This window comes from Mustela lutreola, chromosome 1 (genome assembly GCF_030435805.1).
Source record: "Mustela lutreola isolate mMusLut2 chromosome 1, mMusLut2.pri, whole genome shotgun sequence".
Taxonomy (NCBI): Eukaryota; Metazoa; Chordata; class Mammalia; order Carnivora; family Mustelidae; genus Mustela; species Mustela lutreola.
Window position 1 is genome coordinate 126,260,620 of NC_081290.1, and position 104,808 is coordinate 126,365,427.

Sequence of the window (104,808 nt, forward strand, 5' to 3'; positions counted from 1 at the left end):
CCCTGTGCCTTGTGGCATAACATAGTCATAGTTTTCTGGGGTGGCATGGGAACCTTGGGGCAGGGAGGGCACATCATTTTGCCTACCACTCTATTCACTGATAACAAACACCACCGGTTTGAGAAAAAATATAAACATTTCTGTCATCATCAGAATCTCTTAGAGTCGCAACTGCTTCATGAATGTCGATACCAAGACGAGACATTTAGGGACCTCCAACCCTACATGACCTGTTTTTCCTAATTGAAACTTCACATTCTTTTTTTTTTTTTAAGATTTTATTTATTTATTTGACAGGCAGAGACACAATGAGAGAGGGAACACAAGCAGGGGGAGTGGGAGAGGGAGAAGTAGGCTTCCCGCCAAGCAGGGAGCCCAATATGGGGTTTGACCACAATCTGAGAATCACAATCCGCGCGGAAGGCAGATGCCCAATGACTGAGCCACCCAGGTGCTCTTAAGGTTTTACCTCTTTATTTGTCAGAGAGAGAGAGAGAGGGTGGGAGAGCACATGCAGGCTTCCTGCTGAGCAGGGAGCCCTATGCAGGGCTCTATCACAGGATCCTGGGATCATTACCTGAGACAAAGGCAGATGCTTAACTGACTGAGCCACCCAGGCGTCCTGAAACTTCACATTCTAAAACAGACATTTTGGAGCACTAACACAGTCCCAGTAATGACAAGTTAGCAATGTGAAGTTTATCTAACTAGCTGTATTTAAAACAAATTGAAAATAAATCATCTTAAGAAGAAAAGGAGGGGAAGAAGTCATAAAGAGGAAACAGATAATGAAGTTATCATTCTTATGTTTGACAAGTTATCCTGACTTGATAAACATACAGTCAAGTGGTTTGTCTGTTTGCTAAAAAATAAAGTGAAGTTCTGCCCCTGACACATTAAAAAAGTATACAATAATGTTCAATGTTTTTCATATCTTCCCTCCTGCTACATTGCTCCCATCCTTGTTTCTCTCTCAATTCCCTTTGGTTTATCAATTTGTGTTTGGTTTATGAATTAGACCAAGAACCTCTTAGAGATGAATAAATTAGTCCCATTACTTTATTAAAACTTATTTGGTAATAATTTCACAGAAAAAAAAAAAAGAGAAAATCCTAGTCCTAAAAATCTCTGGGTTTAAACAGATTCATTGAATCTGTTTCCACATCTAGCATACTTAATGTGTTGATATTAGATCAGTGCTTCTGAAACTGTAATATGCATAGGAATCAACTGAAGACTTTGTTAATGAATATTCTGATTCTGTAGGTTTGGAATGAGGTTCATAACTTTATTTCTGAGAGGAGGACAAGTCACGCTGATTCTGCTGATATGCAGACTACACTCTGAGTAGCAAGACATTAGATCACATCTCTGGTTGCCATTGTCTTTTGGGAGTGTGAAAAGAATACACATTTGAATGCTTTTGTGCCATTGTCAGTTATGGGCACAGGAAAAAAACCAAAGCATTTTTTTTTTTTTAAGCCAAAACATTTTGAGAAGAAAAACTTGTTTTTCTGCCAAAGATGCCAGGGCTACCAAGGATTACTGTCAACCCAACACTTGTCCTTGTTAACAGTTTATTAAATTGTCATGACAAATTTCCTATTCTCAATAAAGTGGAGGCCAGTGGGTTTTAACCTACACATTACCTAGAAGACAGAAGAATGGACCTGGAAGATGATGAAATATTCATATATTCATTCATCCACTCTATAGTTATTTTATTCCTCTTATGAACCATGTTCATTGCTAGGCACTTAGGCTGCAAAGATTCCTTCCATAACAATAAGGAACTCTTAGCAATTTTTTAGGGCATATCAAACATCCAGAGTAGAGCATATGCTTCATGATCACCTGGCACCCTAGATTGGTTATTTTTCCCACATTCTGCATTGCCTGACAGTCACAAAGGATGGGAGAAGGAGAATACAAGCCCTGTCTCTAGCTGAGAGTCTATTCTTGGTAAAACTGAGTAGCCTGGGGGACAGAGATTACTGAGGATAAGTGCAGTACTTGGGAAGGACTTTGGTGTGCACTGGGATATAAAATGGTGAAGGCAGAAATGCATGGGTTAAGCAAGTCATGTGCCAGGATGACAGGAGTATTGACAAGAGTAAAGGAACACAAAAACACAGATTTTATACAAGCTTACAGTCATGCAACTGGAAGACAGGCCAGTGGGGCCATTTGGCCCCAACTGATTTTTCCACTTTATCTTCCTAGACTTCTGTTTGTTTTTCATTTACTTCCTATTTCTATCTATTGACATCACTCTCTGTTTTTTTACTTCATGCCTTCTCACCTCCATGCCCTTGTTCACAAGTTTCCCTCTGCCTGAAAACAAAACAAAACAAAACAAAGAAAAATCTCCTTTGATTAAGGAGTCAATTCCATTTATACTTGCACCCAAAATCATAAGATACCTCGGAATAAACCCAACTGAAGAGACAAAGGATATGACTATAGAACAGTCATGAAGGAAATTGAGGAAGACACAAAGAGATGGAAAAGCATTCTGTGCCAATGGATTGGAAGAACAAATATTGTTAAAATGTCTATGCCACCTAGAACAATCTAAGTAATCTAATTCAATGAAAGTCCTATCAAAATACCATCAAGTTTTTTCACAGAACTGGAACAAATAATCCTAAAATTTGTATGGGACCAGAAAGCATACTAAACAACCAAAGGAATGTTGAAAAAGAAATCCAAAGCTGGTGGCATCACAATTACAGATTTCAAGCTCTATCACAAAGCTGTCATCATTAAGACAGCATGGTACTGACACAAAAACAGACACACAGAAAAACAGAACAGAACAGAGAGCTCAGAAATGGACCCTCAACTCTATGGTCAACTAATCTTCAACAAACCAGGAAAGAATGTCCAGCGGAAAAAAGACAGTCTCTTCAACAAATGGTGTTGGGAAAATTGGAGAGCCAGATGCGGAAGAATAAAACTGGACCATTTCCTTACACCACACACAAAAATAGACTCAAAATGGATGAAAGACTCTAGGGTGAGACAGGAATCCATCAAAACCCTAGAAGAGAACACAGACAGCAACCTCTCTGATCTCAGCTGCAGCAACTTCTTGCTAGACACATCTCCAAATACAAGGGAAATGAAGACAAAGAGAAACTAATAATATCTGATAGAACTAACTGTTTTATCAAATAAAAAACTGGTATCCAAAACCTATGAAGAACATATCAAAGTCAACACCAAAAGAACAAATAATCCAATCAAGAAATGGCCAAAGGACATGAACAGACATTTCTACAAAGAAGACATCCAAATGGTCAACAGACACTTAAAAAATGCTCAACATCACTCGGCATCTGGGAAATACAAATCAGAACTACAATGAGATTCCACCTCACACCAGTCAGAATGGCTAAAATCAATAAGTCAAGAAATGACAGATGTTGGTGAGGTTGTGGAGAAAGGGGAACCCTCCTACACTGTTGGTGGGAATGCAAGCTGGTGTGGCCACTCTGAAAAACGATATGGGGGTTTCTTAAAAAGTTGAAAATAGAGCTACCCTATGACCCGGTAATTGCACTACCAGGTATTCACCCTAAAAATACAAATATAGTGATCCGAAGGGTCATGTGCACCCGAATGTTTATATTATAGCAGCAATGTTCGTAATAGCCAAACTATGGAAAAAGCCCAGATGTCCATCAACAGATGAACAGATAAAAAAGATAAATATTATATATATATATATATATATATATACACACACACACACACACACACACACACACACACACACATACACACACTACTTAGCCATCAAAAAAGGAAAGAGATCTGACCATTTCCAAAGATGGGGATGGAACTAGAGGGTATTATGCTTAGTGAAATAAGCCAATTAGAGAAATACAATTATCATATGATTTCACTCATATGTGGAATTTAAAAAACAAAACAGAGACAGGAAAAATAAAACAAGATGAAATCAGAGAGTAAGACAAATCATAAGAGACTTTTATTTTATTTTATTTATTTATTTGACAGACAGAGATCAGAAGTAGGTAGAGAGGCAAGCAGAGAGAGAGGGGGAAACAGGCTCCCTGCTGAGCAGAGAGCCCAACTGGGATCATGAACTGAGCAAAAGGCAGAGGCTTAATCCACTGAGCCACCCAGGCACCCGAGACTTTCAATTATAGGAGACAAACTGAGGGTTGTAGTGGAGAGGGGTGGGAGGATGGGTAACTGAATGATGGACAATAAGGAGGACATACAATGTGATGAGCACTGAGTATTGTATGAGACTGATGAATCATTGATCACTACCTTTGAGAAACCAATAATACATTATATGTTAATTAATTGAATTTAAATTTCAAAGACATCTTTTTTTTCCTTTTTAAAAAAAAAATTAAATTTCTTTTCAGTGTACCAGAATTCATTGTTTATGTACCACACCCTGTGTTCCATGAAATACGTGCCCTCCATAATACCCGTCACCAGGCTCACCCAACCTTCCACCCCCTCCCCTTCGAAATCTTCAGATTGTTTTTCAGAGTCCACAGTCTCTCATGGTTCATCTCCCCCAACTCCCTTCTCCTCTCCATCTCCCCATGTCCTTGTGTTATTTCTTATATGCTCCACAAATAAGTGAAACCATATGATAATTGACTCTCTCTGCTTGACTTATTTCACTTAGCATAATCTCTTCCAGTCCTGTCTATGTTGATACAAAAGTTGGCAGGTGCCTGGGTGGCTCAGTGGGTTAAGCCTCTGCCTCCGGTTCAGGTCATGATCTCAGAGTCCTGGTATCAAGGCCTGCATCAGGCTCTCTGCTCAGTAGGGTTCCTGCTTCCCCCTTTCTCTCTCTGCCTGCCTCTCTGCCTACTTGTGACCTCTCTTTCTCTGTCAAATAAATAAATAAAATCTTTAAAAAAAACAAAAAACAAAAGTTGGGTATTCATCCTTTCTGATGGAGCCATAATACTCCATAGTGTATATGGACCACATCTTCCTTACCCATTCATCCACTGAGGGCATCTTGGTTCTTTCCACAGTTTGGTGACCATGGCCATTGCTGCTATGAACATTGGGATACAGATGGTCCTTCTTTTCACTACATCTGTATCTTTGGGGTAAATACCCAGTCGTGCAAATGCAGGGTCATGGGGAAGCTCTATTTTTAATTTCTTGAAGAATCTCCACACTGTTTACCAAAGTGGCTGCACCAATTTGCTTTCCCACCAAGAGTGTCAAAGGGTTCCCCTTTCCCTTCAGCCTCTCCAACACACATTATTTACTGTCTTGTTAATTTCGGCCTTTCTAACTGGTGTAAGGTGGTATCTCAATGTGGTTTTGATTTGAATCTCCCTGATGGCTACTGATGATGAACATTTTTTCATGTGTCTGTTAGCCATTTGTATGTCTTCATTGGAGAAGTGTCTGTTCATATCTTCTGCCCATTTTTGACATGATTATCTGTTTTGTGTGTGTTGAGTTTGAGGAGTTCTTTATAGATCCTGGATATCAGCCATTTTTCTGTACTGTTATTCGCGAATATCTTCTCCCATTCAGTGGGTTGCCTCTTTATTTTGTTGACGGTTTGCTTTGCTGTGCAGAACCTTTTGATTTAGATGAAGCCCCAAAAATTCATTTTCGCTTTTGTTTCCTTTGCCTTTAGAGACATAGCTTGAAAGAAGTTGCTGTGGCTGATATCGAAGAGGTTACTGCCTATGTTCTCCTCTATGATTCTGATGGAGTCCTGCCTCACATTGAGGTCTTTTATCCATTTTGAGTTTATCTTTGTGTATGGTGAAAGAGAATGGTCAAGTTTTATTCTTCCTCATATAGTTGTCCAATTTTCCCAGTACCACTTATTGAAAAGACTCTCTTTTTTCCACTGTGTACTTTTTCCTGCTTTGTCAAAGATTATTTTACCAGAGCTGAGGGTCCATATCTGGGCTCTCTACTCTGTTCCACTGGTCTATGTGTCTGTTTTTATGTCAGTACCATGCTGTCCTGGTGATCACAGCCTTGTAGTAAAGCTTGAAATCAGGCAACATGATGCCCTCAGTTTTGTTTTTCTTTTTCAACATTTCCTTAGCAATTTAGAGTCTCTTCTGGTTCCGTACAAATTTTAGGATTGTTTGCTCCAGCTCTTTGAAAAATGCTGGTGGAATTTTGATTGGAATGACATTGAAAGTATAGATTGCTCTAGGCAGTATAGACATTTTAACAATGTTTATTTTTCTAATCCATGAGCATGGAAAGGTCTTCCATCTTTTTGTGTCTTCTTCAATTTCTTTCATGAGTGTTCCAAAGCTCCTCAAGTATAAATCCTTAACCTCTTTGGTTAGGCTTATTCCCAGGCATCTTGTGGTTCTTGGTGCTATAGTAAATGGAATCGATTCTCTAATTTCCCTGTCTGTATTTTCATTGTTAGTGTATAAGAAAGCAACTGATTTCTGTACAGTGATTCTGTATCCTGCCACATTACAGAATTGCTGTATGAGTTCTAGCAGTTTAAGGGTGGAGTCTTTTGGGTTTTCCATATAAAGTATCATGTCATCTGTGAAGAGAGAGAGAGTTTGACTTCTTCACTGCCAATTTCAATACCTTCTATTTCTTTTTGTTGTCTGATTGCTGTTGCTAACACTTCTAATACTATGCTGAACAGGAGTGGTGAGAGTGGGTATCCTTGTCGTGTTCCTGATCTCAATGGGAAGGCTGTGAGCTTTTTCCCATTGAGGATATTTGTTGTGGGTTTTTCATAGATAGATTTTATTAAGTTGAGGAATGTTCCCTCTATCCCTATACTTTGAAGCATTTTAATCAGGAACTAAATTTCAAAGACATCTTAAAAAAAAAAAAGGAAAATCTCCTTTATTTCATCTTTTCATAATGACCAAATTTTTAAGAACTAACTTTAATGTTGCTCCATTATGAAGTGTTTCTCCTATCAGAATATATCTCTTCTTCCTCTGGGCTTTTATATCACTGGATTTATTTTTTAAAAAATAGTAAGAAATCCTCTCTCAATTGTGTTGTCCACTGAAAGAAAGCCACGCTCATTAGGTAGGTTCGTCAATGCGTTCGTTATTCATTGTCTTCCTGAGGACTATAGCCTGGGTAGTATTTCAGATTGCTCTGAAGAACTTCTTCAAAGCTTGTGAGCTACAGGGGATTATAGATACAAAAGGCGAAGGGTGCATATGTAGTTGTTCTCCAAATACTTACACATTATGAGGTATAATTCGGTTGTGAAAATATATATACAGTTGTAAAAATTAAGTTTTTCTGCTTTCTAAATAGACCCAAAAAAGACCCTTAGTCCTCTTAATATGTTATGTTTCTATCATAGTTGATTATTTAAAACTATTGTTTGCATGCCTCTACTTAACTGGTTTTGTAGTTCTTCCTGTTCTTGATTTCTCCCTGAGATAACCTGAGACAATCCCACAAGGCTGACATAGTCACCTACTGCAGATTTAATTAGTGCCCAGTGGTGGTCCTGGGTTTAAGGAAGGAACACATAATAATCAGCATTAATTATGGATTCACAATGAAACAGCATAATGAGATTTTTTTTTAAGTCGGAAAACCGACCCAAAATGAATATCAGAACTTACTTTTCTGTGCTGGAATTCTCTCTCTCTCTCCCTTTCTCTCTGTCTCACACACACACACTCCACCACCACCACCACCACCACCACCACCACCACCACTAGAATTAAATGCACTGAACCAAGCATAATCAGGACTTTACTGGGAAGATGCATAAGCTTTGCAACCGCAGAATCGCATTTGCAGAGCCTTAGATTGGCTTTAAAACCTGTAAAACAGGAAAAGAAAACCATCCATTTGGTATTAACTTCCCAGTAGAAATGTTGGAGGTTTTAACTACTGTAAACGACAGTTTTTCTGGACGAGTGCATAGTGCAGATTTTTTTTTTCCTAAGTGAGCCAAATTTTCCTTGGGTTTCCTCCCTTTTTTGTTTCCTTTCCTTTGTCCCTGTCCCTTCTCTCTGTCTCCGCACTGTAACTGCCGGGCTGACGATTCGGCGGCTCGAGAGAGGCCAGGACTCAGTTCCCCTGCCCTAGCCTGGGCGTAGTGGGTGGGACTCTAACACAGAGCAGATTTTCCAAAGCAGGTTTCTTTGCAGTTTACTGACTCTGGCAGCGCTAAAGGCGAGGCCAAAAGGCCAAGAGCAGCCTGGAGCCGCCCCAGGCGACGGACACCTGCCCGGGGTTTGGGGGATTGGAGGGTGGGGACAGGGGGCAGGGAGCGTCGCGAGCACATCATCAGCAGGACCCAGACCCCAGTGACCTCACCATGGTTGGTTTTAGTCGCTACTTTCTTTTTCAGTCTTTCGGTGCAGGGAAGGGGAAGGATTCTGACAAGAACTTGATTGAATGCAGTAGGGAAAGGGATTATAAGGGATCCTTTGGAGTCGTCAGGGAGAGGGAGAGAGATAACAGAGACAGGGAGGGACCCCGGCCAGAGCTGATTGAGTGTTTGGGAGCAGAGCGGGGAATCCGGTTTGCAAGGCACGTCGCGTCCCGCCCAGCCTGTTGAGCAGGTAGACAGGAGTGAGCCCTAGTGTGAGTACCGCGGTCGCGCGTTTGGTGGATGCACTCGCGCCCGGACTGACAGGTGCGGCTGCAGGGTCCCTTCTTCCGCTCATCCTCTTCTGTCCCTGACGCCCACTGTCTTTCCGCGTTCGCAGTGGGGATTTGCCGGGCGCGCCCGGGAGCTGCCCGAGATCCGGAAACGCAGCCGCCGGGTCTGGGAAGCCAACGAGTAAGTGATCTCTGCATGCCCACGCGGCTCGGGGTTCCCCAGAGAGGCAGTCCTTCTCCCCCGGCCGGTGGCCTGGGCTCTTCCCCTTACCCCTCCCTGGGAAGACTTCCGTGCGCTCCCAGCTGCTCGGCCCCTGGGGGCCGGAGCCCGGTTCCCACGCTGGGGAGGAGCGAAGGAGCAAAGCAGACGGCGCCCGGGGGGGCCCTGCTCAGGGCTCGGGAGGGGGGGGGGGGCGGTTTGCGGGGCCGGAGGGAAGAGGACTGAAGGGGGTGGGCGCCGGGCCGTGCAGCGCCAGCGCGGGCCCTAGGAAAGCCAGGGCGTGAGAAAACGCGCGGGGCGCGCTGGGGCAGCTGCTCTCCCACTGCCGGGGTGCCGGGGCCTTGGGCGCACGCGAGGATCAGCTGCGGCAGCAAAGGGCGGCCGGGACCTTAGAGCCGGCCGGGGCTCGAGGCCGCGCCGGGGCTTCACCGCAACTTCACCCCGCCGGCTGCTGCGTGGGCGAGCCATTCGCCCTTGTAGGGAGCAAACCGCTACCATCGCAGAATTGCTTAGAGAAAGCAACCAGCAAACTTCCAGCGGGGCTGCTCGGGGCTGAACCGAAGAGTAAGTGTGTGTGTGTGTGTGTGTGTGTGTGTGTGTGCGCGCGCGCGCGGGCGCGGTCTAATCTGGCAGACCAATTTTCTGTTCTCATTAAGACCGCAGCACTTGGGGAAATGGTGAACTGGGGATCAGGGCTGTCTCTGCGCGTCGAGGCTGTGCCTGCATGCAGCCTGTTCCTGCTGAGCTAAGCGGCCTCACGGTGGCATTTGTGTGAGGGGCTGCAGTGCTTCGTGGTCATGTGATTTCAGGCTATGGATTTCATGCGTCTTTCTTTTGCTCACTTATTTCCTGTGGTTCTCCCTTTTGCACTCGATGAGCAGTTTTCATCTTCCGAAGTAATATAGGTTGGACGCCTTCATGGTAACCGGTCAGAGGCACCGGGTTTCCAAGGATCTGAAAACTCCTGAGTTTTAAGTACAACAGGCCATATTGTGTGTGTGTGTGTGTGTGTGTGTGTGTGCGCGCGCGCGCGCACGCGAGCGCATTTATTCTGTATCAGTAGTGATTTTCCAGGATCAGTCTTCCGATGGTGATATCTTTAAATGTCTCCCAAGTAAGTATACTTGAACTAGTCTTGGTGGGAGCATCATTAACCCTCTGGTTATGTACATAAACGTTGAAGCACTTAATGATAGAGGTTTTTATAGCTTGGTTCATAGTGTGGAAGTAATCTGTTGCTTTTCCTAAAATGGCTGTATTTTTCTTCAGGAGTGGTCCTGTCAAGTGCTTTACTATGAAGAGTGGTAAAAAATCAGTAACAGTAAAAATATAACAACATTCTGAAAATCTGAAATTCCAAAGCAAACTTTAATTTGTCAAAAAGCCCTATAAGCTTCATTACTCCTTAGGTGAGACTATCTGTGTAGTCTGTATTCGTTGAGTTAAGCAACTGAGTCTGTAGATCTCTGTGTAGGAGTCACGAAGCTCTTGACATTGTATGTAAACATTTGAGTCCCTGCATTTTTAGGGCGGTAGTCCAGAGTCCTCAGATATCCATAGGGATTTTTGACCCAGCAGGAAACTAACCACAAAGTTAAAATATAAAAGCTTTATTTTTTCTTGTCAAAACAATAGGCTTTCCACATAAAGCCTGCAGACATAAAATGGTAGGAGCAAATCTTGAATAACTCATGTTACAATAATTAAACATTTAATGTAAGATAGGCCCCCTTGTGTGTTTTTAAATGTATCAGGAAACTTAGGTAGAGGAACTCTATTTAGTAGAAATTTGTGATGCATACATTGGTATATTCTGTTTCTGCTTGTACTGTAAGATCTCTTGCTAGTATGACACAGAAAATTTTTTTAAAAAATTCTATTTTTCTCTATTTGAAACCAAACAGAAATATACTTGGTGTGGTGTTTCAAAGTGTGTGAATATAAGTAATCCCTTAGAGACCTTGGTTTTAGATGTCTTGTTTCGATGGTATAACATATCTAAGGTAGTTTTCTGTCATTTAGAGAATGTGGAAGAAAATGTAAAGGTATTTGACTTACATCTGGCAACAGCAAAGGAAAGAGCAATGTGGGCAACTTCATAAGCCTTAGTCCTTATAGTTCTTATAACTATGGTTTATGAAACACTCTTATTTTAAGGCATTATTGTGAAAAACTGTTTTAATATTGCACCAAAAACTAAAGAAGTAATAACTAAAATTAAATTACATCTGTTATAAATACATCAATAAAATATTATTGTGCCTAAATGTCAACTGTTGTGTCATAGATATTTTTGAAACAAAAAGACTTAAATCTTTAGTTAATAGCAGGTTTGTTTGTTTTATTATAAATTAAAATTGGATAACCTTGAATTTTGTCAGAAACCATATCAGGGAGATTAAATCCTGTATTTACATTTGTAGATTACATTTGCTAACAATTAATAATGACTGTAGGGAGGAGAATATTGATTTTTTAAAAAAATAAGATCAGTACCCAAAAAATCTCTAGTTAAAATCAAATTTGCCTTAAGAATTAATTTTTCGGGGCACCTGGGTGGCTCAGTGGATTAAAGTCTCTGCCTTCGGCTCAGGTCATGATCCCAGGTCCTGGGATCAAGCCCCGAATCAGGCTCTCTGCTCAGCAGGGAACCTGCTTCCTCCTCTCTCTCTCTCTCTGCCTGCCTCTCTGCCTACATGTGAGCTCTATCTGTCAGATAAATAAATAAAATCTTAAAAAAAAAAGAATTAATTTTTCAAGGAAGGAGAAGTAGAAAGCTAAAGCAGTATTTGAATAAACCAAAAAGTATCTTACTATTGGGAAAAAATTTGGGGGGAAATTAGATATTGAGAATATTTTCTATATGTCAGATCTGCCAGCAAGTTGCTTAGCTTTTCTTTTTTTTTGCTGAAATACATAACTTTTATGGCACTGATTTTTATACCATTTAATTATAGATATTCACCCAAGCTACTTTTCTTAAATACTACTAATTACTTTTCTGCATATTTATAGAAAAAGATATTTTATTTCATAAAATAACAATAATTTTAGGTTTTAGTCTCTAGGCCACCTGGATTTATTCAATAAGTATTTATTAGGTGCCCTATGCAATAGTTTTGAGTATCTCTACCTTGACCTGATACAAGAAGAATTTTTGATAATTTTTAGGTCTTTATATGAACAAATTTGGTTGTCCATAGATTCGTTGACTTATTTGGGGTTAGAATACTCTTTTGGCTATCCTGAATCACATTTGCTTATTTTATATCTCTCAGTTTGGAAGTGTCTGACCTATTTCATATTATTTTCTCTCTCCTGGGTTCAGGCCAACAGATTTTATCTTCCTATAGTCATGCGGGTTATACAGTATGAATAGAACTATTTGCAAGGAGTGTAGAGCTGTAGGTAAGCTCCCTCCTCAGCCTACAGTAGGAAAGAATGAATGCTTTATAAAACTTGAGGGTCTCTGGGGCATGGTTACCCCTTGCTACAACTACTTCTTCTAGTTACTTGTAGTTACTCCTATCACTTACCCAAAATGCTTTCTGGAAATTAATACTAGTTTTATAAAATGAACCCTCCCTTTCAGAAAATCAAAGGCAACTCAATTTAATTAACTCACATACCACCTCCTCCTACTCACCACAGTAGGAATTAGCAAGAAGCCAACAGAAGACAATGGCTTTGGGAATGAACACCCTGGGGAAAGGAAGTTGAGCAAACCAGAAAAAAAAAAAAAAACTTCTTAATCCTGAATTTTCTTCCAGGTCTGACCTATCTACAGGTCTCCTTTTTCTATGGGGCATTACATTAAAAATACCTGTAAATATGCCTTGTATTGCCTACCAGACTCATATCTCTTTCAGGATACTCATCACTGGGTCCATAGCCTGGCACACAGGAGGTGTCTAATAAGCTTAATTGTGTTGTCTTTGTAATTGTTGCATTAAGGTGTTTTTGTTTTTGTTTTTGTTTTTAAATTCTGTTCAAGAATACAATTTTTTTAAAAGAAATACTTGTCTTGCACTGACGCCCTGTGGAATATTCTGGTCTTGACCATTGAGAGATTTTGCTGTGCTCTTTTCTCATATAGCTTTCAGCCTGTTCAGAACTGCTTGTAAACTGCTGTTTCTTTCACCATTGTCCAATTATCCTTTGTTTGTTTGTTTGTTTGTTTTTAAGATTTTATTTATTTATTTATTTGACAGACAGAGACCACAAGTAGGCAGAGGGGCAGAGAGAGAGAGAGGGGGAAAGCAGGCTCCCTTCCGAGCAGAGAGCCCAAGGGGGGGCTCGATCCCAGGACCCTGGGACCATGACCTGAGCCTAAGGCAGAGGCTTTAACCCACTGAGCCACCCAGGTGCCCCTACCCTTTGTTTTTTTAATTTACATCTTTAACTTGTGTTACCCTGACCCCATTACCAGTGCTTTTTGACCTCCTGAACATTCTGCTTTCCTTGGGAATCTTAAAATAAAGGGAGGTTGTTCAGGGCTTCATTCAACATCTATGATTTGGCTTTCAGAGGACCCTAACCTGCTTGACCTCCCGGTGGGGGTCCACTAGTATTCACCCCTTCAAGCCTTCTGATCCCTCAGGGTTGCCCCAGCTGGACCAAAAGTCAAGCATTTCACATTTCTTACCAACAACATCTTATCCCTCCCCCTCCCCTAATTCCACTCACTCATTACCACAAAACATCCTTCTCTCCCATCACTGTTAGTTGGGCACCCCCAATTTTCTCATGTTTTCCTCTTTACTTACCACACTCATCTTGAATGGCAATGTCAACTCTGCTCCAGACTTCAGATCTCTTGCCACCAGAGCTACCAGAATCTGATTTACTCTTAACTTCAGCTTAAGAGCTGGTTAGTAGGGCACCTGGTTGGTTCTATAAGTTAAGTGTCTGCTTATGACTCAGGTCATAAACTAAGTGCCCTGGGATCAAGTCCCACCTCGGACTCCCTGCCTAACGGGAGTCTGCTTCTCCCTCTTCCTCTCCTCCCACTCACATCCCTCTCAATCTCTCTCTCTCTCAAATAATAAATACATAAAATCTTAAAAAAATAAAAAGAGATGGTTAACAGTGCTAGGAAGCTATTTTATTCTCTCTTGGATAATTCCATATCAAATTCTCCATAGTACTTGTTCCAGATTTTTCCAGATTTTCCAATCTGCCCACTTTAGCCTTACTCTTTTCATTCTTAGCAGATGACCTTATTTCCATCTTCACAGAGAATATTAAGTTCAACTTAGGCAAACCATTTATCAAGATTCATTTGGAATTTAGGAGGCATTTCTTTATTTGACCCATCCTGAGCATAAGAACTCTCTTCTTATATTGAACAATACTATTTATCTCTATCATATTTATGTGCTGATTATTACCTCTTAGAGTACTAATACAAAAGGCTTTTATATATGACAACTCTTGGGTCTCTATGGGTCCCGTCCAGTTCCTTCAACTCATCTGTATTTGACATGCCTTGAAAGTCTCATCAGGGAATTTCTCTTTTGAATACCCTCCTATTTTTCTTAAAGTGTGGTCCCTAGAGCTGAATATAGATGAGTGGACTGATATCATTGAATATATCTGGTTACATCCTCTGGATACTGTATACTACTCATCCTAACTCTAATCTGTCTTTCCCCCCACTTTTTTTTTTTTTTTTTTTGCATCCACACTACACTGTTTAATTATGCATCCTTTTACCCATACTCTGATGCAGATATACTTCTCCCCAATTGTGCATTTGGCCATTTGAGTTGGGATTTTTAAAAATACTTACTGCAATTAAATTTGATCTTTACCTTTAGTCTGTTGTTCCAAAAGGTCAAGGTATTTTTGGATTCTAATTCCTTGATAAAGTTTAGCCATTCTTCCCAATTTGGTGGCATTAATAGATTTGATTAGGATCCATTTAAGATCTTCATCCAAATAACTGCAAAATGCTGCACTGGAGGGACATCTGGCACGATCCTAGATCCTGGACACCTTCTTCTTGCTTTACATTAGTCTGTGAATTATTAGTCCTCTTTATGAGGATGTCCCCCCAATTATATCCTCAACTAATTCTCTATCTTTGGCATTTACATTCCTTTGTGTAGCCCAGTAGTATACTGTGACAGATGCAATCAAATTCCTTGGAAAAATGCATTTCCACTTTTTGCGGAATAGATACCAAATTATTATTTTTATGTAATGATATGCTCCCTGTGACCCTTCACTAGCTTGTAGGTAACAACACCTCACATTCTGAATACTCACATACCATAGTTTTACAAATCTTTTGCAAATCATACCTATAGGGAATGTCAAGCTCTCTAGGCTAGAGTTGATGGAATCACCTTCTCTGTTTTGAAAATTGAGACAATGGCTGGATTCTTCCTTTTCTGCCAACCCTTCTCTTCATTGTAATATTTTTAAAGATGATTTTAACTAGTCCCTTATTTCATCCACACATGCTTTCAGTACTTTGTAATGCGGTTCCTTCACATAAGTAGATTTAAACTCGTTTAGATTATTTAATATCATTCTATCCCTTGGGCCTTAAATTTGTTATTTTGATTTTGGTCTTATTTTTGCCAGTATGCATATTGTTTTCTTGAGGAACGGAGATGAAACAAAACAAAAGTAGAGTAATTCTGCTTGACCAGTTCTGCGCCATCTTTTGAATTTCCTCACCTCCCCTGCGAGTCCTTGAACTCTTCCTTTACCCAAATAAATGCCATTATCTCCACTTTAGCTGAAAGATAAATTAAAAGAATTGGAAGAACTTTTTTTTTTAATTTATGATTTTTGGAGGATTCAGGTTATTTTATATTTTATGACAGTCTTCTCAGAGTCTCAGTCTCTTTTTGGTATTTCTCACAATAAGGTTTATTATGGATTATGTTTGTCACTGGGCCACATACCAGCACAGTTTATGACACAGTCGCTGACTTGAGGGAATTTGAAGTCTGCATGTAGAGATAACAGAACCCAGAAGTAGTCTCAAAATTTCACACAGCAACATTTACAAATGAGCTTAATATCCATGGTGCCTTTTTAGGGAGGTCTGAAGAACTTAAAGGAGGGAACTTGGCAGGATGGAATTACTGAAGGCTCTCTAGAGAAGATCTGGCTCTTCGTTGAGATTTTGAAAGAGGACTGATGTGGGACTTTGCAGGACCTGTAGGATTTAAATATAGAGAAGAGTGGGAAGGGTGCTCTGGGCAGAGAACAGGAAAGGCGCAGAGCCGCAAGCGGGGAGTGGGCTGAGCGTGGGGTGTGCGCGTGTGCGTCCACGTGCGTGCATGTCCATGAGGAACCGGGGTCTGGAGGGAGAAGGGGTAACAGCAGGTCTCCTCCAGCACAGCTTTGAAGTATTCCTTTGTGGAAAATACTATTACCACCTCTCCCTCCATTTCTAGATCTCTTTTTCCTTTGCTCGGTTTTCGGGAAGCCCATTCCTAATCAACCTCATAATCTCAAACTAGGCTCTACTTCTCAGAAACTTTCTTGACCTTCCAGCCTAAGTTAAGTGCTTTATTATGTTTTTCCTTCAATGCCCTGTGCTATCCCATCATATTATTATACTGCCCTGTAATTGCTTGTTGAATTGCCTGTTTTCACCAGTACCCTCCTATTCGTGGCAGGAGGTACCATTTCTGCCTAGTGCTCATTCTAGTCACAGACACCTAATAGAAGTGCCCCATGGATCCTCAGCACTCAGTAAAAATGTGTCATATGATACAGGCCTGCTTGGAGTGATGAGGCTATGTTGGGGCATATTTATAAAAAGATTTAAGGTAAAGAGAGGTTAGATTACAAAAGACCAGGATGCCAGGCTGGGTTTTGGCTTTATTAGGGAATGTAGAACTATCTTGTTTTTTTGAGTTTAAGGACAGGATGCAGCACATGCATGACTTTTAATTAAACCTTCATAAATCAATTCAAACTATTCAAAATTTGATATGCTTTTCTAGATTTAACGAGGAAATTATTTGGCTCCTTACCTTGCATCTGGTGTTTCCATGTGTGAGGTTGAGAAGATCCTGTAACTTTAATGCCATTGGTTTTATTAGAGAAGTTTTGTTCTTTTACTAGTCTAATTTTATTTGAAGGATGTTGTAGCTGCTAATTGTTCTCAATTTTCCATCATTTTACAGCTTCAGATACTCTCTATTATTAAAGTTGTGAAATGCTACGTGGTTTATATTATTGAGTTAGTAACACACAGGGTGAGGAATTTTAGTGTTCCATTGGTATAATATAAACTTTTGAGTTGTATATTTGTGAGCATAAAATTCAATCAAGATAGCACAATGGGTGGAGTATTTAGGGGATTAGAACTGTAACATGGAAGAGATTTGGATAAACACATTAACCTTGTCAGTACTTGATATGTCAAAATTTAAAACAAAATATTCTTACAATAGATTAGTATTAATCTGTAAATGTGATTAACAAAAGACTTTTCCCAGTTAAGACTCTTTGGCTAAAATTCCATTTTTTAAGTGTTTTAAAATATTCACAGTCACTAATTGTAAGCAACATTCTTCTTTGTCCACCTCTACTCCCAAATAACAATTTAACATGCCGTGCACATCTATTTCTGGTTCTTTTCTCCAGTGACTGGCTTAGAGTAACTCTTAAGCTCTTGTCGTGTGTGTCGTCTTATGCTCTTGAAAAATCAGCTGTCGTATATAGGAGAGCTGCGATCTTTCTTCAGACAGCCTGTTCCTGGGATAGATAGCAAATTATCCCAACCTAATTTGTTAGCTTTCCTCATCTCCTCTTTCTCTGCCACCCTTTGAAGCTGTAAGAATTTATCCTGATTTAGACTGGATTACCACCTGCAACTCATTTGATAGCTTGGCCAAGGGTAAGATAGTTGCATTTGAGAGGTATCATAAGGTTTTTCTTCCACTGGTCGTCTGCTAGGGATAACTGCTTTGGATCAATGTAGTCCTTTGGATTTTATCTTTAGGAGGTCCTGGTATAACTGTTTTTACAGGAAAGAACAGCATTACCTTGTTTCCCCAATAGCAAAAGTCACATTTATCATGTTGCCTTCTACCTTCAAGCAAGAGTATGGTTTCTTGGACCGTAGACCTTCAAATGCAAGAGAAAAAGAAAACTCAAAGACCTAGCATGTAGCACCTAAATGAGAAAGGTAGATACAAGTAGGGTACACTGGGGACAATATGGTGTTCAGACAGGAAGCTGGAGGTTAAAAAAAAGTTTAGGGTCCTGAAAAGAGTTGTTTCTTTACACTTTTGTTCCCTATCCTAACTGGGGATGCTTAGGATGTTTTCCTCACCTACATCAAACCAGATTAACATCAGTTTAGTTATATTTATCTTAATATTGTATCTGTTTCAGTACATAGTGGAAATTGGTAGCTATAGGTTGTCACAGTCTGTTTTACACACGGTAAAATGGTGTTTAGCTCTGTTTCTTTACATTAACTGTCCTTGGTAAATAATCACTGATCATTGTTTGAGTATCAAGAATTTGCTGCATGACATGTATTAAAAACCATGTTAAGTGCTGTAGAGATCATGCAGTGTTCGTAATTTCAAGTAGTCTGCCAGCCTTACTTTACTGTCTAACTTTGCTGGTCAATATCTTGGTTATTCTCTTACTTGAATTCTGTTTTATGGAATTGGTCACCAGGCTTTTTTTGTTTGTTTCTGTCATTGTCTTCTGCACATCTTTTTCTTCTTCTTGGAATACCTTTCTTGTTTTCTATGCCTTGTTGTTTCATACTTATTCTAGAAGATGCAGATTAAGTTTTTTTTCTTTGAGGAAGCCTTTACCAGTGTACCGTGTCATATTTAGATGCAGATTTTCTGGGGCACTGGGTGACTCCGTCGTGAAGCGTCTGCTTTCCAGCTCAGGTCATGATCCCAGAATCCTGGGATCCAGCCCCGCATCAGGCTCCTTGCTAGGCAGGAAGCCTGTTTCTCCCTCTCCCACTCCCCCTGCTTGTGTTTCCTCTCTCACTATGTCTCTCTCTGTCAAATACATCAATAAAATCTTTAAAAAAAAAAAATGGGTGCAGATTTTCTGTCTTCCTATTACATGTCATGACAGATCACACTTTAACTGAATTTTTGTGTTTAGTCCATCCACATCCGATTCCCTACATGAAACATTCCTTAAAGGTCTAGAGCTGGTTTATTTTTATTGCTTTTTGTTCTGGGTTTCTGAAATCTCATCTCTTAGAAAGTAGTCATAGATGCTGAACAAATATTTCTAGGGTATATGAACAAATGGATGGATGGATGGATAAATTGAAGAATTCAGGTAGAAGAAAAAAGGAAGATTTTAAGGGAAGTTTAGGTCGAGTAATTATAAAGAAAGGTCCTAGAGAAAGCATGTTGTGATGGAGTCCAGAACAGTACATAGACTTTGAAGAGGAAATACACTTTCTTATCCAGTATCAGAGACAAGGATACTGAATAAAGATTAGTGTGACCTTAAGGTAAATGCTGTGGAAGAAAGAAGTGGTGTTACCCAAATGATTTGTGAAATATAAACCTAAAGTACATTATTTATAAGCACTAACTATGTATTTGGTAAAAGAACCCACAATATTATATACTTCTTTGACGTAGAAAGTAATATATTTTTTAAAGATTTTATTTATTTATTTATTTAGAGAGAGAAAGAATGTGAGCGGGAGGAGGGGTAGAGGGAGAGGGAAAGAGAGAATCTTAAGCAGTTTCCTCCCTCAGCATGAGACTGATGCAGGGCTTGATCCCAGGACTCTCAGATCCTGATCAGAGCAGAAATCAAGTGTCGAACTGAACCAACTGAGCAACCAAGTGCCCCAAAAGTAATATATTTTTTTAACATTTAACAAATTCAGGTTGTTTTTGTTGAAGTATATGAAAAAATTCCAGCCTTCCTCTGATACATAGTTGAAAAGGGAGGAGTCATTTAGTAGTATTTTCAGGTAATTATAGATTTTTCTTGTATAAAAATTTCAAAATTTGAAAAATGATCATAACGTAAAGGTTGCTTGCAGTTTGGGACATGAAACTATTAAAATCTATATTCTGTGAAGGGATCTTTATTAATGCATGATTTTGAAACATGGTCATTGGAAAATACTGGTTCACTGAGCTTTGCCAGGCCTAACATGTTGACACACTTTATGTTTTATCATATAGTAACCAAAAATCAAATTCATCAATATCACCATGAATCTCATCCAGAAAAATTTTTAAGTATTGGGAAGCTGTCGAATTCACCATGGCAGATGTAGAAGATATAGCTATGGTGTGGTGTGGAGGGTGAGAAGGTCTTCAAGCCAAGAATCCACCCATAAATATATGAAAAATACCAATAATTTTTCCTTTTAATTGGAATACATATTATTAAATTCTAACATAGCAGGTTAAGTGAAAATTTACAAGTTAGAAAACAACATAATTTAATATTACCGAAAAACAAAACAGAAAAATGTAGTTATTTTTTGTGTTTACATGCACGTGCAAGAAAAACTCAGAAATTTCAAAATAGTGATTTGTTGGACAGTGATGAAGTTACTGGAAATAATAGCAGGTATAACCATTGATTTCTGGGAAACACAGAAAGAACACAGCAGAAGTTCTGAGAACAAACCGAGTTAATCCCTGAACATACATACATTTTTATACTAAATCTACTACCTTAGAGTATTCTACACAAGCACACATTTGGTTAGCTGATAAAATGAGGACATTGTTAGATGTTGTATAGCTTCTAGAAAGATGCACTCGTTACCTTTGAGAGAATGAGAATGAAAAGGGCACCTGTACCTCAGTACTGTTATGAAAAGAGTTGTGATGTTGCATATCCTTTAAAGGGCCTCAGGGCATTCACAAGAATTTGCAGATGATACTCTGAGAACTACTGCTTTAGGCCAACCAAGCCTGTAACAATGTAACATACAGGTGCTAGAATAGTTTTATACCTAATTTCAGAAACTAGGAGCCAACATTCATTAAATACATATTATATTGTTAAAACTGAATTATAATGAAAGCTTTATTGAGCCCCTGAGAAATATTCTGTGTTATCACTTAATGTACAGATGGGGAAATGGAGTTAAAAGCGGAAAAGTAATTTGCCTTAGTGTCATACCTTCAGTTAGGGGTGGGTGGAACCAGTGTTTGTAGGCAGTGTCCATGCTCTTAAATACTATGTTTTACCAGCTTTCCTGGCTATAGAAAAGATTTTCTGGTGGTTTGTAAATGACTTTTGCCTATGATCAATAGCGTATTCGTTTATACAGTAGTCTACTTTGACTCTAGAGTTAGGTTTCGAAGATTTGTGAACTTCCAAAAATATGCATGAAACAAGAGATAATTAAGGCATCTGAAAGAATTTTGATAGAAATTAGGTTAAATTAGGGATACCTGCGTGGCTCAGTCGGTTAAACATTTGCCTTGGGCTCAGGTCATGATCCCAGGGATCCTGGGATGTAGTCCTGGATGGGCTCCTTGCTCAGCGGGGAGCCTGCATCTCCCTCTGTCTGCCACTCTCTCTCCCGCTCTCTGACAAATAAATAAATAAATAATCTTTAAAAAAAAAAAAAAAAAAAGGACTCTCTTTCCCCTCTGCCCATCCAACCCCACTCTCTCTCTCTAAAAATAAATAAATAAATAAATTTTAAAAACAAAACAAGGCAAAAAGAATTTCAGTGAAATTAAAATAATATATCTTTAAATTTCCCACCAGTCTAAAGTTGCTATGCTTGTAATGTTTAGGCTACTCTTTTTTTCATATGTATTAACTCTTAAAATATTTTTTTGTGGTTGGGTGTATAATTTAAGAGAAACAAACTTGTTTGTTTTCTTTCTTTGGTTCTTAAATTTTTGTTTCATTGTTCGCTACTTTCCATGATTCTCTGGCTGCCTTTTTTTTTTTTCTTTCTTCTTTTTTTTCTTTTTATGTTTGAATTTCAGAAGTTTGGTAACTAAATACTTAGGTGTGATTTTCTTTGTATTTATCTTGCATGGGTATTTGCTGAACTTCTTGGATCTGTGAGTTAATGCTGTTATCAAATGTGGACTATTCCCAGCCATTTCAAATATTTCTTCTTCCTGCATCCCCTCACCTCCCCACCCTGCCCCCCCACCCGGGACTCTAAAGACCTTGTGATACTTCTGTATAGATTTCAGGTGCTCTCCTATTTTTATTTATTTGCAGTTTATTCTCTTTGTGATTCTCTTGTGGTGGTTTCTGTTCGCCTGACTTCAAGTTCACTGATTCTTTCCTCTGATGTTAAGTCAATTAAGTGGAATTTTTTATTGCTGCTATTGTATTTTTCATTTTTAGTATTTCCGATTGTTTCATATTCTTTGCTAGCCATTTCTCAATAGATACGCTTTATTTACACATGCACCCATGTGTATTAAACTGCAAGTATGGAGCTGAGTCAGTATAAATTGTGGGGCGTCACTGAGTTCTAATCTATCTTGCAACAGTTAAAAGGTTGGTAAACATTTAATCAGCTTTTCTTGACCTCTGCCGTGGGGATATTCTGTCACCTTCCACCACTTCATCTGGGATGAAAATAGCTATGAGTTTCATCTCTCCTAGGCCTGTTATTTTATTTATTTATTTTTTTGGAACTTATGTTATTTAGATTTCTCTGAGTTCTCCACTGAGTTTTTTTTTTTTAACAACTTAGCCAGTGTGTAACTTACATAAATAAATCTCAAATATATAAAATACAAAGTTGGATACGATTTGACAGATGTATACACATGTGAAACCACCACCAGCATCAATATAAAAAAAATCTCTATCACCCCTTAAAAGTTTTCTTGTGTCTTTTTCCGGTCAATTCCCCACTCCTCCTTTGTCCCCCAGGCGATCATTGATCTGCATTGTGTTCCTGCAGGTTTGTTTGCAGTATCTAGATTTTATGGAAAGGTAATGTATTCTTGTATGTGTGGTCTCATTCACACAGTTTGAGATTTATCTTCCTTGTTGTGTGTATCAGCAGAGTAATAGTCTTTTACATGTATGGCTATACAACACTTCTTTTTATCTGTTGCCATGATCGGAGACATTTAAATTGTTTCCAGGTGTTGACTATTACCCCCCCCCCCCAAAACTGCTGTCATTGTTTGAAAATAAGTTTACCTTTCTTTCTGGGTGAATACTTAGAAATGGGATAGCTGAGTGGTATGAGAAAGCATGTTTAACATTTTAAGAAACCACCAAACTATTTTACAAAGTGCTTGTTCCTTTTTACATTCCCACCAGCAGCATTTAAAAAATTCCAGTTATCCCACATCATCACTAAGTCTTGCCATTGTCAGACTTTTAAAATTTAGACATTCCAATGGGTTTTTGCTTTATAATTAACATTATCGAACTCAGGAAGAGATATTTATAGGCCATTCATATATATATATATATATATATATCTCGAGATATATATATATATATATATATATATATATGAATGGCCTATAAATATCTCTTCCTGAGTTCGATATATATCTCGAGATATATATATATATATATCTCGAGATATATATATATATATATATATATATATATATAGATATATTTGGTGGAATATCTGTTCAGATCTCTTGCCCGTTTTTAATTGAATTGTTTGCTTTCTTAGCGGTAAAATTTATATATTCTGGATTTAATTTCTTTGCTGATATATGTGTGGCAAATGTTTTCTACCAGTGTGTGACTTAGCTTTCTGTTTATTTAATGGCATCTTTTGAAGAGTAAAACATTTAAAATTTTGATGAAGTCTAATTTATTATTTTCTTTGATGTTTCATGATTCGTTTTTTTAATTTAAACATCTTTGCTTCATACACGGTCACAAATATTTTCTCCTGTTTTCTTCTACAAGTATTATCATTTTAATCTCCACATTTATGGCTGTGATCCATAGAGAATTAATTTCTGTATGTGGTATGAAATATGGATCCATGTTCATTTTTTTTCCATATGCATATCGTTGTTCCAACATCATTTATAGAAAAAGCCTTTTTTTCCCTTCCTCATTGAATTGCCTTGATATGTTGGTTGTATAATTGAATACATAAATCTGGATCTGTTTGGGGGCTTGCTAGTCCATTAATCTCTATGTTACTCCTTTCAAACCAAGACCAAACTCTTTCAATTACTTCAGCTTTATAATAATTTTTAAATAAGGTATATAAATCTTTAAGTGCTTTTTTTTCTTCTTTAGTATTGATTTAGCTATTCTCTGTATTCCCTGTATTCCATTAAATCCTAGTATCATTTTTTCCATATCTCCTAAAACGATAGCTAGGCTTTTAATTGGGATTGCCTTAAATTTATAGACTATTTAGGGAAATTGGTACATTAACAATATTAAGCATAATATACCTCTGTATTTCTTTGGCTCTCCTTATTTTATCTGAACATGGTTTGTAGTTTTCAATATAGAGGTCTTGCAAACCTTCGGTTAGATTTATTCCTAAGTATTTCATATTAATTGATATTATTATATATGGATTTTTTTAAAAGATTTTATTTATTTATTTGACAGAGATTACAAGTAGGCAGAGAGGCAGGCAGAGAGAGAGGAGGAAACAGGCTCCCCAAGGAGCAGAGAGCCTGATGTGGGGCTTGATCCCAGGACCCTGGGATCATGACCTGAGCTGAAGGCAGAGGCTTAACCCACTGAGCCACCCAGGCTCCCCCTATATATGGACTTTTAAAAATATTAGTTCCCAGTTGTCCACTATTAGTACAGAAATTACAACAGACTTTTGTAGATTAGCATACTTCCATACGTAGTTGTTTTTGCAGCTTTGCTAAATTCACATCTTAGTTCTACCTGTTAAAGACACATTTCACATCATTGTGCTTCACAGATACTGTGTTTTTACAAACTGAAAGTTTGTGGCAACCCCAAATCCAGAAAGTCTTCTAGAGATATTTTTCCAACAGCATTTGCTGACTTTGTGTATCTGTGTCACATTTTGGAATGATCATAGTATTTCAGAATTTTTCATTATTAATATTTGTTATGGTGATCTGTGATCATTGACTGCAACGCACTGAAAGCTCAAATGACAGCATTTTTCAGCAATGAAGTACTTTTCAGGGGTGTCTGGCTAGCTGAGTCAGTCAGGCTGCCAACTGTTGATTTTGGCTGTGGTCATGATTGTGGTGTGGCAGGATTAGGCTCTCCATTGTTGGGGGGGTGGCTCTTGCTCAGCAGGGAGTCTGCTTGGGATTCTCTCTCTCCCTCTCCTCCCACCCCTCCCCACCAAACCCTGCCCTCTCGCTCATCTGCACTCTAAAATAAATAAATCTAAATCTAACTCTAAAAAAGCAAGGTACTTTTCAATTAAGATGTGTACATTTTTTAGACATAGTGCTTTTGTCTACTTAATAGATTATAGTATGGTATAAACATAACTTTTATTTGCATTGGTAAACCGAAAATTCACTTGACTCACTTTATTGCAATTTTGCTTTATTGCCATTATTTGAACCTAAACTTTCAATATCACTAGATATGCTTATGTTTGGTAGATCCCTTGGGCATTCCCACATGAACAATTATTATAGATACAGACAACAAACAGGGACAATTTTACCTCTCTCTAATCTTTGTCTTTTATTTTTCTCTCTTATTGCAATGACTAGGATCTAACTTCAATACAATTGATTAGGTGTGGTGAGAGGAGGCATCTTTGCCTTATTTCTGATCAAAGTAAAAAGTGTTAAGTCTTTAATTGTGGTACGACTTTTACTGTAGTTTATGCAGACCCCCTCTGATAGAGTTTTTAAAACTATAATTATGTAATTTATCTAGCAAGTTTTCATTCTTGGGGCTGGAGTAGGAGAGTCTCTTGTGATTTTCTATAATCTAATCAGAAGTGAAGACTCTGTACTTTGACTAAGCTAACTTGATACAGATGTGGATAAGTATTTCTATTTATAGAAGACTACCAGTATACATAAATAAAGAACAAGAGATTTCCCATTCTCAAAATCCTTCCTTCAAACTTGGTATTTCTCAATGTCATCTGTAATCGATCACACTGTAGTATCTCCTCACCATAACTCCTCGTTCCTTTCACCTTTACTCTACTATTTTTATGGAAACTTGTCTCATAAAAGCTATAAATGTCTTTTTAATCTAAAAATCAAATGACGTTTTCTCAATTCTTTTGCTATGGGCTAAAGTGTGTCCTCACCCAAATTCATACGTTGCAGCTCTAAAAATCCCCAATGTATTTGGAGGCTGGGGCCTTTGGGAGATGATTGGGTATAAGGTGAGGTCCTGAAGGTGAGACCCTCAGGATGGGATTAGTACCTTAGAAGAAGAGAGAGCAGAGAACTTGCTCTTTCTCTCTCTTCTTGCACCATGTTAGGCTACAGTGAGAAAGTAGCCATGTACAAGCCGAGAAGAGAGCTTTTACAGAACCCAACCATGCTGGCATCTGATGTTGAGTTTTCAGCTTCCAGAACTGTGAAAAATGAATGTTTCCTGTTTAAGCCACCCAGTCTATGATATTTTGTTATATTGGACTGAGCTAATAGACCCCCTTTCCCTCTTCAGACTAGCAAAATAACACTTCTTTTTGGACATGTGTCCTCTTCTGTTTCCATTCTCATCACAGTTTTCTGATTGCTACTTCTCAGTCTTAGTCATAACAATTCTTCTCTAACTCTTAAATATGAATATTCCCCCAGGATAATGAATTTGGCAGTTTTCTCTCTCTACTTGCAGCCCTTGACATTAAACAGTTTGAATTGAAGTGAACTTTAAGAGCTTCCTCAGTGTGGAGAACCACACACTCATGTCTCTAATGCTTAATTAAACATTCCAATTTTCAAATATATCTCTACCTAGATGCCCTGCTAATAGTTCAAGATCCATGTGTACAAAATGGAATTCAGTATTCCTTCTCTCAAGCCTTCTTCTATTCCCTCTTTCTATTAATGGCACCATTATCTTTCCAGACAAAACCTCAAAGTCATCCTGTTCCTCGGATCTAGTCATTTGCCACGTGATGCCAACTTTAATTTTATAATATCTCTAAAACCCATCCTTTCCTGCCCCTTCCCACAGCTTTCTTCACTCTGCACATTGACCTACACTGTTTTGCCTCTCTGGGCTTAGTTTTTGCTAACGACTTTATGGCCAAACCCTAGTTACTTTCAAAACTAAGCTCAAATTCCATGCATTCCAAGAAGTTATCCCTTCCTTTTTGCTGCCACTGCCTTAAAGCAATGTTTCTTATAAATATTATTATTTTTCTGCCTGTGCCTATCCTCCACTTCTTATTATAGCCATTTATGAAAATATATTATCACCCATACTAGACTTTGAAGAAAATTAAAGAAAGGAATAATTTTGTCTTTTTCAGAAACTCAATAAATATTGATTGAATTATAAGTTCATTTATTAATCTTTCATTATAAAACTTGTTTTCAAGAAGCAACACATTTTATAGACTCCAATTTATTAGTCTTATTTTACTTCAATTTTGTAACTTTTTTTTAACTGTTTTGTCTTTTATATTAGATATAATAATGGCCTAATATTAGTATATTTTATTGACATTAGCTCATATTTATTGAATACCAAATAATATATGATCCTGGGCTCAGTGCTTCTGAAGAGCAGTGAACTGTAGGAAACGTGTGGTTTTTCACTTAGCTACTCTCACAGAGAACTGAGAAGAGGATAGGTAATTACCTAAACCTTGTTGGCTTCTTTGTCACACTTCAGTAAACTTCATAAATTTCTATCTATAACAAGATTTCTCCTTTCCAAAAAAGGTAAGCAATAAATAAGAAAAAAGGAAAGAAATAATAAAAAATAAATAAGTTGGTGAAGGTAGAATAATAAAATAGAAAAGGAAAATATATAGGAAAACATTTTGAAACACTTTTCTTCTCAATTTGTATATCATATATACATATATGATATACAATATATATATTGTATTTTATATATATATATATATATATATATATATATAATCAGCACAAACACACAAAATCCAGTGAAAATAAAATGAAAAGATTGAGTGAATTTGATAATAAAGATTTAATCAGCGACCCTAACCCCTTCCATGTTTATAACAGATGAGTTCAAGCCAGTCGTTCTGTCATTTGATTACAGCATAAAATAACTCATTGGAGGGACTCCTGGGTGGCTCAGTTGGTTAAGCATCTGCCTCAGGTCATGGTCCGTGGATCCTGGGATCGAGTCCCACATGGGGCTCCTTGCTCAGCGGGGAGCCTGCTTCTTGCTCTGCCTGCCATTCCCCCTGCTTGTGCTCTCTCTCTGGCAAATAAATAAGATCTTTAAAAAATAATAATAAAAAAATTTAAAAAAATAACTCATTGGAAGTCAAAAATTGAATAAACTGCCATCTACATGGACCAGTTAGATTGAGTCTAGAAACATACCTACTTGTTATTTATTTATTTATTTATTAATGAAGACTTTGGTTGCCTGGGTGGTTCAGTCAGTTAAGCATCTGCCTTTGGCTCAGGTCATGATCTCAGGGTCCTGGGATGAAGACCAGCAACAGGCTTCCTGCTCAGCCAGGAGCCTGCTTCTCCCTCTCCCTCAGCTCCTGCCCCCCACTCCCAGCTCCACCGCCCTGCTCATGCTAGTGCTCTCTTTCATTTTCTGTCTCAAATAAATTTTAAAAATCTTTTTTTTTTTTTAATTTTTAAATTTATTGTAGAGAGAGAGTGTGTGTGAGAGCAGTGGGTGGGGGGAGAATTTCAAGCAGACTATGCTGAGCGAGGAACTGAGGTGGGGCTTGATATGACAATCCTGAGATCCACAGCCTGAGCTGAAAATAAGAGTTGGATGCTCTACCAGCTGAGCCACCCAGGTACCGAGGTGCCCCCATTCCTTCCTTCTTTCTTTCTTTCTTTCTTTCTTTCTTTCTTTCTTTCTAAGATTTTATTTATTTATTTGACAGAGAGAGACACAGTGAGAGAGGGAACACAAGCAGGGGAAGTAGGAGAGGGAGAAACAGGCTTCCTGCTGAGCAGGGATCCCGATGCAGGGCTGGATCCCAGGACCCTGGGATCATGACCTGAGCTGAAGGCAGACACTTAACGACTGAGCCACCCAGGTGCCCCCCTTCCATACCAACTTTCAATTAAGTGGCAAAGATTGGATCATGAGTAAGGTTATTTAGAAAATATTTTTAGGTAATTGAAAAAGGGCTAAAGATAGCTTCTTGAGAAAGTGCAAAAGGTGATGAGAAAAATCATGAAAAAGAGTCTGGAGAAATACTGTAGAAACTACAGACAGCCAAAGCAATGTTATGGTATGTTTTAGTATTAATTCATTACTGTTATTAATAATGATGTATGGGTGAGATGTAAGCCTCTGGACTAAGTAAAAAAAAAATTTTTTTAAGATTTTATTTATTTATTTGACAGACAGCGATCACAAGTAGGCAGAGAGGCAGGTAGAGAGAGAGGAGGAAGCAGACTCCCTGCTGAGCAGAGAGCCTGATGCGGGGCTCGATCCCAGGACCCTGGGATCACGACCTGAGCCGAAGGCAGAGGCTTTAATCTACTGAGCCACTCAGGTGCCCCAGTAAAAATTTTTTTTAAGCTGAAGTATTTTCAACTCTCAAATTATTAAGGGTGGAACTTGAACTAAAATTACTGTTAAAAAGGGGTGCCTGGGTGGCTCAGTTGGTTAAACCACTGTCTTCAGCTCAGGTCATGGTCTCGGAGCCTGGGGATCAAGTCCCACATCAGGCTCCCAGTACCATGGGGAGTCAGCTTCTCCCTCTGACCTTCTTCCCTCTCATGCTTTCTCTGTCTCAAATAAATAAATAAAAATCTAAAACAAATAAACAAAAAACAACAAAAGAAAAAAAAACATAAGGAAACTACATGGACAGTAATGTATCATATTTATCTAAAAACAAGTCTGTGCATAAGCGGACCAGTGCAGTTTCAAATTCATGTTTCTCAAAGTTCTGCTGTATATTGGAGTAAATTCTGGGCTGTCCATCTGCCTGAATTCCCGTCTGACCCCATTACCTCAGTAACTTTGGGGTTTGGGCCAACTCATTGAAATCTGACTTCTGTTCTGCCATCTGTAAGTAAGAAGAGTTACAATACATAGTCTCTAACATCTTTCCTAGTTTTCTAATCTTCTGTTACGTAAATACCTTTGTCTTTAGGTTCACTTTCAGTTTTTGTTCAAAATTGCTTGGGCTTACTATGAACAGGAAGGCTTCTTTTAATTTTTCCATTTTGAATCAATTAGATGTAAAAATCATTAAAATAATATGGCTGTGGTTTTGGATTTAATGGGAAAGAACTTAGCCTTTCTCAACATGCAACTTTGTATCTGAATATTTACCTGCAAAGGACACATCCAGAAGCCAAAATTTACGTCTGGTAATGATTTCTTTTCATTTCATCATTATGTAAAATTCGAAAGGAATGGAATCTGTGCTGGACCCTTGCTGGCCTGGTTCTAAGCATGAGCATCAAGGATTTGTACCCCATTGCTGGTGACAGAAGGTCATTTTCTGTCTCAAGAATCAGAAGAGCTCAGCTGCTGAACTGAGAATTCAAGAAGGCCCCTGACTATCCATCATGTCCCCAGGAGCTTCCAGGGGAACATCTTTCCTGGGGTCTCCAGGGTGGGATTTTGGGGTGAATTGTAAATTGTAGAAGAGAGAGGTATTTTTAAAATACAGCCTTTACATACCTTCTCCTCATGTGTTACCCACCTAGCCCTTTCATGTGCTCACCATCCTAGAAGCTCTCCAAAACCCCTTTGAGTAGGCTTTTTTATGGAGGCTTCATTAGATAGGGATGATTGATGAAATCATTGACCATTAGTGATTAACTCAACCTTCAGACTCTCTCCTCTCTCTAGAGACCAGGCTGGGATAGAGAATTCCGATTCTCTAATCATATGGTTGGTTCCCCTGGCAACCAGGCCCCGTCCTGAAGCTATCTAGGAGTCTTATCACTTTGGAGATTCCTTGGGTTTCAGCAGTTGTGTGCCAGGAAACAACAGGCAGAAGCCAAATATATATTTCTTATTCTGTCCCAGTGTGGATGTGTTCCAATGAAACTTTATGGACACTGAAATTTGAATCTCATATAGTGTACATGTATCATAAAATATTCTTTGGATTTATTCAACCATTTAGTAATATAAAACCATTCTTAGCTCTAGGGCAGAACAAAAACAGGCAGCAGGTTGGATTTTTGCCATTGTTTGCCAACCCCTGCCTTAAGAGGTCCCAAGAAGGGCACTTGGGTGTCTCAGTCAGTTGAGCATCTGACTCTTGATTTCAACTCAGGTCATGACCTCAGTGTCCAAGATTGAGCCCTCCTGCTGCCTCAAGCTCTGCGTTGGCATGGAGCCTGCTTAAGATTCTTTCTGCCCACTGTGTCTCCCCCACCCCCCACTCTCACACATTCTCTTTCTCTTAAAAAAAAAGTGAGGGAGAATTCCTGAAAGTCCAGGTTTTCCTGAGTGGTGGTTTAGCTCTCTCACCTTCCCAGTGCTGGCCCAGTGTAGACCTCTTCAGTGCCTGTGCTTCTACTATTGATATATTTGTTCCTGTTCTTGTTTTTTCTCTTTGTTGATAGAAGGTACTTAACAAGTCTTAAGTTTTCATGGCTTTATAGTTTGCAGCCCTTTTTCTCAAGGATCTTGAGAAAAGTTTCATGGGCTGGTTTAGAAGACTCAGGAGAGTCACAATTGTGTTTTCTTTCAGAATCTTCTTTCCAAATATGACAGGTTAAATCTATTTTCCTCCACCAGATGGTGAGTTCTGTACTAGTCCAGTTACCCCTTCCTTCCCACCAAATATGAGGCCACTTTGTTATGATATCCCCTCATTGTTAAAATGTTAATTCAAATGCCCCATAGGTGTGACAGTCAAAACCAGAATCCACTTTACTCTTATTAGGAATCCCAACATCTCTTATTTTAATCAGACTCTGGGTGACTTAACTTGATTTCACAAATATCCTAAAATTAACATGCTAGTTAATCTCTCCCTACCCATCTCTTAAACCTTTCTACAAAAGAAGTACACACTAAGAAGCTAACACTGAGTCAATATGGAGAACAGTTGACATATGAAAGCAGTGATTGAAGGCAAGATTGGTCATATAACAATATGAGTCATTTGCCAACCTAGCATTCTAGGGAAAAGAAAATAAGATACCACAGAATTTCTATTTCAACTTGGTTGTTACAGGTTTATTTTGTTTAAAAATTTTCCACATTGGGAGTAAGGTGGGCTTATATAAAGTAGTAAGTACTTCACTGATGTAAAGCATGCTTGATTTATATCACAGGTTTGGTTTCATGAGTGAAAACACATTTAAAATTTAGCACATTCCATCAGTTTTTAATTCTAATATTTTATTAAAGAAACTTGGCATGCAACTCAGCTAAGGGATTTATATAAGATAAAACCAAATTAGAATCTTACTCTTCTGGACTATACTGTAAACTCTATTATTTTATAAACCAATAAAAGGCACCCTAACTACTGACATAGATATTATTTTCTTGGTATGCATTAATGTTGTTCAAGTGGAGAATGTTTTGCAAGTTTGTACAGGACCTAGCAGTTGGTGTAGATTAGAGTTCCCTTAAACTGGCTTTGAAAGGTGTCATAGGTATAAAACATGACTCAGTATTTCTGAGGAAATAGAATAAATTTGTCAGTCTTTTATTTAGTGACTTGTTTTAGCAGGATTCTCTTGTACAACACCTTTGGGTAGATTATCTTTCCTAGTCCTTCATACATCTTCATTTTACCATTTTACAGTTGAGGTAACAGAAGCTCAGTGAAATTAAGAAACCTTTCCATTATTGCGCTACTGCTAAGTAAAAATTGTGACAGTCAACATTAATCATTATGTGTTGGGCACCAGGCACTTTCCTAAGTGCTTTGCATTTATCATGTTGTTTAGTTTCAAAACACATTAATGAGACAGTTGCTATTAGGATCCCTATTTTCGAAATGGAGAAAGCGGAGGTGAAGTTAAGAACTTAACGAAGGTCACAGAGCTGAGAGATGGTAGAGGCAAGGCCAGCCACAGACCACCTGGTCCCCGAGCCTGAGCTCCGTCACTGCTGCACTTAGCTCTACTACCTGAGGGTGCAGTGGTGTGAACTGATGTCTCCAAGCATGAAGTCTGTCTCCTACCACTCATCTCCAGAAATAGAGATGTAAATATAAAATCTCAGGCACTTAAAAAAGTCGGCATTGAGCAAGAGGGCAGATAATTGTGTACATGTATGTATGCATGTATATGAAATGGAAGAAGTGTTTCCAGGTCTTCCTGGCCAGCCAAAATTATAAAGAAAAGAAATCAGAGAAGTTCTGATATCACATGGTCATTAGTTTTATTTTTCCACTTAAATGAAATTTATCGGTCAGCCCAATTGTTTAAGCATCATGGACTTGTTTTCATTCTACAGGTTTCATCAGGCTGTATTATCTATATCATAATGGACTCTGTAGGCTGTTCCAGAATGTGACCTTACTGAGTGCTGTTTTGCAGATAGTTCAGGCAGCTTTTTACCTTACCTGCAAATTTAAATCAAACATTGTTGAGAGTACAGGCATTTCTAAAACAACACCATATATGTATTCCTGAAAAACCTTGTTTGCTGTAAAACTGCACTAAAAATAAAAGAGCTTGTGGGAGGAAAATGTGTTAGGGTGAAACCAGCCCAAAGTTTGAGCACCAACAAAAGCAGTAACAATCGTAAAAGCTATATATACCAGCTCAGGTAAACAAAACAAAACAAAACAAAACAAAAACAAAACCAGTTGCATTCTATGGAATTCTAAGGAGTACTGGACTGCTGCAATCGACGATGGGTCTGACATGAGGGGAAAGGGTGAAAGTAGCTTGGTAGGAAGGAACTGTAAGAAGTGCAGAGCCTGCTGAGTTAGGGTGCCAAGGAAGAAAATAGAGGAAAACCACCGTAGTAAGTACTTCCAAGATGGAACATGAGGTCAGTTGAGCCAGGAGGAAGAATGTGGGGTAGTTAGAGATGCGGCATAATTGTTACTTTAACTGACGTTATTCCCCTTTTTATGACTGCGTCTGAGCCGGTTCACATCACAGAAATACACAATATTTAGCTGGAAATAGATAAAAACAAAAAGGCTCTTTATGGTGTAGAAAGGAATTCCATTTTGCATTTAACTCCTTTCATACTAATTGTTATGTTTTCAGTAAATGTATTTTTAAATGACTAAGTCTCTAAGGAACTATTTTAGTAATAAAACAATGATGGGAATCACAGAAATAGCTGCAGGAAATTGTTTTATATATTTCAGGAGCAGAATATTGAAATGTTTATCTGATTTCTTTATGACCTACATGACTTACTCTAAGTGGTAATTATATTTAATTTGAAGACATACTAACTGTATGTCTTCAAATTTCAGTGATAGTCATACTAAAAGTCTTAAACAGAGATTTAGGATTTATAATCCCAGAGGTTTTGCTGCTTAGTTATAAAACATTCTGTGAACGTTTTGATATAAAAACTGAGAATCATATAAGACACTGTGTATTGTCATAAAAACAGAATCTTAGAGTTAAAATCTCTCTACTATAGACGATACTAAACTCTCCTATTACTTCAGAGATGTCAGAGAATTGCTCCCAATTCCAGCAAAAAAAAATTGTGAATCATACATGTCTTGTTTTTAATAGAGAATTAATACAGTTTGAGGTACCTGGGTGGCTCTGTTGATTGAGCGTCTGACTCTTAATTTTGGCTTGGGTGATATCAGGGTCCTAGGACTGAACCCCATGTTTGTCTCTGTGCTCAGCGGAGTCTGCTTCTCTCTCTCACTCTCTGCTCTGCCCCTCACACTATCTCTCCCTCTCTCAAATAAATAAATCATTAAAAAGAAGAAAATACAGTTTGTTAAACTAGAATTATCAGTATTAAATATTATTTTCATTATAATTATTATTAAACATAAGTTGTATGGGTACTTCTAGCTTTAGGGAGGCAGTTGCCATCAGGCGAGGGGGGTTTCTGGCATTTTGACCCAACCTCAGTTGGGTTGCTGTTGCCCTTAGAGTTGACTTTTTTGTTTTGGGAAGGTTGGCAGTATGGGCTCTCTAGTTACAAAATTCAAGGTAAGTACCCTGCACTCTTCTTAAAATAGCTGAGGACACCTTACATTGGTGTGTAGATGCAGTCTTGGAAGGGGAATGTTTTGTTGTATAACATAAACTGGAGTCAGCTTTCCCACCTCTGGGCTTTTGAAGAAGGAGAAATTACTTTCCAAAAGGAGATTTTAGCAAAAGAGTTGGAGCACATTGACTCCCACAAGGTGTTATGTAATAGTGAAAGCCCAAATTCTGGGCTCAAAATGATTGAATAACCAAAGTCATGGGAAATGGATTGTGGACTCTTTGATTGCTCTCCATGAGCCTTAGAGTCTTTCCTTGGCTGCAGTATTGAGAAGAAAATTCAGAGGAAGACGCCTTCACGGTGCTTCAGCTCCCATATCCAGTCAGTAGCTAAGGGCTGTAGATTCTCTACCAGAAATACTTCTGGAATTGATCCACTTTTTCATGCTAAGGTCATTATTTAGTCCAAACCGGATCAGCCTCCTGGTTGCTCTGACACATTTCCCATTCTCCATTCCAAATCATCCTTTAAAAAATACAATCTAAGCTATTCACGTTCTTACATCTTAGTCTTTCAGTTGGTTGCTCTTAGAATAGTTTTTCTTTGTTTAACGAGGTTTAGAGCGCCCTTCACAATCCTGACCTCCGCCATCACCTGGTTCTCCCTGACCCCATGCTCTGGCCATGCTGGAATTATTTCAGTTCCTAGATCATGGCTAGGTCTGTTCTGTTTGGAACTCTCTTCACCTGGTTCAGGGTCACAGCTCAGCTCAGATGTCTCTTCCTCCCGGGACTGGGTTTGGATCCCTGACTTTGCTCTGAGAGCACTCACTCGTCCTTCCCCTTTCTGGAGAACTGGTATGTCAGAAAGAGTTCTCCTGCCAGACTGTGAGCTCCAAGAGGGCAGGCCATGTCCCTTATTCACTGCTCTGTCCCTGTGCCTGGAAGAAGCCTGACACATAGTAGACCACCACAAATACCTGTTGAACAGAATGAAAAGTGAATGAAAGTGAAGTATCAAAGAGTCTGTGGGAATGGAGATGATGAAAAAGAAAAGGCAAATGGCACTTGAGATCCATCAAGTATGTTAAAAGCCAAAAGGTTCATGAGCTTTAACTTTTCGGAGGTTATCGTGTCTGGGTGTCAGTGACGCAGCAGAAGCAAAAGCCAGGGAATTGTGGACTTAGGAATAAATTATTTTTTAAGGAAGTGAACACGGTACCTAAGTCCTGATCTTTTAAGAAGTGTGACCATAAGGGACATTGGCTTGCTTTTTTTTTAAAAAACCTTAGTCCTGGGAGTGACTTGGACATTCTTACCAGTTTTTCTAATACTTTGGTCTGCTTTCCTGATAGATCACAGGGGAAAGTTCTATAAATAATTCCCACTGCAAAATGAAAAGAAACACATTGTAAAAGACTGATTTATGGGATTTTATTTATTTATTTCAATTTTTTGAAGAAAAAAACTTTTTTAGATTTCTGGTCTACCTGAAAATTAAGCTTGACACCAGTTTATGAAAACGGTAACAACTTTGTGCTACTGGATGCAAACTTGATCCTCACGAAGGCAGTTTTTGTTTCTAAGCTCTCTTCTTCTTTCAGCTATTCTTAAAAATTTAGACTTTGGAATTCGCTCTTAAAACATATCCCTTTCACACAAATTGTGGCCTGGCTAGGTGCTAGGCCTGAAATTGGAAATCAGATAATAACTATTTGTTTTTATTATGGAGACTTAGTTCTTAGGCTCCTCCCCCCACCCCAGTTTCTAATTTGAAATCTGCTCTTTAGGACCTGCTGTCGTAAAAGAGGATTTCCGTGTCAGAATTTTCTTTCAGATCTTTTTATAAGTAGAAAACAAGACTTGTGTGTGTGTGTGTGTGTGTGTGTGTGTGTGTGAACATTAGATTTATTTGTCTGTATATTTTCATTAATCTTTTTTTTTTAATTTTTAAAATTTATTTCTTTTCAGCATAACAGTATTCATTTTTTTTTTCACCACACCCAGTGCTCCATGCAATCCGTGCCCTCTATAATACCCACCACCTGGTACCCCAACCTCCCACCCCCCCCACCACTTCAAGCCCCTCAGATTGTTTTTCAGAGTCCATGGTCTCTCGTGATTCACCTCCCCATCCAATTTACCCCAACTCCCTTCTCCTCTCTAACACCCCTTATCCTCCATGATATTTGTTATGCTACACAAATAAGTGAAACCATATGATAATTGACTCTCTGCTTGACTTATGCTGAGTGAAAACAAGACTTTTATGTGTAACTCTGGAGTTGGAATCATGGACAGGCCCCTCACCTGAACAATCACACATCTTGGCTATTAATATGAGGCCAACAGCTGGGTCATTATTCTCACCATAGCAGAGTTAATCACTTACTAGCAAAAGGAAGAGAACATTTAATACATTTGAGGGCTGTTTAATCATCAACCTTGAGGATGGCAGATTACCTCTCCAAGTTTCTGCGAACATACATCCCACTGCTCACCAAGGCCTTGTCACCAAGTTTATTACTTTAATTAATATTTTTCCCCTTACCGTGTTACTCTCACTTCCCCAATCAGCCACTGACCAAGCCATTTCCAAAGTCACTGCTAATGTTACACCTGAAAATCATCACTTGTTTAGTTGAAGAACGTATTCTGTATTCCTAGCAGGCAAACACAAAACAAGCATAGGTTTCCAAGGTATCAGCACTGAGTGCATCTGTTTTGTAATGTAATTTCATCAGCTGAGCAGATGAAGAATGCTAATTAGCTTGTTTATACATATGTGATTTAATGAGACTAAACACTTAACTGATCTTAAAGTAAGCACAACTTGTTTCCTGTTCCTGTTTTTACTTAATAAAAAACAGTGTTAGACACATTTTCTTGGAATTATAACGTTGTGCAATATAGGAGAAAAAAGAATTTCGAGGTTGACTTGTGAGTTTTATCTTGCAGCAAGATTGAATAGGAGGCTGAGAATCAAAATATTGGGTTTGGGGACAAGGGTTGAAATTCAACATTAATGAGAAGTTAAACTTAGTGGGAAACTTTATCATGAACTGTTTTATGACAGACTCCTAAGTCCCAAATTGAAATTCTGATATGTTCCAGAATAACTTATTCTAGGGAGGAGTTCTATACCTTCATCAGATCCAATCTAAAGTCTTCTAATTTTTTTGTTGTTGTTCTTGCTTGATTTCTTTCTTTCTTTCTCTTTCTTTCTTTCTTTCCTTTTTTTTTTTTTTTGAGTATTCTCTTCTTCTAGTTATTATAGTTAATTTTGATATAACTGAAATCATGGCACTCAGTTAATATAGCTCTTCTTCCTGAAAATTAATATAAAATAATGGTATTATAATTTTATAGTTATTTAATATTATCCACTATGCTGCCTTTTTTACTTTAAAGTTGTACAAAACTGAATCCACGTAGGCTGCTATGTTAGGGGAGTGAATTGGGTAGAGGAGATGAGAAAGTGACTCTGGCCCTATAGCAGAATTCTGTTTGGATTAACATGCTTCAGTTAACCTGCTCAGCTTTCTAAAACCAGGAGTCAGCAACCTATGGCTTGATCCAAGTTGATACGGTGAATCTGAGGGCCAAATCCATAGCCTGTTCTTGCAAATAAAGCTTTACTGGAACACATCCATTCCTCCTTTGTATATCAGCTGTGGTTGCTTTCATGCAGCAATGGCAAGAATTAAATCACTGATAGAAACCCACGAAACTGAAATTATCTGCTCTCTGGCCCTTTACAGAAAGGTCCACTGCCCACTGATCTAAAGCCTTTATGAGGGTGGGAGTTAGTGAATAGTAATAGTTGGATTCAGATGCATTTAAGACTGAGTGACATTTATTTTCTCCGAACTGAATCTCAAAATAAATGTGGTTGAAAGCCTGGGATTTTTAGGTCTTTCAGACTCCCAAGTAACCATTCCCGCTGTCACTGAATTTCCTTTGGGTCACTCAGTAGCCTGCTGAGAGAACTCCGTATTCTATTCTAGCAGAAAATGTCACCTGCTCATGAATAGATAGGATCTTCCTTGTATCTTCTTGAAGACTCATAAATTACATGTGATCACAGATTCGGGGGAGGACTTCAAGTAACAGAGAGTAGTAGCAGCTTCTACTGACCTGTCAGCATCCGTAATCCTTCCCCATACCTAATGATCCATGACACTCCCCAAGGGCAGGCAGATGACAAATTTAGCTTCTTTAGTTGTTCCAGTTAAGAAAATGAATTGTCCATTGTCCTAAACTTATTAGAGAACTTATCTGTGACAAATTACAAGCTACGGCTTGTACGCGTTAACAACATACTAAAAGCACTGAGGCACACAGAAAGGAAGTCACTGTACTCCAGTTCTAAAGACTGAAATACAAGGCTTTATCCTGGATCATTCAGCTACTCCCAGCCTATGAGCAGGAGAACTATGTTCTTATTTGCTTTTTAATATAAACTTGTAAACCATATTTTTAAATGAATCCTGGTTTATGAACTAAGCCTGATGATGTAGAAACTGGTCTAGGAATTTGGGTTCACAGAAAATACATTGGCTCTGGTGTCGCATGGACCCTAGTTTGAAGCCTAGCTCTGTCACTTTTCCAGCACATCAAAGGAAAGAAAATAACCTCAATTGTTGAGCCTCTGGCACATTGGGGATAATAATAATGTGCCATATGGTTGCTGTGAGGCTTAACTGTAAATACAGAATCCTCAGCACTGTGCCAGCCATATCACTGGAAGGAAGTAAACTAGGGCTCTTTTGCACTCTTTGTGTGTGTGTGTGTGTTTTAATTTTCAAAGAATGGAAACAATGATCCCAGTCAATCAAGATCATTAGTATTACTGACAAACTGAATTCTCAACCAGACAGATAACTAATTATCAGTGGGCTGTGGATTGTGTGTGGGGATTCATGGTCACAACATCAAGACAAACAAGAGAAATATGTTGGGATAACTATACGTATGATTTCAGCTGGCCTCTGGGAGAAGATGCCTTCTTAGTTTATTCCAGTGTCATCTAGACTCAGATCCAGAGACCCAGGAGTATTTTGAAAAAGTAGTATTTGTTTTTAATTTTGATGCTATTTTAAAATTATTTTGCTATTTACAGAAGCAAGTATCTTCTTTTGCCGTAATCATTTTAATTAATCTTTTTTCATCTGAAATTCAGAATTTCAGATCCCAAAACATATCCTTGAGCAGCACTACATACATTTTTTTTTTTCTTTTAAATATTGGAGACGCTGGTTTCTGTTATCCTGGTTTTTCAGAAAGGAGGGCATAATGAAAATGTAGTGCTTAGCACTGAGATGTAGATTTATTTATACTTGGCTTTTGTCATAAAACTGTAAAGTTCCATTCTTGAGGAATCAAACTAGACCAAATGGGCTATAGAAATGTAAATCAGTAATTTGTGGTAGGGACAGTTGGGAGAAAATTATGCTCCTTTTGAAAACTACTAAAACCAAGTATTTTACTAGTATACTAAAATGCACAGATACTAAATAAAGATCCTCACCAAATGGTTCATCCATTCTGTAACTGACATATCCACCAGAATCTTCTTCTTCTTGAAAATGACACTTGAATATATCGCCTTTGCTTTTTTACACCTATATTTTTCTGTTTTCCTAAGTATACAAAATCATTTACCTTTCTATTCTGATTTTCTACTTCCATAGACACCCCAGTCACCAGTATCCTTGATCTGCTAGTGGCATCCATTGGTCAGTCCCACGTAAGAAGAACGGCTCACCCAGAAGTACTCTGAGCAGCTACTAACACCATGTTCTGCACCAAGCTGAAGGATCTTAAGATCACAGGGGAGTGCCCTTTGTCCTTACTGGCACCCGGGCAAGTTCCCCAGGAGCCAGCAGAAGAGGTAGCAGGAAGCTCAGAGAGTGGCAAAGCAACTCTGCCCATCTGTCAGGATGTCCTTGAGAAGAATGTACAAAGAAGTTCTCCTCAAAGAAAGACCAGTAGGAGCCGAGTCTATCTTCACACATTAGCGGAGAGTATTTGCAAACTGATTTTTCCCGAGGTGAGTGCTTTACCTTTTAAGATTTTACTGATACTATGAAAATGGTAAAAGAATATTTTTTAAGGAAAATGTTAACCCTTGCTTTCTCACTTGCCAAGGCTAAAACATATAAACACACTTCTTGAAAGTGATTGCGTTCTTAAATTGTGTTTACTCTTAATAAATGTTTAAGATCTTGAATTCTTTTCAGCAGGATCCTGCACTCTGATGAACTTTACAACTTTGGGCAACTGCTTAACTCCTCTTATACTCATCTTCCTTGTCTGTGAAATGGTAGTATAACAGTACCTGCTCCTAGAGTGTTAATGAGCACGAAGGGACTTAATCCACGGCTCTTGCCATACCATAAGTGCCTGGTAGTTGTTACCTATTCTCTTAAAATTAAATTCCTGGAAGAATAACTTACCTCCTGTCCATTTTCTTCTAATTACAGAGAGCATCATATGTTCGCTGCCAGTTTGTTGAGTTGGGAAAATCTCCGTTTTCCTTCTCTAGCTCTGCATCTGAGGTCTCTGCAAAAGCCAGTTCTTGACCTGCTTCCTTGAGTCAGTATCATGGCCCTGTGCTTGCTTGCCCATTAGCTTAGACACTTCCTGATGTAGCTCTGTGAGCTTCATAGCCTTGTGTCACATTGATATCTGGAGCACCTTCTGCTAATCCACCTATAAGAGAACCTGGGGACAGGGCAGTACCTAATGAGGTCACATATCTTAGAATAGAAGGGTATGTGGAGAGCTCCTCTCTCCCTGCAGGGCTAAAAAGAAGAGTAGTTGACAAGTCTTCATGATGTCTTCCTCCCTCTGGCAGTATTCACAGTTTTCTATAAACTCACTTTATCTGGGAGATTGGACATTGACCTGATCCAACTCTAGCTATAAGAATCCACTGAACATTTTTAATTCACCCAACACCCACTCTGTTTTGTGCGGAGCACTGAAAAAACCACGGACTGCTGACTTTTCAAACTTAAAGGAACTTCGGAGGTAATCTTGTTTCAGTCCCAGAATGACTTAGGGAGGTTAAATGACTAAAGTCCCACAGCTTCCGAAAGGTAGAGCACTACTGTTGCCAACGGTATGGCTAGAGTGACTGAGAAAGAAGAGACTAGCATTAAAGCTTGAAGATGGAGAAATTAGAATCAACAGAAAGTTGAGGGAATTTACTTCAGATACAGTATTCGCACAATAATACTTCGGTTAATGGCCTTTGAAACGGAAATATGTCATTATTCTCACCCCACCCCAGTTACTAGACAGCCAGCTTTGGCTGGGATGAGCGATGTCGTCCTTCTTAGCGAGTCGGTTGGCATCATCCTCTGGGAAGTGGTTGGGACTCTCATTTCCAAGAACAGAGTGAGATGCGCAGAGATGAACAGATGGTGAGGATGGGAAAGCTGGAGAGCTTCCATGCCTTCCCTGGGTCCTGTCATTACCATGTTGGCTTTATTATTTTGTTGGATAAATTTGAATTTCTGCCATTGAAGTCAGACAAATGTTGGAATCGTTTTTAAAAACATTCTGAATACCAATTCTAAATGATATTTTACCTTTTCTCTTTTTCTTCATTTGGAATAATCTCTGTTTTTTGTGAACTCCTAGGAAAAAACATCATCAAAATTTGACTACAGCGTCATGTAGCAGGGAAGGCAAAGCTGTCAGAACTCTAGGGGGTAAAATGGGTACATTTGGTATTAATAACTAGAACTCTGACAACTGAGGCCATTTGTCTTTTAACAGTAAAATGTCCCGGTGCTGGATGCGTTTGGACTGGGCGGTGTTCAGTGTGGATTACTTCAGCTGTCCAAACATCAGCATGTCAAATATAACTTTTTTTTCACTGATTCTTTTTCATGTGGATAGATTTGTATGTAAGCCTCCATACTTCATAAATATTTGACGATCTGCTAATCTCTCTTAACAGCGTATTTTCTCTAACTTGTTGGTAAGTAGCACGTAGAGCGTTTAGTTTGGCTCAGTTTAGTTTAGTTTCAATTCTATCAGCAACCTAAGGGAGGGACTCAAAATAGCATTGGACAGCATTGTAGTTCTTGCTTTAGATAATTATATTTAACTCCGCAGTTATGGTGTTTTGAGTTTGTTTGGGGGTTTTCTTTGGCGGGGGAGGGGACAGTGTCCTTAGCAGATTTAGAACAGAGAGATGTCATCCAGTTGTGGAATAGAACGACCTGAAAATGTGTTATTGCTCATCCAGTGCAAAATTTTCATTTCAGTTTTTTGGTTTTTTTTTTTTTTCACTAAATTCCAGATTTTTTCCCCCTAAGCTCGATTTGCTCTTTAAAACTGAAAGTCCTTTCCATAACTTATTTTATTAAAACAGAAGCTTGCTCTATTTTGCTTAACTTTGCTGCCTCACTTGACCAGTGGAAACTGTAAGAGGGATATAAATAGTTCTTAGGGGAAAAGGAATTTCCCAACTTGGAACACAACCAGAAAATTCTTCCCTTTCCTCTGGGCAAACTACAGAAAGGATCAACAGTTATATATACACATATAGATACATATGGTTTTTATATGGAATGCAAAACATTGACAGTCTAACTAACCAGTACTCTACTTCCAGCTTACCAACTAGTTAGAGAAAACAAGCCATTAAGAGAGATTAATAGATCATCAAGTATTTATGAAGAATGGAGGCTTACATACAAATAACTTACAATGTGGAAAAACTCATGAAATACACAGAAATTAAGAGAGTAAAAAAGTAAGGTAAATGCGAGATTTGTTTCAAATCAACGATCAGCTGGCCTTGGTGAAAGCTTGGATTTAAGGGTTTAGAGAAAAGGGAAAGACAGAGATAGCTCAAGTTTTCTAGGCCAGGACCTGTAAATCAAATATGAAATATAAACTTGTATTTGTAGCTGAGAAAATCAGCAGGGGGGGCCGGGTGTAGGGTTTGTGAAGAGAACAGGAATTTGCTTGGCTGGAGCCATGCTGAAATTGAAGCCTTGGCAGCACATCCAAGGGGATTTCCTGACCCAGCGGAAGTAGTGCCCACAATTCCTTCATGGAAGACCTGGCATTACCCACTGGAATCTTCTATTTGGATTCCGATTCAGCCTGACCTTGTTTTGTGGCTGTCAGTGAGACCACCCACAAAGGGCGAAGGCTGTAAGGCCTAGCCCACATCATCCAAACTCAAATTATTTAAAGGACATTGTTTCTTCCCAGAGCTGAGAAACTTCTAGAAAATCAGTCTCCATTTCCAAAGCGTAAATTCACCGCACTCATCAGTAAAGTGATCATGTTTCTGCTAGATAGAAACTTCCAGGACACATTTTTAAAATATCTGTCTTCAGGTAAATTATTATTCAAGGGAATGTTTAAAACTTTTCTTTTCACTTTTTAGTTGGAGCGGCTGAACCTTGCACTTCAGAGGACATTGGCGAAACACAAAATAAAAGAAAGCAGGTAAACTGAACCACTTTAGTTGTGTGACCCTCCCGTGACACTTAACTGATACCACTACAAATAACCACCCCTTAGTGAAGGCCACAACATGTTTCGAATCGCTGTGGTATTGGAGAAACTAGACTAAGTGTTTTAACTGCCACTAATCTGAAAATTAGTGCATTTATTTTTCACACTGAATACATCCCTGAGCTCAGATTTATATAAAATGTTTAGGATTTTACAGCTGTTCAGGAAAAGGCAGAGCTGAGTTTTAAGCCTGTTCTTTCCGGAGTCCGTGATCTTAACCATGTTTCCCTATACTGCTGCTTTTAACAAGCCTCCTACTAGAGGTAATGTCAGTACTTCACAGGTGAGGCAGGGATCCCAGGTGATCAGTACAGACTCCTGCCTGAAGGATACAGCCAAGGGGTGGCAAAGGGTCCCAGTGCCCAGTGTGGGAGTGGGGAGACGAATTTCCACACACTTTAAACTTTCAGCTGCCACAGCCAGAGAAGACTGAAGAAGAATCAAAGTTGGGAGGGTGCTTAGAAGGGAGGGGTTGACTCAGGAGGCTTGAGGCAACATCCTTTTATCAGTCCTAAGGGAAGTGGTTCCACATTTTCATAACCAGTTTGATTCTATTTGTATGCGCTGGCTGAGTATCTTCCAGTTTATACTTTTTTCTTGCATGCCGTCTTTGAAATTTTTTTGAAGAAAGTTTTCTGTAAAGGGTTAATATATAAGGGTTTTTTTTTTTTTTTAAGCTGCTTTATAGAGTTAATTTTGCATAAATATCTTAGCGTGTTTACTGCTGGAGGGTCATTTTATTGGCCTTGTTTTTGATTCCTTGGGATCTCAAGGATTGTTTCAGTAGTAAATAATAAAATAAATACTTGTGTTCAAATTCGCAGAATTGAACATTGCAGCTTTGCAAACCAACGCCATTGTCAGGAATATTTTACACATTCATTCATCTATTTCTCAGGAGTGGATTATCTGTCCTTCATTTTCTCTGTTGACTAACTGGCCCCGGACTGCAGGCAGGAGGCAAGCCAAGAAAGGGTCAGGAGGGGTCCAGAAGGAGAGAGTGTGACTCTATGTGTCTGACAGAAGCTTTGTTTATACAAGTGATGCGAAAAGCATTCTGGAATGCCTCTGACCTTAATTCTCAGTCAAGCTGATAAGATAGCCAAGTCATTGTAGCTACGCTACTGTGTCTGTCTGCTTAAATCCTTGGCAGCCAGTTGGCTCAAAATTGATTCTCAGGGCTCTGTGTTCTGAAATGTTCCTAAGCTGGATGCGGCAGGGGTTCAGTTAGGATGTATTCCCAGTTGTGCAGCTCTTTAAAAATACCTCAAAACATAAAAAAAAAAAATCTTTTTTTTTTGAAAGCTGAAGTTTTTTTTACTGCTTCCTTGATTTCTTAAAGAGCTGATCATACTTTTAAATTGTGCTAATGATAATTATTCAGTTGTTGAAATAAGATGAGAAACTTTTTTCTCATGACTTCCTGATGATATGCTAAATGGCTTCTCTCTGCTTTGCTTTTTTAGTGCGTGGATATATTTTTTTGTTTCCTTTTTTCCCCCATCTTCGTTTTGAAAGGTGTGCTGTCATATCTACTGGTCTCAACCTGCCAACCACTGAACATAACTCTTTCTTTGGACTGTTTATAATATTATTTGAAAAGCAAAAAAATCAATATATTAAACAATAAACTGTCCCTAAATGAAGACTGGTGCCCTCTGCCCCCCACCTTTTAAGTGAATTAATTTTAATACAGATATCATTGTGATGTCTCTCTGAGTTGGTTTCACAGAGAGCTTTTGCTTTGTTTCTTTTCCTGGGATCTTCTGATCACATCAGCGTATCTGTGCAAGGCTGGGGTGTGTATGTGTACGTGTGTGTGTACAAGCACACACACATTTGCTGTCACATATGAAAGTTTAGTCTTTTTTTTTTTGAAGGTAAAGCTAGAGGACTTATTTTTAATTGCATTATTCGCTGTTTGCACTAAGTTTTGCTCACATCTCATATCATGGGTTCAGGAAATTGGCAGAATTAGGGTTCCCTGAGCAGAAAGGCTTTCATTTCTTTAGGAAAACAAAACAAATCAGAAATTGAGCAAATGAGAAAAATAAGCAAGTCTGTAGATGATTAATATAAAATATAATGAGAGGTTTGGGGATATCTAGACACAAACTAAATAGAAAATTAGATAGTGAGCCTCAACCAATTTAGATAAGGAAGTATTTCTACCTAGCATTTTAAACAGTTATAAGCAACGTACCTTTATGTGATAAAGTAGTGGACTGAGCAGTTTTCCTTCTTGAAAATATTTCCTTTTGAAACTTCTGTACATGTATTCTGTTTTATTGAAATCTGCTTAAAATTTAGATTTTTGTCTGTTTGTAAGCTTGGCTTATCTAATGGCAAACTGAACTACAGATAGAATCTTAGGTGTCTTTTAACATGTGTTAGTAATTTGGCCAATTTGGTTATCATAAGTCATCTCTGTCGGAAATCATCAAAACCTAATTAGGCAAACATGAATCAGTAAGTCATCTAGTGGAAATTACTAATACTTTTTATTGGTCAAAATGTATTATCAACTTCTATGCTGGAAAAACCAGTGCAGTGATTGAATAAAGAATAGTTTTCTTTAGTTACTAATTTTTATACACATAGCTCAATGTAATAATGCCTGAGAGTTAAATATATAGAACCTTAAACTCAGCAATATATGTTACATACTTGCTTTAGAAAAGAAGATAGCCGGGGGTGGGTGGGGGGGTGTCTAGGTGGCTCAGTCTGTTAAGCATCTGCCTTTGGCTGAGTTCATGATCCCAGGGTCCTGGGATCCAGCCCTCAGTTGGCTTTCTGCTCAGTGGAGAGTCTGCTTTTCCCTCAGCCCACTTCTCCCTCGCCTCCTGCTCCCCCAGCTTGTGCCCCTCTCTCGGTCAAATAAATAAATTTTAAAATCTTGGAAAAAAAAAAAAGAAAGAGGGAAAGAAAGAAAGAAAGCAAAGAAGAAAGATAATGGAACTTAAAAAGGGAAATCCATCAGTGCACGAACTTTTCTTCTTGGTTGTATTATGGGAAGAACCCTGGGCAGCTTTATTACCATCCCCTGTTCTGATTCCCTGCCAGTGTAAACTTCTATAGTATTAGCTTTCTAAAGTAAGATAAATATGGTAAATATGCTTCAAAAAATGAGGAAACACTCCAAATCAGGTGTATTTTGGGGTTGCACATGTCATTGCTCCTTTCTTGTAAACTTGATAGTCAAGACTTGCCTCTACAGAAAAGGCAACTCAAACTATTTTCTGTCGTCATGTCTGTATGTTACAATCAGAAGTTGTAGCACGCATTTGTCAGTTTATAATTTAAGATGTTGACATATTTTCAGGAAATCTTTGGAAAGAGAAGACTTGGAAAAAATAATTACAGACCAAGCAGTTGCAGCAGGTAATAGAATTGTTTAAGTATATGTAATTAGGGAGTAATTATACTTACAGAACTAATATTTTACCTGTAAACTAATATTTTCTACTGGTAGAAAATATTTACCTGTAGAACTAAAATTTTCTCCTAAAATACTCATATTTATTTTTGGTGACTTCCAGTATGAAGTATTCAGTATAATATATTGTGTTAACATAAAGAGTAATTCTTTTTTATGCTGTGAATTTTTGTTTGACTGAAAACATTTCCTCTTCTTTATAATGTTTATTTGCTGAGACATAGATAAGGCTGCATGGGAAGCTGACTCATAGACATTTACATGCTTTGGCCTTGAACATAACTAAGTATTCCTTATCTATTAATTAAAAATCTTATTCAACAAAGTAAAATAAAGAAATTTTTTAAAGATTGGAAGCAATCCTGGGAAAAAGGATTAGCAGTGTTCTAGTATTAATAATTAGTTTACGGGAAGGAAGTAGATGAGTAACTTTGTTGTACTATCCTTTTTAAAGTTGGAGGACATGGACCAATGGGTTAAATCTTTCCAAAGGTACAAGATATTAAGAATTTGATGATGATGATGATGGTAATGGTGATGGTGATGGCTAACAGTATATACTGAGTCCTTCCCGGGAGCTGGGCACTATTCTAAATAGTCTCTACACATCACAACAGTGCTATGAAAAGGGCACTATTGTTTTTCCAAATTATAGATGAGGGGAAAAAAATGACACACAGAATTTAAAGAATAAGGAAGATTAGGGAAGGAGAAGTTACAGGAAGTAAATGAATTAGAAACAAATATTCATTCCAGTAACATTTAAACAAGAATTTTGTTTTGCTTTAAAAAAAAAAATTAAATGACTTTATATCGTCTCTAGAGAAAAATGATAAAATTGAGGTTCATGACCAGTGATTTCAAATTCATTCCTGTTAACATTTCTACTGAGGGCGGGAGGCCCTCCAGGTTTAGACAGTGCCCCTTCATCAAAATGTGCTGTGTTTATCATTAACAGAATGACAGGAGAGCTTTTTCTTAAATGAACTTGATTCTGTAGTACTGATTGTTCTTTTGTAAGAACAACAGTCTCTTCAGGGAGATTAAAAGTTGTGTATTATACTTAATTTATCATGGTTTCATAATTAACTGATGGGGAATTTTTATTTGGAGTTTCCAGAATTGTGGAAACTCATCGATGTGGGTAATTTGAATATAGATGGTTAATTTTGGTCAAAACTCTTGTTACCAGAGGTAAAGGGCACTAAATCCTCAAATCAAACGGTGTTAAAAAATAGTAGTAACCGTGCAGCTCTTCCCAGAATGATCCAGATATGGCAGAAAATGTATTCTTTGCTTTCAGGAGTTCCAGTGGAAATCGTCAAAGAGTCTCTCGGGGAAGAGCTGTTCAAAATATGTTACGAGGAAGATGAACACATTCTAGGTGTGGTTGGAGGAACCCTCAAAGATTTTTTAAATAGCTTCAGCACCCTCCTGAAACAGAGCAGCCACTGCCAAGAAGCAGAAAAGAGAGATAGGTTTGAAGACGCTTCCATTCTGTGCCTGGATAAAGACCACAATTTCTTAAATGTGTACTATTTTTTCCCTAAGAGAATCACGTCCCTGATTCTTCCTGGCATCATGAAGGCTGCTGCTCGCGTGTTGTACGAAACCGAAGTGGAGGTGTCCCTGCTGCCTCCTTGCTTCCGGAATGACGGCAGCGAGTTCGTCAATCAGCCCTATCTGTTATACTCCCTCCACATCAAAAGCACCAAACCATCCCTGTCCCCGGGGAAGCCCCAGTCCTCGCTGGTGATCCCCGCGTCCCTCTTCTGCAAGACCTTTCCTTTCCACTTCATGTTTGACAAGGACTTGACGATTCTGCAGTTTGGCAATGGCATTAGAAGGCTGATGAACAGGAAGGACTTCCAAGGAAAGCCGAATTTTGATGAATACTTTGAAATTCTGACTCCCAAAATCAACCAAACGTTTAGTGGGATCATGGCTATGCTGAACATGCAGTTTGTCGTCCGAGTGAGGAGGTGGGACAACTCTGTGAAGAAATCTTCAAGGGTAAGGAAAATGTCATCGTGGTTGGCATATGAAATAAATCACTTCTTGTTTAAGGACTAGAAACAAAAAAGTAAAGAGATATGCATCACTTCATACATTTTGATAAAACACCCATTATGTTTAAGACAATTCTAGTAGCATTTTAGGGCTGAAATAAACTTAACATCCTTTCTTCATTCATGTGCTGGTTACTTGATTCATTACTTGAAAAATATTTATTGGATGCGGTCTACCTTTTAAAATCCTCTCAGGGTATTTTATAAACCGAATTAGATAAATGTTTATATAAAAATGTGGTTTTAGTCATCAAATACCTAACAAGAGGCATTATTCTGCAAGAAACAAACACAAACTACTTGTTTCTTAGAGGAGACAACTAAATGGGTTTTTAAATACATTTTTTTAAAGATTTTTATTTATTTATTTGACAGACAGAGATCACACATAGGCAGGGAGGCAGGCAGAGAGAGAGGGGGAAGCAGTCTCCCCGCCGAGCAGAGAGCCCGACTTGGGGCTCGATCCCAGAACACCAGGACCATGATTTGAGCCAAAAGCAGAGGCTTTAACTCACTGAGCCACCCAGGTGGCCCTTTAAATCAATTTTTAATAGACTTGGAAAATCAGTAACTTTTTTAATTGTTAGAGAATGTTGTGGGGCTTTTTCTCATGGTAGAGAATCTGGGTGGTCATTTAGTCCAAGGAAGGAGTTTGCAAAATCATAGTTGATTATACGAGCAAAGCTAACATTCAGGCTTATATGTATATAACTTTTAAACATGCATAATTCCAGGAGATGTGTAGTTTGTTCCAAAAGTAAAAACAGTTTTAACACTCTTCATCACAAAAACAATGTAGCTAAATGCTCAAAATAGGTAATACTTAGAGGTATTCCTTGCAGCCAAAAAATCAATGACATTAATTGGATACATTTTTGTGTGTGAAACAAAACAAAATACTATTTGGAACTTCCTTTTTCTCACTAAGCAACACATTTCGGGTATTCTTCCACGTCATGGTGTGTAGGCTTGTTTCCTTTTTCCAGAGACTGTGTAGAATCCCATTGTATGCTTATCCTCTATTTAACTAGTCCCCTACTGAAGGGCATCTGGGTTAATTTTGACTCTTTGCTGCAGAGAACACACTTACACATATTTGTTCTCACTCATACAGTAAACCAGGATGATCACCTACCCATCACATCTCTCAAGGCTTCCTTGGTACAATCCTTTACACTATCTGCTACTACTAACAGAAAATAATAGCAGAAATATCAGCCTTCCCCCTAGTGAGAAAAACTTGAAGCAAGATTTTTTTGTGTGGTTTAACGAAAATCATGATCTCTATGCAGAGTTACTCCATTCTACCCATTCTCCAAATGTCCATGTGCATTTTACAATGCACAGTCAATTGGAACTATAAGAAAGCATATTGTTCCTTTTTAGCAGGTGGGAAAAAAAATCGAGTTTAAACACAAAGAGATCGTCACCATATCTCTACCTTTCCTTTTGTCTAAAAAGATGTTGGAAACTGAAATAAACCACAGTTGGTTTGCCTTTACTTCCCAGGTTATGGACCTCAAAGGCCAAATGATCTACATTGTTGAATCGAGTGCTATCTTGTTCTTGGGGTCACCCTGCGTGGACAGATTGGAAGATTTTACAGGACGTGGGCTCTACCTGTCAGACATCCCGATTCACAACGCACTGAGGGATGTAGTCTTGATAGGGGAGCAGGCCAGAGCACAAGATGGCCTGAAGAAGAGGTTGGGCAAGCTGAAGGCCACCCTCGAGCAAGCCCACCAAGCCCTGGAGGAGGAGAAGAAGAAGACGGTGGATCTCCTGTGCTCCATATTTCCCTCCGAGGTTGCGCAACAGCTGTGGCAAGGGCAAGTTGTGCAAGCCAAGAAGTTCAGTGACGTCACCATGCTTTTCTCTGACATCGTGGGGTTCACGGCCATCTGTTCCCAGTGCTCACCGCTGCAGGTCATCACCATGCTCAACGCACTCTACACTCGCTTTGACCAACAGTGCGGCGAGCTGGATGTCTACAAGGTAGGGGCAGAGGAGGGCGAGGCCCATGGGACAGGCAGAAGTCACTGAGGAAAAGCACCAGAGCCAGGACCCCTAGTTACTGAGTTACCATGCAGATGAAAGGCTTTCTCTGCAAGCCGCGTCCTGGGAGCAGGCATTGTGCCTTAATCCTGTGGGTGTGCTCTAGCCAGAAATAGCGCCAAATCTTCTCAGAAACTGAGATCATTATTCCATTAAAGGACTGCCCCATTGTCTTCTCAAAGAATAAGCATAGCGTGAAGGGGTGATAGGCTGAGTGGAAGATGGGGCATAGGACCCCTGAACGGGGACAATTTAAAAGTCAGTAAATGGGACACTTGATGGTGGCAACTGAGCTGAATTATCAAGCATGGGATCATTCCAAGTATGACTTGTATGGAGAAAAGTGATCCTCTGTAAAAGGAAAAGTAGAAAAAAAAACATGGGTCTTATACAAATTATCTTCAAATAGGTTAACTCAGTATGGAGTTAATGTGATGCTTTTAATGGCTGAGTCAGAGGAAGAAAACACTGACTTAAGGCATTATTGGAGATTTGAGGCCAAAGGTAGAGACGTAGGTGCAGAGAGAGGCCTGGCTTCAAATCTAGTTCTCCACTTGTTCGGTAAGCTGAGAAAGTGAAATAGCCTTTCTCATTTCTATAACAGAGAAAGTAATATCCACCTATGGAGCTTATACATATGAATAACATACATTATATCCCAAAAGCTTCAGGAACAGGCCTGTTGCAAAGATGATGGTAAATTGTATCAGTTATTCATGATGTAGCAGGACTTACTGGATGAGTCTACTGCAAACTGGGCATCTAGGCACGTGGAAGCTCATTAGGGAAGTAATTATCCCTAATGTGTACTAGTCTTTTTTTTTAAATGTAACTTGATTGGCTATAAGAGAACTAGTGAAATAGTTGTGTGTTTTGTGTTCTGTGTTTCTAGAATTAACTCCCCCTCCCCTTTTTTTTTTTTTTTTTTTACTAATTTAAAGTCTTTCACATTACTCTAGTCACTGGCATTAAGAACAAAGCACCCCTCTCATTTGTGTGGCTTGAATCCCATTTTAGTTTGCCCTGTACAATCTGGCATTTTGGAGATTCATCCAACATGAAATAAGTAGATCAGTGAGGAGAAAACAAATATTATTTATGAGACTTCATAAGCCTCTGCTTTGTTCCAGTCTAGATGTCCAACTTAAAACCTTCCTTTTAAAAATTTCCAGCAGGAAATTCCAGACAGAGCCATGATCCCCTTGGGGAAAAAAAAAAAAAAAAAAAAAAAAAAACACAAAACTCCATGTATAATTACTGATAAAATAATTGGCTTTAGTTAGGTTAAGCTTGATGGCCTCTTGTGCAATTTACTATAGTTATTTGTAGATAGTTTCTATCTTGACCTTGTCTCCTCTCGGAATTGTAAGAAGAAAGCCTCACTCTCCCTTATAACTGCTACGGTGGCTAGCAGAGGTAGTGGCCCTCTTCTACAAATTTCAGCTTGTTGAAGCTAAAACAATTCAGTTATTCCAATCAAGTATTCGGAATCTGTGCTCCTTACCATGTGGATAGTAGTCACAGAGTTCCGTAGCTAATCAAGCCACAACCCAAGCTAAATAGTGAATCATCTGCTCTGTCTTTATTTCCACCTTCTCTTCACTTCTGATTTTGCATGCAAATACTTGGAGACAGCTGTGAGTAGATCAGGAAGGGTCTTCACCGGGAGATAAACGTAAGATGCACAGTATGTGTAATCATACGCTTGACTGTGAGTGTGGTGGCTTCCAAGGAATAGTCTAGCTTCCCCCGCCACACCCAGGACCTGTTTATACCAGGATTTCGTTTAATCTCATTTGCTTATTGTCTTTTCGTCTTCTTTTCATTTTTCAATTTATTCAGCTTTCATTTATTGATTGTTATAGCAGATATTTACTGTCATCCAGGATTGGTCAACTTGAGCGAGAAGATCTCCTATGTGGGGGATAGGAGGGCAGGGCTGACCAATGCCAGATTTCCATGTGACAAGGTGAATGCCTGGTTGGGAACACAGGTATACAGGTGTTATGATAGCAGAGAGAATAAGCATCTAGTAGGAGTGAGAGCACCACTTCTTTTAATTAAATAAGGTGCACTTATTGGGCCCCTGAGATACATCAGCCATTATTTTAGGCACTTTCTTATATATTCATTGATGAAGAAAATCTTACAAGAGGCACTGCCACCTGGTTCACTTGTTAGCAAATATACTGGGCACTGGTAATTTAGGAGTTAGTAAAACAGGCAGTTTGAGAGAGCTGACATTCTACTGGGGAAAAGAAGGGACAATGAGCAAATGAGTCAACTTTTAGCATTCCAATGGGTGTGCTATTCTGGATAAAGTTGAGGAGAAGAGCAGAAGGTAAGGGTGATTGCTATTTTACAGAGGGCAGGTGGGATAGGTATTTCTCACATGGTAATGTTTTAGCGGGCACTGGAGGAAATGAGGGACACGCCAAGTCGCCGTGTGCAGGTTGTTCAAGACAAAGGAATAGCAAGTGGGAACATGTTTGGTATGTTTGAGGGATGACGGGAGGTCAGTGGCCCTGGGACAAAGTAAGCAAGAGAAAGGATGAAGTAAAATCAGAGATTAGCAGAAAGGTGAAAAGGACTTTAGAGGCATTTTACGAGTTTCAGCATTGATTCTGAGCGAAATGGAGAATCACTTTCTCATTTTTCCTTTCTCATCTCCATCCCTCCACACTAGAAAGTTTGAATAAGAGGAGTGATGCGATCTAGTAAGTTACAATAAGTATTTAGAGGAGGAGAAAAACGCAGTGATTATGATTTGGTGGATTATTTGTGGATTCAAATGAACTGGTAACTTTGCCATCAGCATTGCGGTCAGATAAAATTCTGTTACAACAACAGTAATGACAATGATAACACTTGGAATTTATATAGCAGCTTGGTTTTCAATAGCCTTCCAAGCACCATTGTTCGACATCTTGATTTCTATCCCTCGTGACTAATACTCCTGTAGACCCCCTTATAGTTACTATGAGGATCCCCAAATCCTTTTGAAAAACTAGAATGTCTTAGCTTTATAGCATACATTTTTACTAAATTCATATGAAATGATTGAGCAGCGACTGTTCAAAACACTGTACTCTAAGAGGCTATAAAATCGGCAAGTGATTCCAATATCTTTAAGTAAACTGTTACAAACACGCAGTATCATTTACATTACATCATTGGCCTCTACAGAGCACTTGACATGAGGTGGAGGGAGTGAAACGCTCAGCTAGTCTGGGAGGAGACACCGCCTCCTGCTGTTGTGCTCCCAGGACCACACTGCCTTCCAGAGCAGCACCTGATGTAAGGCATCTCCACTTGATGAATTTCCTGAAAGGGAAAGCCATTTCTGAGAGTATCTGATTTACTCTGATGTTCCTGAGGGCCCAAACACTACGGTGTCTGCTCTATGACACGCACTATGATTCTTTCCGAACTTGTATTTGTAATGCCGAAAATCTATTCCGTGCAGGTGGAGACCATTGGCGACGCGTACTGTGTGGCTGGGGGACTACACAAAGAAAGTGACACCCATGCTGTTCAGATAGCGCTGATGGCCCTGAAGATGATGGAGCTCTCGGATGAAGTCATGTCTCCCCACGGAGAACCTATCAAGGTAAGGCAGATCATATATTGCCCAGCAAATGTCATGGAGAGTACATGCTTATTAATTATTTATAGTTAAAGATGAAAATAAAATTATAATTATAAATTATAATTATATATATAAAACATATATAATTGTATATATAATTTATATATAAAATTATAATTATAATTAAAAATGCAAAGAATAGTGCCTCAGTTGGGGTCAGTTGCAGAGAGCAAAATCTCTGAAGTTGTTGAAGCCGGAAGAAATTTACGATAGGGTCTTTAGGGGTGTGCAGAATCACTGAGAGGACTAACAAAGCCATCCATAAGTGAAACCTTCAAAAAAAATGACTCCCAGAGCTGCACTTGGGTCCTTGCTTTTTCTGAGATGGAGAAGCTGGCTCCAGAACTCTACGGCCCCAGCCACAGCAGGAAACCACTGTGCTCAGAGAGCTGCTGCCTCTATTACTGGCTGCAGGACAAAACTGCACTTAATATAATTTGAATCAGTAACATGGAAATCCTGCATCACGACCCTCACAAGACGAGTGACTGGAAGCTGGACTCTGTGCTAAGCACGCCGTAGGAAACCCACAGGCTGCCACAGCTGTCCATGCTCTTGGAAGCCCCAGAGGTGCAGTCACAGCAGAAATCCTGGCTTCCAAATCACTTACAAGTATATTTGATTCACCAACCGAAATACATCTAGAAAATGCAGACAAGTTTAGAAAACATCATTTCCCCTGTAGGGCAGGACATTACACTCTAATGAAAATTGACTGCTAATCCACCCCAGTATTTTCCAAAACATGTAACACTCTAAAGTTTCTGCATTATCTCAAAATAATGTCTTATTGCAGATGAGAAGATAAAATGACCATGCTAGGCATTAATTTCAGAGAATACAAGATCACCTTTATTTGTCCTACTTGTAGTGAATCTGCCACTTGATTTTTATAAGACAGTCCTCGATTGATGATGTTCAGAAATGGGATTTTGAGGGCTGCCTGGGAGGCTCAGTCAGTTGGGCGTCTGCCTTTGGCTCAGGTCATGATCCCAGGGTCCTGGGATTGAGCTCCACTTTGTCTTCTTCCTCTCTCCCTGTTTCTGTTCTATCTCTCATTCTCTCTCAAGTAGATAAATAAAATCTTAAAAAAAAATAAAAAGAAATGAAAAGAAAGGGGACTTTGAAGTCCTATAGAATCCTATCTGGCATGCTATAAAATAATAGAGAAAAGAAAGAAAAAATGTAAAATACAAAACTATAATACTTAGAAGTGTAGCCTTGGCTCTCTTCATAATAGAAGCCATATGTTGAACCCAGCCTTTTCCCTCCTTCTTACCCTACGACCCAATGGAATGGAATCAAAGTGAAAGAATAGGAAATGTTTCCTTTTTTTTTTCAAGCTCTTTGTGTCTCCAACATGCCATTTGTATAAAGCGCCTATCACTGCTGATTTCCTTACTACCGTCCACACGCTCTGGCTTAGAAAGCTGCAGGTGTAAAAGGCGAAAGATTTATGCGATCTGAAGAGAAACCAGAGTTAACAAAATCAAAAGACAACTGACAGAATGGGAGAAGATATTTGCAAACGACATATCAGATAAAGGACTAGTGTCCAGAATCTATAAAGAACTTAGCAAACTCAACACCCAAAGAACAAATAATCCAATCAAGAAATGGGCAGAAGACATGAACAGACATTTCTGCAAAGAAGACATCCAGATGGCGAACAGACACATGAAAAAGTGCTCCATATCACTCGGCATCAGGGAAATACAAATCAAAACCACAATGAGATATCACCTCACACCAGTCAGAATGGCTAAAATCAACAAGTCAGGAAATGACAGATGCTGGCGAGGGTGCGGAGAAAGGGGAACCCTCCTACACTGTTGGTGGGAATGCAAGCTGGTGCAGCCACTCTGGAAAACAGCATGGAGGTTCCTCAAAATGTTGAAAATAGAACTGCCCTATGACCCAGCAATTGCACTATTGGGTATTTACCCTAAAGATACAAATGTAGTGATCCAAAGGGACACATGCACCCGAATGTTTATAGCAGCAATGTTCACAATAGCCAAACTATGGAAAGAACCTAGATGTCCATCAACAGATGAATGGATCAAGAAGATGTGGTATATATACACAATGGAATACTATGCAGCCATCAAAAGAAATGAAATCTTGCCATTTGCAACAACGTGGATGGAACTAGAGCGTATCATGCTTAGCGAAATAAGTCAAGCAGAGAAAGACAACTATCATATGATCTCCCTGATATGAGGAAGTGGTGATGCAACATGGAGGCTTAAGTGGGTAGAAGAATAAATGAAACAAGATGGGATTGGGAGGGAGACAAACCATAAGTGACTCTTAATCTCACAAAACAAACTGAGGGTTGCCGGGGGGAGGGGGTTGGGGATAAGGGGGTGGGATTATGGACATTGGGGAGGGTATGTGATTTGGTGAGTGCTGTGAAGTGTGTAAACCTGGTGATTCACAGACCTGGGGATAAAAATATATGTTTATAAAAAATATATGTTTATAAAAAATAAAAAATTTAAAAAAAAAAAAAAAGGGCACAAAGGCAAAAAAAAAAAAAAAAAAAAAAAAAGAAAGCTGCAGGTGGAGTGTTGATAGAAACCAGAGGGCCGAATGCGACAGGGGAAGTCGGTCAGTGCAAAGTAAATTTGGAAAAGGACTCCTGTCCCCTCCTTCCTCCTCCCAAGGCATCTGTGAGGAGACATGTGCTGTGTCAAACGTGGTCCCCAAATGGAAGATTGCACCAGCCGCTTTCTGTTAAGGACGTGCTGTGCATCTTAAATGTAGGGTCTTTTTCTTACGAATTTGAAATGAAATTTGTGAATTTGCTGGTGAACATGAAGAGTTCCCTGATAAGAAAGTTGTGGAGTTGAGAGCGAAATTCAGAACGGGAGAAGGGAAGAGAAGGAGCGGGGGTGGCATGGGAGGAACTAAAGGCCTTTTACTTTATCTGCCTTGTTTGGATTGATTGATTATGAAATAGAAGGAAGTCTTACAAATTTATCAAGACAAAGCTAGAATAACTAAGTACAGAGAGAGAAACAGGTTTAACCAGGAGAGAGCCTGATCTAAATTATAAACTAAAATTGTATTTTTACAGAGATGATAGACTTTTGCTTATATTGATCAGTTGGTATATGTACAAAAACATATTCTCCTAAAGAAGAAAATACCAGATGTAACGGATGTCTAAGCTTTGCTGATTAAGATGAGATTGTGACAAAGAAGGGACTCTAAAACTAGTTCAATCCTGTATTTTATAGATGAGGAAACACTGAGCAAGACCTAAAGAGACTCACAGAAAGTCACAGATTTTTGTGGCAGATGCAGGTCTCCTAATTCATACTATAGTGCTTTTGTTTGAAAATGGTGCAAAATTCATGATTTGACATTTTATAAGCAAATGATTCTGGAACATTCTTAGCAGATACCTAAAATCAGTTGTAAAACTAGACAAAACTAGAGTTTTCCAAATTCTGAATAACATTAAATCGCTGAGTACTTGGCCTTTGTTTAAAATGCATATACCTAACAAAACTTTTTTTAAATTGTCAGCTGAACAGAGGACTTGAAAAGAATGAATGTTGTACCCAATTGTCATACAGAATATCCCGACTTTAGCTTACTGTTTTGTAGCAGCAATTTCAGAATTTGTACATCCCCTGAGATCAATAATTCAGAACTTATAAAAGATGCCAGTTTAAAATATTGTTTTAATTGTTCTCCAAATCACTGGTAACCTTCAGAATTCCTAAACTTTCACCCCAGCATATCCCAGACCTCACCTTAATTCTGGATATGGCCCAACTCTGGTTTTCCACGCATTTGGGCGGGTTTAACAAAAATGTGTATGTAGTCATAGTGATGCGGGTCTAAGCCACTTCAGCTCTGCTTCCTCTGTCTGTGGTGTGTTCTACTTAAGTATCACAATTCCTTTCTCCTTTCATGTTCATCATTAAGAGGGGGGAAATGTTTGCCATAAAGTTCTTTTTATCCTTTATATTCTAAGAGTGGCATCTCCTGCCCTTCTCTGACCGTGCGCTGGGAAACAACCCTTGGGGGCCAGGATTCTGTCTGTCTCCCTTGATGGACAGAGCAGGTTCCCATAAACAGAAGCGTACAGACGCTTCGCCTTGTCATTCTGGTGACTGTGATAGGAATGCATAGAAATATGTTTCAGACATTGAAGGCAGCTGAAACAAAAATGCTTTGTGGAACAGACCTAATTGCATAGTGGAGAAGAGTTAAGAAGTCTGACAGATTTTGTACTAGGAATATTTTTTGAAAGATTATATTTATTTATTTGACAGTGATCACAAGTAGGCAGAGAGAGAGAGAGAGAGAGAGGAGGAAGCAGGCTCCCCGCTGAGCAGAGAGCAGGATGTGGGGCTTGATCCCAGGACCCTGAGATTATGACCTGAGCCAAAGGCAGAGGCTTTAACCCACTGAGCCACCCAGACGCCCTGTACAAGTAATTTTTAACTGGATGTGAGTAGAGGGAAGCAGGCAGGATGTCTTGCAGAAGAGCAGAATGGTGTACGGACAGCAGAGGGTAAAATCATATAAAGGGCATTCATCTGGTATGGACCAGTGATCGAGAAGTGTTTTACCAATGATGAGGACATTGTGTGACTTTGGGCTTTCAGATGCGAATTGGACTGCACTCCGGGTCAGTTTTTGCTGGCGTTGTTGGCGTTAAAATGCCTCGTTACTGTCTTTTCGGAAACAACGTCACCTTGGCGAACAAATTTGAGTCCTGCAGTGTTCCACGGAAAATCAATGTCAGCCCAACAACATACAGGTACAGTTTGCACTAAATGTCAAATCCCTTCTTTTCACTTATACACTGTTGTCTTGTTTTCCCATTGGTTTATATTATCCTCCATAGCATTTTCTTGCTTAGATAATCTGACAAGAAAGAGAAAAGCAGTAACTTTACTATCCTCGCCTTTTTAAAAATTACTCAGCCTCCTGAGAAGTCTGAGGTGCTTGTTGCCCAGGGGGCTCCTTGACTCACGTCCCATCTTCCTCCATTGTTCTTCTCAAAGCACGGATTCATGCTCTCCATACTTGGTTGGCCGTTCGGACAGCAGCACCTTCCGGCGCTGGCCACCCAGATTTAGCCTGGGCCCCACAACTTACAGGGCATGGTCCTCAACATGCCTTTAGCTCAGATGCCAGATGGGGAGACGTTCCATCTCATGTTAAGAATCCAGTTCTAACAGAAAAGCTTGAATGGCAAAATGTGTTCCAGACATAAGTGGTAGCTAACGTACCAAACTATACCCAGAAAGTTATCATTCCTGTTCTCAGAGAAAGCTATTTTATAGCATCTTCGTTCTCCTGAAAACTTCACAGCCTTTCTTTTTAGAGTTGATAACTTCTTTTCCTGTTTCACCAGAGAAGACAGGAATGCATCTGATAAGTGCATCACCACCTTCGCCCAGGGGCAGACCCCATCAGGCTAGTTACCCACCCCCTCCAGAGCCCTGGTCACAGACTCTTGCTCTGGTGACAGTGCCGCCATCTTGCCTGCTCCTCCTCCAGACGATCCCCCCAAGTTTGCTCTGAGTGTGACCACTTCTCGCTTTCTCAAGAACTTGTCTCCTGAAAATACCTGGCTTCTCTCTATGATTAGTTTCTCCAGTGAAGTGATTATTCCCATCAGAAAACAGGCGTGTCTTCCTATTAGACTTCTTAAAATAGTATCTTCCTTGTTTCCAAGCATATTTCAGCTACCCACCCCCAACACCGCCACCATAGTTTTGTTCTTTTTCCAGCAAAACTCATTGCAAGAGTTCTTCATACTCACTGGCTCTATTTTTTTTTAACCTCCCATTGGCTCTCTGAGTCACACCAATCAGCATGTGTCTCTTGCACTCCACTGACATGGTTCTTAATGGGGTCATCGGTGTTCCTTGCTAAAATCATGGTCAGTTCCTCCCCCTTATCTTCCTCAACATCTCAATGGCAGCTGAATAGCTTGAGCAGTCCCTCTGTTGAACATTTTTTCCTTAGGCTTTTGTGACTCCACACTCACCTCGTTTCCTCATTACCCTGACTTCATTGTCTCAGTGTTTTGTGTTGTTGCTCTTTTCCCCACCTTACCTTCAAAATGCCCGGAGCTCTGTCCCCATTGTCTTCTGTGTCTGAATTTTATTGACTCACAGGTTTTTTGTTTGTTTGTTTGTTTTCTGTTGTTTTTTGTTGTTTTATTCTTAGCCCATCCCACAATTCTTCACTAAGCTACAGACTCATATATCGTATTCTATATTTCTGCTCAGATGGCTAATTGACAAATTTAAATTATCTTGATCATCTTAGAACCAGTATTACATACAGTAGCCTGATGAAATCCACTCCCCTCCCAGCCTAGCTTGCTTTATCAATCTCCTTAAAATGGCACCACCATCTTAGACTCTAAATCTCAGGGCGGTCATCGCTTTCTCCCCCTCGCAGCTTACCACATCCACCCACAGATTATATCCTGAATACATCTTTTTTCACTTTCTTCCGCACCACACCCCAAGGCACGCCTCCCTCCTCTGTCCCACCCCAGCCAACCCAGGATCACCCTCACTCTTCTGCTTGCTTTCTGGTCCACCTCCTCCCCGCAGTCCATCCCCCACACAGCAGCCAGATCGTCTCTCTCAAGTATAAATCCAGTCTCGTCACTCCTGCGTCAAAACCCCCGCAATGGCTTCCCATTGCAGCCAGAATAAAATTGAAGTATGTTACCAAATGAGGCCAAAATGTCCTCTTTGATCAATGTCCTGCCAGCCTGTGTTGTGTCACTTTATTTTCTTCCACTTTCTCCTTCGCTCACTGCCACCCTGCCACCCTGACCTGCCTTTTTCCCTTCAGACTTGCTACACCCATTCCTGAATTGAGGATACTGGCTGTGCCTCTGCTTTCTCCTTGTTCCCTGGATCATCCTGCGTCATCTTCTTCCTCATAATTAGAGCTTAAGTCGAATGTCACCCCTTCAAAGAGACACTGGTTAGTTAACTGCCATAGCTAGAGGAACAACTTTAGCCTCACACGCCTCACACGCCTCACATTATTTTATTTTTTCATCTTCTTAGCTCACACATGTGTCTGCTTCTTAGCTCACACCTGTGTCTGAAATGGTGTTTTCTTTCCGTGTTTATTGCCTGCCTCCCCTCAGAGTGTGTCAGCCTCTGGTGGTCTACACTTCATAGCCCCAGTTCCCAGATCAGTACCTGGGATGCGGTAGGAAAGCAATAAGTATTTATTGATTGACGGACCACTCTTTGATATGAAAATGAGTCACTCTAGCATGAGAATTGGAAAAGTCCTTGGAGATAGTTGTAATAGTAATAGCCTCAGAGTCTTCCCAGATAAGCCATGTAAGGAGAGGAACTCAAGTCCTTAGAGGATATGACTCTGCTTTCTGGAGGAAGTGAGGCTGATAGTCCTGAGATAACTTGAGTAGTTTCTTGTCATTTCACTGCTATTGAGTGTTCAATAATGTAATATATGTGTATGGACACCATGAGGAGTCCTTGGGTGTGTATGTATCCTTAAAACCAAACCTTCATATAGAAAAAAGAGTATTTTCTAGTTCTTCTATTTTAATTGTTTTCAGGAATTACAAGACAAAACTTTTCAAATTCTTCCTTTGTTTCATTTTTCAAAGCCTGGTTGTCTTAAATCTTGATAGGAGACATTGATATCTGCTACTCTTTTTACTCCCAAAATGTACTTTAAGATCTCGTGTCTTCCAACAGAGTATTATGACACTTTGATATACATCTTCAGCAACAGGAGAAGGCTCATAGCTTAAATGCTTAGGTTCATCATATAGGCAATGTTACTGGGCATGCACATACAAGATTTTACACCATACATAGTGCCACCTTCCTTTTAATAAATTATTTTTTGATTATAATAGTAATATATGCTCTCTCATTTTAGAAAATTTACAATGTCAGAAAGTTACAAAGGAAATAAAAACAGTTGATAATCTCACTATCCAGAGACAGTAACTATTCACATTTTTGTGTTTTTTTTTAATTATTTCTTAGTATGTATTTTTATGCACATCTATAAAGGATAATGAAAATTTAATTGATACTGAACATCAGTGTTTTTACTAAATTTCTTTCTATCTTTTGTAGACAAATAAGGTATTTTTTTTTCCTTTTTTAATTTACTTACCTCTTGCTTTCATATAAGAAATATATATGTCTTCTCTAAAGGGCAAGTGGTAGTTAAAATGCTTTATTTAGGCAAGAAATAAGTATTTAATGTGGAATACGTTTAGCCACATTTTAAAAGTCTTTCTTCTAAAAACTATCTTATTTTTTTCTCCAAATGATAGGAAAATTTAGAATTGATAATATAAATTTCAATCAAAAGTACAGGCTTTGTGAAATTTAACAACTGGATTGTGAAATAGAGACATAATTCCAGTTCTATCAAAGTTTGGGACAAACAGTAGACTCCACTAAAAGTGGTACAAATATAAAAGCTAATTATTTCTTTGGAGAACTTCACGGTTGAAATCTGGGGTGACACTTGTCAAAAAAAATTGTATGTACACATGTAACTGTATCCTTGGTACACTTATAAAACTTGTAAATTCAGGATACAGAATACGTACCCAAACACGCACAAAAAATCCTTCAAAATCCTAAACTTCAAATCTTACCTTTCACTCCGGGGTCTAATTAGTAATTTAGAATGTTGCTGTGTTACGACAGTTACACATTCCTTCATTCTAAATGGCACCAGGAGTTTTATTTTCAGGGACAATGTTCTGCCCTCTTGTTTGATCTCACTGAAGTGCAGAAAACTGGGACGAGACTAAATATTGTCCAAGTTTCAGGTCAGTGGATTAATGAGACAGGTTTATGTGGTGATCCAGGGATCATTAAAGACAAAAATGGCAGCTGAGGGATATAAATGGATACTGCCCAGGGTGGGTGGGAAAGTACAACCAGGAACTGCTGTTTGCAAGAAAGATCTGAGAACCTAATAAAAGATAAACAAGACTTCAGTTCTGTAAAGGGAAGGAACAAAGAGAAGAAAGAGATTATAGAGAGCTGACAGAAAAAAGGAGAGTTATTATGACAATTTGGGGAAAATGGTATCTGGTCAAGAGAGAGTAAAGGAAACTCCCACCATATGTGGATATCTGCCCTGAAACTTTTGTTGCTTTTCTTGGCTCTGGCGTCCATGAGACTTTCATCTAAGTGGTATTATTTTTCCAACCTCTTTTCCTTAAAACTTCTGATCTTTTTGGTACACCAGGGTGGCACAGATGATTAAGCATCAGACTCTGAGACTCAGTTCAGGTGGTGATCTCAGGGTGGTGATCTCAGAGTCTGGAGATTGAGCCCCACATCAGGTTCCACGCTGAGCACCGACCCTGACTAAGATTCTTTTCTCCCTCTGCCCCTCTTCCCTGCATGCTCTCTGTCTCTCTCAAATAAATAAATAAATCTGTAAAAAAAAAATATGATTTTTTCTTAAAGATGATTTAATGAACATTTCTAGCTCCGTGACACTCTAATTGTGTTTACCTGTAAGTTTCTTTAAGAAGGATAGAATTTGTATTCAGAAGACAGGCTGTACAGTCCCAAACACAGAGCTTTTCAGAGGAGTCTTCGTGAGCAAGGCACTTAAATTCAAATGGTATACTTTAAAGCCACTTCCAAGTGCTGAATGTTTTACATAAATTTAAACATAAGGTTATGATTATAATCACCATATTCATTAGGAAAGTCTGGGTTGATATAGACAGAAAAAAGAAAGGTCTTAATTTTATATATTGTTATTTATCAAACCTTTATAGTTTTATGCACTTTATAAGTAATTTTTAAACATTTTAAACCTACAGAAAGAAAAATTAAAAAAAAAAGAAAATATGACACCCATGGCCACCCGTGTGACCAATACTAATATTTAATAAATGTCAGTATTCTGTCATTTTTCTTTCAGATCCCTGTTTTATTTTTTTTAAGATTTTATTTATTTATTTACTTGACAGAAAGATCACAAGTTGGCAGAGAGAGAGGGCGAAGCAGACTCGCCACTGAGCAGAGAGCCTGATGTGGGGCTCGATCCCAGGACCCTGAAATCATGACCTGAGCCGAAGGCAAGCAGAGGCTTAACCCACTGAGCCACCCAGGGCCCCCCAGATCCCTGTTTTATTAAAAAAAAAAAAAGAAAGAAAGAAAGAAAATTTGCACCCTCTCCCCACAAACCACTGCTATCTCACAGGCTGGACTCTGTGTGCCCCTTAGGGTTTGTAGGAGCAGCTGAGAGCATACATTTCCCACAGACAGGAGGGTTCCCAAAGAGAGGCAGGAAGGCACCGAGAAGAGCAGGCTCAGCAGCTTCTCCCAAACTCACTACCAGGAAAGAAAGTGGGCAGAGAGAGGCCAAGAGTGTCACTCTCATTTAGGTTCCTCCAGGTAGAAAAACAAAACCAGAGGAAAATAGATGCCCGTCCAACTTGTCCATATCCTTTCACGACTTGCCTTAAATCTGCTGCCTATTATGTTTTTGAGTTTTTTTTTTTTTTTTTTTTTTGATGAATTATAAACTTAGTTCATTTAGTTAAGCTGGTCCTAATGCAGCATTTTGCGGGTAAACCAGCATTAAGAGGAAAGTGGAGAGTCTTTGATTTTTAGCATTGGCCCATTTCTGTGGCGTATGTACTCCCACCACAGCAGGTTTCAGCCACAGATGGTTTAATTGTCCTATAAAAATCCCTGAATGTTTAGCAGTTGGCTCTCATAGGCCAGTTTGAGCCAGGTCTAGCAGTACAGGTCTGTGTACTCTAGAGCTTGAATAAGCCATGGAGAGCTATACTACACCCCACAGATTGCCAGACCATAGGCTATGTCCAGCCCAGCTTCACTAACCATCCATTCGCTGTCCAAATTGGTCTTCCCAATTTATATCCCACCAACAGTATATGAAGGTTTCTGTTCCCCAGATGTTACCAATATGATGAGTGTGAACTGATAACTAATTGACGCTTATCCCATCATGTTTAATCTATCTATTTAATCTTCACAGCTGTCCTAAGAGAACTGTACTATTTTTACTCCATCTTAAAGGTTAGAAAACAGACATCTTTGCTGCTACCTCAGCCTAGATCCACCAGACTTTGAAGCTTATACTTTTAATACTATAAAATTAGAAACTTCTTATTATGTATTACCAAATATTATGCCTTATAAATAATAGGCATGCAGATATTTATGGATCATGACTAAAGCATCATTTCATTAATTATTTTGCAGATTGCATATTTATTGATGAAGCTTTTTAAAATTAGCTAATTGAATATTCACATGTTCTTCTCTACTTGAGTTCTGCCATTTTTGAAACCTAGATTTCTATTTGGTTGGTTTCTTCAGTACATAGGGTGTCACGGTACCAAATCTAATGCAGCGCCATCTTCTGTTACATTAAGGCATGACGTCACAAGCTGATGAGGCGGAGGTCATGGTTTGGTCGGGAATGTATAATATATGTGGTTTTCTGTGGAAGTTGGTTTAGGGCTCAGAACTACCAACATTTCCTGTCCTGAATACATATACCTGAATAATAAGTTAGAGAAATGCTTACTAAGTTTGCATTTGGGGCACCTGTGTGGCTCAGATGGTTGGGCATCTGTCTTTGGCTCAGCGCATGACCCAGGATCTAGTCCTGGGATCTAGCCTTGCATCGGGCTCCCTGCTCAGCAGGGAGCCTGCTTCTCCCTCTGCCTCTGCCTCTCTCTCTCTCTGTGTCTTTCATGAATAAATAAATAAAATCTTTAAAAAAATAAAAAAAAAAAGTTTGCTTTTGACAGAAAGCTAAGGAAGGAAATAGAAAGAGGAACAAGTAACTTCATCAGTAGGACTGGAACTTAAAATGCATTTAACTTGTATGTGGAATTTAAGAAACAAAACAAACGAGCAAAAGGGAAAAGAAAGAGAGAGAGAGCCTTTCTCTCTCAGGCAAGCCAAGACACAGGCAAGCCAAGACACAGACCCTTAACCACAGAGACCAAACTGTTGGTTACCAGAGGGGAGGTCGTTGGGGGAGTGGGGGAGATAGGTGATGGGGATTAAAGAGTGTACTTATGATGAACACTGGTTGTTGTATGGAAGTGTTGAATCACTATATTATGCACCTGAAACTAATATTACACTGTATGTTAACTACTTGGGATATAAATAAAAACTTTTTTAAAAACTGAGCAAATACAATAAAGTGAGTTTACTGCAGTGGACAAGTAGTTAATAGCAAATAATAAAATGTGGTAAACAGATAAATATAAGAAGAAATATTTCAAATACCAGACAGTAAGAAGAGTGTTAATTTGTATAATTAACTTTCCTTTTAGTCTTACTAACCTACAGTTCATAAAAATTCTATCAAGAGATTCATATGTTATTTTCACATCATATATATGTATGTCACATTATATATAGAAATATATATCACATTATATATATGATGTGTGTGTGTGTATCTTTTTTTAAAGATTTTCATTTATTTATTTGACAAAGAGAGACATAGCAAGAGAGGAACACAAGCAGGGGGAGTGTGAGAGGGAGAAGCAGGCTTCCCACAGAGCAGGGAGCCCTATGTGGGGATTGATCCTAGGACCCTGGGATCAAGACCTGAGCCAAAGGCAGACGCTTAAAGACTGAGCCGCCAGGCTTCTATATGTAATATATCTTATACAGAACTTTTCTTTCACAACCTCTTGTCCTAGATTACTTCCCCATAATATATACAAAATAAATGAGCCAATAAATGAACAATGTCTTTTCTCTTTCAACTTAGGAAGCCTTATTCTAAAACACTATGTTTATGGATGGGGTTGGGGGTTTTTTGCTATTATTAGACTTTTGGATTATTTTGCATTTTTTCCCACTACTGTGAATTTACTGTTATATGAATTATTGATTTTATCTTTACAAAAATATTTAATATATTTCCTAATGTGAGTGAAATACATTATTTGGAGAATTTTCTTTTGTTTTTGTGAATCAATTCTTCTTTGTTCTTCTGTGAAGATATTTTTAAAATCATTGGGATCTTTCTGCCAATCACACTGAAAATGGTTGGTTTATTAATACAGACAGTCCCCAGCTTTCGATGGTGCAACTTAATGATTTTTTAACTTTACAGTGGTGGGAAAACCATATGCATTCAGTAGAAACCATAGTTTGAATTTCAAATTTTGATCTTTTCCCTAACTAATGATATGCCACATGACAGTCTTGTTCACAATCAGGAGGATGAACAACTGATAAACTTAACTATTCTGTTTTTCACTTTCAATAAAATATTAACCAAATTACATGAGCTATTAAACACTTTATTATTAAATAGACCATGTATTAGAGGATTTTGCCCAACTGCAGGCTACTTTAAGTGTTCTGAGCACAGGGATGCCTGGGTGGTTCAGTTGGTTAAGCACCTGCCTTTGGCTCAGGTCATGATCTCAGGATCATGGATCAAGGCCCACATCAGGTTCTTTGATCAGTGGGTAGTCTGCTTCTCCCTTTGCCTGTGCTGCTCCCCCTACTTGTACTCTCTCTTTCTCTCTCTCTCTCTGTGTCAAATAAATAAATAAAATATTTAAAAAAAAAAAAAGTGTTCTGAACACATTACAGCAGGCCAGGCCAAGCTATGATGTTCCTAGGTTAGGTGTATGAAATGCATTTTCAATTTATAGTATTTTCAGTTTATGACATTTTCAACTTATGAAGATGTAACCCTATCATAAGTCAAGGAAGATCTGTTTGTCAGGAATATTGATTTAGTTAAGTTGTTTTTTCTTGAGTAGACGGTTACATCTGTATTAGATTCTAATTTTAATATTTTTATTTTAATCTTTTCAGATTACTCAAAGACTGCCCTGGTTTTGTGTTTACCCCTCGATCAAGGGAGGAACTTCCACCAAACTTCCCCAGTGAAATTCCTGGAATCTGTCATTTTCTGGAAGCTTATCAACCAGTAACAAATTCAAAACCGTGGTTCCAGAAGAAAGATGTTGAAGATGGCAATGCCAATTTCTTGGGCAAAGCCTCAGGAATAGATTAGCAAAATACATATCTGCTTATTAGTCTTTGGGTTTTGACTCCTATGAGCAGGTGCGGAATCTCTGAAAGCACTTTATGATTGCGGATGACTAAGAACAGTATTAAAATTTTAGGAGCTAAATCACGATCTACTTTTTCTTCCACTTAACATGATAAAAATGTATTCACTTCAACACTTCAAGTCTTCAGAAGAAAAAAAAAAAAAAGGAAAGGAACCTCAAAAATGACCTCTGGGGAATATTTCTGTTACTATCCCCATCACTTATCACCTGTACTCACAATTTAGCATATTGTACATATGTCAGATAGGTGTAGTGCCCTGACCTGCACGGTCCGATGGAGTGACCTGTAGTCTTGTGTCCTGGTGGAATGCCGTGGTTGTGAAAGTGCATTTGTGATAGTGTGCCCCCACAAAAGCTTTCCAAATAGAAATTAGAGTCTTTGGTACCATTAGCTCTTTGAACCTTTCAGCTCTGCATTTTATTATATTTCTTCATTTCACTGTTGGTGTATGTAACAAAATAGGTTGGGTATTTTTTTCTGTTGCACTTTTTTTTTTAAGGAAATAAGCAATTATGGGTTAGATGCAATATGACTATAAAGTAGTTCTTCTATAAATATCAAAGTTTGTTTTATAAAAATATCTGCCATAATGTAATGTGTCATATCAATAAATACTACCTTTTGTTTGACATTTTTCTATTCTGCACTTTTGTGAAGGCTATATTAATTCTTATTAGTAGTTTAATTCCTAGTAATTCATTTTTGTGTCATGATATTTGGGATAAATGAGGGTTATAGCCTATATTAAAATGCAATAATATCATTCTAATTTAATTTAATGAGAATCAACATGAGAGTAAAGAGGGATATGGATATACCATAATGTCCAGAAGTAAAACATTTAAGCACACACACCCAGAAATTTGGATTTATATCAGCAGACATCCTGCATTGCCATCCCGAGCCGTACAAAGTTCCAGTGAGAAAACCTAAGTTCAGAAGTGGGAAATGAGACTTGTTCTTTTTGCTAATAGCTTATTTTTAAATTTGTGTTGGACACTTTGGTGTGTACAGATGTCCTAAGAGTCATCAAGTTTTCTTCTCAAAGTACACATTTGTGAATTTTTTTTAACTCTAGTTGAATGATCTCAATCTTTTTTTGAAGAGAATGTTAGTATTGATGAAGAAGATGATGCTATGGTTTCATTAAGAAAATTCTTAAACATTTTTCTGGAGTTGGAACTTCTGTTTTTAATAATACTAGTCTAAGTTCTCTGAAGAGCTAAATAACCTGCAAGTTTGGGTTGGGATACAGATCTGATTTTTAAAAAGAGCTCGATTTCAAAACAAGAGAAAGATGAACATTATAATTTTTAAATCAGTACTTGTAGAGTTTAGATACACTAGCCTGGTGACCTCAGGAATAAAAAGTCATTATTGATTGGCCTCTAGTATCCCAGGTTTACTATGAGAGCTACATGACAATTTATGTACTAAATGATAGCCCAGGATCTTGAAGCACTGACTGTAGCTTGTTAAATACCAATCCTATTATTCGAAAGTGCCATAGGCCTTGGGAAAACAAAGTTATAGTCTCACAATTAAATGGAATTAATAAACATGTGTAAAAGAAAAATAAAGACTTAAATACATTTTTCTTTCTGTAATTGAACCCTTAAAGTTACAAAAAAATGATATGAATTAAAGGAAATTTAAAAGCATAAAATTTGATCTTCCTTATCAAATTTTTAAGCAGACCCCAATTTAGTAATAATTTGTGTTCTAAGTTTGTAAGTTAATTAAAATTCAAAAAAAATATTTTCTCTGTATACACACATACAATGTAAACTACGTTGAGTAAAAGCTATATGGGAATTCCCTGTAGTATTCCTGTAACTAGTCCATAACTTTGAAATCTTATCTAAATAAAAGTTACCAAAAATGTAATTTCACAGAGAAATTAAATCATCTGTGATGGATACCCCAGGCCAGCCTACAAAGGCTCATTAATTATGGAATACTTTATGGCTCTTATGATGAACATACATTTCCATGATAGGATCTATTCAAAATTCATAGTGTGGATGCTAAAAAAAAATTAAGGACTCCCTTTTTTCTCTCAAGCTTATCCACTTTGGAGGGTAGCAACTATGGATACATTTTCTAATCTAGACCTCTGAATGTAGCCAGAGACAGACTGCCTAGAGGGTAAGTTTTCGAGGAAAGTAAGGGATCCGACATGCAGCTCTGAAGCTAGGAATGGAAATGAGGATGGAGGAAAGAATGGACAGAGGGTTTTTGGCAGGGTTGGGGGCTGTGGGTCCTGAATATTGTTGCCAGGTTAACTATTCTATAAAGAAATGTAGGTCCTAAGAGTGCTTCCCAATCAGTCTGTTTCTCCAATTATCTGGAATTCCAGGAATAGTTTCTTCTGTTCTGGTCTTACTGTTTCCATCCATGGCTTCTCGTTCCTTCTATATCCCGAAAGAAAATGATTCATGCTTTTTTCTGGGTTTGAAAACAGGCATGAGCGTAAAGCTGGCATGTCTGGTATGGAATTTCGTATTACTCTAAAGGCCATTAGTCCTTCAGATCCTTTGATGGGAAGGAAGGAAAAGTTGCTTTAACATTTTACTAACCTTTCCTCCAAATTGCTTCTCCCTCATATTGCCAGTTCAGGCAGACCCTTCGGAGCATGTCCTATGGTTAAGTCAGAAGCAGTCATAGAATGGAACAGAGTGTTCTATGGTGGGTCTAGCAAGTGAATGAGGTGAACGAAGGGGAGTGTCTACTCCACATGGTGTCTGAGGGTTAGACATGGCTCCCTGAGACTTCCCAAATGCGAAGGTGCCCAACTAGAGCTTTACATGCAAAGCCCCAGTGAAGTCTGGGGCTATATAATGCTTTTTTTTTTAATAAGATACTTTTTTTTTTAAAAAGATTTTATATATTTATTTGAGAGAGAGAAAATGAAAGAGCATGAGAAGGGGGCAGGTCAGAGGGAGAAGCAGACTTGCAGGGAGCCCGATGCAGGATTCAATTCTGGGACTCCAGGATCAAGAGCTGAGCTGAAGGCAGTCGCCTAACCAACTGAGCCACCCAGGCATGGGGTTTTATGACACCTTAAAGCAACTTTCAAGTCTCTGTTGAAACAACAGTTAACGGTCCCAAGAAGAATGGATTAATGAATTATTGTAGTAGTTTTAAGTGCATGGGTTTTACCTAGATAAGCATTATTAAAAAGTGGAAAGGAATCTCTTGCACATACTCATTGGGGTGGCTTGACCGATTATTCACCTTCACTGAACAATAAAGCATGAAGTGTAATTTGTCTGCGCACCTTGGTGCTGCTTCACTCTTAAGTGGCTGTACCTGGAGAGTTCAGTGAAGGTAGAGCTGAAGGGTAGAAGACTGGGGATATGACCTGTGTGTGAGATGGGAAGGCGGTTACTGCAAGGAGCTAAGCCGGGGTGCTGCAATCCCTGTGTTGATGGACTTAACCGTCTTCTGCAAAGCAAGAACGCAAAGCTGCAAACACCATAGACAAGTGCCATCCCTTGTCTAAATACAAGCTAAAAGCAGGGCCAACTTGCTTTATCATGGAGAGAACACCAAAATGTACTTTAATCAAAGTTTACAGCATTAAAATGTACATTTGTGGTTAGGCTTCTTGGCAAAGTCTGGGAAATCTTTGCATTCTCTAGTGAGAAGGAGAAGAATCACACTTGTCCTGAAAAGCATACGCTTATGGGAGTAATTAGTCCTTCTTTGTCTTTGTTGAACTCGGTTTCCTTCTGTTCTTAGTATGTGTGCTCCCAGATTTTAGACAAAGTTGGCTTCCTTTTAAGCGCTCCTTTTATTATGCTGATGATGTGCAATCATTTGGTATTCTTTCTTTCAGCCACTTCAAACATTTTACATTTTGTTGCCATCTATACATTTCCTGTGAAGCAGCTTTGCTCTTAACCTGTCACACCTGCATCTGTTTTGACTATAGCTCACACAACCTATGCACTCTTTCATCAAAAGCTATTCTCCTACCTGTGCTCATTTCTTCTATTCAGTGCCTGCATAAATAAATAAATAAATAAATAAATAATATATTTTTTTTGAAATAGCATAGAATCATAAATGCATAGATTCTCATTTCAAAAAATAAAAACAAACCAAGCAAAAGGAGGAAAAAGGTGATATTCTTTTTTTTTTGGTGGGGGGGGGGGGTGGAGGTGATGTCCTAAAAGCCAGGTTTCTTTTATCATTAGTGCAGACTTTCTTTCTTTCTTTCTTTTTTAAGATTTTACTTATTTATTTGACAAACAGAGATCATAAGTAGGCAGAGAGGCAGGCAGAGAGAGAGGGGGATGCAGGTTCCCCCACTGAGCAGAGAGTCTGTTGCAGGGCTCAATCCCAGGACCCTGGGATCATGATATGGGCTGAAGACAGAGGCTTTAACCCACTGAGCCACCCAGGCTTCACTTTAGTGCAGACTCTTTTTCCACCATAATGAACTTCATTTCAGGAAAATGTTAATATTTTAGATTTAAAACTGGAATAAAAATCAGGACAAAATTTAAATGGCCGGTCTAGGACTTCTCAGATATTCTAGAAGATTTTGCCTTTCAGTTTTTTTAGTATTTAATGTCAAAATATTACATTGCAAACAAACCTTACAGATTGTGAAGAAATTTGCTTGGCAGAAAAAAGACTTTGTATAATTGTAATGTCCAAACTTAAAAATATCTATAGTAAGATAATGGTTTAGTCTGAAATCAATTTGTATTGAAGAAAGATCTCTGAAGTAGTCCCAGAGGAAATTAAAACAAAGTGAAACAAAAATGCACCTACAGCAATTGGACAATCAGGTATTACACAGCGGGAATAAGAGGGGCAAAACTGAAGCCTTCTGGAAAGTTATAGTGACAGTGGTCATGGAATTCTATTCCTTCAGTAATAGCAATGCCCAGTGAAGCAGGGATATGCAGCATCTAGGCACAGTTCAGTCACAATAAGTTACCTTCTTTTCCAAACAAATTGTGTCTTGGAAAGTTGAAGTAAATAAAAATATGTTAGTATTTGAGAATGCACTGTTCCTTCACCTCCTCCCACATGTTAATTAAAGATGCCTTGCAAAATCTTATGACAACTTGATATTCACTCATCTAGAGCAATGTTCTTCAATCTTTGGATACCTGCACACTCTCAGTAAAATATTTTAGCAGACTGACAATATATTACATATACATAGCATAAATGAATATATTACTAAGATTTGTGATTTATAAATAAAATATGCTGCCCTCAATCTGATATAGTGGTGAAGCTTATTTTATTGTTTAACTGAGCATGAATACAAATAAAAATGCTAGCATTTTCTTCACTTAGCTCCAGTGAATTATCTTTATATTTTACTTTGGAAACTGCTACAATAGGCTAGTGGGTCTTCATTTTCAATGAGTTATATTATCACTATGAATACAGGATAAAAGATGAAGGATACAGACCATTATCTTTCCAAAACTGTACATATGACCTTATCTGTATTCCCAGAGTTTGGGGGGGCTCCCTGGATTCTAGAGCTAGAACATCCCTATGAGGTAGCATAACCCTCAAATTTTAGAACTTATTATCAAGAAAGGAAAAAATGTGAATAATATTTAAAATGAGAAGTGTAGGGGCACCTGGGTGGCTGGGTCGGTTAAGCCACTGCCTTTGGCTCAGGTCGTGATCCTAGAGTCCTGGGATCCAGTCCCACACACATTGGGCTCCTTGCTCCGTGGGGAGCCTGCTTCTCCCTCTACCTGCTAGTCCACCTGCTTGTGCTCTCTCTCTGTCAAATAAATAAATAAAAATTATAAAATAAAATAGGGTGCCAAGGTGGCTCAGTAGTTAAGTGTCTGTCTTTAGCGCAGGTCATGATCTCAGGGTCCTAGGATCTAGTCCTGCACTGGGTTCCCTGCCCAGTGGAAAGCCTGCTTCTTCCTCTGCCCCTCCCTCTTCTTGTGTTCCCTCATCTATTTGCATCTCTCTCTGTCAAATAAATAAAATCTTTTAAAACATTAAAAAAAATAAAATTGAAAAAATAAAGTAAAAGAGTGTATAACTAGGAGAAATCAGTGACTTTTACTTTAGGTGAAACCACTTGATTTCTTAAGAATAAAGGGAATTAGTTTAGTTGGTCCTGTTCTATGGAATGATTCATGGGGTTTCACATATAGGCAACTAAAGTTTTCTTTTTATCAAATATTTAACATATCAACCTATTATTCTCCAGGTTTTGGTAAATATGTGTTGCTATAGGTATCCCAATTTTTTTTTTCTAATTTACATATTTCTTTTCATTTTCCTTCTGTGTCAAATAGAATCACTGTTGGACCTTGCATTGAAAACCTTGAAATTAATAACACTCCTTTTATTATTACTTTCACAGTCGCTTGAAATAACACATTTATTTTGAGTTTGGCTTCTGGCAGAGTTGCAACGTCTATCAAAAACCTACCCTGTGTCTCAGAAGCTTGTTAGATATTGCTGCCACATAAATATTACAAGAAAAGTGTTAAATAAAAACGTTTCTAAAATTTAAAATGAGTGCTATTTAAAAAGAAAAAAATGAGGGGTGCCTGGGTGGCTCAGTGGGTTAAAGCCTCTGCCTTCGGCTCAGGTCATGATCTCAGGGTCAGGGAATGGAGCTCCACATCGAGCTCTCTGCTTAGCAGGGAGCCTGCTTCTCCCCGCCCTCTGCCTGCCTCTCTGCCTACTTGTTATCTCTGTCTGCCAAATAAATAAATAAAATCTTTAAAAAAAAGAAAAAGAAAAAATGAACTTTCGGGTCAAGTAAAGGCAATGTTGTTCTAAGTCACACAAACACGTTTGTTCTGATGTAGGTCTTGCTGTTACAGATATAAGAAACTTCCAACACAATAATGTGGAAAAACAGGACAAACAACTGTTACCCCTTTTCAAAAAGTTACTGTCAAATATGGCACTAACATAACCAAAACACATTTCTTTAGATATGTAAAGCTCCTATTTTCTGCAAAATCCATACCCAAGTTTTCAAATCACCCATCAAATCAACTTGTAAACAAAACAAAAACCTGAATTTAAGAACAAAACTCTCTTCTGTCTATCCAATTGTAATGGTTAGTAGCACAAGTTCTGGGGACAATTTGTCTTAGCTACATTCTGCTAAAAAACAATTTTCCATCAGTGCCTTTGTATTTTGTAGAGAAAAAAAGAGTACAATCTGCCTTGGGTCTACACTATCTTTTCAGGATGTTTGTAGAGGAAACTGCCTTAGAAAATCAAGATGAAGTTTCCCTTGAGCAAAAAGACAGGCATATTTAGTAACTGTTATAAAAATTTGTGTTCCTGAACTCAGGGTGTCTTTCCTATAATGCAACCCATTGTGTGTGCAGGTCACTTGGTTCTTTTTACATTGTCTTGTGGAAACTGGGGTCCAGGGAACCAGTGCAAGAGCAAGTTGATTCTCTCTGTCTGCTATCATTGTTGTGAGAAGTGAAGTCTTTAATCTCTGACCCAGGAATCTTGTGTCTTCTGCCAATATCCATGAAACTGTGGCAGTTTAACTTGTTAATTTGTAACCAAAGTAAAATCTCACTCCTCATAGTTATTGTCAGGTTCAGCAATGCAAATGGGATGCTGACAGAGATACGACTTCCTGGAAGAGTGAGTATGAAGGTCTTGTGAGCTGATTCACAGGGTTAGAGAGAAGAGTCTCTGGGAATCGGTGACAAGTATGGTATACAAATCATATGTTCAGCAGGATGATAAATGGTCCTCCATTTTGTTGTCTGCTAGTGAGGAAGAAGTAGGGAGAAATTTGTATGTCAAGTATCAGAAAGAATGTTCAAAGCCAGTTGCCTGAACAGTGCCTTGGTTGTTGCTTACTCCTCCCAGTGAGAATTCCTCCTCCCAGTCCGGCTAGTCCAGGTCAGACTTTGGAAGTTCACTGTTAAGCCATGAGCTGGCTCTGTGTTGATCCAAACTCAAAGCAAATGCTCCTCGCTTAGGGATAACAGCCACTCTTTCCCTCTTTACCCCTTTACCCATCCTTCTCTACTCTGACCTCGGCAGCTTTAAGGAGAAAGACAATTAAGGGTGACACCAAAGTCTCCCTGCAACCATGGAGAGTCAAAGGTCATAAGCACCGATCTAAATATTTGAGCGTTGGGAGTCTTTAGGGGAGGTTAAAAAAGGAAATAAAAAATTTATACCTGTGTTGTACACAAGTCACCATCCTACCTGTCCTTGCTAGAATGGGGCAGTGAATTCAATTAATGATATTCAGGCAGGAATCATAGTGGAGAAGGGAAACAAATGTGCCTTGTGTTTGGGGCCTTTCAGGCTAATTCAGTGCAATATTGTTACATCAATATTTGAATGTATAGTAGGAATTGATGCATTATATGATCATACTTCCTTCTTCCTTAAATGCCAGAAGGAATTCTCCAGATCAGTAAAAGCCCCACGTGGTTACGTTCTAGTAATTTGGTGCCCTGCAACTTGAACCATATCTCTGAGCTACAAGTCTCTCCTCTGACAGTTTTGTTGACTACAGCCTCTGGTTAGAGGAGTCAGCCTTCCCCAGAAGTCTTCTCTGAGGTTGAGACTCGTTGCATCTCTGACAGAGCTACTAAACAACTCTTACTCTCAAGCCTCTATTGGTTTGCCACTAGGTTCTTGTCAAAACAGAATGCCTTACCCATGCGGGTCTTGAGACTGTCCAGCCTGATATCCCCACTTCAGAATACATTGACTCAGACTCAGTGATTAACAACGTAAGGATGGCTCACCAGCTTCACTTGGTAAATAGAAACAGGATGTCCAAGCAAGCAGCCAGCCTAACCCCAGCTTTCCATGGGAACGTGGCAGCTGTCACCACAGGGGAAACCTCATATCCTAGTCTGCTGCTTAGAGCACAGCTACATTAGCGGAGCCCTTGGTCCCCAAAGGCTTCCTACGTGTCTGGGCCTAGCTCGCTGATGGTTCAACTAAACTAAAATCCGCTGGTGCCCTGGTAGAGTTTTACTAATTCCTGGGTTTTTGCTATTGGCCTAGCTCTTTAAACTGCTATAGATTAGCAGACTAAAGATACCCGTCTCTGAGGCCACAAACAGTCAAACAAATCACAATTGCTGAATCATTCCTGTAAATGCCTGTGATAAGGACCAATTCTCTAAAAATATGGAACAGAATGCAGAGACTGAATGAAACTGCACCATTCACATTTCCACCTTCAGCACCCTGGATCCATCATCGTAGTGAACATGGCAACATGCTCATCATCACAGGCCAAGCTCAACAACTTGTTTCAGACCTTCCATCCCTTCATGAAGCTATCCATGATGCATCATAGATAGCATCACGGATCCAATGTTTTCACTTTTTTTGGATCACAGTTGCGTTCCAGCTGGATCAGCTCACAGCAGTCACATTATTGTAGCTCTTGGAAATACATTCTGTATTGTCTTAGCTTTCTTGGAACATTTACAGTGTAACAATGCTGTACTTTTTATGGCAAAAGCTATTCAACAATCTGCTGCTGGTGGTTATTCAACTCCTTGTGTCATTGACCATTTGAGTATCATTGTATCATTGATACTAGAATGTACTTGTATATTCAAGTACTTGTATCATTGACCACTAGAATGAACTTCTCAAAAATTGACTAAAATCTTTTTGACTCTGCTCCCACACCTCCTCTTGGGAACCCCTCTGGGAACCCCACAATCTACTAGCTTTTTGGGAAGCCACAGAGGAGGCTTTATCGACCTGTTTCCCCTGACTAAAGTAGGTTTCACTTGAGAGATTCCAAGAACAGTAAACAAAATCATTTTCTTTCCAGGGGGTGCCACATGCCACCTGGCACTGTGCCCCTCATGTGGAAGCCCAGAATTAATTTTCCTTTGTTCTGAAAACAGTGATTTGTACTGTAGGGGTAAGGGGTAATAAGGAAGGAATATGGCACCCTGCAATACCAAGAGTAGACACCTGCAGAGGAGTACAGAGATCTTTCCAAAGTGGGCCCATCCTTGATTACTCAGGGAAGCTTCCTGGAGGGATAACAGGCTAATTATTTATGCATACCCTGGAAACAGACAGGAGTCATACAGTTAGAATAGCGCAGTAAAATTTCTCCCAACGTTAGCTGAAGTCAAAGTCACCACGTACACCTTTGAAGGCTTCACACCCAGCCTCACTGGTCTGGGTGATTATGAATGATGACAAAATTGCCCTAGACTTTCCCCTTGCAGGTCAAACAGGAGTCCATGCAATCTCTAACATGACCAAGTGGAGAGGTCACTACAGAAACTTGAAGAGAAGGCCACTTGGCCTTCTAAATTAGACTTGGTGGTTTATGGGGCTTGTTCAGCTGTTTGGGTCTGGGATGCCGGTGCAAGGCTGAGGTCAGTATTCAGCATGGCCTCATTCTGCTGCCTAGAGTGCTGTTGATACTAACTATAATTAAATGTTGTGTGAACCAAACTGAACAGAATTGGACTCAGTTCTTTCAATAAGATCAATCAGGGTGTTATACTTATAAAATTCACCAGAAGCCAAGAGGGATTGGAAACTAGCAATGAGGGGCACCTGGGTGGCTCAGGGGGTTAAAGCCTCTGCCTTCAGCTCAGGTCATGATCCCAGGGTCTTGGGATCGAGCCCTGCATTGGGCTCCTCACTCAGCAGGGAGCTTGCTTCCCCTGCCACCTCTCTGCCTGCCTCTCTGCCTACTTGTGATCTCTGTCTGTCAAATAAATAAGTAAAACCTTAAAAAAAAAAAAGAAACTAGCAGTGAATATTGTTGTGAGATAATTTTCTATGTACCTCATGCTTATGTATATCTTATGAGTAGAGGCTCTGACTGCCTTTTTTTTCCCAGTACCTTTTTCAAGGTCATTTGTATTGCAAACTACCTCAGAAGGTACAAATAGTATCTCCCTCTAGAGAAAAGGGAGGCATGCCTAAAGTCCAGGATAAAATACTCAGATTCCCTTAAGTCAAAGTTCCTAGGTCATAATATAACCCACTGCATGCCCAGGGGCCTCCTAGCCCACTGTGCATTATCCTGTGGGAACTGGAACTCAAGAAACCGATTGTTGACATTGCTATGGGTAATACCGTCCTTAGTCACAATTCCTAATCACTGTCCCAAGAGTGTGATGTCTTCTGCCAGCATCCTTGGAACTTCCTCAGGCTAACTTGTTAGCTTGCCAGTAGGAAAAGGTTAGAACAGAATGCCAAAATTTAAAAATTAGATGATTCTGCATAGAAATCTAGATCATAGATCTCACCAAGGAATTACAGCATACTTAGCATTGCTGGCCCACAATCTATCCTGTTAATGAAAGGTTGTCCCTGAGTAGCAGCTGCCTCATTTGGGCTAGAAAGATATTCGCCAGCTCACTGCATTCCCCAACATTCCTTTTGTCTGAAATGTATCCAATCTGTCCCTCATTTTCTATTACTTAGCCAACCCAGTGGGCTTTAGAGATGTGGCTATTGCATAGCATAGGATAGGATAGCATACTTGCTTTAAGAAAATTATGATAAAATGGAATGTTCACTGTGTCAAAATAGTCTTTCCTTTATAACTCATAGCTCATATTAGGATTTCATTAAATATCTACCCTTGATACTTCTAAATGTGATTTCATGTATGGTCTCCAGAACTGTATGTAGTTGTCGAGAATACAGTTTCTATAAAGTGGTATTTATGTTAGTACTGTTCTCTCATAGTTCTGATATGAGATAGCTGTGTGTCTTTATTTAAATTGTAGATGGCACAGTGTGATAGCTTTGCATCCTAGAGCTGGCCCAGTAGTACAGACATTAATTAACTTTTGGATTCAGTCCCCACAGAATTGTTGGGTCAATAACTTGAACATGATGACTCATGATGGTATTTCTGCCTGATGATTTTGAGACCAGATAAGGTCCACATTACACCTTGTCTTCCTGTTTACGGAAGCAGTAATCTTCATAACTGGAATCTTGATTCTTAACCCAAGGGTAAGGCATAGTCCCACACCCATTTGGATGGACAGTGTATAGATAATTTCCTCAGCTTCCTGTCCTGTGAAGCCTGTATATGATACAGGAGGCACAAGTATTACTAGAGTGAGCAGTCAAGTATGCGAGCCCTCAGCTAGTACTGTATTATTTAAAGTAGGCTAACCCTCAAATAAATAAAACCTAAAATGTTAGTAGCCCACATGAGCTATTTATCTCTTAAAAAATTGGGTGGGGTGGGGGGGTGATGCTTCACAAGTCATTCAAGGCCCAGATGGACAACCCTCTCATCTTCAGCAACACCCTTAGCATAGACAGCCATTGGACACATGGGGAAAGAAAATGAAAATGTTTGTGTGGCAGGTTGTTATACTTGGTCTTGGACGTGACACATGTCCCTTCTGTTCACATTTTGTTAGCTTCAACTAAGTGACATCACCAGCCTCACTGCAAGGAAGTGGAAGAAACTGATCACATGTGTGATCAGCACAGTTCCTGGTACCCAGATTTATGGAGGAGCTACTTAGTACTGGGCAGTGTTCTGCACTTTGTACCACATGTTATTTGGCAGTTCCACATGGTCAGGAGATTGAATGTTTTGGGCCCCGACAGGTCCACCTTCAGATCTGGAAGCAATGTAGCACTGAAAATAGGTGACGATGAAGCCTCCAGGGGAAGAACAAAATATCCCCTCATCCCTCTCCCAGAACAGGACAATTGATGATACTCTCTGGACCAGGTCCATCATCTGCTGAACCTATTGGACCAGGGCCTAGAACCCTTTATCTCAGATGAAATACATCTGACTGAGGAGCAAAAGCCACCCTCCCTGTTGGTTCCAGGTGGGAGCTCGTAGGGCATGCTAAAAGAGAAATCCAAATAATGAGTCCTGTTATCACCCAGCAAAGGCAAGGAAATGTCTCTGACTCATAGATTGTTTATACGGATAATGGGTGTCACCACTTTTTGCTACAGCATAGGCTATGAAGGAACTCTGGAGGGGTTCATTCTCCTTTAATCAGATGCTCTGGCCAATCGGTTCTTGCATGTTCTCCCACTCAATCATTTGCACACTAAGGGCAAATTTTTTTTCCAGGGCAAGTTTTACACTAAGAGCAGAAATCTCATATAACAACCGCTAACAGGAGCTCATCACTACCAGAGCTGGAAATAGTCTGTACAGAATTTTCCTGTGGCCGACGCAGCCTGCATAGGAATCTCTTGTAGTTTTTTACAAGGTGTTCCCTGAACATTGGGTGTCTTTCATTTTTCAAGCCTGATAGCAAGTGAGAGGAGACCAAGAGGACCATGCATTAAACTTTACCTGGAATCCAGACAGTGGACCACTTGCTTTAGAATCATTGGAGGAATAGGATGCTTGCTAATTTGCAGAATCTCAGGGAAACAATCACAGACCTAACAATTAGAGTAGCAGGATTGGGGCCCAAGGATCTATATTTTACACAAAATTCTCAAGAAATTTTTATCAGCATTTTCAGTCCTAGTAACCTAATATAGTTGTTCCCAAACAGTTGGGGTCACTTAAGGTTTACCTCTAGGTGTCAAGGTGTGCTAACAACTAAAATTTCTCTAGCCCCAGGGATTGCTTGGAAAACATTTCAACCCACAGTTCCCCTACTTACTGGACCATAGTGATATTTACGGAGGCAAGGGATATGCAGCTTCCTTGGATTCCTTCTATCTTGCTTATTCCTAGCTCTCCAAGGCTTGACAAGGGAAAAACTGGACTCTAAGATGGCTGACCAAACCAGCAAGGGAATTCCAGTCTCTGTCTCAAAAGCCCTTCCGGGTTCTTCTTTCCTACCCCGCTTCCTGCGTGCACCAAAAGTACCGAGTATGGGGAAGTAGAAGAATATAAATTACCCTCCCTGCTCATGCTCGGGGCTCAAACCCATGGAGAACAGTCTTCTCTGAGCCCGCCCGTGTTACACGAACCTCCGAGCCTCCAAAATCTCCAAGTGCCTCTTGGTTCTTCTGTCAGGACCCAGTCCAGATTCGGTAACATTTGGTTCCCTGACCAGAAAACTGAACCATGCTGGCCTATTGGTGCCACTCATTTGGGGCAATGGCAGGGCAGTGCCGGAATGAGGGAGGGATTGTAAGGGAGAAGGCACGCCCTGCCTAATTTTCAGCAGTCTCCCGCCTGGTCGCCTCAGGCTGGGCGCCCCACTGTTCCCACCCAGACTCGGGAGATTTGGCAGGGTAAGACCTGATGTAGGATTCTAGTAAGGCCTGGGGGCTGGGGACCCAGTCAGAGCCATCCATGAGGATGGAAGGGTAACTGATCACTTCCCAGAAACCTCTTAGAGACCTCTGGGAGACCCAGAGACCTTCTCAGAGACCCTCAGTCCCTCAGGTCAGGACCCCCTCAAAAGGGGGGATAGGAAGGAATTCCACAGGTCAAGGCCTCCCAGGGTTGGGAGTGGGGGAGAGGAACTGTAATTACTTCTGGAGTGAATGCGCAAGTGAATGTGCAGTTTGACCTGGCTCGTCAGGCGGACTGATTCTGTGGCTCCACTGGTGGGCACTCTTAGAGTCCCCAGATGCCTACAGAGTCTGAGCAAGCCTAACCTGTTCCTGTGGTGGCCTCATAAGGTCTAAGGCAAGTCTCTTTGGGGCACCAGTCCACGGTTTATATGGACTCACTACAGCCAAGAGCCACCCAGGTCTCTTCCAGGAAGGTGGACAGGTGGGCATCTGACTGATCTCTGCTTTGGAAGGGCACCCACCCTTTTGTTTGTCTTTATGCCAATGACACAGGGAGGGAACACACAGGGTGGCCAAGAGAGCTCCTGCTCCTCATGGGTGGAAGCTCTTCAAAACCTACGGTCTTTGACTGTATGCTCAAAATTTTAAGAAGCTAAAAGGAGGCTATAGGATCAAAACATCTGGAAAATTAGGCACATTATATGAACTGGAATGGGCCACCTTTGGGGTCGACTGGGCCTCCGAGGGGCCCTAAGACCTACCCACTGTCAAGGTCACTTACAAAATTATGATCAGGACTCCCAGACACCATGACCAGTTTCCATATATTGATTCTTCGCTTTAGATAGTCCAAACTCTGCCCCCTGGGTCCAATTCTGTGCTAATAGGAAGGACCAAAGTGTAGTATATTTGTAAAATATACTAAAATAATCCAAAGGCTCTAAGGAAGCAAAGCCTTTCAGGGAGGCCCTGCCCCGGGGCATCAGGGACAGCAACACAGATGAGCTCTGGACAAGGATGAACCCATCAGAAAGTGTGGGGACCACAGTCCTTTGTCCCGGATCCTAAAGATGAGCTGCAGGAAGACAGTACTCCTCCTTCTTGTAAGTGGCATGTGTGGGGAGATACCTGATTTAGCAGCTCTGAGAGCCCTCAGGAAACTTGATACAGACAAACAGGATGTAAAATAACAGGAGCTCGCATATTTACCTTTAAGAGAAAGTGGGGGAGGTGCCTGGGTGGCTCAGTTGGTTAAGACCCAACCTTCTGGGCGCCTGGGTGGCTCAATGGGTTGGGCCGCTGCCTTCGGCTCAGGTCGTGATCTCAGGGTCCTGGGATCGAGTCCCGCATCTGGCTCTCTGCTCAGCAGGGAGCCTGCTTCCCTCTCTCTCTCTGCCTGCCTCTCCGACTACTTGTGGTTTCTCTCTGTCAAATAAATAAATAAAATCTTTAAAAAAAAAAAAAAAAAAAAAAAAGACCCAACCTTCTGATCAGGTCATGATCCCGGCTGTCCTTCAGGATGAGGACGTTAAGGAATATTTACAAGCAGCTCTTGAAACTTCCTTTGTTTCCAGGAAGTTCCCGGTATTATCTGGCCCAACATGGACTGCCTATCCCCTGCCTTGTTGACAGGAAAACATGGAGTCTGCTTCTCTGGAGCTGATGAGCCCCTGAACTGGGAACCCTTTCTCTGCCCTCTGGCAGCACTTTGTCTCTTCTGCCTCCCCATCCCCCTTTTCCTGTGTCTGCACCATCTTGGTTGCAGTCTGCATTACTGGCTTCTAGACCATCCTCGGTGCTTCAGGTACCACTGTCAAGGAGCAAGAAGAGCATTCCCAGGATCTAACACCACCCACTCCAGATTTTCCCATGTGTCTCGGGTGAAAATTGACCACAGGGGAAGATCAGGTGGAACAGAATTCAGCATTTAAACTAAGTTTGTTGGTTTAGATAAGATAGATGTGTCTTTTAAGCTAACAGTGGTAAATGTGGAACTTTTATTCTTTCAAGGTTTATTGAAGGTCAAATAACCTCCTGTTATCTCTGTTGGGTTGTTAGTAAAAAGATGACTAAAATGATTAATTGTCTCATCAAAATTTTCATGGGTAATTGTTAAAATAGCTTTCAAAGTCTTTGGTAACCTGAAACTTTAAGGTTTTGGTTGGGTGACAAATGGAATTAAATTTGTTGGACCTCTCTGTCTTTTCCAGATGGGATAAAGTGCTATACCATTGTATACTGGACATAGGTTTATGCTTTTGACTTACTGCAAAGAACTAAGAATCCTTCAATCTGTTGGTAAACATGTTTTTACCAAGCATGTGAATCATGCTTAACTGACTCACAAGTTTGCTATTTAAGAATTCTGGTCTAACAGTTCACAATTGGTTTCTCCTTGGTCTTTACTGGAGATTAAGGTTTTAAAAGAGTGCAAAATTCTGCTAACTGTAACTAAGACTGATGGAAATAAGGGAAACAAATCTATATGTGGAAAAGTAGGAGATATGTAAGAAAAGAAAGGAAAGGGAGTGCATCTTATTGAAGGTAAAAGAAGGTAATTTTGTCCTAAATGAGATGGTTGTTTGGAAAGAAATGGCTTGGGGCAAAACCTGAATGCAAAGGAGAGTTGTAGAAGGTTTGTGACAGAAAATCTTTGGAAATGAATATTAAGTGTGGTCAGGATGGACTAAGATTGAAATGAACTTTAGAAAGACACTGGTATAGAAAGTTGGTTTTCATTCTGTTCAAAAAGACAAATTATTCTTGGAGCGCCTGAATGGCTTAATCGGTTGAAGCCTCTGCCTTCAGCTCAGGTCATGATCCCAGGGTTCTGGGATCGATCGGGCTCTCTGTTTGGCAGGGAGCCTGCTTCCTCCTCTCTCTCTCTGCCTGCCTCTCTTCTGCCTACTTGTGATCTCTGTCTGCCAAATAAATAAATAAATAAATAAAACCAAAAAAAAAAAAAAAGACAAAATATTCTCAATTGTTGGTCTGTTCTTGATAAGAAAATGCAAACAGTTGTTTTCTCTCCACCTGCTTAGAAAAACCAGTTTCTATGTCTTGCCTTTATCAGGTTTGTTGTTGTTGTTGTTGTTGTTGTTGTTGTGTGTGTGTGTGTGTGTGTTTGTTATCAGGTCTTTAACATCCCTAATCCTATGTAGACTTGTGCTTTAAAACTTCCTAAGGTTTTAATAAACTTCCCCAAGATTTAAATCATGAACAAAGTCTTGCTGACTAATTTAACTTTACTTGTTTGATATGTAACATTCTGGTTCTGGCTATTGAAATATTATGTATCACAGAATAACTGAGTTTCCTTGTCAATCTCCTCATAGTGAACTCTCCTGTCAGATCATTATGTCTATTCTGAGTTTTTGTCATGTAGCATTGTTCATGTTCATCATCATATCTATTCTGAGTTTTTGTCATGTAGCATTGTTCTAATTCTCTTGTAAAGGGAGTTATATCTTCAAAGAGATTCATATAAAGGACTTTTAGGACAGATACACGTATTCAGTATATTAAAAATCCTAAAACTGAAATGATTAAGAACTTCCAGAACTAAGAAGCTGCATTCAGACTGAACAAGAATCAGTAACATGGGACTAAATGAGCTAAAATGATGATTATGATTTTGTGATCCTTGTTTGAAAAACATTGCTGTTTCCTTAATGTTCACTCTTCTTTATTAAGGAAACATAAAATTTCTAGGACATATAGGAACATGATAAAATAATCATTTGTAAGCACATTAAAACATTCAACTTTTCTCTCTATCTGAACCCTCTGAAGCTCAAAAGGTCTCAGTAAGTATACCTTCTTTCATGGCAATCCTAGTCATTTGCATAAGTTCAGTAAGAATCTATTCTCCTTGTAACAGGACACCACTGGAAACATTGGTTATTTTACCAAGGCTTTGACCGGAGTCATATTTGAGCAAAGACATGCATAGACTCAGATACGACCAGACAGATTTAAGGAGCTAAGGTTGACAACCTAGAGCCATAAAGCCTGATACCTTACTTACAGAGGTTCCCTCACCAGGTAAGTAAAGAATGTCACTTCCTGGCAGGTGCAGGAATGTCAGGATACTTTGGGGATCTCATGAAGAGGAATCTGCCCAAATCTTAGAGGTATTACAGGCATGTCTGATGGAAAGCATATGGCTTGGCTTCTGGCCAGGAAAGGCTACTAAAAGTTCAACCTAGAGATTCTTTATAAAGTTCCAGGAAAGCAGATTCTTAAAGATCTATATGATCTCACTGTTCTTGCTGAGCTTATGTAAATAATTAGGTCAGGTTTGTTAGAACTTGAATTGTTTCTCAAATAAATTATTCCTGATTTGGCTATCTCTGGAAATGAGGGTTATTTAGAGAGAAAAAATGACATTTAAATAACCCACCTTTGTAGATGTAAATTCTATATTTGATTGTCTTTAAATGTTTGTTGTTTACCTAAGCTAGACAACTTGAGGTAAACTTTAGAGAAGTTGCACAATAGCTCATTTAGAAAATCTTCTTGTTTTTATTCTATGGGGCTAATAATAAAAGGACCCCATGGCACATGATTAAACAACTGGACAATGGGATTGATTCCCCAATTATTGTATAACTTATCACCTTGACCAGTTCTATGTGGCTGAGATAATGAAATCATTCCCTAAAAGCCAGAGCATACCCCACTCCATAGGCTTATCTGTGAACTTGTGGAGATAATGGATGACCCCACTTTATTTATGATTGGATTGGGTAATGCACTTGGGGATAGCCTTACTTCTTGAGACAAGTTTTCTCCCACTTGCCAGTGATCCTTTGTAATTAGAATGTTAACTATTTACCTCAAACAAAGAGGTGGTCTTAATAGTATTTTTCAGTCATATTTATCCTAGAAGCCACCATTATTGAGGTACAATTGCAAACTAAGGCTTTAGCTAAGCATACAACAGCCCTGGTAAAAGGAGTCTCAAAGCTCACTATGGGAGAGTCCCTGACTGTAATGATTTCACCTCAGGTACCGAGTGTCTTAGAAACCAAAGGCCACCAATGGGTGGTGGAGGCCGACTTTTAAATACCAGTTACACTGATAGATATAAATACCAGTTACACTGATAGATAGGTGAAGTAATACCTAAAACCTGTCAAACTTTAAATCCAGCTATGCTTAAACCTGGACCTGCACGTCATATTTTCATAGAGGATAACTGTTGGAGGTCATTGATATCATTTATTCTAGTCAACTGGATTTAAAGGACTGCTGCAGCTATAATTCATCTCAAAGGTTCTATAGTGGGCCACCCCATATAATAAGTAGGCTTAGAGGAGACCTCAAACAGATTGGAAACTTAGAAGTGTCCCAACACCACCAAACCTTGGGAAAAACTCCAAGGCACATATCCTGAGAAGCTTTAGAAAGGACCCCCTCAAACCATGGTGGACAGGGCCCCACAATATTGTTCTAACCATCCCTACTGCCCTCAAGGCCATAGGTGTCATACAAATTGGGTCCACTGCTTTAGAGTAAAGAAGGGTCTCACTAGTTGGATGAGTCACATCAGTGGAAAGCCCAAGCAGATCCTACAGACCTGCTCCAGCTCCACCTTTGACAAGACCCCACCTACTGATGGACATCTGTTCACTGTGATATCTGGCTGTTGTTGGTGTGATATCCCTCACCTCAGGAGTTGGACTTTATGCTTCTGCTCCTTCTGACTGGACTTCTCCCAGAAACATGTTATTGTTATGTTTATTGGGCAGCCTTAGGAACCTTAAGATGGATTGCTAAGTCCATAGAAAACATTGTTGCAATGAATTTTGGAACACTGAAAAAATAAAATAAAATAAATAAAATTCAAAAAAAAAAAAAAAGAAAAGAAAACACTATTGCCAGGGGAGCCGCTGCCATCATAATAGATAATGATGCTCTCTAAACTAGGTGTTTAAAGGGGCATCTAAGGGGTGAATGATAAGGGGAAAACTGTACTCCAAGATGGCTGACCAAACCAGCAGTGGAATTCCAGTCCCTGTCTCAAAGCGCTTTCGGGTTCTTCTTTCCTACCCTGTTTCCTGTGTGCACCAAAAGTACTAAGTATGCAGAAGTAGAAGGATATAGATTCCCCTCCCTGCTTGTGCTCGGGGCTCAGACCTTTGAAGAACAGCCTCCTCTGAGCCCACTGGTCTCAAATAAACCCCCAATCCTCCAAACTCTCTGAGTGCTGCTTTGTTTTTCTGTCAGGATCCAGTCTAGGTTCCATAACGGGCTCGGTAGTTACAAGTGTGGAGTAAAAGAGGCCCTAAAATGCCAGACCATACACCATTGGATTACATCTGGGACCAAGACTAAATGACAGTTACTAAGAATCTGTGCCAAGGAATCATAGGGAAGCCATGAACCAGAAGATAAAATGGTAGAACTGAGACTTGGAAAAGCCTATCAATTGGTTTTCAGTGGTTTCACTGCATTTATTCTCAAATGTATAATCAGTATCTTTAGTTTATTATTCCATGATAAATAACCTTTTGGTTTTTATTTACACATTCATCACTGAAATGTGACTCATCTCCTCCGAAAATTTTTCCTTCCCCCAAGATGATTAGTTTCATATGCTTCTCCCTTTTTCCTTTCCCAGCTTTCTAGTTTCACTGCTGGCCTTTTCTCAAACCTCATTCTCAACTCTGAGGATGAAGTACCTCCCTCTGCATATTCCTGATGTTCAAATGCAATTTAAAAAATAGAAAAATTAATTAGTGCTGGGAAACAGACCAAATATCTTGGTAATGGTAGAAGGAAGGCTTCTAGCTCTAAGAAGACTGACAGAAAAAAAACCTGCAAACCCTGTAAGGCACCTACCAGCACAATGAGCAAAGACAATTTTTTAGTTCCCCAAGTCAAAAACTATTAAATAATGCTATCTATTTTATAAGAAGGAAACATCCCTATATATACATACTTATGTAATATATACAGTTGGCTCAAAATCAATATCTTTTGGATCACTTTTCATGCAGGAAATGAATAGAATTACATGTAATTGATGTTTTTCCTCACTATTTTTCCAGTCTTTGTGATTCTGTGAATTGCTCAGTATTCATGTTTCCTTTTGTGTTTATGTTAGCCACAGCTAGTTTCTGTTGCTTACAGTGTAGAACTTTGAGGAACAGATCAGCAATTTCTGTATCAGTGAATTCTGGGGAAGATAATTCTTTAGAAGAAGGCTGTGGCTATCCATGAAGGGAGGGGGTTGCACATGATACTCTATTATATATGAACTATATCAGTATGATCCTTTTCTCAGTGATACACAACATAGCCAACAGGCGAAGGAGAGACCAATATATATAGTAGTAGGATATACATGGATAGAGAATGGGAGATTTGCTACTATTACTAATATCTCTGAAAGATTAGTATAGAAATATAATTTATAAAAATGGGGGGGGGGAACAAAATCATAAGAGACTCTTAACAATAGAGAGCAACCTGAGGGTTGATGGAGGTGAGTGAGGGATGAGCTAGATGGGTGATGGGTATTAAGGAGGGGATTTGTTATGCTGAGCACTGGGTGTTGTATGTAAGTGATGAATCACTTACTTCTACCACTGCAACCAATATTGCACTCTATGTTAACTACCTAGAATTTAAATAAAATTTAAAAAAAGAAAAATAAAAGAAATACAACTTAAAATTCTATCTAAGTCAGTTTGGGCTGTTATAATAAAATACCATAGACTGGTGGCTTAAATATCGGACATTAAGTTCTCACATTTCTGGAGGCTAGGAAGTCTAAAATTGAGCTCCTGACAAATTAATTTCCTGAAAAGGGCCCTTTTTGTTTGTAAATGTCTTTTTGTTGTGTCTTCACATGGCTGGCTTTTTCCTCTTCTTATAAAGACACTAATTCCCTCTTAGGGACACCACCTGTATGACTTCATCTAAACCTAATCACCTACCAAGGGCTCTAATACCATCCCATTGGGAACTGAAAAAGTTTCAACATATGGATTGTAGGGGACATAAATATTCAGTCCTTAATAAGGTCTTCAAGAGATCTCAAAATTTGACCCAGAAGATACAGAGAAAATTGTATTAGTATCTTATTGCTGCTCTAACAAATTCTCAAAAAGTTAGTGGCTTAAAACAAAAGGTTATTACATTATAATTTTGAAGATCAGAAGTCCTACAATCAAGGTGTCCACAGGGCTGCCTTCTAGTGGTTCTAGAGAAGAATAATTTTCTTGTCTATTCCAGTATCTAAAAGCCACATGTATTCCTAGGCTCATGGCTCCTTCCTTGAATCACTCCCACCTCTTCCTGTATCATCACATCTTCTCTGACTTTGATATTTTTGTCTCTCTCTTATAAGAACCTTTGTGATTATATTAAGCCCATTCAGAAAATCCAAGATACTCTCCACGTACCAGTATCCTCAACTTAATCATGTGTACAAAGTCCATTTTGCCATATAAGGCTCTGGGGATACGGACATGAACATCTTAAGGTGAGGAAGAGGATGGAGAGGGGAGGGTGTGATTCTGCCCACCACAGCATATCCAATGTTGCATATGTGTGAAGAGCCACATCACAGCGCAGGACTCCCTATTCAGTTCACTGTACCACTTTTTTTTTTTTTTTTTTCATATGGGTTGACTTTTGGCTTCATTAACATCATCTATACCTAAGATACACTGGAGAAACCACAGATTTCCATAGCAGGTCAAGGAAGTTGGCCTGAGTGGTCTTGAAAATTATAGCCATTTATTTGTGGCCTTTTTTAATGGGTCTCTTGGCAGAGATGAAAGGAAAGGAAAGGGGAAGGGAGGGGAAAAGAAGGGGAGGGAGTAAGAAAGAAAGATCAGTGCAATAAAATGAATGCACATTATTTTTGCTGATAATAGCCATGGGTGTTGATTTCCCTTCCCTTAGGGTAATAGAATGTAGAGCAGCTTTATTCTGCTGACTTCGGCTCCTATTGCTTGGGCTGGAGTGATACAGGAAGGGATCAGGAAACCATGGCTTCTATTCTCTATTGTGTCATTTAAGATTCAAGTGTTACTTTACCTCCTGTTAAAATGGACTATTTATATTTTTATGAATACATTTCTTAAATGGATTGTAAACTCACATGTGATGAGTATTTACTGTGTGACAGACACTGTAATGTGTCATTTACATACACTATCATATTTCTTCTTCACAATTGCCTTACTTTCACAGGTTTAGACAATTCAGCAGCTTGTCCTAGTAGGGCCAAAGGCCAGAAGTCTTATTGAGCCCATTCTCATATCTCCTTTGTGGTATTTTCTCACAAGAATGTTCACAATTCATGCAATTCAGACAGAAAACCATATAATAAAAATAGCAAATCCAATGTGCATTAAGTTGTACTGTACATAAAATGCATTCATATGTATCTACTCATTTGGTCCTTACCAAAACTCTACAGAATGTATAAAAATTACTGCCTATAATGTTTTTGTTTTAAAGACAAGAAAAGTGAGGTTTATGTCAATTCTTTCCAACCTACATAGCTCATTACAGATAACTTCTCCTTTGATTTCTTTTTATTCCATCATCTATTATAACAAACACCAACTGTTGATTTCTCTAGACACATAAAGGAGAAGAAGGATGTCATAAGGAAAGAGCTCAGAAGAAGGATGTCATAAGGAAAGAGCTCTAGGTTTGGAATCTAACGATCTGCCTTGGGGTCAATGACTAGAGCCATGGGCCTTATCATTGTATGACTCTGGGCCTTGGGTCCCCAGATCTAAAATGAGAAAAACCATCTCCCTCATAGACAAGAGGATAATGTGTATGAAAGTATTTGGTAAACTGCAAAGGTTACTTAAGGCAAGATTGTTTTTTAACTAAACAGCTTAAAATCATTTTAGTAGAACAAGTGTTGTTTCACACTTTAATTTTTCAATAAGGTTTTGACGCTTCTCAAGTGAAACCTCATTGCCAGCTTTTGAATCTGGTTAAAACACTTCAGGAATTTTTGTGTCTGCATTCCGGTTTGACATTCTTTGCTATACAGGGAGCTATCATACAGAAACACCAGAAATCATAAAGATTCTTCAAAATGCATTCTAAATGACATTTTATTAAACACTTCTGTTTTGTAAACATACTCATAATTACATTTAATGAAATTGTTTTGTTGCAAATGTAAATGGAAATGAATATTGTCATATTGGCATGGGCTAATTTTAACTTTTTATGTTGCTGATAAAGTTCTAATTCAGAAAAAAAAAGCTCAAGCTCTATGAAAATGGATCAATGGACAATTTACTTCCTTTTCATTATTTTTACTCAGATTGCATTTGTTAGAAAATGCATAACATTGTTGTACTGATAGAGAAAAACTGTACTCTAAGATGGCTGACCAAACCAGCAAAGAAATTCCAGTCCTTGTCTCAAAGCCCTTCCGGGTTCTTCTTTTCTACCGTTTCCTGTGCGAGCCAAAAGTACCAAGTATGCAGAAATAGGAGGGTCTAAATTCCCCTCCCTGCTTGTGCTCAGGGCTCAGACCTTTGGAGAACAACCTCTCCTGAGTCCACTGGTGTTAAATAAATCTCTGATCCTCCAAAGTCTCCCTAGTGCTGCTTGATTCTTCTGCCAGGATCCAGTCCACGTTCTATAACAGTACCATTTAGTTAAGTTTGGATTTCATTTTCAACAAAAAAGAAAACAATATGAAGTCAGAGGTAGATGCAAATGCTGGGAAGAAAGAAATTTCCTATGCCCTCAATATCCTAGCTGGATCAAGAATCAAATCAACATGAGAGATCACATTAACAGGAAGAAATCAAGTTGAGTTTCATACACACAAGGAAGTCACATAGACATGAAATTCCAAAGAAAGTGAGGCAACATGAGGTCTATATGAACTAAGGAGAGCGGTAAGACTCTGAGGATATAGAGGAAAAAGACCATTAAGAGGAAGGTGAAAGGGGTGCCTGGGTGGCTCAGTGGGTTAAGCTGGGACCTTCAGCTCAGGTCATGATCTCAGGGTCCTGGGATTGAACCCTACATCAGGCTCTCTGCTCAGCAGGTAGCCTGCTTCTCCCTTTCTCTCTGCCTGCCTCTCTGTCTACTTGTGATCTCTCTGTCAAATAATTAAATAAAAAATCTTTAAACAAAAAAAAAAAAAAAAAAAAAAAAGAGGAAGGTGAAAGAAGATGTTTGGAAGACAAAACAGAGTTTGCCTACTATTATACAAATAAATATTTTAAAGAGGAATCTCTGTTAATAGGTCTCCTCCTGGTACCTGCAGGCAGTTGAGTGGGAACTTAAAAAGCTTTTTCTGAATATGCTGGGTTTTGTTTTATTTTAGCTCAAAACAATGTTTACACCAAAGTGGCCCATCTTGGGGCAGTCAGCCCTTGACCCCTATACAGCCAAGAGATTGTCTAGTTGTCACTTGTCACTCAGTGCTTCTTATGTGAGTGTTTGATTTATTCAATTGCTAATTTCCTACACTCAGTAGCAGGGTAGGGTAGCTCTTTAAGGTTTATGAGAAGCCTTCAAACATGTCTTATTTGATTCTCCTACTACCTTACTTTAGGAAAGTGGGCCAAACAATGTTATCATCATTATAAAATGGGGAATTTGGGACTCAGGTTAACTTGCCAAGCAGTAACTGACAAAGCTGATCTAGATCTTCTAATTGCCATGTTTTGGTTCTTTTCACTATGTGTTCATTGCCAGTGGATGCCAGTTAACTTTAGGGCTGGCTAAGCCTACATTTCTGTAGGGAGTACCCAAGGGGTTTAGTCACATTAATCGTTGATTATAAAAACAGCAATAATAGAAAAAACATTAAAAATAATATTAGCTGATAGTTTCTCAGTGCCTATGGGTGCCACTCTTATTTTAAGCATCACATTTGTATTACCAATTTCTATTCACAATGAACCTGTGAGGTAGATACTATTTTTAATCTTCTCAAGACAGGAGTGTATTGACCTAGTTTTTTTCCCATTATATAACTGATGAAACTGTATTCAAGAACTCAAGTGACTTGTTCAATGTTTACACCACTACCAAATCATGGGGGGATGGGGAAAACCAGTCTGACTGAAGAATCTATGCAATTAATTACTTTATCATATTGTTCTCAGAGCTGACTTTGTTTGTTTGTTTTTTTTTTCAATATAGAGAAGATAAAAAGAAGTATTCAAACAAATGAATTAGTGGCTCATTCTCTCCTATTTCCTTTTGTATCAGTAATAGCTGCATAGCAGGACATAGACTAGAAATATTTAGAGGCTTTTATGAATTGTGAAGTTTTGGAATAGATACAGGTAGCTCAAATAATGGAGGCTCCATGGAGAAATGATAACTGGGCTTGGAACCATGCAGATTAAGAAGCATACAAATATAAATAAAATCAGAATTGTTGAAATTAAAGGACATGCTGCTCCATGAAATGACCCAAACCTAGAAGCCCTGATTCCATGGTAGGAAAAAGTGGCAAAACAGCCAAATCTTGAAAAACGCAGACACAGACCTGAGAAAACCCTCCCAAAAATGCGTTCCTTTTTATTACCACCTAAGGCTTATTATTTTCACATTTCTGGAAAAACCTTGAAAACAGTAGTTACAATACAATTAATATTTAACTTACTCAACTAACTTATGGTGAATATTTTCAGGTGATATTTCTGAAGGCCACATACTGCCTATTTATTTATTTATTTATTTATTTATCCATTCATATTTATTTATTTATTTATTTATTTATTTTTGCTGACTTTAAGGCTGGCTGAGCAATTCCTTAAGCTCTTCCTATTCCTACATAACTAATTCTTCTCAGGGGTACACAGAGAAGAGAGTATCGGGGAGTAAGAACTCCTTTCCCTTTCAAGGATCCTTCTAGTTGGACCAAGAGTCAAATTGACATGAGGTTAACAGGAGATAATCAAGTTTAATAACTTACATACAGGGAATCCACACAGACATAAGAATTCCAATGACAGTCAGGAAAGTGAGGCATATTTGTCATCCTGAACTAAGGAGAGGGGGTCATTGGTCTAGAACTTGAAGAGAATGCAATTCACGGGGTAATAAGAAGAGTAGATGTTTCACAATTAGGTGTTTTTCCCTGCCATACAGATGGGTCACTCGGATAACATTTTTCCTTAATCTGGAAAAATCCCCAGCTTAGATTTCTCTATGTAGTTAAGGGAAGGGCAAAAATTTCTCAGGAAACTGCCCCCAGCTCCAATAGTCTGTCTGCATGCCAAGTGGCTTATGTGGGGGCAGCCTGCCTTTGGCCCCTACAGCTCCCTCCTCTGAAACTTCCCAGAAGGTGAGCTGGTATACTGTTCCATGTCCTTGAACTGATCTATTACTGTTGACAATAGGTCAGTTCTGTTGTGTTCATTTCAGGAGGCAGTGATGCAGTCGTGTTCTCAAACTTGGGCCTATGGTTCCAGTAGTCAGGTATTAAATGAAAGGTATTTCTACGGAAACAACAAAAAAACAACAGTTAATGATTGGATCATATTATAAACGGTTTCTGAGTTCTCAAAGGTAGCTGGTCAAGATTTCTAGATGTTAGGCTCCAAGCATCTTCAGAGAGAGAGAGAGATATTGAGAGAGAGAGGGCAGGCAGTGGCAATCTGACCGATTGTCCTTGTGCGTAGTTTAAATATCTGGGGATCTTTTAGAGTGGCCCACAGAACAATAGACACAAAGATCGTGGATACATCAACTACTATGGCAATTTCTCTGAAGTTTTACATCAAGTTGTTTATATTCAGTTTGCAGGGCTCTGGGGAAAAGGCTAGTGTTAACTCTCAAAGGATTCCAAGTCAAAAAGATGGGGGGAAAAATAAGATGCTAGTTTAAAGAATTGTAGGCAGGCATTGGAGGGCACTAGAATAAATCAGGATTTAGTCCAGTATATAATGAAAAGTATTCAAATCGAATATCTACAAAAATGCTCTATTGAAACAAATTTTCTCTCTAAAATCGTTCTCGTTTCTACTAAAGATAGCCAAATTAACACTAACCAGCCAACTAAGTCTAGTTTCAAGAAACAAAAACAAAACTTGGCCTGATTATCTCCATAAGTTCTGCAAGAACTATGTAGACTCTTTAAAAATGGCTTTACTGGCAATTTTCATTAGGAATCTCTAGATTGAACTTTTAACAGCCTCTGAAGGCTAGAACCCAAGCCAAATACTTGTCATCAGACTATGCCTGCAAAACCTTTAGATCTGAGTGAATGCCTTTCTTCTCGAGGTCTTCAAAGTATTATTTCCTGTACCTGCCAGGAATGACCTCCTTTACTCACTTGGCAAGGCTCTGGCAATTTTGTAAGCAAGGTACCAGGCTCTTATTTCCAAGAGGCTTTATTGGCTCTATAAAGCCAACCTGAGTTCCTCAAAGCTGGTCAATCTGAGTATGCATGTCTCTCTCAAATATGACATTCCAGTCAAAGCTTTGGTAATATAACCAATGTGTTTAGTTGTGTCCTATTATGAGCAATGCAGATTCTTATTGAACTTATGCAAATAAATATTTTGCAGTAAAAATATAAGAATACTACCTGAGAGTTTTTGAGTTCTGGAGGGTTCAGGTAGGGAGCAAGATAAATGTTTCAATTTACTCACAAAGGTATATTTTATCAAATCACTATCAGTTTGCCTAAAAGAAAAATTTTTCTTAAATAGATAAAAACAAAGCATTTTTAAAAAGTCAGCAGTGTTACAAACAAAAAGTTATATAAAATTTATAATTATTTCCTTAGTTTATTCAAGTCCCATGATACTATTTCTTGTCCTGCTGAATTCAGTTTTTCTAGTCAAACCAGAATTTTTTGACCTAGTTCAGTTTTATGATCTTAAGGCTATCAGGAACCTGCACTCAGAGTTCTTTCCATGAATCTCATTAAAGTTGAAACACATCTGCAGGAAGATTTTACAAGAGTGTCTGAGTAACAGTGTAACTCTCTTTAAATGAGAAAAGACGTAAAAACGGCCATGCTTAAAGAGCTGATTCGAGTTCATTATAACGCAAATGGTAAGAAAATCTGGTTATTTTGAACACACAACTCTTCAAGATAATAACATACCTGGTTAGTATCATCAGCTTTCTAGTTTTATACAATGTTTAGAAAACTTATTTTAATAACATATCTCTAGAAATAGAATCTTAGAGGGTTTACTATCACTTAATCTTTCCATGTAATTTGACATACAAAATTAGCCTAATTAGTTTAATTTCTCACAATGTTATTGTTTGGATAGGCTTCAGGGGCCCACTTGAAAATTTCAGTTAGACTGTGGTCCAAAGGCCTCATTTTAGAGTTTGATTTTGGGAAGTATCTCGATAAATATTAAAAGGTTTGAATATTTGATGAAATACAAACAGAAATCATTATGAAACGATATTGAATTATACATTTAATCAAAGTGACAATAAAAGGTATCAAAGGCAAATACAGAAGATTGCACAGTTCTGAGCAAAACTGCCTTTGGCTCAGGTCATGAACCCCAGATCCTGGGATCAAGTGAGCCCCACATCAGGCTCTCTGCTCAGCCAGGAGCCTAATTCTCCCTCTCCCTAAACCCTCCCCTCTGCTCTTGTATTGTTTCTTTCTCAAATAAATAAATAAATAAATAAAATCTTTAAAACAAAAGAGAGAAATGTTACATCACAAAGGCACAAAGAGATTATCTGAGATTTTTCCAAGGTGGATATTTGGAACATACTTGCCTGTCAGAGGAGCTAGACTTTGTATTTTAAAAAAGCCTCTGTCTTGGGGCTCCTGGGCAGCTCAGTGGGTTAAGCCTCTGCCTTAGGCTTAGCTCATGTTCTCAGGTCCTGGGATAGAACCCATTCTTGGGCTCTCTGCTCAGCAGGGATCCTGCTTACCCCTCTCTCTGCCTGCCTCTCTGTCTCCTTGTGATTTCTCTCTGTCAAATAAGTAAATAAAATATTTAGAAAAAAATAAAAAGGCCTCTCCCCTCTTTTTTTTTTTTTTCTTTCTTTCTTCAGTCTCAGGCAACTGTGAGCTGTGTTTACATTTCAAAGATATAATAATTATAATTTGAAGGGACAGAAAAAGAACATAATAAAAAAAATTCCCTAGAGTTTCAGGGTAACTGCTATTTAAAATTTACCTTTTTTTTAAAGTACAAAAAGATTTGTACCAATATCCTGATCTTTTATAATATGCACAAGCATTTTGATAGGAATAGGTGAGCTTTATTTTATTTTATTTATTTGACAGAGAGAAACACAGAGAGGGAACACAAGCAGGGAGAGTGGCAGAGGGAGAAGCAGGCCTCCTGCTGAGCAGGGAGCCCTATGCAGGGCTCTCTATTCCAGGATGCTCAAGGACTGAGCCACCCTGGGGCCCCAGTAGGTGTACTTTAGTGATTGTTAAAGATAGATGGGTTTTTGACTTGCTTCTAGAGTTACATTTCTGCGTTGCAAAAATCTGTAAGACAAAAACAGTTATTTCTAATTCCACAAAGAACCGGATTACAGCCACTTCTTGTTATCAAGGGACAAGCTAGTCTTTTTAACTAAATTTGCTTCTTTATATCAGAGAGAATTTTTAAATAAAATGGGAAGCAAAAGATCTAAGCCTTTGTAAAGTCTGTGCAATGCATTTTAACAAAAGCCTTTTTTTCTATATCAACTCAACTCAATAATAATTTGAAGGGACAGAAAAAGAACGTAATAAAATGCAATTCAGTTCAATTCAATTCAATTCAATATCCAATATCAGCTCCTGAATATTGGCCCTCCACTGTCCATTTGTAGGAAGGCCTATCAAAAATTTTGGTCATCTTGTTTCCTCTTTGAAAGGATGGTTGTGAATATAGCCAAAAAATTCTAATCTTTTGAAAGTAGAGGTAAAAGGCCTTTATAATTTGAAAGATATGCTGCTGTCCTGGGAACACAAATTCTTTTGCAGTGGGGGTCTAAGATACTTCTAGAAAGGATATTGCATAGTAGTAAGGTCTGAAATTGGCAAAGCCTGATTACAAGAGCCCTGGAAGGTAGGCACAAAGCAAGCCCTATGGCCAGTCTGGTTGCTTTTGTTAAATTCATTACTGGCTTTCAGCATTTACATGAACAACCTGTATACTTTCCACCTAGAGATGAGACCAGAGTGGTCTCTATAAATCTTCTAGGGAAATGAGGCTGGATTTTAAGAAGGGGACTTTACATTGGATGAGGACATTTATCTTCGTCCTAAGTCTAATTTCTGCTCTTTTATCTTGTCAAGGGAGTCCCTAAGGCTAACCATTATACTAATAAGACAACAAGAATGGTTTATCTCTGGTCTCCCGTGAAAACAGGAGACATCTCCAATCCCAGGCCCGCTAATCTGGGACACCAGGTGGGTGCTAGTGAGATGAAACTTTCCAGCACCAACAAACAGGTAAGGTTGAGACGACAAAGGTTTCTATTGATGGAGTTTTGGATATAGGTGAGGTCCAGGCCGACAACCAAGAAAGAATTCTTCACATGTCTCTGGTGCAAAAAGGTGATCTTATTAAAGCATAGGGTCAGGACCCACGGGCAGGAAGAGTCGCTGCTCCAGGGTTGTGAGGAGTGGTCCATTATATACCTGCAAGTTGGGAGGGGGTCATGAATAGCTTGTCAATAAGGAATTTTGGAAGCAAGGTTTCCAGGACCTTGAGGGGCTAGCTATTATTGGGAAAGGTCATTTATTACCATCTAAAAAAACCTTAGTCATGAGATCCTTCAGATGTATATTGGTGGGCCATATGCTTGGGGACGATTGTCAAAACATATCTCGGGGGATTCAGAGATAAAGGAAGTTTCCAAAGGAATTTTTATATGTTAAAGTAGACCCACAGGATCCTGGTTGGGGTGGGGGGAGCAGTCAGGTGAGGATTGCCTTTTGCCCTTTGCAAAGGATTGAGGTGGAGGTAGTTTAGTCCCTACAGGAATGTCACTCTGACTGTTACAAGGACTTTTCAGTGGGCTCTAGATAGTAAGGAAATTTAATAACTTTTCTTTTGCCTCTGTTTTCCACATCACTATGGGCTCAAACCTCCATGAAAAACTCCCCTAAGAGGTGGAAGAGCAGGACAGAGAGACTCAAAACCCCAGTGTACTGGACCATCTATCAAAGTGCACCCTAGTAAGTGGACTCCCAGAATGGTGGAGACCAAAGAGAATATTCTCACTGGTCACAAAACCAAGCTTTGAGGACACAGAACAAGATGAGAGAAAAACTCCTATGTGCAATATGTACCTTAACAGCTTTATCTAAGCATTGGGTCTTTTGGAGCCACACTCATACCTAGGAGGGATGTATCATGGGCTTGGGGACCACTTAACGTTTTATAGTGTACCTGGTTGCATGGAAGTTTTCTAGAAGGTGGTGAACGTTCTAGTGTCAACCCAGGTCTGACCAACTTATCCTATCACAGGAGTCTTTGAGTTTGGTGGCAAGTGCTCTAACAGCTAAAGGCTTGACTCCTGCTCACCAGGTTTGTAGCTTTGGCTTCCATGGTTGTCCATGGGAGACAGCCTTTACCTCATGCTCACACATTCCAAGTCCCTTTGACAAACCATGTGAAAGACACAGACAAAAGAAAACAAAGACCATCTCTGGGAGGAAAGGGATCAGTAACCAAAGAGTAGCTAAGCCTGAGGAACTATTTTGTCCAGTTAATCTAAATTTAAGAAGAGAGAAAAACGACTCTCTCCATTCTTGCTCCACTGGACTCCCCAGATGGATTCCGGGGGGCTGACATGATGTGCCTAGGGCATGCAGTGTTCGGCGAGTGAAAGGATACTGTCCACTATGCCAATTGTCCTGGAGCAAGAATTCCTGTTGTCATCAAGTGTTTTCCTACCTGGATTAATGGAGAGACTCACAGGGGATAATAAAATGTAATTGTGTATGAACTGGCAATCCACACAGCACGAGAATCATAAAGATGGTCAGACATAATGAAGTATCTATGTCATTCTGAATTAAGGAGAAGGGGGTAGGGGTCTGGGACTTTAGAAGAAAGTATAAAAAACAAAGACTGACCCCAAATTGTGTCACTTCATCAGAGTTCTCAAGTCAGTGCCCAATACCTAATCTTATAGCAATTCAATATTCCCCCAGAAATGTAGAAATTTTCCATCTGTGCCACTGAGTCTGCCACCTGGGTCCTCTCCACCCCTCAAAGAAAGATGAGATAATCTGCATGAGGCATCTTGCTTTCTCCTCTAGAAACCACCCTCACCTGGCACAATCTTATTCTTTTGCTAATAAGCTTACCCTCCACCATTCTTCTATAAAATCCTTCCATTTTGAACAACTCTTGGAGTGCCTGTCTACTTAATGGAGGGGGTGCTGCCTGATTCATGATTTCTTTAATAAAGACAATTAGATCTTCACACTTACTTGGTTTAATTTTTTTTTTAAATTATTTATTTATTTATTTGACAGACAGAGATCACAAGTAGGCAGCGAGGCAGGCAGAGAGAGAGGAGGAAGCAGGCTCCCCGCTGAGCAGAGAGCTTGACTCAGGGCTGGATCCCAGGACCCTGGGATCATAACCTGAGCTGAAGGCAGAGGCTTTAACTCACTGAGCCACCCAGGCCCCCCTTAATTTTGTTTTTTAACAGAAGAAAAGCAATTTACAGGGCAATAAGAGGAGCAGCCATTTCATAGCTAGATGTTTGTCGTTCCATACAGATGTGTCACTCAGATAAAATTTGTCTCTACCGGTCACCTTTATTCTGGAAAAAACAAAAACAAAAAACCCTCAATTTAAATCCTTCTAAGCAGTTAAGGGAGGGGTAAAATTTCTTTTGAGCTTAGACTGCTTTTGGTTTAAAATAGTCTCCTTACCAGGGGCACTCCGCTGGCTCAGTAAAGCATTTGACCGTTAATCTCAGAGTTGTGAGATCAAGCTCCACGTAAGGGTAGAGTTCACTTTAAAAATAAATAAAATTAAAATTATTAAAAAAGAAACAGTCTTTAAAAAAAATAGTCTGTACACCGAAGTGGCCCATCTTGGAGTAGCTTGCCCTTGGTGCCTTCAAAGGTAGTACATTGTTTCTGAGAATACAACATAGACTATTTGTGACTGTATCCCTATGCTCCTTTGTCATGGGAGTGATGGTGGCAGTAATCGGTAGGTGTTGTAGAAACAGAGTGACCTTCTTTGGGATCACCCACAGCTGATGGGCACCCCCATTTCGTAGACCATCATATCCTTTGTAGTCTCATCTGAGCCAAACAAAAGCAGACAAAGATTTGGTGAACAGAATTTCTTTTGGATTCAGAATGAATATGAGACAATTAGAAAACAAAACTGTAAAATATATTTACAAATGCAAATAGGTGTTGGACAGAAGGGCAATCAGTACAAAAAGTTACCAGACAGAAGAGCAATGATAGAGAAATGTTTGAACTTCAGGGAGAGAGAACAAGAGTTGATAGGGACGCTCATTCTTCATTTCCTCTCATATCTCTCTCCAGGTGGACTTTTCTTATTTTTCATAATTAGAGAGCAGTTTCCTTTCTATCTTTTGCCTAGGAAAAGTCTAGAGAACACCAAAGCACACTCCAGACTGAGATGCAACAGGGGTCTACTGCTGGTTGAAAGAAGATAGGTCAAGATAAGATAAAAATTCTTTTCAACAAAATAAAAAATTATTACATCTTTATAGATAAATATCAAAAGGTACAGATGGTCATAATACAAAATGTAAAAGCCTTGGTCTGTCCAACCACTAGTTTGAATTAGAGACAATAGGCATATT

The 104,808-nt window shown here is 39.1% G+C and overlaps 1 protein-coding gene across 6 annotated transcripts; it reads left to right on the forward strand.

Moving 5' to 3' along the window:
• The first annotated feature begins 8,097 nt into the window (after positions 1-8,097).
• GUCY1A1 (guanylate cyclase 1 soluble subunit alpha 1) lies at positions 8,098-70,475 on the forward strand. 6 transcript variants are annotated; one of them, XM_059173789.1, is made up of 10 exons: positions 8,098-8,314; positions 8,706-8,779; positions 40,656-41,014; positions 44,381-44,442; positions 47,834-47,892; positions 49,251-49,960; positions 51,526-52,011; positions 55,538-55,681; positions 60,349-60,503; positions 69,583-70,475. In XM_059173789.1, the coding sequence occupies exons 3-10, from the start codon at positions 40,760-40,762 to the stop codon at positions 69,782-69,784; spliced, it is 2,073 nt and encodes a 690-aa protein (XP_059029772.1). In that variant the 5' UTR covers positions 8,098-8,314; positions 8,706-8,779; positions 40,656-40,759; the 3' UTR covers positions 69,785-70,475. The 6 variants fall into 6 exon arrangements, with proteins under 6 accessions (XP_059029772.1, XP_059029782.1, XP_059029791.1 ...); XM_059173799.1 differs by lacking the exon at positions 8,706-8,779; XM_059173808.1 differs by lacking the exons at positions 8,098-8,314; positions 8,706-8,779 and adding an exon at positions 8,365-8,580.
• The last annotated feature ends 34,333 nt before the right edge of the window (positions 70,476-104,808 follow it).

Coding starts and splice junctions, on each gene's coding strand:
- GUCY1A1 (XM_059173789.1), top strand. CDS start 40,760: ATGTTCTGCACCAAGCTGAAGGATCTTAAGATCACAGGGGAGTGCCCT. Junction 44,443..47,833: donor CACAAAATAAAAGAAAGCAG/GTAAACTGAACC, acceptor ACATATTTTCAG/GAAATCTTTGGAAAGAGAAG. Junction 47,893..49,250: donor AGACCAAGCAGTTGCAGCAG/GTAATAGAATTG, acceptor CTTTGCTTTCAG/GAGTTCCAGTGGAAATCGTC.